The sequence below is a fragment of the Nesoenas mayeri genome (genome assembly GCF_963082525.1).
Source record: "Nesoenas mayeri genome assembly, chromosome: 3".
In the NCBI taxonomy this organism is placed as follows: domain Eukaryota; kingdom Metazoa; phylum Chordata; class Aves; order Columbiformes; family Columbidae; genus Nesoenas; species Nesoenas mayeri.
The window spans coordinates 53,253,695-53,397,873 of NC_137544.1; the positions used below are offsets into that span (position 1 = coordinate 53,253,695).

At 36.9% G+C, this 144,179-nt stretch overlaps 1 protein-coding gene across 1 annotated transcript; it reads right to left on the reverse strand.

The window, feature by feature from the left end:
- Nucleotides 1-17,363: 17,363 nt before the first annotated feature.
- On the reverse strand, nt 17,364-94,580 carry TBC1D32 (TBC1 domain family member 32; the record flags this gene model as incomplete). The annotated part of the gene is made up of 34 exons (XM_080340947.1): nt 94,557-94,580; nt 92,990-93,144; nt 89,460-89,621; nt 87,306-87,483; nt 86,595-86,666; nt 85,324-85,449; nt 84,395-84,473; nt 84,145-84,245; nt 83,991-84,052; nt 83,359-83,491; nt 82,547-82,606; nt 81,324-81,423; nt 80,724-80,861; nt 79,271-79,363; nt 78,874-79,016; nt 74,616-74,743; nt 73,301-73,502; nt 70,298-70,380; nt 68,493-68,631; nt 67,683-67,770; nt 66,030-66,148; nt 65,315-65,431; nt 61,845-61,933; nt 51,930-52,052; nt 50,977-51,085; nt 50,050-50,143; nt 40,665-40,790; nt 33,870-33,953; nt 25,614-25,683; nt 24,697-24,812; nt 23,598-23,752; nt 21,786-21,926; nt 19,745-19,933; nt 17,364-17,483 (listed from the first exon to the last, which is right to left on the reverse strand). The coding sequence occupies exons 2-34, from the start codon at nt 93,142-93,144 to the stop codon at nt 17,364-17,366; spliced, it is 3,894 nt and encodes a 1,297-aa protein (XP_080197073.1). The 5' UTR covers nt 94,557-94,580.
- Between the last annotated feature and the right edge of the window lie 49,599 nt (nt 94,581-144,179).

The window sequence follows — 144,179 nt, forward strand, 5'->3', positions numbered from 1 at the left end:
ATACTGTGCAATCACTGTGGAATATCACTTTTGCATAGACTGAGGTGACAATTGTTCACAGGCAAAAGTCCAGAAAGGTCTCAGATATTAAATTTCAGTCTTGAAATGCTGATTCATAAAGCTTTTTAAATGTCTGGAAGTCTTCTTATTTTTGCATAGAATCAGCTCTTATAAAGAGATAAACATGGAACCATCATTTAGCTTCATTGTTATTAGAAAAATACACCAGAACTTACTTAACAATAATGGGAAAAGTCATGATTTCTTATTCTTCCTAAGATGCTGAAAATGTATAGTAATTTTCACTTTTAACTTCTGTTAGAATTGAGGAGGAAGAGAAATTTTTAAATTGTTGAGATTTTTATCCATTTGTTATAAAGCTTTCTGCATGCACTGATGATGTTCAGAATCCTAGCTTTTATTTACAGAAATGTAATCTTTCTATATATTTGATAAAGATCAGTTTGAAGGGGAAGGTCATGGAGCAGATCATCCTGAGTGCCATCACATGACACATATCAGACAATCAAGTGATCAGGCCCAGTCAGCATGGGTTTATGAAAGGCAGATCCTGCTTGACCAGCCTGTTCTTCTATGACAAAGTGGCCTGCGGAGTGGATGAGGTAAAGGCTGTGGATGTTGTGTACTTAGACTTCAGTGAAGTCTTTGACACTGTATCCCCCAGCAATGCATAAAGAAGCGGCTGGAGGGCCGGGCCCGAAGAGTTGTGATGAACGGAGCCAAATCCAGTTGGTGGTCAGTCAGGAGTGGTGTTCCCCAGGGCTCAGTATTGGGGTCAGTTCTGTTTAATCTCCTTACCAATGATCTGGATGAAGGGATTGAGTGCACCCTCAGTAAGTTTGCAGATGACACCAAATTGGGTGGGATTGTTGATCTGCTGGAGGGTAGGGAGGACATACAGAGGGATCTGGACCAGCTGGATTGTTGGGCTGAGGTCAACTGAATGAGGTTTAACAAGGCCAAGTGTCGGGTCCTGCACTTGGGTCACAAGAACCCCAGGCAGCTCTACAGGCTCGAGGAAGAGTGGCTGGAAATCTGCCTGGCAAAAAGGACCTGGGGGTGTCGATTGACAGCCGGCAGAACATGAGCCAGCAGTGTGCCCAGGTGGCCAAAAAGGTCAACAGCATCCTGGCTTGTATCAGGAATAGTGTGGCCAGCAGGACTAGGACAGTGATTGTGACCCTGTACTCAGTGCTGGTGAGACCTCACCTCGAATCTTGTGTTCAGTTTTGGTCCCCTCACTACAGGAGAGACATTGAGTTGATGAAGAGAGTTCATAGAAGTATGATGAAGCTGGTGAGGGGCCTGTAGCACAAGTCTGATGAGGAGCGGCTGAGGGAACTGATGTTGTTTACCCTGGAGATAAGGAAGCTGAGGGGACACCTTATTGCTGTCTACAGCTACCTGAAGGGAAGTTGTAGCATGGAGGGTGTTGGTCTCTTCTCCTGGGTAGTAAGAGATAAGACAAGAAGAAATGGTCTCAGGTTGTACCGGGGGAGGTTTAGATTGGATATTAGGAAAAATTTCTTCACAGAAAGGATTGTCAGGCATTGGAACAGGCTGCCCAGGAAAGTCCTTTTCAGGAAAGACAGGCCAGCCAGGCATGGTGGTGGAGTTGCTCTTTATGTGAGAGAGCAACTGCAATGTATTGAGTATTGTACAGGCACGGATGAGGAACGAGTTGAGAGTCTGTCGGTGAAAGTTAAGGGGCAGGCTGGCAGGGGTGATACTATTGTGGGCGTCTATTACAGGCCACCAGATCAGAGTGAGGAAGTTGATGAAGCCTTCTACAGACAGCTGAAAGCAGCCTTGCAATCACAGGCCCTGGTTGTGGTGGATGTTTGTTGGAAGGACTACTCGGCGGGCCAGCCACCGTCTAGGAGGTTCCTCCAGTGCATTGACGATAACTTTCTGATGCAAAGGGTGGAGGAGCCGACTAGAAGAGGTGCACTGCTGGACCTCATCCTCACTAACCACGAGGGTCTGGTTGAAGCGGTAAAGGTTGAGGGCTGCCTTGGTTGCAGTGACCATGAGATGGTGGAGTTCAGGATCTCATGTGGTAGGGGCAGGACTGCAAGCAGAATTGCAACCCTGGACTTCAGCAGGGCAAACTTTGGCCTTTTCAGGCAATTGCTGGGGAAAATCCCATGGGCAAGGCTGCTTGAATGTAAAGGGGCCCAAGATAGTTGGTTAGTGTTCAGGGACTGTTTCTACCGGGCACAAGATCAGAACGTCCCAACACATAGGTAGTCAAGGAAGGGAGCCAGGAGACCTGCGTGGTTAAACATGGAACTGCTGGGTAAGCTCAAGTGGAAGAGAAGAGTTTATAGATCATGGAAGGAGGGGCTGGCCACCTGGGGAGAATATAAGGCTGTTGTCAGAGGGTGTAGGGAGGCAACTAGGAAAGCTAAGGCCTCCTTAGAATTACATCTGGTGAGAGGGGTCAAGGACAACAGAAAGAGCTTTTTCAAATACGTGGCAGATAAAACTAACACCAGAGGCAATGTAGGCCCACTGATGAACGAGGTGGGTGCCCTGGTGACAGAAGATACAGAGAAGGCAGGGTTACTGAACGTCTTCTTTGTCTCTGTCTACTCTGCCGGAGGCTGTCCTGTGGAGCCCCATACCACTGAGGCCCCAGAGGAAGGCAGAACAATGTAGGAGTTTGCCTCGGTTGATGAGGACTGGGTTAGGGAGCAGTTATGCAATCTGGACATCCATAAATCCATGGGTCCGGATGGGATGCATCCACAGGTGCTCAGGGAGCTGGCTGAGGTCATTGCTGGACCACTCTCCATCATCTTTGCCAAGTTTTGGGAAACGGGAGAGGCAGCTGGGGACTGGAGGAAAGCAAATGTTACTCCAGTCTTCAAAAAGGGCAAGGAGGACCTGGGTAACTATAGACCAGTCAGCCTCACCTCCATCCCTCAGAAACTGATGGAACGACTTATCCTTGGTGCCATGTCAAGGCATATTAGGGATAAGAGGGTCATTAGGGGCAGCCAACATGGCTTCACCAAAGGGAAGTCATGCTTGACCAACCACATTGACTTTTATTAGGACATAACAAGATGGATGGATGATGGCAGAGCAGTGGACGTGGTCTACCTTGACATGAGTAAGGCATTTGACACAGTCTCCCACAACATCCTCACAGCTAAGTTGAGGGAGTGCGGTCTGGATGAATGGGTAGCGAGGTGGAATGCTAACTGGCTGAAGGGAAGAAGCCAGAGAGTCGTGGTCAATGAGGTGGAGTCTAGTTGGAGGCCTGTATCTAGTGAAGTGCCACAAGGATCAGTACTGGGGCCTGTATTATTCAATATATTCATCAATAATTTGGATGAGGGAATAGAGTGTACTAGCAGCAAGTTTGCTGATGACATGAAGCTGGGAGGAGTGGCTGACACACCAGAAGGCTGTGCTGCCATCGAGTGGGACCTGGACAGGCTGGAGAGTTGGGCAGGGAAAAATTTAATTAAATATAACAAGGGCAAGTGTAGAGTCTTGCATCTGGGCAGGAACAACCCCAGGCTCCAGTATAAGTTGGGGAACGACCTATTAAAGGGCAATGTAGGGGAAAGGGACCTGGGGGTCCTCGTGGACAGCAGGATGACCATGAGCCAGCACTGTGCCCTTTTGGCCAGGAAGGCCAATGGCATCCTGGGGTGTATTAGAAGGGGGGTGGTTAGTAGGTCAAGAGAGGTTCTCCTTTCCCTCTACTCTGCCCTGGTGAGACCACATCTGGAATATTGTGTCCAGTTTGGGGCCCCTCAGTTCAAGAAGGACAGGGAACTGCTGGAGAGAGTCCAGTGCAGGGCAACAAAGGTGATTAAGGGAGTGGAACATCTCCCTTATGAGGAAAGACTGAGGGAGCTGGGGCTCTTTAGTTTGGAGAAGAGGAGACTGAGAGGTGACCTCATTAATGTTTACAGATATATAAAGGGTGAGTGTCATGAGGATGGTGCCGGGCTCTTCTTGGTGACAACCAATGATAGGACAAGGGGTACAAACTGGAACACAAAAGGTTCCACTTAAATTTGAGAAGAAACTTCTTCTCAGTGAGGGTGACAGAACACTGGAACAGGCTCCCCAAGGAGGTTGTGGAGTCTCCTACTCTGGAGGGATTCAAGACCTGCCTGGACACCTTCCTGTGTAACCTCATCTAGGTGTTCCTGCTCCAGCAGGGGGATTGGACTAGATGATCTTTTGAGGCCCCTTCCAATCCCTAACATTCTGTGATTCTGTGTGGTGGAGTCACCATTCCTGGAGGTGTTTAAAAGACACATAGATGAGCTTCTTAGGGACATGGTTTAGTGCCAGAGTTAGGTTATGGTTGGACTAGATAATCTTACGGATCTCTTCCAACGAAAATGATTCTATGATTCTGAGTGAGGGTAAGAAGGACTGATCTAATGAGACTCAGTTATGTTCACAGCAAATAATAGAAAACTTGTAAAGGAAAGCTCCCTCCCTCGAGAGTGTAATCTGTTCTTACATGGACCAGGAAAGCAATAGGAAGAGTTGCTTAGTTTCCTCATGTGCCCTTTTAGCCATCTGTGTTAGTTTTGCAATACCAAGTCAATTTATCAGCAGTGACACTGTGTAAGAAGGATCTCATTGCCTATCAGTCATGCACTAAAAAAATTATTGTTCAGGACCACAGTGTCAGGAAAATGGACATATTCCATTTTACTCCTATCTCAAAGCCTGAGCTTCCAATAATGACTGTTACTTTTGTAAAAAGGATTATGTTTCAGATGTTTCTCAGAGTATGGACAGTCATCCTAAGTACCTCACAGAGGTTAAGGCACCCAGTCACTCTCTAACAGTTAAGAATGATCAATTCTTGTAATCAACAGGAACTAAATGTCAGTTTTCCCTGACACACTGCACATCCAACATTGATTTATTGCTCATGAAGTCCCTTTTCTTTCTCACTGCTGCTATTAGATTACCAGGCATCCTCCCAGAAGAGCAGACCATTTTATTCCACATCAGGGCATGTAGTGAACTCAGGTAAGATGACATTAAAAAGCCTGAGATGAACTAACCATCTAAGACCTTCAACAATCCAACCCTTAGCAGAGCTGACCTTGCTCTGGGTGCTGCTTCAGACTGAATTAGAGCTAATCATTGCAGACAGTATTGCAACGCAGAGAGAACAAACAGCGACATACAAATGAAGCACAAGAAATTTGTGCTAAACAAGGACGGATTGAATGAGTGACTCTATTTTATTATTTTGTAATGCAAAAATTTTGTTTTGTTACTGACCTATTGCTAAAGCCAGTAGCATTCAAATGAAACTGGAATGTTAATAACCTAACTATTTATTTCTGATGGTTCAGGCTTAATGCACCTTTAATTAAATTTATTGGAATGAGTGCTTTGCTTTTCTTGGAAAGGTGGAAAAAATGTTGACAAAGATCCATTGCTAATTTAGGGATTGCATTTTTGTAACAATCAATGCAATTATTGAATGCTGCTTGGATATTTTGAAGTGAAATGTGGTGTCAGAGCTTTGAAATGTTTTCTGTAATCTTTTTTACATGTGTAACTCTTTGTAAGCTGCTAAAATAGGATAGTGATAACAGCCAGATGATTATTCCTTTTTGTTAACTTCCTTAGTGCTTTCCCCACAGCAAGTACTGCCAGTGGTATTAAAAAAAAAAATAAATAAAAAAGATTGACAAAGGGAAATTAAAAATTAAAATTAAAAGCATTTTTATTCTTTCCACTTTATTGTTGAGCATATGAATCATATGTCACTGAATTTTAGCTTTTAAATACAAATAAAGGTGGAAAGAACAAAAAGTGAATTATTGATGCTGTTGAAGTTGATGAGGAAACCACCCTGACTTCACCAGAGGTCAGCATGAACTCCAAATGAACTCTAAATGGCTGAAAGTTCAGATCTGGCAGTAGATACTGCAAGCATGGCTGGGTGGCTGATACACCTCAGCATCTCACTGGTGCCTGTTCACCTGCCTGTAACTTGCAGACACAGCTTAGGTAACAGTAGCCGTGGGATAATGGGCAGGGCTAGGATCTGCTCCAGAGGAGATATAGGCCCCTCATTTGCTGTTTATGTGGGGACAGGGGGGAAGGGAAAGCAGCAGGATAAAGGGAGGGATTAAAACCTTTTTCTGAATTTTCCTTTTCTAAGGGGGAAGAAGGTATATAGTTCTTAATGGGTAATGGTGGACTACTTATGAGGTCTAGCAGAAGAACCTCTTTCTATTCAAGAATATAACTGGGGAAGTTTTTCCACTGCTCTGATATCTGTGGGAAAAGAGAAAAAATTGCTAGCAATATTGCTAAGGCAAAGTAGCTTCTATTCTCATTAAAGTTCCCCCCATGCTGGCATACAGCGCAATTTGCTGCTACTCAGTGTTATTTCAGTACCTGACATGATGCATCAACAGGGAAAGAATCCTCCTGAACCATATCATTGGGCTACGGCAATGGATGGTGTTAATGACTCCTCTGCGGCTGTGTTTGTAGACAGCACTTGCTGTCTACAGTATCTTGTACTGCTGTCTGCAGTATTGCTTTGCTTAAGATAGAAGACTTTGTACCAGTAAGATACCTTGGAAACAGAAGAATTGGTATCCAAATAGATACCATTCTGGGTTTTTTTCCAGACTAGATATTAGTGCCAACCAACCTCAGTGACATAGTGTACCCATCTCTTGAATATCTGTTTGGTTAAGATTAAATTTTGTTGCTGGTTTTTTTGTGTGTGTGTGAAACAGAATTACCAATGGCACATCTGCTTGTCAGGTACTCTTCGGTCAGAGAAATCAAATGGTGCTGAATGTCATTAACTGCTCATGGGCTGGGAAAGTTTTTAGCTTTGAGAATCTACATTCTCCCATGACAATATAAATAATAATAAACACATGTTTGGTACTAATAGATGTTATAGTGGACTACTAATCTGCTTTGAAAAAATGCATAAAGGAAAGCAACCTCAAGAATGTGTGAAGAAACACTGTACATTCCTGTTTGCAGTCATGAATGATGAGAAGCAGAGAGCTTGGGCTGGAGGCAGAAGTACACTTAAGAGTATTGTGATGATGTAGCAACAAATGTTGCTAGCCAAAAAGTCCTAAACCTAGTTTTACCTGTCCAAACCATATAGTATACACATACGGACAGGCATTTCAGGAAGAGAAAGTTAGTTGGGTCCTGGTTCTTTTGGTATTGTAGAAAATTATTTGTATTATGATATCGTCACAATCATAAACAACTTTCTCCCATTGGTATTAGACTGAGGTGCAGAACAGAAACTTCAAGGCATATCAGAAGAAAATAAAAAATAAGTAACTATCCCCATTTTTAATTATTCTTGGTGGTTTGAGGTTTTGTTTGTTTGTTTTCTTTCACTTCTTTCTCCAATTAACTTCTGGTGTTTGCTGGGAAATTTGAGAAACCAAGATAATTTGTAATTAATTCTTCTTGTAATTCCTCCTTTGCAAACTTCTCCTCACGTTCTAACACTGGTGTTTTCCTTTCAGTCTAAAGTACAGCAAGGTAAATGTTCCCTATCAAAGTGGGTATGGGCTTAATCTCTACTTTTCTTGTGGGTCAGCTGGATTATTTTTTTTTCCAGACTGAAATCCTTCTCTTTGAATGGCACATGATGCTTAAGATCTGTTGTACCTTTCAACCCTAGACCAGGTGGAGTGCTGCATTGCTTCATTTCAGAACAGATTTTCTCTAACAGTGTTCCCTACTCACAAAGAAACAAATGGCTCTTGCAGCATCACAGCAAAGCAGAGTGGGGAGATGGGTTTAGTCACAGTTTGAAAATAGTGAGAAAGAAAGCAGCCTCCTGAATGAATGCTTTCCTATTGTATGAGGCTAATTAAAATCCATTACTGCTTTCTGCTTTGCAAACAGTGGTTGAGATAGATTTATTGGTGGCTTGTGGATAAACTTGAAGATCATACTGAAAAGCAGTGAACTATTTGCAGCTACATATTGGAGATTTATGTATCAGTGATGTTTATCTGAGACTAACAGGGAATGATCAAAATATCTGAAAGAGACTGAGCAAATTCTTAGGACACACACCCATAGTTGGCAATGGAACATCCAAATACTGGTTTTAAAGCTTTAGCTACTTCTAAAGATGTGAAAAGCTTCTTTAGAAGGATCTAAATGCATATGGCAATTTGAATGTCTATACAAAGAATTCAATGCCAAGTATTAAGTGCCCCAAACTTTGAAACAATTACATTTCTTTAAGCTAGTTTCCAGGATTTGTTATCTGATGTCACATTGTCAGAATACCTTTGCCCAGACATATGTGTAAACCTGGCACTTTCAGTTGATATTTTGGGAGTTTGATTCAAAAACCTTGAACTATTTAAGCACTTCTATACAATTAAGAAGGTATTTAGAGCTTGCATTTCTCAGCAAGACTGGAATTGGCTAGGCTTACATGGAGACATGTAATTGTGTGCTGACTCAAACCTGATCACTCCTGCCTGGAAATTGTGTGGAGAAGGCATGGACATGAGTTCATCTGTGTCTCTAAAAGGCTTCCCAGCACGATCTGGGCTCTGCCTTGTTACCTCACAGCCTGGGCAGCTTGGCTGGTGACACAAGACGGGTCCTTTCTTCTTTGCTCCTGATGATGTTACCAGCACTTCTAGAGCAGCCAGGTTGGGAAGTTGGGAAGAGCTTGAGCTCTGGTAGGACAAGCAGGGTTTTTAAAATACCTGCCTTGCACTTATGGCAAACTCTTCACTGTAAGAAGTTTCAAAAGAGCTGCCTGAGGCCAATACACCAGCAGTTTTAACAAAACTGTTCTGTCAAGGAAATTGTCAGCTGTGTAAACACAGGACAGCATTGCACAGAAGACACCATTCTACTGCAAGGGGAGAGCTCTGTTGATTTCATTTACCTCCTTGGGGCTGATTTTTGTTGCAAGCGGATGATACTTTCGTATTTGTTGGAACTGCAAGTTTGAATTCAGATGGTCTCTGTTGTGCTCTGATTATTTTATGAAGGGCCTTGCTTTCCAGCTTCATGCTGGCATACTAATTTGATAGTTATTTCTTTTCTAATTTCTTAGTCTCAGACCTAATGTTTACACTCCCTCTAATTGTTTTTTATTATTACATTTACTGTTTTAAATTTTCGTTTCTCTCTGTACCTTAAGTAGCTTGCTGCCAGTGCAGCATCTTTGCTACACCACTGTGCACACAGTGTGCACTGCCGGCATTAGCATAATGAGCTAATCTTTGTTGGCTGATTACTTTGTGGAAAGAATTGAACATTTAACTGATAATAATTGCAATCTATCAAACCGCACAGTCACCTCACAAATGATCACAGTATGTTTGCTAAAACTCCTGCTGAATTTTATGAGCTCTCACTCTCCATATTGACACCTGACTAGAAACTTTACCTGACATTCAGATTTGTCAGAAGAAATCATGGGATCTTATCAGGTCAGTTGCTGTGGAATTAAAAATAAAAAAAAAAAAAAAAAAAAAAATTAAAGAAAAGGAAAAGAAAAAGAAAAGGAAAAGAAAAAGAAAAGAAAAGAAAAGAAAAGAAGAAAAGAAAAGAAAAGAAAAGAAAAGAAAAGAAAAGAAAAGAAAAGAAAAGAAAAGAAAAGAAAAGAAAAGAAGGAAAGAAAATGAAAGAGATTTCTCAAAAGAACCCCTATTCTTTGTTAAAGGTCAAGATGTATCTTAATATAATGTTAGTGTGAGGACAACAGAGAAAGAGATATACTTTTCCAAGCTACTGTTTTAAATTGGCTGCCCAGCCTTATTTTCCACTGATGTCAAAATTCTAAGATTTTCTTTGCGAGCAGAACATGTAAAGTTTTCATTTCTTAGACCAGACTACATATTAACTTAATGATCACATCTAGCCTAAATTTCTCAATCTACCTTTTTGCAGAAAAGATTGAGCAAGTCTTAGCATGGCTTTCCTTATTCCTTATTCACAGATGAAACTTTTGAAGTTGAATTTACAAATAGCCTAATCTAATCTCAGTGAAATTATCACTGGAATTAAATAAAAGAAAGCTATGTCAACATTGGCCTCTACTACATGGCAGAGTGGCATGTTTTTCTAAAGCAATAAAGCAATAAAGTGCAGCTAGGTCCCTCAGCCTTTGTGAGCAGCACATTCTTTTTGTGACTTTGACTTTTTCAGAAACACAAACCATAAGACTGTTACTTTAATTTAAGGAATTGTTCATACCTTCCTGTCCTACATCATGAAATGTTTTGAAATTTCAATAGAAACTAAACTGCTAGTACAAATACTAAGGAGGAGGCTTTTTCCTGAAGGTCTTGCAGGAGCTAAGGCAGAAAGGAACCAAATATTATTCTCCATGTCATACAGTTGTGGATCTGCAATACGGAGAACTTGTGATTTGCACACCATTGCCCATGCATGAGGAGGGATGAGGAGCCATGAGCTAAATGCAAATATTTGTCTTGAGCATCTGCTGACAAAAGATCTGTGAATACATATATGTGGAGTTTCCCATATTATACTTTCAAGCAACTCTCATACTTTTAAGTAACTGACACTCAGATACTATATTGTGCATGACACAAGTGGGGGAGATATTTTGCCATGTGTGCACTATTACTGATATTACAGGTTCAGCTTGCAACCCCGATGGGGCTCCCACTCCCTAAGCAAGCATACACAGGGTGTTTCAAAAAGATGGACCCATTTCAAAGCAGTTTATTTGATGATGGCAGCATGTTACAATTACATAAAAGTTTACATACTGTTTAATGCATTATCAGCTATCGCTTTTTATAAGTGCTCTATGTTTCCTCTGCCTGCTGTACGAAAAACATCAAGACAATATTTGAATTTGTTGAATACATCCCAAACACCTCTCAAAGTATCTTCTTCCACTGAGGTCACTGATGCCGTGATTCTGTTTTCGAAGCCATCCAGATTAGTTGTTACTGGTGGCACAAAAACATGGTCTTTGATGACATATCCTGACAAGAAGAAGTTGCAGGATGATTTCAAATTTGGTCAATCTTTTTGAAACACTGTGTAGAAAACAATGCACACAAACGTCCTTCTGCCGTTTGAATGATATAAAGCAGCTAGTGGAAGAATCTGGCAAGAATCAGAGTGGTGCAAGTGGTTGGGAATATCTAGCATATGAAGAGAGATTACAGAAGGTAGCAGGTTGCTAGGTTGCTTTAGCTGCCTGTAAGAGCACGTCCTGGGAGTTCTTTATTACTCTCTCCAAGGAGTATTCAATTTTAAATGACTCCTTGTTATTTTGGGGGGCAATGCTGATGGGGAGGGGGACTGTTTTTATGGGAGACATTTAAGAGTGTTTCCTCCTCTGAAAAAGAATCACTGTGCTTTTGGAAAATATTATATGAAAAGCTATGTCAAAATTTTGTTGAGGCAAAAAACTACATTATTCACAATAGTGAAAGAGCGAGCAGCTTGCAGGTGGAAGATGATACTGTTTTCCTCAGCGTAGCATGTTAATATTGCATGAAGTTGACAATAGCTGTTTGAAAATCTGTCCTCACAGATGAAAAGCAGCTGACACTAAGAATAGCCATAGTGCTAGTGTGCAATAGCACTGAAGAATAAATCCAGAATAGTGGCTGTTAAATGCTACACTGATATTCTCCCACTCCTGCAGCGCAGGATGTTTTGGAAGCTTCAAGTCTGGTGCATGTTGAAGGTGAAGGCAATTATTTAGGATATAAAATTAATTTCTCTAAGGGAGAAAGCTGTTTGGCTCCAAGTGATTTGGCTGAAAATTCATTAAATTTAATTTTCATGGGATTTTGAAAAGGTTAGGGTATCCAGAGGCCATGGTTTCCCCTGAACTCCAGGATCTGTACAAAATGAATTTCCTACGAGTATCTGAATGACTCCAAAGTGATTTAGACAGATGGTCTAACCGACTTCATGGGTCTATAATTTCCCTCAGAAGGAATTTCTTGCCAAAATGGTATTTGTTCCAAACGCTGGTTTCCTATTTTCTAGCAGGAGGCTTTTCTGTTTTGATTTAGAGCTGGAGAAAAATAACATTACAACTCAACATCAGCCTGGATCAAAATGGGGGATAAGTTCTCTCAGACATGAAAGTTGTACCTAGAAGGTACATGACACAGGTTATGACAGTATATGGCATTATTCACAACACTGGGTTTTACAAACCGAGAAAAGGTTGATCTGGAAAAAAAATACTTGTAATTTGCATTCTAAGTGAAAATTGTGCTGCAGGAGGTAGTCTTGATAACTCCAGAAAAATGTACCTTACCTAGACCTCTGGACGAGAGACAATTTCAAATAGATGAATGCAAATATGACAAAATGGTCACAATTAGTTAAATACTTACATTCTCAGTGGATTTTTTCATCACTTTTACTGCTTCACTTGAAATTTCATCTTCTACTCCAGAGAACAGCTGAACAAATGGATTTTATTATTAGAGTCCTTCCACTTTCAATTAATGCTCATTTTGTCAACAAGGTGAGACCCTCAGCCTCCCAGTTTTATTTAGGAATATTGCCTGCTTTCAGCCCTGACCTTACCTGCAGCCATGGTGCAGTGGGAATGCTGCAGTGCAAATGGATTGTTGTGTTGGCTTATGAATATTTGTATTATTTTAAAGCAACATTTCAGAATTTGAGTCCATTTTAAAAGCATCTAATTCCCACACCATGGATGAATCTGATACCATGATAGGCTTTGAGTTAGAACACAGGAAATATGGGGAACAGAAGAAATCTTTTGAGTGAATAGACATTGATTTATTTCAAATGGTTAATCTCCCTCAGTGTTTCTGGTTTTGCTGTGCTTGTTTCTTTAAAAATCTACCAAAAAATGCTTGCTTTCCGCATTCATCATTCTAAGTGAATTTCATGTATTCTCCTTGTCTCATTCTATTTCTGAGCAGGAAACCAACCTGATGAAATATTAGTCAAGTGTCAGTTCCCAATTTAACCTCATCTAAACTAATTTTTCAAACCGTGTTGATACCTCCCTATGCACCACTGCATTTGTATGTTAAGCTTTAAGACCATTTTTCTGTGATGAAACAGAATCAAACAGTATTATGGTCTGGAGCTGTGGGGTTTTTTCCTGATACTCTGTTGAGTATACAGAACTTTTTGAACCAGTTCTTGTTAGGTGAGGTAATACAAGTGGTACCTCATTCATTTCCTGAAATTGAAAGATTTGTTCTGCATTAACTTAGATTTTGAACAAAAGTGAAATCTGAAAGCACACAGTCTGTGTATCTAGAATTAGCATTTTAAATGATTGGAAGCTAGGATACTTATCCTAGCTTCGAAGTGAGAGACATATCTCTTGTCTATTTGTGTGTGGTCAGTTAATAAAATGCCAGAACAAGTGTCATGAATATATTCAACTGATTTGCAGAAATAGTACAAACATCACAGCTCTTCAAATTGAAATGCTTGTTACTGCTGATACAAACACAATGTGATGTTTCAAACAGGTTTTGATTTTCTATCTGCTCGAGCTAGTTAAAATTATATTTACAGTTCTAGTCCAATGCAGTATATAGTCATATATTGTCCTTTGAATGGGAAAATCTGTTGTTTCGTTACCATCTAATGTTGAAGTCTTTATCTAAATTTTCTGTTCTCCTACCTCAAATTTGTCTACCTCTAACTCCTTGTGTTGTTTGTTGTTTTGATTGTTTGTTTGGGCTTAGTTTGTTTTAATTTTGGTTTGTTTTGGTGTGGTTGAGATATATGACCTGGCAGTTGGCTGTATTAAAATGCATGATTTCTAATTAGCCTGCTGCACTAACTGACCCAGATCCATCTCCATTGCTTCCTTATCTCAGTCTTTATTTACCTCCTCATTGGTTTTGTGGTCATCTGGAAAAGTTCTGAGAGAGGGTGTTGCAGTTTCTCCAGCATCACTGGCTTTGGTGCAGTTCCAGCTGATGCGAGTCCTGCTATCTGACCTCACCTTGGTGTGTAGATGAGCCTGGTGAACCTGCCCATTTCCTTAGGAAATGCAGCCTAAAGTAAGTGCTTTCAGGGGTTGGTTTTTAATGATGTCCAATAACGTATCCTTTTTCTCAAATGTTGACAGAGTCCTGGTTTCCTTACCTGGGAAGCTGCTGCTCTAATTCACTTGTGAGGGACCTGCTGTAAGCCGAGCGTTGCTCTTGATAGGGACAGAGAACACATGTATCCTGAAACTCTGCTGATGCCAGCTCTGTCTTGCCAATTTTCTTGCCATCCCTGAAACATCATCCCTGTATCAAAAATACAAATGATTGAACCAAGTACATGAACAAACAATAAAGGATGATGCTCACACTGAGGTGAAGCAATGCAAAGGAATTGGCAGCGAAGCATCATCTCACTGCTGTGTATTGTGGGACACCTGGGCTTGGCCTGTAGCCTGGCCCTTTCTAACTCCCTTCTGAACATCAGCAAATCTTCTGCTTTTAACCTGTATTGTGATCTCTTGTCATGAATGATAACATGTCATACTGGAATTCAGCCTGTTTACTGGGATCTTTTAATGTTAGTCAAACTTAGCTCCTTTTGAAACCAATGGAATAATCCTATGTATTAGCTAGAAGTTATTTTACGGCAACACCAAATGGTTTAGAGAATCTGTTTATCTGTTGACCTAGCGCATGTTTGAGTTGGACTTCTTAAAACAGATGAAGATAGACCTTGGAGTGTAGCTATTTAACTTTGATCTATCATTTCCTACCAGATCTAAAGGATTTTCAAGAATTTTTTACCTTCTAGTTGCTTCCACTGTCAGTATTTCTCTTGTTGCATGAACACAATATATGATAATTAGGAAACTGTTACCATTCTCATCTGCAGAACAGTCATTTTTAGAAAAACAAGTAAACGTTACTTGGATTTTTTTTTTTAGATAGATAGATACTCAAAGTTTTCAGAAGTTAAATAACTAACTTGGCTAAAGGCAACACGGCAGACATGAACAGGTGAAAAATACTTTTTGTAGGTTACTGATTTTATCCCAAAAGATTTAGTCACGCTGCAGCGGCTGCTGAAGGAGGTGATCTGGAAGCAGGGTGTTTTTGGGAGCTAACACAGATGATTTTGTTCAGCATTGTATCTCAGCTGACAGTTCAGGGAATGTGACGGGCAGAGGCAGCAGCGCTCAGCTCCCTGCAGTGGGACACAGGGTCCGGACTGCTCACCTCTTCTTTGAGGGGGTTGTCTTCCTACAACTGGCTTCCCAGTTTTTCCACGTAGGGGTTTTATTTTGCAATTCCTCTTTTTGTTTTGTTTTGGGTTTTTTTGTTTTATTTTGTTTTTTGTTTGTTTTGTTTTGTTTTGTTTTGTTTTTGTCCTATTATGTTTAAGTCATGTTTAGTTACACATTTTAGGTATCAGCAAGGAAACATTTCTTATCCTTTAGTGCTTAGACTGCCACAGGGTTTGGAAACAATGAGGCAGGTGAAAATAGAGAGAAAAAGCCTGAGACGGGTAAATACAGTCAAGAAGGAAAGCAGGGAGAAAGCAGCTGGGAGAAGCAAGATCAAAAATACAAATAGATTTAGAGATAGAATATGTCTACATCTCGGTAGACCTTAGTTCCCTAAAAGAAAACGGGGAGCTGAGTGAAGGGAGAAACTCATATTCAAGCCAGTAAGGCTGGGTGGGGGAGTCATGAGCACGTGAGTGTGGCTTCAGATACCTGTTCCTAAAATGGTCATTTGCTTTTAGATTTCTGTTGATCCAAATGAGATGCCATTGGTTTCCCTGACTATCATCATTTCAGGCTCTGTTTCAGTCTACTTGCAATGTGTCAACATCCTGTTTCTGTCACAGGATACAATAGAATTTTATATTATTATCAGGTATTAAGACTTAGTATTTACATAGAATTTTCATGCACTAAATGTTTTAGAAATATTCGCTCATTAATCATCTCAGTACCTTCATGGAGTATGAAATTGTAGCTGTTTTGCAGACGGGGAAGCTGCAGCTGATGGAATTGATGGAGGGAATGCAAGAAGTGCTTTTTTCAGGAGCAGCACTTGTTGCCCAGGCTGTTTGCTTTATATTTGTATTCGACTCATCCTCCTGATTATTGTGTCCCGTACCTCTTTGCACTGATTTGATGCCCTATTGATGAACGTCATTGATATTTAGGGTTCACTTGACAGTACCTCTCTCTTCTTTGTTGGGGGATGAGGAGTACAAAGTGGCAGCTATTTAGATGGCAGGAGTCTCTGGGTTACTCAAATGCCCAACACAAGGTCTAATTTTCCTGACAAATGTCTGCTGCTGATAAAGAAACTGATTACTTCATAACTGGTAGCTTAATCAACTATGGTCTCTTTAAAACTGTATAGAATTTCTGGAAACACATAATATGTTCGTGTGCTAGTGTTATTTACCATCAGGATGTTTGTAATTTGGTTATTTTGAGAAATATGGAAAGAAAAAAGAGTTGTTTTTAAAAAAGAGGCTGCTATTAAGGTTAAAAGAACAGATTTTATGGGAGTCTTGATATTCTTCAACCCTGGTGTCAGGCAAGTAAGTACGTGGTTCTATCAGTTGTTGTCATAATTTCTTCTTCATAGTTGCCAGTCTCTTTTATTAATGTAGGTAAGTCAACACAGTTCACAAAAGTCCAAAAATATTTAAAACATTTATTTTATAGACAGGAAAAAAAACTAAACACATGAACTTATGAAATGCACAGTCAGGAAAACAGAAATTAGTGGCAAAACCTTTGTCAGTGCTGCGCACTCTGAGGTTGTATATAATTACAGAAATTTCAACTGCAGGTTCTAATGTATTTTATAATTTCAGTTTGTGTATGTGCTCACACATTCATTTTAGCTAGTGAAATTGCTCTTCAAGAACTTTGCAGTAATGTTTAGTTTGTCTCACAGGGAAGTGTGGTAATGATATTGGATAAATCTAAATTAAACATTTGTGGTTTCTGTTAGACTTCTAAAACATTAATTATATCACAAATTCTCATCAAAATATTTTGAGATTCCAGACATTCTGTAAAGAAAACGTTACTGCAGGTTCTAAGGAAGACACTTCAGCATCCTACATGTGGGTTCTGAAGCTGCCTTCTGCCAGCTGAAAATGGGGCTGTGCATACCGCCCATCTGCAAAAATGTGTTATTTTTGGTCATCAAACTTAGATTAAGTCCTTTTGCAAAAACTATTTTCCTGAAAAATACCCTCTTTATTTATTTTACAGTAGGTATATTTACACCGACTGACTTATTTTAGGTGAGACTGATATATCAATCAGCATCCTCTTCAAGGATGTAAAAAATCCTGGAAAATAAAGTGCTTGCTTGCTTCATTCATGTATTCTGTACTCTTATGTTCTTCATGTCTTTCAGCAGTGCATGTCTGTAGCTTGTCTCCAGGCTTTCCATGTATTCTAAATAATCACTCACTCGAAATCCATGGAGTGCTTCTTCCTGCACAAATACATACAGAAAACATTTGTTAGCTAGGAAAAAGAGATGTACAGCTCAAATTTAGTGAATTCCAAGGTGCTAAAGATAATTTTGTTCTGCTTGTCACCGCCTGGGCATTTTTTTAAAAGCAGTCCAATCTTATATTGATTAACTGTGGGCACAGATTGATCAGCAATGTAGTTATCAATAATACGGTTCATACTCACAGAAAATAAAGTGAAGAATAGCTAAATTACTCCTAGAAGAGACTGACGTACTGGCCTATGTGTGCTATTACAAGTCACAAATCCTGTAGCCCCAAGTTTCTCTATTTTATCCAAATGAAATGAAGCCAATAAAACCAAGACAGTCAAGGTGGGTTTACTGAGGTGGCAGGTTACACTATTCTTGTTTCACATGTGGAAATTACAAAGCTATGCACCTTCATCCTTCCATGAAAGCATTAAAAGAAGACAAAGCAATAAAGTGAAAATTCAGTTTGTGCTGAATCTTCAAGATCTCTTAAAGGGATCATCACAGTTAGTAACCCCTCTCAGCCAACAGGAAGAACAAGGGAAAAAATATTCATAGACAATTCATTACTTCAACACTCCTCTTAGCAAAGAGGAAAGGCAAATTAGAGAGTAATAGAAAATTATCTCACAGGTCGTTGTCTGTGTTTTGTCACTAGAAGGACCCATTGAAAGGGTGAATGTTTTACATATTTTAAGTGCTAGGCATAATGTCATCTGAATTGACAGCAAAGTTGCTTCTTTTTTCATGTGCAAATGAAAGTGTATTTGTATTTTAAGAAGAAAATATTTGTTTTTCATTTTAATAGCTAGCTGGAAATACTTATTAGATATTACCAACAAAGGTGTATTCCTGTCAAATTATCATCTTTCCATGACAAATATAATGCATGTTCCAAGCTTAAAAACAGAAAGTACTATTGGTTCTTGAAAGGAAAGTAGGTAGGGGGACTTTTTTGTAGAGCAAATGATCATTGCTAGTATGAAGTCTGAGAAGTCACATTACATTAAAAAATAAAATTAATATTCTAAGTTTGTTGGTGTGGTGGTGGTGTTTTTTTTTTCTTAGATTATGTTCTCAGAAGAGTTTATACTTCCACTTTGAAGAGAATTGCTCCACTACAGTAATCCAAATTTGTGAATATTATGCTGAGAGAGAGGCTAAAACTTGAAATGGAATTTTGCTATTTCAATAAACAGGCAGCTGACTAATGCCTTTGCAAGTATTAAGTAACCTCACATGAAGCCCATAATATAGCTGAAATTGAATGAATATAATGACATGAATTAAGAGCTATCAAAAGCAAGAGTACGCTTTAAGTATGCTGTTAATGCCTTTTTTTCTGTGTACTCATTGAATTATAAGTACTTCAGTAGTACCTTAATATACAGTATTACTCATTAATTTAACAGTACCACGTCAAGTCTTTTGGCTTGTTTATACTATAGTTGACAATATACAAAATCTCTCTTCTATAATTTACATAAACTACCCCAACAATGCCATCAAGATGATGTAGTTTTTAAGCCACATTGACCAAAACCAGGTCAAACAAAACAGTTTATTCATTAGACTTCATATCATACTTTTTCAAGGAAAATTATTGTGTTGACATATTATTCATATTTAAGAATACTTAAGGTGGATACAAACTAGTCAGAAAACTATTGTTGTTAGGACAGACTAAGATGAGGATATAGAGCTCACAGAAGAACTCTGACTAGAGAAAAAAAAAGACCAGAGAAAAAGGAAAAAATATCTCTGGAAAGAGTCATCAAACATTTGTATCTATTCATGATCTGTTCATGAGTGCATCCACAGCTGAGCAGTACCCTGCAAAAAAAGAATCCAATAACCGAATGTAATGTATAATGTGGCAAAGAAAATGAAATTGTGAGGCTGGCTGTGTAGTAGTTGGCACCTGTTCTAAATACCAGCTCACTGAGTTCTGTGCCACATCTCTTCAAGCTTCGGTAGGAGACCCCTGTGTAAACCCACCTTCCTGGAGAATTCGTTTAAAGAGATTGGGGCCACACAGAGAGAACCAAATGAAATGCCCTCAGGACTTAACGTGGCTATTTACTTTGCTTACAAAGGGAACTGATTAGGATTTCCTGCCAAGAAGTAAATAAAATTGAAGTATTATTTCACTCACTTAAGTGAAATTCAGATTAAGTAACATACGTATTTTCAGTATTGAGAGCTTTGCTTCCCTTCAGCAATTCAAAAATTAAAAAAGAAACCCTTACTTTAAGGAAAACCTGGAGATCTTGGGCTTCAGTGTGCTTCAGAATTTCTTGCTGCAGGTGTCTGAACACAGAAATACACATATATATTTGATAATCAGGACCCAGGAAAATACATATAGCAACGTAGTGACAGATCTCACTCCAGTCCATGTAATTCCAGAAGCACTGAGTTATCCATTGAAGACAAATCTAGATGAGATGAAATTATATATAATTAAATTGCTGTAGACATTCAGTCAATTGATCAGCTTTATCTCTTAACTTTCCTATACTACAGGCCCTTTTTCCTATAACATTACACTACTTATGAAAATAAAAGAGCTAACGTACAAGAAGCCAAGAATCACCATTTTTTAAATCGCAGCTTCTGAACAGGCTTCCAGTGAGTTCCGCTGAACAGAACACCCTGCATCTGTACCTCTCAGTTTTCTGAGAATATTCTGGTAACTTCTGAGGCTGAGACATAAAAACTCAAAGCTGAGTGAAAGCAAAGGTGATGTTTTCAAGATTTTTTTTTTTTAAACATGGCCTAGATGGTAATGAGGGCAATGAAGGTATGCTTAATGTGGATTTTCATTTAAATTAAAATCACTCTTTGCCTTATAAATGAATGTTATGCCCTTCCCTAAGACACATTTTTATTTAATTAAATGGGCATGGAACACATTTAGCAACTCCTTTTTCCAGTTTTAAATCACAATGTACTAAGACGCATACAGCACATTTCATTTAGTTCTAGACTACAAACATTCTGCTAATCATTCATTAAAGTGTTTAAAAGTACGCAGCAGCCAAAGTACCAAGATTCTAATTGGATTACAGCAGCCATACTCTGGCATTAAATCAGTTTTCAGGTATTTATTGACACACACAATCACTTAAATACATTAGAGTTATTTTCACAGTTCAGAGTTTGTTTGTTTTTAATACTTCAGTAAAACCGAAAAAACACACAGAAGAGACACAGTGGCACCCACCAGTGGCATTTCAGTAACACATTAAATAAATAAATAAATAAATCCCCAATAGAAAACCTTATCAGCAGTTTAGGACAATAACTATTCTATTACTAATTGTGTGCAAACAATAAAAAATGCATTCAGTATAACGAACACAAGAATAGTTGAGGAAGGAGTGACTGTCCTCATGTGCTTTCCCACCCCAAACCAGGAACCTTATTACAAGCACCTCATTCCTACTCTGAGATGAAGTCACTCATCTATCAGTCTTCCCAAAGACCAAATCCCAAGCTATTTTAAGCAATATCTATACCACACTGGCATCTGCCCCGTTATGAAGTTTCTTGAGTTGCAAATCTTGTTGTACAAACAAATTACAAAGCCATAAGATTAAAAATATTTTTCTTGCCTTGGCACAGTAATAAGCTTTCTTACTGTGGCGAGATCTTCTTTGCATTGGCAATCTGTTATTATTACATGAAGCCGTTTATGCTTCATCATGATGGTAGTCTTTACGATGATCCATACATAGCATTCCATGTTACCAAAGAACTGCAGTAAGTAGGTAAACTGAACACTAACATTATGGATAAATGTGCTTCTTTAGTAATGTCTCTTTAATATAGAAGAATAGCATGTTACCTTATTGCAACAGTTATGGCAGCTCACGTAAAATGAATTTTGCTCTAATACCCGAACTGCTTCCTCTTATACACCTATCCCAAATTACTCATTCTGGTCCCATGGAAAATTCAGAGAATGATTCTAAGGAACAAGATATGCTATTTATTTTTAATGATAAATCTGAGGTTTTAGTGTATATTATTGTTATCAAGTTTTCTGCATGAACATGTAATGGAAGGTCATCAGCTGCAGTACACTGTCATTGCTCTACCAAGTCAGTTGCTTTCTATTTTCAGATGCTCTAAGTCACTATGCATTCAATACTCCCTCTTACCCCCCAGTTTCATAACCACCACACAAGTGCTGTACAGAAAAAACACAGCAGTTCCTGAATGCCCTTGATTTTGTGGATTTAAGTCAAAAAGTTGATGATACTCTGATACCCTTTCATCAGTTACCTGAGATGGAGTGAAACCAGACATGTGGAAGGCTGAAGAGACAAGTGGCAACTCAGCTTTCAGCAGCATTTCGATGTAGTGACCACTGCAAAAGTAGACTGGATGGATGCCAGATTCCACTGTGGTAATAGGCAGATGAACCTGATTAACAACAACATCATCATCATCATCAACAACAACAAAGTTGAGGAAAAGGATTAGAAACTACAAAATGTGTTATTTTGAAATACCTTACTGCGAATGATATACAAAACCATTCATGTTTACTTGTAGGATAAGTCATCCCAGTGATTTTACAGACAGAAAATAAAATATTCAAAAAAGTTGATACTACTGTCAGGAAAAACATGCAGTTAAACTAAAGAAAAAAAGTTAGAAACTGTTTAAAATATATCCTGACTATTCCTATGCATTACCAATCTAGTTCTTTACTGCAGGTAAACTTTAATTGTCAAATCAGGGATGGAGAAACCATTGTTATATCCTAAAGAAAAGAACAGAAGAAAAGAAAGACTAATTTCTGTCAGGTTTTTTTTTTCCCATTTACTGGTGGATAGAGTGGAACTGCTATGGTATTTGAAGTTGTTTTCTGTGTGCACATTTCTCTGCAGTATGTGTGGCTTAGTATGAGTGAAATTATATTTGTGCAGCAAAAGGAACAGAAGTTTTATCAGTATGGAAAGCTCTGGATGTCAGTGCTTGGATCTAGGTAACGAATCCTTGGCTTCATGCTAGAAGGTCAAGGTACATCCTTTAGAATTTTCCTCCCTCCTGAGGTAGGCAGCATCACAATCCAATCAATGACTGGATAATTTCTCCTTTATGTTTTGACACTTTAACTTACTTGAATAACATCCACAATGTAAACTAAACTAATTATTGAATCTTCTCTTTGTGTTTTCAAGATATATTATGAAAGAAAAATCATTTTGGTATTGAGTATTACTGCATGAACCTGCCTGCAATGCTGACAAGATCTTGTATGGAAGACAACACTGACAGTTGTTCAGCACAATCATATTCACACAATGGAGCAACATGTCATTGTGCTGGAACAACCTTAGGGATGGACTCAGGGCTGTGAGTAGACCAAGACGGTCACTTCTGGTGGCAAGACAGACCAATTCATATTAATACAGAGACAGCATGCAGAACAGGTACGGAATCTAATCCATGCTTCTTATACCCCAGAGTTCTCTGGTAAAAACTAAAGTTGTTTATGTTCAAAACATTCAAGATGATGTGAATGTATAAAGTCAAACTGAAAGGGTTTTATGATAAATGAATGGAATCACATCTAGGAAAGGTGAAAATTATGTTGCTTATACTAAAAACTTAATCCAAAACACTAATAATTTAAAACTATCAATAATTCAGTATTTGTGCAATATTTAAAAAAAAAATTACTAAATTGAAATATTTAGTAAATTTTAAACCAGATAATTTTACTAAAGAAACCAAAAGGATGGACTTGCACACTGTAATAATGAAAAAAGGCCATTCAACAGTATTGCTGCCTCCACACAGAATTTAATGCCACTAACAAACTTTATTTTACTGCCAGCTTTAAAATTCAATAATATTACCTTTACTGTCAGTCCACCTGTTATTTCACTACTTTTAAACAACCATTTGAACAAATGTCAAATCTATATTTTTCTTAGAGAATTTTTCAGGGTTCAGTTAAAGGGCTTCAGTAAAAATATCCTGCACTAGGAAAAAAAAAAAAGGTGCAAAACTAAGGAAATTGATAGTCTCCTTTAGAAACTTTCAAAGTTGCCTTTTAGAAAGAAATAGCTTTTAAATTCTTACAGATTTATGCAGTCTTGGTAGCCAAAGAAACGCTGAAACAAGAAGATGTGAAAAATCCTGAAGGAACGTCAGTGTCTTCTCCCCGTCCCCTGACATGATGAGGAAGATGGAAGAGGCGAACCAGTCATAGCCAGAAGAGCGCTCTTGCAAGCAGCCTGGGGAGAAGGTCAAGGAGCTGGGGCAGAGATCTCCTCATCCCCACCCTCCTCCTCCTCCCCCGGCCCATGCACCCAGAGGGAAGAGCTGCTTGGTTAGAGAGATGGGAATACAGCTGGGAAGAGGCAGCTTCTTCAGGCACGGCTGCCTCTCAAACTGAATTAAGACAAACAATTTAAGCTGTTTTCCCTATACACTACTTTTCTTCCAGTCCATAAGCAGTCTTGCCAAATCGACAAAAGTAAACAAAACCCAAGTAAATGTAAAACACCCCACACCAAAACAAGCGTGTGTGTAGTACAAAAAAGGAGAATGGTGGAGGAGGAAAACAGGAGTTGCAAAGAGTATGGAAGAAAACAAAACAAAAAGGTAAAACCAAGGCTTTGAAAAAAGTATATTCTGACTAATATACCTAAAGTGTATTTTAATAGTGATTTGTAAGTCTAATACCTGAAGAATATAGCAAAGCTTGCTGGAAAGGGGTATCTGTTTTATTTTTAAAAAAAAGTTTCACAGTAAATCTAAAAGAGTCAGAATTCAAAACATTCCTGTTGACCAGATTACAGCCACGCAACATTATATGAGCAATACCATTACACCGTTGGTATTATGGGAGTACCACAAATATTAATGCTGCAGACTCTTTACCACATGCAGAAATATGTGGATCCTACTCCAAAACCATTTATGAAAAATGAATGAGAACTACAATTTTAGCCAAGCATAGGAACAAAAGGGTGAGGATTTTTTTGACTGGATTGAGCATGCATTTTAACTTAAAATAGAGCAGCACTTTTGCTTCGAGATTTTGTTGTTTGCTTGTTTGTTTCTTAATCTTTCAGTACATATTACGCACCTACACCACCATCAAAAGGCCAAACTAAGAGTTCAAATTCCACTGGCATTTTCAGGCAATAGAATTTATACCACCAAGAAAGGATACGAAGTGAGGATACCACAGTTCTCTGCTGTTGTTTCAGAAACTTCTCACAATTCATTAACACAAAGCACAGATCATTTTCAGCATGTTCTTCCAGCAAGTTTAGGTATTTTCCATATCTAGCACAAAAAGTTAAAAACCAAAACTGTTTAACGGTTAAATATTGTATTAATTCTTAAAAAGCAAGAACTCAAATTGAATAGGCCTGTGAAAGTTAAGCTGTCACAGCGCTGTTCATCACAAACACCATGTTGTATATACACATATAAATGGTTTAATAAACCCTGTCATGCTTTATCTACACACCAAACATTTGCTACTCAGTGTTGAAATTCCATACCTAAATTCCTTTCACTTCAGATTGAGAAACTGTGGTGCACAAGAACAAGTACTCTAACACATATGACTCATTTTCTTCACATACATTATTTGGAATTCCATCTAAGTATACTGTATGTGTAATTATTAGCATCTGAATTCAAATATTAATGCTAAAGATAATCTGTGGAAGTACAGACACATTAGCTTTTCCTTCATCAAAGCTCTGCAAATTACCAGTCAAATAAAATGTTTAAATGGCATATAACTAAGCTTAGCTAAACAGATCCATTTAGAGAAGTAATGTGAGGAAAAAAAAGACACATAACTCAGGATAATGTAACTTTATGGTAAATCTTACTATCAAGTTACAATTAGCCTTACAACAATAAAGGATAATAACCTATATAATTTGTAAAGATAATTTAATTATGTATAATATCTTTTTCATTTTCAAAGTCAGAATTAATTTTCTTAAAGATGATCTTTAGATTTAAATTGTGTAAAGCACTGAGTTGATGGATTAGGTATCATTAAAGTCACCCCATGAAAATCAAAATAATTCTAGAAATATACTAGGGAAATATTTTAATACTATGTACCTGACTGTCATTTCAATACCAAGCTGCTGAACAGATGAAAGGCTTTCATTCTTCACATCTACATCTGTGGCTAAAACAAAAGAAAACATATAAAAATAATTAGGATAAATATGATTTTAACTGAATACTAATGCAAAGCTTATGTGTGAATACCAGTTTTGGAGAGCTGTTTGCTATTTGAAATGAGTTTAGTAGTATTTGCAAAGGATGCATGAAGAACATGCATTCCTCATATACTTTTACTTTTTTATTTAAAATCATTTTCTTTTAAAGAAAATCTTCGCTTTTAGTATAGTTATCATTAGCTTTACAGCACGATGTAAACAACACCACCTCTTTTCAGACCCATTTCTTAGCAGAGCTTTATCCCTTCTGGTCAAGGCATGGGACAAAGTATCATTTTGTGATCTATTTTCTTCCCTTCCAGTGGCCTTAAAGTCTCCTATCTGTGAAAACAACCTTATTAACAACAAAATCTATTTTGATACACATGTCAGAAAACTTTATAACTGACGGATTTAGAAAAATACTGCATTTCTATGCATTGTTCATTCACAAAGTAATATATATCCCGTTTTCTGCATTTGACCTAAAAATCCAAGTTAGACAAATTAATAAATCATGAACTAAAGCAACTTCTGTTGTAAAGTTTTCTCAAAATTTTAAATTCTAAATACAATTTAAAATGGTCATTGGTTCTCTCATGTACACATATCACCTAAGATAATTCTACACCTGAAAAACTACAGTCCTATGAGTTACAAAGCTGAGGGCTTAAATCTTTAACATACTTCTTTCAGACAAAGTGTTTTAATTAAAAAATCAACCAAACTAAAAACCCCTAACCAACCAACAATACCGCCCCACTCCTCCCCCCGGTTAAATAAATGTAAATAACCCCATAAAAAACAACACAATTTGTTACAAATGGAAATAACAGATATGGCAGCAGAAGTTAACATATATCCATGTACCCATGTGAGTGATAAATGTAAAAATCTGATTACATGGTAACTTGATATGTACTTTTTCTAGATCCTTCTCTGGCAGATGGAGAAATCAAGCTGAAGGATTCCCTCGCTACCCATTCTAGTAAACACTTGATATTCCTGGTAAGCAATATTTACAGGTTAAGGGAGGAAATGCCTCTGTTTAAGAAGAAAAGTTAAAGAAAACAACTTAAGCATTCTGCTCAGATGAGATGAAGTAGGTTGGAATTTTCTTGAAGAAAACAATACAGTAAAATTATACACGACAATGAAGGGATAAAAATCAGCAGAGGCAGTATGGTAAGAGAAAAAACCCACTCTGTATTATAACTTCAAGAGAGGACCATGATATGTGTTAGGGTCATGAGAAATTAACCTTATACTTTTGACAAATACATTTATACGTAAGAAAAATCAACTACTCTTTGAGTAAAACAAATTTATTCAATAATCTGATGAGACTGAAATAGCAATCCCACTTCAGAGAGGATTTTTTTTATCTGGAGAAAAGAAGTTCAAACATCTTTTGCATACTATACCACCAACTAAATATTTAGAAGAATACATATAAAATCACAGGGCATTTCAGTTAAAACCCCACAGAGATGAGTGAAACAGTTCATATATTTTTACCGCTCCTGCTCCAAGTTTCCCATTTACTCAAGCTGCAATTACCACACCAACAGCCAATTCATTTTCAGGTTCCTGTTCACAATCAGGAAGGCAAGAAGCATACTTATATCCTACAGATCATGATGGAAGACAAACCAGGGGAAATTTCAATGTGTTGGCTGTGATTGATAGCAGAACCACATTCAATGGCAGGGGAGGGGAAATTGGCATAACAACTTCTAAACCGCAAGGCAGTCCTGTCTCCATTTTGACGCGGATCTTCCTGTGGGTGGCAATGCAGGACCTTGTACCCCAGTTCAGCAAGGGTGCCATGAGGAACAGCTGCATCATTACCCACAACCTGAGCCCAGTTTTCATCCTGTAGCAGTTTACAGCAAGTACTGAATGCTCATTTCCCATTAACATTTAAAGAACACAACTGATTTAATTGATTCTCATTGCCTTTTCTTCTTTGTCTTAATAATTTCTTAGTTGCTGAAAAGGGTTTTCTCCTTATCAGTTTTCCTTTGATATTTTCCCCTGTATTATGAAAGAAGAGTTTGGATTGAATAATAATTCTATATTACATAGTACCTCATCAGAACAGGAAAAGATAAGCTGATGGTCTTCTGTGTTTGGTAGTTTGTTTTTTTAAAGCTTCCAGGTTTTTCTGCAAAACTTTGAGGAATCATAAATGTCAAAAGGGATTAGGGGGAATGGGAAGAACTGGATGAAAGGAAGATGGGGGGCAATTCTTTAAGCAATTTCAGCGCTCCCTTGCTTCAAGGTCATGACTGATCATTCGTACCATTCTGATCATGCCCGTTGCAAACACTTTGATGGGCAATACTTCCCAAAACATTTTGAAGCATTCAGGAGCACAAAACCAGACTTCCCATAAGGCATGGTTTGCAAAGGCAATTCCATAGTATTATTAAGCTATAACTGCAAACACTTCAGAGTAAGTTAACTGGCACACATAGTCCAGCAGTATTTTTCTCATCAGACCAAACATCAATCAACTTTACAACTCACCTGAAAGATTGCTTTCTCATTCATTTTCCCTCCTACCATGAAGAAGCTTTTATGTGTTTAAGTCAGAAAACGGGCTACATCGCAGTCTTACTGAAGTGACAGGATGCCAAACTGAAACAGCTTTACAGCATATTTCATACAAATTGTATGGTCTTTAGGTAATAATCAATTTATTTCCCTGTTTAACTGCTGTTACCTCAAAGAAACTACTGGCTTCCCTTTTGTGTTAAGTGGAGGAAATGACTAAAGCTGTTGCTCACATTATTGATTTTGTTTTTTCACTCCATGGTGCCTGGGCCAAATGTTTTTATCACAAACATAAAAATGTTTGCCATAAAAATGTTTATCTTTTTACTGCAAAGAATTGTTGAAAACACCATGATGGCCAGAGCCATCTGCATTATTCCTGCAGATGCTTCAAAAATCTTTACAGCCTGTAGTCAAGTTCACTATCGGGTCTCTAGTCCTTAGCTTTGTACATATAAGTTGAAATTGTGGAACTCCCTTTTAAAAAACAAACAAACAAACCTAGCAAGATTTTTACATACTCTTCAGCAGATATCTAAACATTAACACTGTCAGTGGGCAGGTGCTCAAGGAGTCAGGATTATGTTTTGTCAGCACCTACCCTCTCTCCTGATGTCCTTATGAAAGTTTTCTGTTTTAAAATATTATTTAGAGTTGGGGCATGGCAGATGTCATACATTTCTCACTATATTCTCTTCCGCCATTTTCCTACCATTTTTGATGGTGTCATCTCCTCCACCAGACTACTCATCTAGAGAGCTTCTGACAGTTTCATTGTCATTGCTAGAATGGTCTACAAAAAATCCTACTTCAAAGAAAAGTATTATTGTTGGATTTGGATTGCAAATGGAGACAGTGTAAAAAAGATGCAAGAATAGTTGCTAGAGAATATTGTTGTTTTTTCATCAGAGCTAGGTAATCTCATGTGCAGTTCCACCTTGACTATTAAGAGCATCTGATATGTCATCAGTACACTTGTCATAACAACACAAGATCAAAACTTCTTTATGTATTGGTCATCACAAATACTCAAGCTGTTCTTGGCAGCAACATCAGTAAGAATAAACCACATTTTCAGTCCAGTTACATATAAACTGGCAAAGGGCAAAAAGCTTTTTGCTAACAGCATCTTTGAAGTGGGCACCCATCTTTAAAGAAGTGCATTCACCAAATGATGCAGGAAGAAAGGAAGAATGTCCCCCCTTCTCCTTCCCTCTCAGTCCAATCTGGGGTGTAGTCCTGTATTTCTCATAGTCTTTATTCTGATCTATACTGGCAGTCTCCCATTGGTGTTTTTAAAATTTCTCAGTTCGTTACTCAATCCATCTGACCCTTAGAAGATTAGGAGCTCATTAAATGGCAGAAAGTTCCTACGAGATTTTGCTCAGCCAGAGAACTAAGCCTCATCTAGAGAAGAAACACACCATGACATTCGAATTTTACAGCCAGGACCTGAAATCCCTCAGGCTCTGTCCCTCTGGCAGTACATGACAGAGCTGTTTCAGAGACAAAGTCCAGTGGAAACAGAGAACTGAACTGCAAGGTCATCTGCACAGCCAGAGCTACCAAACAGAACAGATGATCCTGAAAGGTCGTAGCATTCCCAAGTCTGGGCAGCCTGAAACACATGGCGGAGATAAGTAAATAAGTCCAGACACCAATATATCAGTGGAAGTGGAATTCTTTCAGAAATTGGTTTGTTAGAACCTTGAGAAAATGAATACATTTCCACAAAACTTTTATGTTGCAATGAACTGGAATTTGCTAACAGGAAGAGCAAATGGCTATTTTATGAACTTCATATCCCTAGCACGTAATGCCTATTTTACTACCACAAAAAAATTCAGTTTCTTGCCATCCTATTGCCTATTACAGCTAAACAGCAAGGATTTGGTTTTAAATGGTTATGTTTTTTGTTTTATTTGTTTGGGTTTTGTTGTTGTTGTTGTTGTTTGGTTTTTGGTTGTTTTTTTTTTTTTAAGAAGAAAGAAAAATAGAAGCAGAATATAAAGTATTAATTCTGGGAAAGGGGATAGACAGAGTTCACTAACATTTAACATACATATTGTATGTTATTTTACTCATATGAATCCACATCACAGCAGTATCATAGCTGCTAGGAGAAAGTAAACTTCAAGTAAGATTTGTGTTATAGTTTATAATTAAACACAGGAACTGCATAGTGTTTTATTATATATTTTTCCTTCTCTCTTATCTTGAAAATGATAACAACCCAAACTAATTTGATTTTTCTGTATTTGCAAATTTTACAATAAACTAAAATCCTGAGGGATTCCACAGCAGATGGATGACTCTGTTATTCTAATTACAACTACCTACGGGTTTAGAAAGCTGTCATTTTTTAAGATAATCAATTTCTCATTTATAGAAACATGATAAACACTGAGTATCTATGCATCATACTGAATCCACTTTCATGAAAATTGTGGCTTCTCCTCATTAACATTTAACAACTATTAGAAACTGCTTTTCAGTTCCTCAGACCCACATTTATTCAAGTGAATGGTGGACACAGGCAATTGCCAAGTGCATGTTTGGCTTACTTAGATGTGCAGCTAGAAAGACACATCTGGAATATAGTTTACCTTCTAACAACTCATTAGATTTACCTAATTCAGAAAAGAGTCCCTACTGCAAGAGCAGTTGTAGGATTTAGCTTAGATAGCTGTTACACATTGGCATATGGAAAAGATACTGTGAAATAACATGGCATTCAATAATGAGTTGTTCTGCTTGGAGAAATTCCGATCCTTCATACACAGTAGCAAAAAATCCTGGGAAACATACATTGTATACAAGTGTATACAATACTTAAAGTGTATACAATACAAAATATAAAGTGTATACAATACTTGTATACAATGTAGATAATCATTATTCAATCAGTGAGAAACCTAATTTTAAGTAAATAAGGTCTGATAAAGATTTGAGTGTGTTTTGTTTGTTTCTTCTGTACACACATAGGAAGGATAATCCAGACTTGGGTTCTCAAAGTGCATTTCCTGCCTTCACAGGAATGCCACAGTGTGTGTTTCATGACATAAAAAATAACCTGAAATTAGTGTAAATTTAGCTGTACAACTGATTCTAACAATCAAGCACTTTGACTGTTCCAGAGTGGCGCACAATCACAGATACAATTTTAGAGCCAGATTTTTGTTTCACTTTCACGTCAATCAGCATGACTTCGTTGGTCTAAACTAGTTTCCCTGGACATCACTCATTGCTAGACCTGCCTGAAAAAGGTGGTACAAAATTTTAGTAGCTATTTTCCTATAAAACTTAAAATAAACCCTTGATGAAACATATTCTGTTTGCCTGAGCAACACTTTCCTGGTCTGAAGAACTCTTCACAGAATGGTGTTGTGGACAGGGGAAGAAAGGATCAAGGCAACACTAGCCCTTTGCCTACATTTTGCATCGGTTCCTTGCCACCAGACTACTGACTATCCTTGAGAAGGGTTCTCACTCTCCCATTTCCAAGCTTGCCTTTATTAAAGCACATTTGCAAATGAAAATTGTTCACCAGCCAACTCGTTAAATTTTGTAACTTATATTTGAGAACTGAAGAGGTAAACTTGATGTCCAATAGTGCCTGTGTAAGACTGAATGAAAAAAATATTCAGAAAATACAAAAAGGAATGTCTTACAGACAGGGTTGGTTTACCATACAAATAAAATCTTTCAAGCTCAAGAAAATCAAGAATTGAGGCTTTTACTATGTTGTATGTTTTGTTTCTGTACCTATCCATTGGGATTTTCAGTTCTAAAAATTTAATTTAATGTATGCAATTGTCACAGGATTTTCAAATCTGGTGTTTCTTCAAAGTTGACATAAAATGTTAGATAAATATTGTTGCGTTGTTGCCACCTCCACCTAATCAATGGTTCATGGTGAAATCACACGTCATTGAAGTAGGAGATCCAGGTTCAACATTCCTGAACATGTTTTAAATCCTAGCTTTGAACAAAAGGTTGACAAGAGCGGATTGAAATGAAAGTACTCAACATCGAAATGAACTGAGTATGGACTGCTGCTTCCCTTCATTAGAGTTCTTCCACACTGGATGGAAGCACTTTGCTGTTATGATTAAGCAACAGCACGACGCTGTCTCTGCTGGGCATGGCATCCTCTTGGAGGTCACGGAGTTAGATGTCTGTTCCTCCTCCAGTTAGTTTTAGCCTTCCTTGAACCAAGTGGGTTTTCCTGTTTTTCTAACAGATAACACTAAAACAACCATGCAAATTTGGATCTGCGGGCTATAGTGTCTCCAAAGAAATTCCCCAAGGCAGAAAACCACTCTTGGGACTTCCTTATCATTGGAGAATGTGTGATATTTTGAACTATGGCCTAAAAAGATATACAGAGAGGAGCAAGAGAGGTAAAACATTTATGTCATGAAGACATTATGTGGGCTTCTAAAGGAACCACTAAAGTGATCATTTGAATTGGTGTCAGAAATATGTAACTAGCAAGTCTCATGAGTCCCTGAAAATATTTTTTGCTCATTATGCCACCTGAGAAGTTGAAAAGTTAAAGACGAACTAATTCAGGACAACAAAGGCCCTTTAAGGATCTTTTAAGGAAAAATAAAATAGTAACAGAAAGAACTATCACTTCAGCAACGCTTTTCATTAAGCGAAGAAAGAGACTGTCAAATAAAATTAAGAGTACTCCATTATCAAGCTTCTAGAAGGAAAAGGCCATTACATAAAAGAAAGAGATTCTCTAAAATACTAAAGTGGTTTTATGCTTTGGAACTTCAATGGCAAGCCTGAAGTCTCCAACGACACTATGTTTGCATCCTATGGATGCGAGAATAAAACAGCAGTATAAATAACAGACACTCCCCAAAGCAGGCTTGGTTCTCCAGAGTTAGTGGCAGAATAAGTACTCTAAATGACTCAACTACAACCTAAGAGAAAAGTCCTTGACACACAGTAAAGAATGAAAGTGCATTTTCCAACAGATATTAACAATGCTTCTAAATCTTCTAATTTTGCAAGTACTTCAAAATACTAAAATGTATTACTTTACACTCAGAATTAACTAACTTTATCATTCATCCTTTACTCTTGGCTGTAAGCACGACACCTGTACAAAACTAACACTCAGATTACCCTGCCAACAATAGCAGTTCTTCAATAAATATCCTTTAATGCAATACAAATCGCATACCTTTGGGTTGATTATATTAATATATTAGTGTGCTTTCAAAACATGAGCCAGATTGCTTACAGTATCATAAACTGTTTATGCCACCAGCTTTGCATGTCATTCTATAATAGGTGTCAACAAATACTTTGAATCATACATTCACCTGTTCTGCATCCCCATCTTTCCATTACACATACAGAAATGTGAAAGCCCATCACTAACAATTACCTGTACTGCTTACTCCAGCATGTCATCTTTTGCTCCAAAGTGAGGTATTTCCCATCAGTTAAGTAATAAAATTCTGAGTTGTTAAAGAATATTTTAAACAACCTCCAAAATGCTACAGATACATTTAAAAGGAAAGTAATTTAAATACGAAGCAGCCGCATAGCAATAAATTATTAGGAAACTGACCTTTATAGGTTTCCGTGCCGAAATAACAATTTGATTGGCTTTCAGAAAGTTGCGACACAAACTTTTCAATTAATTCTGCCAGAACTGCAAGAAGTAAAAATCCATTAAATCATTAGAGACAACGAACAAAATGTGGAACTACATTACTTAACAAAATGTCAATATGTGAGAAACCAAAGCTATTTTAATTCCTGCATGTTTATTCATGTTTTTATAGGGGTACCATTCAAAGTGTGTATTGCGCTTTTGCATTCCTAACACCATTCCTAACTTAAATTAAATTTTAATAGCTTTACTGAGAATATATTCAGTGTAAACGGAAAGAGAATCCCATATTATCTTTATATCCTCCAAGGATTACTTCATAATTTGTTATAGAGTTTCAATTTGAAATTAAAATTAACTATAATTAAACTATAATACAATATCATACCATTTTTTTCTGTGTATGTAGACAGGAGAGGGGAAAAAAAAAAAAAAAAAAGAAAAAGAAAAAAAAAGGAAAAGCCCAACAACCTCCACACAACCAAAAACTCACACCACCCCTAAATGGCACTAACAAAAATTTTAAGGGCTGTTTCAAAAGAAACCCACACAATATAAAAGCATCTATGCGATCATAAGATAGAAATTTTTGACTTAAAATGAAGCAACAGGAGCACTTCCTTTGGGAAATTCTGTATTTTACAATGACCATAGTGTTCTTCTTCAGCTCTTGCCATGGAACTTTGAGTCTGTAGTTACCACTTACATAAGTCAGCTGCTGACATCTGGCCGCTATGTAGAAAATCACATCTCCCACCTTAACATGATGTTAGTAAGGAAGTTAGCAAGAACTCTCAAGGACAAATCATTAGAAAAAGCTGTTCCTAATTCTGCAAGTTTGAGACCACTGCAATGGCACATGCTACCAGTTTACACATTTAAACACAGGATCCAAGGAAGCCTTAATAAACAATGCATATAGGGAGCCCATATTGAGATGAGCCATGTTAAGAATTTAAGATAGCAACAATCAACATTTTTATAAGTAAATGCTATCCCAAAACAGCTGCTGTTCTCATGATGAACAGGATTTACATAATAGTGATATAACCTTCTTTGCACAATAATGCCAAGCAAGGAGAGTAAGGAGTGCTGCTATCCATGGGATTCCATTTGAAGCTGGCATGTTACTGTTTCCTTGGCAGAACCTCAATTTCACAGCACTGAAGCTTCAGCCCCTTCTCATGCCCTCCTACATATAACTCCATGTAATCACAGGTGCTTTTGCCATTTTTAGACCAAATCATTCCACTAAACCCTGCAGTGGCCTTACGAACAGTTGTAGCAGCATAAGTAAGGCAAAACGATCTGTGGTGGAGGAGGAAGCTAGAAAATTCTGGAACCAGCCCTCTTGACAGGAAACTAACACAGAAGGAAACGGCGTGCAAGCTGTTTAGTGCATGTGGAGGAGGAAGACTGAACGTCCACCCAGTCCGACACTTGTTATGACAGAAAAATAGTGAAGAAAAAGATACCATAAAGAGAATTACCTCTTCTTCCAACCATTTTAATCTAATACACTGACATTAAATCTTTTTTTTTTTCTAGATCAGTTGTCTAAACATCTACAGAAATTCATTTACACTGAATGAGTCTAGAAAGTTTTTAAAAAATTGAGTTGTGGTCATACTGTGTTGATGGGTAGGCCTAAGGGGAAAAAAGGTTTCACTACAACAGCTAAACACAGATTTACAGTTTGAGTAGCCATTTCTAACAGAAACAAAATTAATTTTGCTTTGCAAAGTACTACTAAATCAAAACAAAAAAAAATTTACATGTATCATTTATATTCTTATACATTTTTATGGAGAGAAGAAACTGCTAATTAAACATAATATAGCTATTTTTAATCATGGTTAATAAACCACATGGGGCTAGCAAAAAGCAATTTATTTTATAGAAGAGCAACAGTCTATTCATTTTGTGAGAATAAACAGAATTAACAATCTCACTAATCTTCACTAAGACAACTAGTGGAATTTGGTTCACAAACAATATAACAAATATTTCTGTAAAATGAGAAAAGGTGTCTATACCTGGAGCTTTAGATAGCAAAAAGCAGAAATTAAAAATTCCTAGCTAGCTAAATGTTTACTGTGTGATTATTAGTATCGTGCTTGCTGAATATGCCATATTATTATAACGAACAGGAACTATGTTAAAAAGACTAAAATATCACTTAATTCAGAAAGTTTAAAACCAAGTCAGAACATTGTACATCATTTCTCTTTTTGTTGGAAGGCATCCACACACTTGACCTAGCAGTCGAATATTTTGGTTCAGTGCTTGAGTTAATGGGAGAAGTGACAACTCAACTGCTAAACAAATTTCTGAATCTCAAGCACTAAATTGGCTTCCACCATTTGAAAGTATTTACCTAAGTGCCTATCAGGATCTCTAAAAAGCTTTTAATCAAGTTTTAGAGAGGAAGACACACATAAGAGTTTATCAAAACAAATTTGGTTAATACATAAATAGAGGGTTTCCACAGGACATTGTATCTTCCAAAAGAGCATCTATGTGAAATGAGAAGCAGATACTTTAATTTTTGTCTTTTAACGCTACACTACGTAGCTGCTATGTGGATACTCCCTGAAAATCTTTATTGAAGGTAGAAACTACTCAGTGATTTTCAATTTAACTAGAAAAGTAAACAAAATAAATTCAGGAAAGTTAATTGTATTGTACAGTCAGCCCGCATTCCCACGCAGAGCTTATGTTCAGAGGTAGAGATTAGTGTTGTGGCCTACCAACTCAGTGAAAAAGTTGATTTTCTTACATTACAGTAGCTTGACTGTATTAACATGGAAGTTTTTAAGAGACTGGAAATTACCTCATGCAAATTTAATCTACACATCCGAAATAAAGAGAATTTTAGTTTAGGAGTGTATAATCATATACAAAGTAAATGAAAGGTTTTTATAAATTTCCTAAATGATTGCAGTATGTTCATAAAGCAGCTGAATTCCTGCAGGATGTTTGGTTTGTTTTTTTTTTTCTTCTTGAAGAACTAATGTATAAAAGCAAGGTTATCAAAATGGCTTCTAAACTGCATAAGAACACTGATTAAACAAATTCACGTGATTAATACTGTTTTAATAGGTAACCACCATGAGAGATTCCCTAGTTCCTATTCTGGAACGTTCATGCTAAACAGGTCAAAAACCGCAAAACACAACAGATTTTTCTAGATCCTTTAATGTAACTAGTGTTACTGGATTATATTCTATACTAACTTGCAGATGCTTCAGATGAGTTTAAAAGGAAAACAACTTTCTTAAGAGAATTAACAGTAGTTCTGCTTGACTTGTGTTCGATTAAAAATTCAAGACTGAAAACCTTGAACAGCTGACTTCTTTGTAAGAGGAGTGTCAAAAATTTTAAACTCCATCAACCATCCTTCAGTTTAATTAATCTATGAAAAACACAGTTGGCAATTCCTGAGACAATGGGTTAAATTTTCCATTATTGTACATCGAAAAGGCAAAGAAACAATCTGTATTTTCTTTGAAAAGAATAAAATTAGATAATAAAAATTCTGACAGCGTTTCCATTAGAGATGAAGGCTGCACATTGTATTAGGTCTGGTTGAGATGGACTTGCTCCAAACTGGTTTAGTGGGCAGAAGAAAGAAGGTTTGATCTGCAATTAATCTTCCTACCTAACATGAAAGACCCTCTGTTCCACTCTAGTTCTGAAACAAGCCTCCTTGAAAAATCAAGTAAGGACATAAAAATTTGAACATCTTTTTTTGCATTATTCTAAAAACCTCTTTTGTGAATGCAGTGTTTTTAAATTGGTCATACTAAAAAATGAAACCAGGCTGCAGGCAGAATCTAGATCTAATTGAGTGATCTTCGAGGTAGAAGATGTGGTCCACATTTAAAAAGATTAAATGGAGCTTAGAGAATTTATGTTGTTCTTACAGAGACGAATAGGCTCCTCTGTGCATCAATTTAGAAAGGGATTCTAAGCAGTTACTCTGATTTCTCTTGTTGAAACCACAGCCTAGAGAATTCTCTCTCACACACGTAACAAGAGCCCCTGTGGAAGACGACTATGCAGGACTAAAGTTGGTCAAATCTTCTACAGATGGACTTAATGAAGACTGAAATTTAAATAATTTTCTCCTTCAAAAAAAGGAACAACTTGCTAGTAATGGCTCTTTAGCAGAGAAAAGGCTAATCTAGGGGTGAAGATGGACATTCTCAAAACTAATGCGATACCATAGAATATAGCACAAAATTGCTGACCAAGTCACTGTGATGGTAAATCAACAGCAGAAGAGTGAATGAAAGATATTGATACTATACAGTTTGCTCAAGAATTTTCTAATTGCGTTCAAGCACCTTCTATACATTCAGCACCTGATAATCCTGACACCAGATCACAAAATACTTTAAGAATCAATACACACTACACTATATAGTCATTGAATACAATGTCATCTTTGCTGACTATATTCTGGTTCAACTGCTGTTAATCTCAGTGTCCTTTAAAAAGAGCCCAGTACAAGAAGCGTACATGTGCATCTTTGTTCTGTAATCCTTGAAGTTTGCTTCATCTGCAACTAAAGAGAAAGTTTTGGTTTCTTCATTCCAGACTGAAGCCTCTGAGTCCTATGAAATTTTTGAGAGCTTCACATGCTGCAAAAGACACATAGCAGGACAGCTGTCTCTCATAAAATAATTTCAATGAATATAATGTTATTTCAAACCACACAGCTAGCAGGTATTTTGCTGCTTCCAAAATATCTCCAAGCAGATATGCATCATTTGAACAGCTTTGCATCGAGCTTGAATTACCAGAAATTACACTCAGTTTATAATACTACTATTCTTTTGTAGGGTGTTGTTATTTATTTATTTACTGTTTCATTATGCTATTCTGTTTCTATTTTCATACTTTATTTTTTGTGCAGTTTGTGAAAGCCTTTGCAGAAGTCCCTGTGAGGCTTAACACAATTCCACAGATAATTTCTTGCTTACTTTTACTCCTAGTTCCATCTCAGCTGGAAACCGTTATTCAGAAGCAAGAACAATTTTTTTGCTCTGGGTTAACAAATCTTAACAACTCTCCATAAATCTACATTGTAGCTTCTGGTACCTCTAACAAAGTTACAGAAAACAACCTACAATAGAATAACTACAAAGCACAAAATGAAAGATTTTTCTTTGTAAGCCACCTACTTTAAACATATGCTCTGTTTTTTGTAAAACTATGTTGTTTCAACAAATAATGCCTTTTAGATGCAAGAAGACAGACTAACAATTTTCAACAAAAAAAATAATACAATTCAAGAAGAGATCAGTCTAGAAAATATGCTGCATTCAAATAAAGCCAGTTTTATAAAGACTAAATTATTTGTGCTTCACAATATATAACATCACAAAAAACCCTCACTGAACTACTAGATCAGAGTCTTGCGGGAAAAGTAGGCACACCATTCTGCTAGAAAAATCTAGGGGTTTTAATTTTTACTTCTGAATTTCCTTTACTTATACTACCAGAAGCTCATATAAAATACATTTAGTTGTTTCTGAATGGTTATAACTCTCTGTTTGTTCACCTGTTTCAAAAGGCTGTCTGAATAAATGCATTTGTGGATGTGTGCAATATTATGTACATTATAAGTGCATATATGCATTATATACAAATACATACGTATTCTGTCTACACACACATTCTTCCCAACAGAAGGTGAGAGCTCTGACTAATTTACACTCACATAAAACTACAGACTCAAACCTGTTTCAAACAAGCAATAGGAACAGAAAGCTCTAAGAATTTAGAAACATCCAATAATTATTGACTTTAACAACATTATACAAATGGCAAACTTCTTATTAACTGTTTTAATATTAAATCGGTTCCCATATAAATTACTTACTTAAAGCTTCTGAAACTGCCCTATAACTTCTATATTGCTATATAATTTATCATAAAATTTAGGTCTCTTCTGTAAAACACACATGCTGGGTTATTTTGATCCCATATAGAAGACATTTCATCTGTCTTCACTGTCAGTTTTATTAACTGCTTACCTAAGGAATGTGAAGGGAAACCTTTGGGATCTGTAAACAAAAAGTTAGACTATGTACCAAATCAGAATTCTTACAGAAATGAAAGCCAGAAGTTTCTGAAAACACCAAGCTTCTTTATTGCTACAGAAGTTTATCTGATATTACAAGAGAATTATTACATCTGATTTCTGATGATTTATGTCATATAGATGATCACTGGTTTTGTTAGGGCTGGTTTATTGTTTTAACTAATCTATACCAATGCTTCTGCATGAGCACACTCTTCACTAGAAAATACATATGAAAATGAAGAAAAATCTGAAGAAGTATGGCATAATTCTGAAAGGTTTTACTGAAATCTCCCACTAATACAATTTCCTGCCAAAGTCATTACTTGATCTCTGGGAAATGTCTGTTTTCTCTCAGGCTTTCTTTTCCATTTTCTCAGAACCTCAATAACGGACCCTTTAGAGATCTGAAACGAAGACTTACACTTGAGCCCTCTTTCTGTGTCAAATTTCACTGAAAACAGCCAACACAGAGGGATGATGGCCATAAAGGGAGAAATACAGGACATGAGGCATAAGGTCATTGAAATAGCTTTCATAATCAACACAAAATTCTTGACTACTTGCATGGATAATGTAATCTTTAATGAAACTTTAAAGAATGGCTGCTTAGTAGTGGTCTTCTGTTCATTTGCTTTAACTCAGTAGGTCATACTCACTTGTTCCACTAATGATTTCTGGTCTGGCTTTCATGACTTTGCGGAAGAGTTTTCTACAAATTTCTGTCCAACCAGTTTGCTTCTCTGGACTTTTTAAGAGTGATAAGAGCTTATCAAGATCTTTATCTAGAAAAAAAGGAAAAATGAGTGTTATTCTATAATATTGGCTCATTCTTTTTTCCTTTCCTTTCCTTTTCCTTCTCTCCTATTTTTTCTTTTTTTTTCTTTCTTTTAAACTTACTATATAAGTAGTAAGAAGCTATTAGTTACAAAGTACCACAGAGACAAGTAGATGAATTCAAAACCCAGAAAACATTTCAACAAAGAACAAGAAAAGTCAGATGCATCTGAGAGATCTGTCACTGCCTGGCATTTTTGGCAGACCTCTTACCTGAGGAAGAAAATACAAAATAAATATCCCTTATCCTCTGACAATTAAACTGGAGAAGCAGTCCTAAAGGTAACACTTAACACATTACTGAGGCACATTTTATAATTCGCCTAAAGGTATTACTTCCCCATCCTGAAATGCTAAGAATTGGAAAGACATTTCTAAGAAAGTAGTTGAGTATTTCCATGTAATTTCACCACTCTGTGAATCTAAAATAGAAAAGATAGGAAAATATCCTTCTCCAGATATCACTAGTTTAATAATAAAACCATAAGGTGGCAGCACTATTTTGCAGAATAGGACATGAAGCATGGTAAGATGGTAACACAATGATGTTCCACAGAAAATTTCTGCTTGTTTATGTAAGCAGGTTTCCTTCAGATGCTTCCACTATAGACAGACATATAATAGTTTTGCAGATAATCCCCAGCATTTCCCAACTTTAGCACAAGGACTTAAAACTGGGACGAAAGGTTACACTAAAAGTACACTTTTGCGATTAAATGTCACCTTGCAAGTTTTGTGTTACTATTTTGAGAAACTTAGAATTTTAAATCAAATTTTCTGAAAAATCTAGGTGCAGTCAACATGCTTCTGCTCATGGCGCCAGGCTCTTTGTTGGTTGTGTCAGAGACTGCAAGAATATAATTCAAGTATTTTGTAACTTCTGAATGTTTGACTTCTCACCTGAGCACTACTAAAACACAGTCTTTTGGTACAATTTTTATATATGAGGCACAAATATATCACATAACGTTTTTCATTATATGTTCAGCTTGCTTATAAAACAAATTTGTGGAACAATTTACTAAAAGCTTTTTATAAAATATTCCTTTTAAATGCAAAGAATTTCAAAGATTGATCCCTATTGTTACTTTTACCTTGTTATTAAAGACACGTTCTCTCTTTACAATAGGGAGACACGCTTTCAAAATTAAAATTTTCATTGATGCAATGACAAAAGCACAGTATGTATATTCTCTCTTGGCTAAAGCTTTTTTTTTTCCCTGCATTTTCTACTAAGTTAGAGGAAATTACACACATATTACCAGTTTTCTAGAATTAAATATCACGGGCTGAGGTAGTAAGTTTCACAACTAGCTGATTCTCACAGAGGACTGAAAACAGAAGAACCATAGCAACAAATGTAGAGCCAGCATGTGTAATCCAGGTTTTCAACAATATGATGTCTGTACATAAAGACTTAACAATATTTTGATTTATTTAAAACTAACATCTTCTGTAACCAAAATGTCTATCTTGGAATTCACACTGAACAAGGACTATTTGCAAGTTACCACCATGCATGATGACACAGCACACTGAAGGCAGCAGTTAAAAGAATGCATAGATATGCTCTGGCAAATCAAAAAGGAAATAATTTCTTCCCATATGCAAGATTTGTTAAAAAATGCTGACATATTGGGAAGGGCTGACTGTTCAAATTCTATTTTTCTGAAAGCAGAACAAATTTCAAGTTCAAATGCCAAGTCATTTTATAAAGTAATTTCATGTAAGATAAAACTGGCCAAACTCAGTTTTCTAACAGAAAATCCTGACCCGACAAAATAGAAACAATCAATTAGACTGCCTCTCCTCAGAAAATCTCATTCCCAGGATACTTGATTCTGCTGTGAAACATTTCTGGTCGACTTCAGGGGAAAAATAAAGGTGGTACCTGTAATAAGGTAAATCCACTCAGGCTGTGCAAAATACCTTTGGTATGGGACCATGCAGTTCCCGTCATTATGAAAGGATTGTAGCCTACACCACTGCTACTAACTATGCACTAAGGTGATGAAGGTTCTTTATACCTTGCAAACACTCCTTTGTTGTGTTTCTATATTTGGGGGGAAACACAAACAAACAAACAAACAAAAACACACACACACAAAAACCCAACAAAAACAAACAAACAAAAAAACACAACAAAAAACCCTTCATAGAAATTAATTCTATTATGAAAAAAGACTTCTGATTAAAGATTCAACAACAGTTTGAGTCAGTTTACAGCTATTTAGAATATCTGCTGTTACTTTTACTTCCTTAGAATACTTCAGTATTCACTTTCCAATAAAACTTAATTGTTTCCACAAACAAAACACTATTTTTTAATTATCTTATTCTTTTAAGATTATTAGAGTATTTTCAACATAATTACAATCTTGTATAAAATTTATTTTAAGCTGGTCTGAAGACCTTAATGATTTATAAACAGTACATTGTATAACTGTCACTGGGATTTATGATATGATACACAGTACTTCAAAAAAAGCTTATTACAGTAACTTCATTATTATAACTAATAAGTATTCCAAATTAATTAACATCTAATTCCTTTGTCATCCTCAAATAACTGAATTCTCAGTTAGCATCTTTCCACATAACATGAACTGATGCTTAGAACCGCTTACGTGAGTATGAAAATTTTATGTGGATTTACTCTTACAGTATTATCAGTATTATCAGTAGGATTTCTAGTTTTCTCTGCCCTTTTCTGCTGTTTCTATAACAGATGAATGTTGAAGAAAATCTTAGAACTGCAAAGCAACACTCCTCTACACGTTAAATAGTTATTTTACTTCCCAAAGGATTGTAATAATTCAGTTTGGCAGATGAGGATTAGAGACTACAAGCTGAGATTTGATCAGACAGTTTACTAGACACCGGGGTGAAATTTTGATTCCTCTGAAGAAAATAAAACTACAAAAAATATCCCCCAATAATTTCAAGAAAGTAAGACTTCAAGACCATGGTACATTCCTCTGCTGCTTCCTCCTGACTTCTTCATTTGTGATTGCTGAAATGCACACATGCTAATATCTAGCAGTGTCAATACATCCAAAATTGTACTGTTTAAACATGTAATCTTTTATAATGCTAATTCATGCTCCAATAACAGGACATAAAGATGACACTATTACAGTATTTTCTGAAATTTAGCTAAAGACCATCAACCACTGTATTCACATTAAGGTTTCTCTGGAAAGCTAGTCTTTAACAAAAAGAACTTAAGTAGCCTCAAATATGTAGCAAATATAACTAATGCATGCATATGTATGCAAGTCTGCAAAAAGTTTAGACAAGAGACAACATCTAAGAGTAAATACTCTCCGTAAAACATGAACTACCTACTTATCACAACTGCCAAGTCAACACTAAATTTCCATTTCTGACATCAGAATAGAGACAGGCAACCTACTGAAAACAAGAACTCATTTTTATATAACTAATGGATATTTTTTTCCCTCAGTCAACAAGGACATAAGATTTCAGACCCTCAGAGAGCTCACAGGAACTTTCAAACCCAAATTACAGATAAACAAGCTTGAGATCCATGCAACCAAGGTACTATAGCATAATCATGTATTCAATATATCCATTACACACTGTAACTGGTATCATATTGTGGCAACTCAAAGTTTCTTATTTTCTTCCAGCTAAACCATTCACTTATCTTAACAGCTTGTCATTAGAGGTGGACTATCCCTTTCTCCAGCAGGTTATCATAGTACAAAAAAACAAAGAGAACCTTCTGGGGCGGGGAGGTTGAATGAAAATTGCTTCCAAAAAACCTCATGATACTAAATAAAAGCCAGTTCACTTTCACAAGTTAGTAGGCAAATATAACTTGTCCAACAAGATGAGCACATAAGCTGAACTCCAAGTACTATACAGTCCTGGGCTATGCCTACTACTTGTTACTGAGGATGGGCTTTCACACTATTGCCAGAGGTTTTCTAAGCACATATCAATGCAGAGAAATGTCCTCCTATTCTTTCTTCTCTTTTCACTGGTACATCACTAAATGGGTTTGCTAGTTGTCCTAGATTAATTTTTATCCTAGTTTTTTTTTGTTTGTTTTTTTTTTCTGGAAGCAATGCCAGAACTGCTAAAGGAGGTGAAGGAAAGAAAAGGAGGGAGGGAGGGAAAAAAACAAAACTCACAGCAATAGAAAGAAAAGTGAGGAAGGAAATGAGTAAAACCTTCTTCCGATGATAGTGAGCTTTTAAATATGCTTAACCATAACACAAAATCATACCTAACAGTGTGACTGAAGACACCTTTACACTAATTCAATTAACCTGCTGCAATCCTGCCTTCTTTGACATTTGTGGTTAAATTTTGCTACCCCATTCCCTTCTTTGTGCTAGCACTGGTTGCTTTGTGTAGCCTTGTCAAAAAGAAAAAAAAAACAAAACCACAACAAACCAACAAACAACAAACCAACCTACCAAACTAAAACCCCACAACCTTTACTACTTTATGAAAATATGGAACTGCACTACAAACAACCTACAGTTACCTGAATGTATGAAATCTGAACCACCACACCATAACTTCCTCCAAGTGTAAACTGATCCCATTCCCTAAAAATGCTGGTATACAGTTTTTCAAATAATTTTTCAGCTAGTTTTTGTGTCTAAAGTGGGTGAGACCTAGGAAAATTCCTAAATGTTCTAGAAAATGTTAGAAATGCCACAAGACCTTTCTCATCTAATTGTTTTGTGATAAGTGTTTTTCTATGACTAGGAAACTAAGACCTGTAAATCAATGTTTATCTTATAAAAAAATCTAAATTTAGAGTTAATAAATAATCTGACTATATTACATTTGACTACTACACAAAAATCCATATAAGGACTGCTAGTTTCAGACAGATACTAAAAAACAAACAAAACACAAAAAAGAAACATGGAACCATGTCCACGTTCAAGTTAGAGTATAAAGTAAAGAACTCAGAGAACAGTGGCTGAGATAAAACACCAAAAGACTTTAAGAACATTTTCACAGAAGATTTTTGGTAGCAATTCTGGACTGTACGAGTCAGGAAGAGAGTAAGATTAATGAATGGTGGGCTGCCTATGGGTATGGAAATGTTAAGCAGTGCATGTGTCATTGCAGGACTATTACGGACACTATTCTTCAGTCACATTCATCACCAACTGTCACCAACCCCACCATTTTTAATAGTTATATCATGAATAACGAAGGACTATATCACTTTTTGAAAACCACTTAATAGTTCTTCCTCTTATCTTACTGAAATAATAATTGAACAATTAAGACAAAAGAAAAGCAACAGGGTATCTTGCTGCAGTGTAAACATGTGCAAATGGCATAATTAATTTCCACATGTGAATAATGATCCACGTAAATCACTTGAAGCTTCACTATAAATTATGTTTGACAGAAGTGAACCATTAATATACTGCTATACTATAGTTTTCCAACTCTAAATACCAGCTAAAATAATTAATGCATATTAATACACAATCCAGCAAGTTTATTTTTCCATATATCCTTTCCTACAGACACATATACCATACTGGCAAATGCCTAACATCTGCAAAAACAGGGCAGATATTTGAAAAGAATGATGCAATACAGATTTTCCTCAAATACAAATATACTTTTTGGGTGAGTCTATCCATTCAAAGTGTCATGAAATGGAGGAATTATTCCACTAATCCAATGCAGCTACTAATTTTACCAGCATAAATTACAACAGCTTCATTTTTGATCTAGTGAAGCAAAATATCCAGTGTTTGTGAGCACTACATCAGCACAAAATAATAGCAAGACTGTTAAAAAAAAAAGTTTGCTAAGATGAAGCCTTTGGGCCTTGGTGCTGAGAAACACATATTCCAGACACTCTGCAGAGTTAGCACTCCTCTGCATTTTCTTACAGCTAATTAGTCCTTCCCCCGCCAAAAAATTAACAACCAAGAAGGTGCCAGTTCTGCATATTTACCTCTGTTTTTAAAAAGAATGTAGAGAGAGAAGGAAATATATATATATTTCCTGAGTTTTCTTCATAAAAAATCTCAGTGTGAATAAGTCCTTTTCAGTGACCCCGCTTCATGGACTACTTTAAGGTTTATCTATCATTTCCATTATACTCGATACACAGGCTGTGTGAGATCTAGGGATGTGGAAATGAAGCTTTCTGTTCCCTGACCTCAGCAGAATCATAGAATCATTTTGGTTGGAAGAGACCTTTAAGATCATCGAGTTCAACCACAACCTAATTCTAGCATAAAACCATGTCCCTAAGAGCCTCATCTATATGTCTTTTAAACACCACCATGGTGGTGTATATTAAAAACAACAAAAAAAATCAACTCCAGTTATGTTTTTACAGCTGACATCATAATCATGGACACAGGACCAGTTTTCAAAAAAGAAAGAAAGGTAAGCTTCTCTTCCAGTGTCCGTGTTGCCTGCATAATAAGAAAGGAGGTAAAAAAGAGGTCAAGACAGACAGAATAAAACCTACAGTTACAGCCTTTTCAGACAAAGAAACTGCACATTCTTTAACAGTGCTAAGAATCTAGCAGTCTTAACTATTCATGTAATAGAAACAGCCCAAAAAGAGGGGAATATACAGCACAAGTTACACAATGAAGCACTGCAGTATGAAATTTGAAGGCAGAGAACTCTGGGGAACTGCAGAAGTACCATGCTGGCCTTCAGTCCCCGAGAGCAGGTGTGACAAAGTCGTCCTGCATTCCCACTCATAACATGTACAAGTGTTTGCGTGGCTGCAGAACTGTTGCCAATCAGAATTCTGTGTGAAGCCTGTCTGTCTCTTTGCACTGAAGCAGAATTAAAATTTAAAAAGTACTTGCCTAAACTGTTTTAAAAACCTCTGAGCAAGTTGTGTAACTAACACACAACATGAATTCTGAATATTCACAATAACACAGATGTTCTTAAAACCTCCAGTGATGATTTCATGACTTCCAGATGCACCCTACTAGTTTTCTTTTTTTTATTTGATGTGTAAAAAATCTTTATTGCCAAGTAAGCCAACTATTCCTTTTTCTGCACAGGGACACAGAAAACAATCTACTCTCCTTACAACTCCTTTTAACATATTAAGAGACTTGCAAGACCTCTCTCCTTTAGGCAGCCAGTTCTAATTATTTCAATCTATACTTGCATCTCACATTTCAAAGTCACGACCTGTAGCTGTGCTCTAGAACTCTTAAACATACCTGTTTTCCTCAGACTGCAGAGCCTATGCCAGAGGTACTCCACTCAAGGACTCACCACTTCCAACTGACAAAGATCATCTTCTGTCTTGCATAAAGCTAATTCACAGATCTTTCTCATAACTACATTTTTAAACTCTCTTGTAAAAGAGCAATCCTATCACTGCCACACTGTAGTGCTGAATTCAATTCAGATATTCCCCATCATCTACTCATGCTCTTGATTTCTTTTTTTTTCCTTAAACACTGGAAATAGCAATTTATGAATTTAATTATTTTCATTTTTTATCTATTTATTCTGATATTTTCTTTCAAAATAACTTCAGTCTGGCACATCAGATACTTGCAGTTGCACAGAAGAATCTTTTTTTTTTTAATACTTACTGAAAATGAACACTTTCAGTGTTTTGCTTTTCTATTTTTTCAAACCACGAACACAAAATATTGTGTTTGACTATGAAACTAAATGTTCTGATCACTTTTCAGTTATATAGTTTTTCATTTCAGTTACTGTAGTGACAGGGTTCATCCTGGGGGGATGGCGTTGTCGCCAGCCTGGCTAGAAGGTGAAGTCAGAGACAAAAGAGACAAAAGGAATCCTATAAGGAAGTACCAGCCAATGAGCAATAGCTGACACGCGTGTGCAGAACGCGTGGACAGTGCATGCAGCCAATTACGTTGCTGCATAGCGCGTGCTGTAACCAATCATATTGTTGCAAGGCCTGTGGACAGGGCAGCTTTTGGTATAAAGCTATCTCGGTCGGACAATAAAGTTGAACTCTGTGAACATCATATTGGTGTGTCAGGTTCCCTCTCTCTCCTTCAAACACATCTGCAAACTTTTGAAACTTCAGCAAATTTACTATTATTCTAAAAGGTTTACCCTAGGTTTCCTAGCTGGTTGTCATCCACAAAAGTCACAATTTCAATCTCCCTTCCATTATCCCACTTGTAATGATAAGCAACAGAATTGCTCTGAAGAAGAAAACAGAGAGGTTCTCTGGGATACAATAAAATATGCTTTTCCAGTCCAAGAGCAAGACTACCTGCCTCCTTGAAGACAAATTCAAAGTAAGCGGGCACCCAATTTATAGTGATTGGATTATTGACTCAAGAAAATTGTCTTGGGAAGCCTGGAACAATGTTAGCAAAGTTAAGATCCAGAAAATTCCCTTCTTATATGACTACATGGCCTTTCTTCTTGTCAGAGAAGGGAATCAGCCTTTCTTTTAGTTTCTGCTAGATATTTATAAACAGACTACTTGTATTCTACAGTTAATGTAGAATTGCTATTACTTCTGAAAACCTATATCTGTTAAGGAAGTTCACAAATACTTTCTAATAAATACATCTCAAGGATACGGTAAACATGAACAAATACAAAGAATGATTTATTTACTTTGAATTGTTAATCAGAATCTTTTACATTGTCTATGGAAACTAAAACCTCAGAAAGGTTTCTCTGTATGAATGAAAACTGCTTTGCCTAGATAGCTCTTCAAAGGATTCTTCAGTCTGCCCACATTCCAAATTGATGTTCAGTGTGGAAACCAACTATCCTAAACGCTCTCTATTTCACACACCACCAAGCTTTGTAAACACAGGGATCTGATTCACCAAAGTAGTGTACAAAAAATTTGTAGCTTAGCCACACTGTCTTGCTTCAGTTACCAGAGAGATGATACAAATATATCTCATGAGTCACCCACCTGAGACGAGCCAAAAGGTTAATCTTGAAGTCTGCATAAGAATTAGATTACTAAATGGAGCTTTGCGGATTGACAGTTGCACAGAGCCAGACAAGTAAAACCAAACCAACTTATTTAGCTACAAATGCAGCCAACAATTTAAAAAATCCTTCATTTTTATGAGATTATAATCTGGTGGATGGGGCGTGGGGAGCAGGAAGAAAGGAAAAAAAATGTTTAAAAAAAAAAATAAAAATCAACAAAGATGCTTGTTTGACATCTACACTGCTTGCATGCTTTGTATGTACCTTGTCTGAATTCGGCTTTCCTAGGGATTTCTGCAAGATAGCACCTTGGCAAAGGGAATGATGAAAACATTGGCCAAATGTATGGATCATTGCCCTAGAAATAGGACCAGAGAGAAATTAATTTAGGAGAAGAATTAATAGCATTTGCTCAATTAACACACAGGTAAAGTTCCCAGAATTACTGCCTATGCACCAAAATTATGCTTGATACTACAATTTGCAATCGGATATTCCACAACTCAGAAAAAAAAAAAAAAAGTTAAAAGATACAAAATCCAAAAAGCATTGAGCCAGATTTTTTCCTGGTACATACCACTGACAAATTTTTTTTTCAAACGGGAAAATGCTTTTTTTCTTAAAAAGTTTAAAACCCTGCAGTTCCAATTTTGTGCATTGATCTAGCTGTCTTTGCTGTGATGACAGTAATTTGCATTTCATCTTTATGAGAGTGACAGTCAGCGAGAAGTAGAACATTTATAGGAGCTGCTGAACAAACACAGTATTGTTACAACATCAATGAAAGCTCCAGGTACTAGATACTGCAGATGAAAACCCAAGCATAGAAAGAAAATATCTAATAAAAGGAAGATATAACAAATGGAAAGCTAATAAAGAAAAGATAAAATATATAAGTAAAAAAAATACAAATTTCACTTTTATAGTAGAAAAAGTAACATTAAAATGGAGCAATATAAACATTTCATTTGAAAGTGATATGACCTAGGCATATCCCAACCCCCAGATAGTGGGAACAATAGATTTCTTCAGTGTATCTCTCCTAAAAATTTTAGCTCTTTATAAAGTTAAAGGTGAACTGCTACTTCTTAGTGTTAATTAATTTTCCACATGCTGAAATTTCAGCAAAAATATTGAATTAATGGAGGTGGAAGTTACAGAAAGAGAAACTGTTAAACTTTAGATTCTAACCTCATCTAGTACTCTCGAAGGCAAAATTCTTTCCTGTGGTCCACCAATTAGATTTATCCTTACAAGAACATGGTTCCTCTCCACTGATAGAGCATCAATTATAAAATCTCTGTAAAAACAAACAAATACCAAACCAAAAAACAAGTAGAAAACTCTGGAAGTTATTCATAACACACAGACAACATGCTGTCTGAGGTCACTGTGTAGTCCAAGGTACAAAACTTTTTAAAGGCATAAAAAACAGTTTTTATACACCAACTTTCTTACAACTTTTTCCCTCAAAAGGAAATAGTAGGTTTCATCCTCAAATGGTATGTAACGATCATCTATATCTATTGAGATTTCAACCACACTGTTTGATTTAAACCCTGTACTGGTCACATATGCTAAGAGAAAGGACAGAATGTCTGTGACTAAATGACTGTCCACTTCTGTCCCAAAACCACACTTTTCACTTTGAAAGGATGCATTGTGAAATTTTATTTAGAAGCCAGAAAAGGAAAGTCAGAGAAGTTGGAGAATCCACTAAGTTATAAACAAATTGAAAACAAAACAAAACCCCAACAAAGTACTGATAATGCGTTTAATTCCTAAGCATCAAAAAAATAACTTAATTTTATATTGTATATATAACATAAAAATAATATAAACGGCATATTTGCATTCACAAATTTTGCACTCTTTTTTTTAAGAGGTAATTTAAGATTAATACAAGTTAAAATGCTTTTCTATTTCTTACACTTTTGAGGTGGACATGAGAGAAAGAAGAAGACTGTTGTAACTTTTCAGAATTTAAGATTGATGACAAACCTGCAGCAAAGTAAACTTATGCACATTAGAAGCCAACACGAGTGAGAGTATTTGAATGTTTAAAGCCAATAACGTATTCATGTATTTGTTCGCAGAAGAAAAGTTTGATAGTTAAAATAACATTTATATCAGTCACTTCTTACCCTGGTCCTTCTGAAGTTTCTGTGACATTTTCCTCCTGAGCAGTCAATAAAACTTGTGACACCTTGTACTGAGTCTCCAAGAGTAAAAGGGTATTGAGCTCACAGCACAGCACATTTAACAACCTGCAGAAGGAGACATCGAAATGATGGCACATCAGTCAGGAACCCAGTAATGTAGAATAAGACAAAGGCAAACATGTTTATGAGATCTCATAATGGAAAGAAAAAAAACAAAACACAACAAACAAGAAACTTGAAGTGTCTGAAAAACAGCTGGACAGAACTGGGTCAGGGACACTCTTTTACATCCTTTTCAGCCACTCAAGTGGCACAGCCTTGAGCACACAGGGAATGGTTTCCAACAGATTTTTCATGTGCACTCTAAAATCAGAGAAAATATTCACTGGTGAGCTCAGTCTGCTTTTGAGTTTATATCACGGAATAACAAAGGTGACACAGACTTAAAAAGACATTCCACGTCAAATGTGAAGAAATTATACAATAACAGGTTCGTAAGGCAACTCCAAACCAGGTGGTGCAAAAATAAATTTTTACTTCAGAAAACAGGTTTTTAAGCACTTATATATAATCAAATTTAACACGGTTCAAAAGCAATAAAAGATTTAACATGTAACAAAAACAGCAAATGTCCTTTATTTTTTTTTTCATTTCAGAGAAACACAAAACAATGGTAAATGAAGTTAATAAACAAAACAGTACATGACGGCACATTACCATTTTCTTTTATAACTTCAGGGCAAATTAAGAGTGAAAGTAATCCAGTGTATTTCATTTAAATCTAATGTAGGGCAATCCAAGTCACATTACTTTTTTTTTCTCTCTTTTTTTAAATTTTTTTAGCACAGCAACAGAATATCACTGTAGGTTTCCTGATCATGAAAAATAATATGACTAAATGTTCTTGTTGCTATTTTTATTCTCTGTTTTATCATAGTCATAACCCACAATATAAATTAAGTCTGATCAGCATTTTATTTTGTATTCTCATAAGATTTGATGCAAATGAGAGAATATATATTGTTTGAAATTTGTAGTCTGTTAGTCACTGCTGATTTTCTTCCATGTAATTCTCAATATGTTTCTACTGACAACAGCAAAAATTTGCAAGCCATTCTCTTGATAATTTAACACCTCCAAATTCACACAACTGTGGCCAAGGATTAAACAGTCTAAATGATAACATTTTTTCCTTTTTTGTTTGTTGCTTTTTTAATATAACTTGATCTGCTCAGTTTCAGACCTCTTCAACTTTTATTTATTTTACATTAACTATTTCCTGACATTGATTTATTCTCAGTACTTTCCTAAATCACAGAAGAAGACATGATAGTTCAACTATGATTTTTTATTATTATTATATAGAAAAAAAAATCCACAAAAAGAGCACTGAAACCATTATGAAGATGAACCAAAATGGCAAAACTAAATGGCAAAAGAACCTTTTTCCAGCAGTCAAAAACCACTTGGGAGAAGACTGATGGCTAAGAATGCACATAATATCTCATCTGGTACACAAGGCAGAGCAAAAAAAGACAAACCACAAGCAAATAAAATTAGGTAGAAATGATAGTGGTAGGATAAATGACAAAACATACAAGATCTAACATGTGTAGCCTCTGCTGAGGCAATCAAATGAAATTTTCATCTACATTAAAAAAATCCATTTAAAAATGCTATCACTGAAGTACGGATATTTGATTAAAAGTAATATTCCATTGCTTTACTTTCCAAAGTCATAAATTTACAGACTAGAGTGTGAAAATAAAAAAAGCCACATTTTATAGTGTGTATATATGTGAGTGTGCTTGAATATGGCTGCAGAGTTTTTCTTCTTTGTTTGTATTTAACTGTGTTTGGAACAGAAGAACTGGATCAGATCACTCAGCTCAATACCCTCTCTATAAAGAGTGCATGCTTCTGAAAAGGTATGAAACCTTGACAGATATAATACAATGAAATCAAAGAATATCTTTTTGAGATACTTTTAAAAATTCTGTTTTTAAAGCAGAAGATAGAATTTCTAACCTAAATGTTGCTGAAAATTGGAAGATATGCTTTGATATGAGATCTGGTACCCAAAAAGCAATAATCCCAGGCAACAGCAGAAGCTGGGAACTGAGCAGTTAGAAAGCAGTTTTGCTGACAAGGACCTGGTGGTCCTTGGTGGACAACAGGTTGAAAAGGTGACAGCAACATGCCCTTGAAAGCCAACAGCATCCTGGGCTGTGTGAGGAAGAGTGGTGCCAGAATGTCATGCAAGGGAGGTGAACCCCTCTAGCACTACTGGTGAGGTCATACTTGGAGTGTTGAGTTCAGTTCTGGGCTCTTCAGTAATGACATAGATGCACTGAGGCAGGTTCAGCAAAAGGCCACAAAGATGATTAAGGGCCTTGGGCTGGGAGAGCTGGGACTGCTCTGCCTAGAGAAAGCTCAAAGAAGATCCTATCAACGTGTAGAAATACTGACAAGAGTGTTTGAAGATTGAACCAGACTCTTCTCAGTGGTACCCAGTGAAAGTACAAGAGGCAATGGGCATGAATTGAAACAGGATATTCTAGTTCAAGATACTGGTGGTAAAACAGTGGAACAGGTTGCCCGGAGATGTTGCAGAATCACCAGGCTTGAGGACATTATAAACTAGATTGGACACAGAGTAATGGTCTCTAGTTGAGTGCACTTTGAGCAGAGCAGTTGCACTACACAATCTTGAATCTCCCTTTCAATTCCAACTCTATAATTCTGTGAAAACTTGTAATAAGATATACCATGTTCCCAGGAACAAACTGCAATATAGATAAAATAAGTCATCTGAAGGCAATCTTTTACAGAACAGTAATTTTAAAGAAATTCAGAAAAATCAAAATACATATCATAGTTGTGAAAATATGGTAGCAATAAGTAATTTTGTTTCTGAATTCTGCATTTCCTGTACTATGTCATCCCTGTCTTTCTTGGAGGGTGTTCCCTGGATTCTCCCCATTCAACTATAATTTCACAACTAACACTTCACTGTAAAAAATTCTAGTCTGAAAGAAGGCATGCTAACTAGTATTTGAGTATCTGTGTAAACTGACCGACTCACTGGTTTGGTAAGTGGAATCATAATGACTTCTTTAATTACAGCAAAATACAGGGTCCTTCATGGGATATAAAACAGCTGCAAAATAATTCTAGCTGCTAGAAAAGCCCTGTTAATTTTACGTTGCCTCTCTAAATTTTTTCACTTGAAAATAATATAATTAAACCACCTATGAATTTCTCCGAGTTGCTAAAAACACCCATTATGAGGACAGCTTATTATCATATTTCTCAGTATTTTTTCTATGAGTTCCTTTTAAAAACACAAAATAATATGATGCTCCCTGTTGCTAAGCAGTGCTTGCATTGACAGCCAAAACACAGGTACATTATCAACACTATTCTAGTCATAAATCCAAATCATAACACCATGTGAGCTGCTATGAAAAAAATTAACTCAATCCCAGGCAGTACATCATCCTAGCAAAAGAAGATGCAATGTCACACAATAAGCAAAAGTCCAGCCACCCTAGGGAAAAAAAAGAAACTGGCACATCCAAAATAAAATAACCTGCAATCTCGGAAACAAATGGGTTCAGGCAGCATGCAACAGCTAACCAAACCTGAAATGCTTGCATCTATGCTGTCCATAAGGTGTTCCAGTGATGTGACCTCGAAACAGTGGACTAAACTGGTCTTTAGTACCAGGTTTTCTTCTGGCTTGCAGTTACTTCCCTCTATAGATACAGGCATGGATGATTCAGACCAGTGCACAATATGGAACATGACACTTGTAGAGAGCTCAGGTATGGGACAAAGTAAGGTCTTTCCTTCTCTTCCAGGATTCAATATTAAAAACATAAGTGGGGAAAAACAAAAACAAACACCAAAAAAAACCCACACAAAAAAAACCAAAACAAAACCAAAACAGCAACAACAACAACAACAACAACAACAAAACACACACACACACACAAAATATCATCAACCAAAAAACAAGGACTGGAACCTTTTTGCAGCAGTAGGCCCTCCTTCTTGCTAAATGAATATGTATACTAACAGCAAAACCCAAAGCAAAATTTTCATTAAATAATTCCAGTGTTGTCAGGATGAGGTACAGCCTCAAAATAGTTAACATTGGAGCCTTATATTACCAATTTGATTTATTCTTTATTATGCTTTGAGTAACAGCCTGAGCTCTAATGAAATCACCGATCCAAACAGCAAGTGGCAATTACTATCAAGCATGCCACACAAAGCAGATGAAGGCGAATGGCTAGCAGAAAAAAAACCCACAAGAAACCAAAAGCTACCTAGTCAGCGTTAGAACAGGGGGCACTTGGAAGCTTCAGCCACACAAAGCCTTGCATGCTGCCCTTGCAGACTGAACAAAGGGCATTAGTAATGAGCAGAGAGAACACACCTCTGCATGGGGTCTTTCTAAAGAACCAAAGCTTTTGATTGTCCCACTGAAGGCAATGCTCATAGCGGTTTTGAAAAACATGAGATCTTCTGGATATAGACTATTTATTGATACCCTGCGTTACACCTCTGGTGCCTGGGGAACTCAAAGCTACTACCTCAGGGTACTCATGTTTCTTCCAGTAAGAAAACTTGGAGACCAATTTATTCCTTACGTTCTTTTCCACATGAAAAGATTTTTTAAAAAAGCACCTAGTGCACTTCACCCAATGTACTTACAAATCACACGTAACATGATTGCTAATGGTAAAAGTTTCTTGAGCTAAACAAAAATGCTTGTCATGAGCATCACTTGCCAGCCTAGAGGACTCAGAAGCGAAGCTGATTTTAAATTGCAGGAAACTAAGCATTTTAATTCCCCTCAGTGCAGAAAAAAAAAGAAAAAATGACACAATTGTATCACAGAATCTGCTGTAACTACTTCATTAGTTATAAATTGTTTTAAATTAATAAACCTAACAAAATTCTATTAACATATAAACTAACAAAAAACTGAATTAATTAATGTATAACTACATTACATGGAAGCCTGACAACATAATGCCGTTGCATATCCCCATCACTACAAATGTAGACTCCGTCCTCTTTTACCTTTGGATTATTAAACAAGGGTCAAAGTTTTACAGCACACGGACACTTTCCAGTGATCGGTATTGCAGAAGTCTTTTCCCTCACACACATCCAGGAGGGAAAACATTCCTTTCTGAAGAACCGTATATCACTTACCAACCATAAAACACATTTAAAATAATAGAAAATGGGTCTTTAATTAATTATTAACTCAGTCAATTCTCCTTATTTAGTTGAAAAGTGTTTGGTAGAAAATAACTGAAAGACTACATAGTCTTTCATGCTTTCATCATAAGAAGTCAAATCTGGTAGATTTGGAGGAAGAAATAAATACTATCAGGATCAATTCCTCCCCTCTCTCACCATCCTCCTCCCTCCTCTCGAGAGGAGGAACTCTGCGAATACCGCTTTCTTCCATTCACAAAGACATAAGGATGTGATGAGAAGGGCTTCTTCAGTACATCCAGCCAATAGGACCATAAATGTTGTTGTACAATGTACCAGGCAGTCATTCAAATGCTAGTGATCAAAAAGATTCATCAGTGGCATTATACAATGGTGTTTATGGGCCATAACAGTGTGTTTAAATCAAAGATAGGAAAAGCAAGAAATACAGCCTTGTTGCCAGCTCTACACAGTAGATGGAAAAGAGAACATGCAACTCCATAGAAGAGACACTTTTTTTAGAGAGGAAACTGACTTAAAAAAAAATTTTAAAAAAGTTTAAAATTAAAAAAAAAAATCTTGCTTCAATTTAGAATGAAGGAGATTTTAAAGAATTATATATTAACATTTTCAAAAAGTTTCTGCTACTCATAATGCTTTTTAATAAAGGGAAAAAGAAGATAAATCTAAATATCATGTTGACCTAGGAAAAAGGATGATCATGATTCTTAATTTCTACCTTTAGAAAACAAGAGAATTAAAGCACCTTCCATTGTGTTGCAATCATTAAAATCAAACATTCTCTTAATTAACAATACATGTAATGTAAGTACAATTAAGGGAACAAACTATTTCATATGCTGAAGCTACCTCATTATTAAAATGCAATTATATATAAGAGGGTGTGTTTACAATGCAGATAAAAACATAATGGAAAAGAATGCATAGGTGTTTATTATCTGTATTTCCTAAACCCACAAAGCTGTTTCTTGCCTTCAGTTTCTTCATCTCACAACTCCTGCAGGATTCAATTTATTCACTTGGATTTCACCGGAGTGCACTAGACGAAATTTTGACTAATACTGCTTTGAGGTAAATTTCAAGCCACTGATTGATTTTGATGTCAATATTGTATAAGCCATTTAAATTCTTTCCTAAATCTTTCTCTTACTAGTTTGTAGGCCAATAGAAATACGTACAGGGCATTTTTATCATCTTCTGCACCCTTCAGTAAGTAAGAAAATGAGTATTATAAGAAAAACCATACTCACTGTGATATTTTATATGACAAAATAATGTGACTTAACAATGTCAAAATATTTACTATTCCAATCTGAAAATAGCGAGCCAACATTCTTTTTTTAGCTGTCGCAGGCTCTGCAATCCTGAGGCTGATACTGATGAACATATGACTTAGACTAGTATTTACATTTTTCTATAATTCCACAGAAGCATAAATGCATTTAGAAGATTTACACAGAGCACTACCATAAATACTCCTTCAACCTTACCTTACACAGGCCTAAAATACAGTTCAAATTATGATTCTACAAAATAGGTTATCTTCAGATATCTCTAATGTTAAGCAAGTACATCATGTCTTTAAAGCTAAACAGTCTTAATTTCCATATTTGAAGGAATAGTATTTTACTCATAGAGTTTACAGGTATTTTCCTGAAGAAAACCAAACTTTGGAACAGAGCGCTGCCCTTGTTGCTGGACACCCACTAGGCATGAGGTGTTTCAGTGAACAAGTGTGGGGCTGACAAAGGTTCTTCTGATTCGGAAGGTACATACAAAAGACCTTTTGATTTCACTATATTTAAGAGTTTTGTTGACTTATGGCCAGAATAAGCCAACAGAGGGAAAAATGGAAGAAAAAAAAATTTGATAGTGGCTCATGTATAGGCAGGGAAGGAGGAAGGGAGGGAGGTTTTTTCCTGCTTTAAAGTATTCAGATACCTATTACTGCCATGTTGTTATATATGCACAAAAACCAAACAAACAAAACCCCCACATTTTTCCAGGAACAGTATATGTTATAAAATGTTATAAAAGTCTTTATTTGGTTAAACGAGGGGAATTTTTGCAAAGCTGCCTATAGACCAGCTCTGATCCCCTCCTACTAGCCACAGTCTATGCCCACTCCCAGTACCCCTGTTTCTCCTGTTTTTCACATAAGCCACCTCTGAGTTTCTTTGAATTTATTTTGGAGTTTTGATACTGTTTAGCTATGAGGAGTCGGTTATTAAGGTAAAAATTTGGTATTTTGCCACACTTTAATCCAGCTGACAAAACATTGTCACAGACATTCAAAGAAAACTCAGCTTCTGAATAGACAGAATAGCAATATGTAAATGCCTGAATAATGCTTTAGGCAGAGGCTTTGAAAATATATAGAATATGCATATATTTTCTTGGCAGGCTGTAAAAACTCACAACTCATGGATGTATTCACTGTACTGAAATATTAGACAAGTTGCCTTGATGCCATATAATTCATCAGTCTGAAAGAAGATGTATGTAACTGCTGTTTACTTAGTTCCTTTGCTATTAATAATATAAGTTACAGAGAGACAAAGAGCTTGGCCTTGAAAGGGAGAAGGTTAGCATCTCCAACGTCACACCTTTATGAAAAGTGATCTTTTCACATTCAAAAACTTATAAGATCAATAAGTACACCTATATGAGAGAAATAAAGCTAACAATTATATTAAGAGAATTCGCTGTATTTAATATGTTAAAAATTTATAACTGATTACTGCTGTGAATTCTTCTTTTATAGGATTTGTGCTCTAGCAGCAATTTAAATTCAGAATTTTCTAAAACAGAAAGACTACTGAGAATTTTTGCCTCAGTTCCTGTGCATCCAGATTTTCAGGCTGTACAGAAGAGCAGCTGATGAAGACTTCAGTGTTCTTTTATCAACCAATATTGGGTGATTGAGAGACTTTTTGCTTCTGAGTAAGTATAAATCTGCTTTGAAGTTGAAAGTTGAACTGACAGCTTGAAAATCTTTCTATACACAAGTTAGAAACTGTTTATTTACTTTCACTTTCCTATTCTTATCTCCAATTTCTTGCCTGAAATTTATTAGTAATAATAACAATAATTTTTTTTTTTTTTTTTTTAATGAGTTGCAAAGGACCTTCAAGTGAATAAATCTCATCCTAGAAGTACACAATAGCTGCAATTAAAGGCATACCAGATCAGCGTCTGTGAAACTACTGAAGAAGAACCCTAGGCCAAGATAGTGAATTAAAAAAAAAAAAAAAACCAACAGATACAGATTCACACTAGGCTATAGCTCACTGTGGAACTGAGTATTTTACCTTGATCACACAGGCCCTAGTCAGTACGAATGCACTCTAGGGAGCATTCTTTATAGACTGAGAGATATTGGCTATGCAAAACCATAACTAGCTTCCCTATGTTTTCCCTTTGATTCCTACTGCATGCACACTGCTTTGCAGAGCAGGCAAGCTTGAAGAGGAAAGCTGACAGCTGAGCCTCCACAGGACTGTCCTTGAAAACAGTAGTTCAGAATTCATACTTATTCAAAATGAAAACAATAATTCACCAGAAAATGCAATGTTAACCTTAAAAACAAATAGATAAACCTGTGCTTTTTGAATTAAACAGACTGTAGAAATACCTATATATTTTAAGTTTCCAATATAGTTACACAGCTAGTAACCAAAATAATTTTAAGTCACTGAAGCACAGTATGCATATGAAGAAAAATGTAGTTCTAAATTGCAGAAGTTGCTTAACATTCAAGTAAGCAAATTTGTAACTCCTTTGAATTATAAAGGTGCGTTACAGGACCTCAGAGTATAACCTATAAGTTGAACAGATCTGAAGTTCAACTCTGGGTGAGCCACTCATACAATAATACCTGACCAAATAACAAAATATATTGCTGTGTAAATCCGTGAATGATTAAAGAACATCAGTTTGGCTGTACTACTGGTATTATGTTTAGCAGAAAGAAATGTTTCTAGACAAATGTTTCACTAAAATCATCCAGTCACACAACTGTTCATTTTTTCAGTGTTGCAGTTATCATAAATATCTAAATATTTAATTTCTACATAGTAGCAAAGAGAAAAGTAGAACTTTTGCTCTTTCTAATTAATTTTATACATTTTCAGATCTGTTAAGCATCTGACAGTTTTTGACCTAACTACTGCTGAATTTTGTATTCTGGATGGAATTTCATTAAGGTGATAATTAGACAAAGACATCTGAAAAAAAATATAAGTACAGGGAGACTATATACATATATAATTGATATAAACATGTTAAAAAAATAAAACTTTGTTTCTTTTGGTATTTTGGTACAATTTTTCTTTTATGCACTACAATGGATCTACAACATGCTCTTTTCAATCAACAAGGCAAAATAACAACATGGAATTTCTATCACTGCTCATTGCATTACAATATATCCATTTACAGGTAATAAGATTAGATTCATTGCTATTCTCATTTTGTAGGCCATTTTTCATTTAATCTTCTTATGTTAAAAAAAAAGAGGAATTTCACCTTCACGCATAATAAAAACCAAATAACGTTATCTTATCAGAAGCAACACATCCAAGCATGTTATATCCTATTTAGTTAATGTGACCAGAGAATATAAAATGAGCATCTTACCTCAGACCAAAGATATGTGATTGTTCATAATTGAATAAGGAATGAATTTTAGCTTCTGAATTCAAAATTATAAGCCTGTCAATGATATCCTGCCAAAGGAAGACAAGTGTAAAAATCTCATATATGGTTTTATATTTTTTGCACATAATAGTTTCATAAGGATGTTTACTATAAAATGAAACCTTAATTACTAAAACACACATTGAAATTTCTGTAAGAAGGGGTGCTTTCCACCATAAAAGCTCGTAGCAAGAACAAACCATACAGAAGGTTAGGGAAGAAAAATAGTTAAAAAAAAATAAACCACTAAACATACAAAAAATTCTAGCATATCAAGTACCCTAGTTCTTGTTTAGTTTGAAACCACAACAAAAGTGTTCAACAGTTTTTTGTGTGTTTGAAAGGTGTATACATCTATTTTGATTAAAAGAACAGCAAATCCTTCAGTATAATACCCTTTCTAACACTGGTTACTACCACATGCTTCAAAACACACTATTTATTCTCAGCGTAACCAGGCTTGGCTTGGGTGTCGAGGCTTACGTCTTTCATCCTACCGCATCTCATGTTATAGACTATGACCTGTGGCTGCTTTCTACTTCTACCACAAATCCAACCTAATTATCTTCCCCTCTAGTTCACTGCACATCCAAATCACTTCTGAAGAAACAGTTTCATTAAAAGACTAAGAAATGTGTAAAAACATTCACTGACGTTATTGTCTCAGAGACAGATTGCTGTGCTATGGTCAGAAGAAACAAACTACAAAGTCCTTACAGGCTTTATTTAATCTGGATTAAACTTTTACTTTCTCTGTGTTTAAGAAGTATAGTCTCAGAAACAGCAGAATGAGTTATTATTGAACTGGTTAGATCAATGGGTCGTTTCAATATGATATTAGAGAATAGTTAGGATCCATACTTTCATGAAATCAACCAAAGCACTGGTTTTTAACAGAGAAAAGACCACAGGTAAAACTCCCAGCAGGAGGAAAAAACAAACAAACAAACTAGAACTTGTCAAAGTAAACAGCCTTCATAAAATTCATTCTTATCTAAAACACAGTGAAACCATACTTTCTCTATTAGAGCTTTTTGGGCAGTAGGGGAGAGGGCTATGAAGAATGCACTTTTTCCACATAGTATGTGTACAATAAAACTCACAATAAAACAATTCACCTCTTGGCTGTTCATAAAATTGGTAATGCAAGCAACTGATTTGTTTGGGGTTTAAGGCTTTTTAGATATTTGCACATACAAAGAGTTAAATGCCAAGGGACATTCCTCTAGCAACAACCTCCTCCTCTCATCCTTACATCAAAGCTTGGAGCCTGCAAAAGAGGAGAAAGCACAAGCACAGAGAGAGGACTACCGAGAAAGCAGACCAAGCTCTGACTTGGAATATTAGGATGAAAGATAATGAAAAAGGTCCAATGCAAGGTCCAATCAGATAAACATGCAGGTAAATCTGCACTGCTTAACGACAGAGCATAGCTTAAATACTGCAGGTAGGATGTCATCCACTTTTAATTTCACCTGCTTAAACATGTCTTTCAAAGTTACAGATCTTTAGCTTTCTGCAATCACTGCCCAAAGACATGTTTATAACAAATCTACATGTCTGTGTAAACCCAGAAGGTTTTCTGAGTACTTAGACTCAGCTATTACATGTTAAATTAACATTAGATGAACTGTTTCCCTTCTGCTAACTATCTTGGATGTCTAGCTTAGGCTTATAAAACCTACTGTTGCACAGTAAAGTGAGAAAAACCCCATCCAAAGTATCTGCAACTGTCTTGTGAACTTTGAACACTTATCAGTCTTTTGATTCCATCAAAACGTTGAAATGCCTCAAAAGCCAAAACAACATAGTCACAAAAATCATTCCTTAACATCTACCCCAATCTGAAAGCTCTCAAATATGTATTCCCTTCAACATCCATCTATCTTCTCTGCTCCCAGTGCCTCAGAAAACTTGATGACAGAAAAGAACTATCCATTGGTGGACACACCAACACCGCATGGATTGGAAAAATGAAATTTATCATCCTGTTTCCTCCTGAAATCATCAAAAGAGTGCTACAATAAAGAACTACACAAGTCCCTTTCAAACATAACACACACTACTATGATATCCTCTGTCTAAACAAATTAAACTACCACCAATGGAGAGCTTGTGCTAAACAAACACCTTAACACAACAGCAGTTTAAAGTGCTAGCTCATTAGAAAAAAAATCTGATTTTAACTGCCACTCAAGGGCACAGGTTAAATTTGCCTGTGCTTTGAGGATGACAAATAAATAAACTTAATGAACTGCCGTTCAAAGAACTATATACAAAATAATGCTAAATACTAAATCTCTGCTCTGGTGAGACCACACTTGGAGTATTATGTCCAGTTCTGGGCCCCTCAGTTCAAGAAGGACAGGGAACTGCTGGAGAGAGTCCAGCGCAGGGCAACAAAGATGATTAAGGGAGTGGAGCATCTCCCTTATGAGGAAAGGCTGAGGGAGCTGAGTCTCTTAAGCTTGGAGAAGACTGAGGGGTGACCTCATTAATGTTTATAAATATATAAACGTGAGTGAGTGAGTGAGTGTCACGAGGATGGAGCCAGGCTCTTCTCAGTGACAACCAATGGTAGGACAAGAGGTAATGGGTTCAAACAGGAACACAAGAGGTTCCACTTAAATTTGAGAAGAAACTTCTTCTCAGTGAGGGTAACAGAGCACTGGAACAGGCTGCCCAGGGGGGTTGTGGAGTCTCCTACTCCGGAGACATTCAAAACCCACCTGGACACCTTCCTGTGTAGCCTCATCTAGGTGTTCCTGCTCCAGCAAGGGGATTGGACTAGATCTTTTGAAGGTCCCTTCCAATCCCTAACACTCTGTGATTCTGTGATGCTGTGAAATGGTAATACTATTTTTCTTAGGACTGAAATAGGCCTTAATCAGTAGCTTTCCAATTAGTAATTTTTTCTGCATGTACATCATCTGTGCTATTAAGAAAGCCTGAAGTTTTGATGTGTTTGGTTGTTGTTTTATTTGTTGTTGTTTGGTTGGTTTTTTTTTAATTTTTGTTAAATCCACAGGTAATGTGATAGAGTAATATTATATAAAATATGAGTATAGACATTTTCGAGCATTTCCCAGCATGTAACTGTATGCACATACAGAAGCATTTCTGTATGTCACTTTTTTTTCCATGGAAAAACAGAATCTTAAGTCAGAAAAGCTGATCATTAAAGTAGGCATCAAATTTTATATTATCTTTAGGATTTCAAAATTAATATTTAAGTTAACATGAAGTGATATGTGTATATACTGCCCTCATGCTGTATATAATACAAAATGCAGAAAATTTCAAAATCTTTCAGTAAGAAGAAAAAGCTTATTATTACAGTAACATTTTCTCAGAAAAAAAATGTCTTCACAGAAGTATTAATTTTCATTCAAAATAAAAACTATACTTACAATAACATCTGTAGGTACTTCTCGGAGTGAATACATTTGTTTATTTGGTATATCTTGTTTACTCAGGAGCTCAAAAACTGCAGGGTAAGTCAGCAAGTTTATCAGAGACAGAAAAGACTAGAAAAAGAAAAAAAAAAAGGGGGAGGTGCACAAAAGATATGTTAATCAGTTCAGTATAACCAAACAAATGTTAACCATTATTTATCATTTACTTTAGGTTTGTTCTTATCCTTCTTTGTAAGCTGAACTCAACAAAACTAGAGCTGCCCAAAACAAGACTGTAAACCCTGGCAGGTGTCCACATAACCTAAAAGTCCAGTAGCATCTGTGAAATTATATATTATCTATCAAACTGTACAAGTAATTTTGAAAATTATAATATTTTCATTATCACATATTTCTAAAATCTAAAGACACAACATACTGTAAAACATGTCACTCTGCCTGATCTTACTACAGTAATCAGAGATATGAACTGATGGCCAGTATTTTAAGATCTTCACTTTTGTCATTATTGTTATTTATTATTTCATATTGACTTTAACAGATGCTTGGCACTATGATCTGACATGCAACACAAGAATCCTTTAAATCAGTCATCATTTGACTAGTGCATTACACTAATTTTGCTTCACGTGCCAAGAAGCGATATAGCCTCAATAAAAATACAGCAATGTTTTTTCCACACCAATAAAGAAGATAAATAACTTCTCACCTTCTGACAACTTCGGTCAATAGGGTCAACTGGAGTAGATTTAGGTTGGGTTATCCTCACATCATCTTTTCCACACTCCAAAAGAGCCCATAGTTCAGTTATAAGTGCCTTTATAAAGCCTAAACCAAATTTTTATTCTAATCATGAGAATGGCAAGAATACCAGAAAAACAATTTTCATATTAAACAAACATTAAATACCACAATTCTAACTCAGATTTTCAAAACTCTTTACATTGTGGACGAAAATGTCACAGGATAGACTGCCTGAGGTTGCTCTCCCTGCTATTCTCAGTCCTTTAGTCAAAACACCTTTCCTCAGCAGTCTGCTTCTACTCAATTTAAGATCTACAGCAACAGTTTGCAGACTATTATACTAAAGTAGGATGACATTTCTATATCTTCCACATAAATGAGCTGATGACCTTCTTTAAGAAGTTAGCTGCTACAGATCGAGGCTAGCTAGTACTGGCTGTGTGGTTTTAAAAATACATATCTACTACAATTCATTAATAAGTTAAAACATACCACAATGAAAGGTTAAGGACTGAAAAAATCTTTTTAAGAGAAGCACTACTAGCTGAATTTAAAATGCTAAATATTAAAATTGAAGAAGGATAACCATCTAATTCTGAAATCTCCAAATGTAAGTTATAGGCCTAATGCAAACTTTGCATACATTACACAACCTCCTCTCAGGGTTGAAAAACAATACTGATTATTTTTGGTCTAGCATTTGTTTTAAACACCAAAGGCCATGAGAAGCAACTTGGCTGAGAACCCTGAACAGGACATATGGGTTACCCCTCAAGTACATCTGCTCCCTCCTTTCTGAAAGATCCCAGAGGCATAAAAAACAAGCAAATAACAATCAGTTTCCTTGACTGGCAGAATTTGCCTGCCTTTCTGACAGTCTTTCAGTTGAGTCATTTTAACTCCACACCAGTCACTTCTAGATTCTCAGAGAGGATACTTTCAACTTTTGTACCTCATGGACTTCCTTATTAACTTAAGACCATAGCTTTAGTTAATTGATAAGATTCTAGTTTTAACATTACTACTACCTAGACAGCTGCATGGTACGGCAACAACTGAGTTAGTTATCTGAGAATGAATCTGAAGGGGCTTTGTTGGTATGGGTTGACATATGAGAAGAACTATCAGTTCAGACAATCTCAGTTCCATCTCACTATTGTATAAAAGTGCCAATGACATTTAGGCATTTGCAGTTTCTCACTATGAGTAGCCAGTAACTGTGAAAAAGTACATATAAACTGCAGAAATCAACAGTCATTAATTCCGATCTGTAGATCAATAAGAAGCACTAGCAAATTGCTAGCAACTAATTTTTTAACAGATATAAATGTCTTCCTGCACATAAAAGAAAATTGTGAAATTCCAAAGCAATGAAGTAAAGATTTTGCATAACTTAAGGAAAACAAACAAACAAACAAATAGACCTGCATCAAAGATAAGTGGATGACTTAAAAATTGGAATTTCCACCAAGAAGAAATCAATAGACATTTAAGCAGTCCTTGTTAATACTGTGTTATTATTCCACTCAGTTGATATTTCTTAGCCTCTTTCTGCCTTTTTCTAATATGCAAGACTACAACATGTAACTATTCATAATAACATAATTCTTCAATTTACCTGAACTCCGTAGAGCTACTGCACCTGTTGGTGTTGTTGCCATTTGTGTAACAATCACCCTATTACCAAACTCTTCATATTCATCTGCCTGTTAGTAACAAATACAAAACCACAGTGTTAGTTATTCAGAGGGCATGAAATTCTCTAATGATCTCTTAAATATTGATCTTTCCTACACTTGTTTACAGTATGTAGACTTGAACAGTTCATAGATATTATCCTCTACAGACTCACCAGGGTCAAATTCCAAACCAAACATCTTTATCAAGTACCTTATGAAAATGTAAGTGCAAAATATTATGGTTGAGACATGTAACATCAGCAAAAAAATAAAAATGATAGTATTTATTATTATTATTATTATTATTATTATTATTATTATTACTTTTGCACACACTCAGTAGGATGTCTGTAACATTATGGGGTTTTTTCCTAAAATGCATATTATCTGATTTTTGGTTACATTTCAAGTATTGTCTAGGATCTGGATTTCAACATCACCTACCAATGTGGTCTAGAAAAATATGCACTTAGAATTTTTTTTAAATTATTTTTCCTAGTGTTTCAAACTTTACAGTTAAAGGTCAGAAAAACTAAATATATGCCTGACACTCTGAAGATGAGCAACATCTGACAAACTTAAATCAGTGTGGCACCAACAACAAACACGGTGAGCTATATCTTGAATTATTTTTTTGCAAAAGTTTAGTGACAGAATGGTTTTTGAACTTATTTTCTTATTATTTTATTTCTATATTTTATTATAATCTTTGCAAGAAATAAAAGCTTCACAGAGTCTGTAATGCTTACCTGGAGTTTTTTTGATAAACTGCTGAACATAAAGTTCACACAGTCATTCAAGGCACCCGTACTATGAAGCAGAAATAGTCCTTTGGGTGTGGCAGAAAAATTTAGCAAGGCATCTAACAAAGTCTCTTCCCATAACAAACTGCAAGAGTAGTAAAATAATAATTAAAAAATATATGAAAAAAAGCACGGGGAAAAAAAGAGAAAAACAACACTTCATTCATTGAACTCTGTGTTTACTCTCTGTGTTTATGTGAGTTTAAGAAAGCTTTGGGAAAGTTCTAATATGTATTAGACTGTATTTTGTACAAACAATCAAACTCATCCTGACAAAACTAAGGTTAGGTAGGAACATGGGACAGGAAGATAATGTTATGGGGAATCCAAAAGATCTGCACCATTCTGAAATGTACTTATGACATGCTACCTGACTCTAGACAAGTCTTACAGTATTAATGTGGCAGCTACAAATTGGCAAAGCAGACAGTGAATTTCTCACTAATGTGAAAATACTATGAGAAACTAACAAAAACTCACATTTGAAGAGATAAGAGGCTCCTACTAGAATTTAGTACAGATTTATTAAAATTAGGTGCTGTATATATACAATAGAGCTTCATGTACTAACAGGAGTATACAGAAAATATTTTCTACAGACATGGCAGAAAGAACAGCAATTGCAAGAATCAAGTATGATGATACCCTCTGCCCCACAAAATATTCTACGCCCTAAAAAGTGAAGCAACTGCATCACCTTTCACTAGATACAAACCCTGCAGGTATCACTAGACTCTTGTGATTCTGCTTCTCTAAAAGTATTTGCTTACTGGATTCTCATCTCTAGTTCTCATTTTCCATTTTTGACTCCTATCATCAGCAAGCAGCATGCAGGTTTTCTGTAGCAGTCAACCATTACTCCAAACTTAATCACTTATCCTGCAGAATCCCTGCCATGTCACGTTCAGAAGCAAAAATTTCACCCAGAAATATACCAGCATGTCTTGTTCCATAGTTAAATTAAAAAATCTAGATGACAAAATCACAGCTTATGTCAATGGTAGTGATTAGTAACAGCTGCCTCAGTCAGAGCTCAGCATCCCTACATTTCTTTTTACCACTAGATTTGAACTGCTATAACCAGTTCACATGCCAGCAACACAGACTAGAGTAATAACTGTTGAGGTATCTTTGCAAATGATACACTAAATCTATGGTAAAGTATAAACAAGAATCTACTTAACTAACTAGATTCTGTGCTACCACCATCATCACCCTGAATTTTCAGGCTCTCAAATATTTGTATATTTCTCATCTGAATGCACACAAACTTCTATAAAGGGACATGAAGTTTTAGTATAAAAGGAAGGATGCCTTTCACTTAGTATGTATCAGGCTTTCAGCCAGAATGCTGGCAATCTCATTACATAATATTTTGAAGGTGCAGATACCATTCAGCAGAACCACTTTTTAATTTAATACCATATCAAAGCCATAAGATAAACTCTGACAGCTACTTTGTTTTATGCTTTCTAATTCACATTTTCTTCAAACCAATTTCTGTAGTCAGAAAGAATCAACTATAAGTCAATTTTACACAGATTAGACATGACTCTGTAAGGCAAGAAAGTCCTGAAAGGTCAAGAACAATTTGTAACTCTACCGAGACCTATGCTGGGATGATTCCACTCCCTCTACCTACCATTATGCTTCTGACAAAAAGACACAGGATTATAAAATGCCTCAACTGTGGTTAAAGTAGCAGCGTGTGCTAATACTTGCGCAGGTGCATAAATTAACCATCAACTTACGTGTTTTTTGACTCCAGGCTTATTGATGAAGCCGACTCCACGCCAGTTACAGGAGTGGGTACTCTTTCTGAAAGCAAACTTGTCTGTGAAATAATAAATAAATAAATACATAAATAAATCCTTAGTGTTTATTTACACAATTTTTAAACTCCTGATCTTGCTCATTCTCTTGTTATCGATTAAAAAACAAACAAACCAACCAATGAGCAGGTTGCATTCTATCGTTTGGCACAGAATCCTCTTTTATTCCAGAAAAGTTTATCTTTTATTTCTTCTTTGGGTATAAACCATTTTAAAGCTAGTACATTTAATAATATATTTATTAGAATGCTTATAATAAAAACCTATTTCTTTTTACTTTTTGACTAGAGACTCCTAAAGCAAAAATCAATATTAAAAACAAACAAAAAATCAGAAGGGAACTCCTTACTCCACTTCTGTCACAGGTAATGGACATAACAGCCTCTGGACTCAACAACTCAACACCAAATTTATTAAGTACTTCTGCCAATTTTTATTTTACTTATTTATAAATTATTTATATTATCTGTATTGGCATGAATATAATTAGAGCTACAAACACAGACAAATACATTTGCATATTTTTATATTTGATGGAGTTCCTAGTTTAAATGATATTTGAAAATAATTAATGTGAAAAACACTGCATATTAAAGATGAAAGATTTAAGTTGTTTTATGTTTCTTGGGATAAAAAGTAAATTGCACTATTCAAACTAAAGTGAACGGTCTTTAATTTACTCTCTTATAAATGTGATTTAATAAATTCATGAAAGATTCCTCTATTAAACTAGTTAGTTGTCTTGGCTCTGTTAAGTTTGCCTTTTATTATTATCTGTCCCATATATTCTGTCCCATAATTCCAGCAGAATCTGCCAATTAAAAAATGGTTTCTCCATCAGTCTTAAAAATCCAAGAGACATGTAAAATAGGAGGAAATAAATTACCAGTCTCACTACTGCTTGAATGGAGTCCAAAGTCCATCATTTTTGCTACATTATAAATGGTAAAATACTTTATAAACTGCAGATGTTTTAAAATTTAACAACGACAACAAATAATTTAAAAAGTAATCAACACGGCAGCATTGAAAATGTGAATTTCCTGTATTAACTTCTCAATTCCTAAAGTCCTGAATATGTAGATTGCTCTTCAGTCTCAATTGACCTCCAAAGTGATGTAAGGAAATGGCATTTTGTCAGTTAAATGTTTCATGATTTTTTTTAAGTTCAACATATTGCACCTACTTATCTTGTATGTGTCAAAACAATTTGTCTAAATGTTCTGTACCATAATAAAGGATTTTAACATGCAAAGAAGTCTATTTTTACAAGTGGAAATGCTGTGGTGCTTTAGAGCAAACAGCTGGAAATGCCCATGAAAAGCATGTAATACCCTGCCTGTGATAAACATTAAACAGAAAAAAAGGTTAATTCTAGGAGGACTGACAAGTTACACAATAAGAAAGCACAAAAAGACAGATTGTTGAGTTACATAAATTATATCAAGTTTCAAGCGAATTAAACTCCTTAACTCAATAAAATCCTCAAGTTCTCAAAGCAAGGAAGAACGCAAGTTTCAAAACCAACATTATTTGGATAAGAAACAGAGTTTACTGTGATATTATTATGATTGTAAGTAATAATATATTTTATTTTCAATCAAAATGTACACTTTCACAATAATATTCATATATGAATGCTGCGAGAAATACCCACAAGCTGGTGATTTAAGTCTCTCTTCTATTCATGTTCTATCTTTCTGATATTTTCTGCCTTAGTTTACATTGTGACTATTTTTTAAATTTCTAATCATCATATAAGAATATAGCATTTGACAGGAAGAATAGCTGTTCCATTCTCTTTCCCTTGCATTCATTTTCTCTTCCCATTCCTCATTTCCAAAAAAACTCTATTTTTTTCAGCCAATTTTTTCTTCCAGCTTGGTTGATCCTCCTCTAAGAAAATATTTTACAATCACTGGAGAAAGAAAAAGAGATGGTTCCATTTTTCAGTATAAAGTGAAATAACACAGCTAAATTTTAGTGTTCCACTAAGAGTTCTAATACCTATAGTTTATATATGCTTTCAATTTAGTTGGAAGCCAAAGCTGAAGCTTTATATGCTACCCTTACATAAATGCTACCCATGTTATTTTATTGATTCAAATATTTGTTTGTATTTTACTTTACTGTGAACTTTCTGAAAACTGCTCTTGCAGGACCTGCTGTCATTTTTCCATCTTAACTAAATTTTTGTAATGGATAAGAATTTTCACACTGCATATGGCTACTAGAACAATGAAAAGTTTAGCGAATACACCTTGTTCAGTAAATTTATAACAGAAGGCAGAATACACAAAACTGTTACACCCAAGCTCTTCCATGCAGAAAAAGCATTAGACTAGAGATCAAACTGAAGTTGAAGTACGGACTCTACACTTCATAAGATATCCAAGTACACAGCTAAGACAGCAACTCCTTCCTGGCACTTTTCGTTATGGTCTCTTGAGAATATTACAATGGCATCTAACTATTTAGATCAAATATTTGAAACCTTCTTTTTTCCCTCCATATTTCCCACTGAAACAAACTAGTTTAACCTAAAAATTACTAAGACCATATCTCAGGAGTTTTTATTTTCAAAATATCCCAAACCAAGTGTGAAGACAAGATCTGTGGTGGACACTAGCTGTCATGACATCAGGTGACCTCTAGCATCAAGGACAACAAACAATAGGTCTACTGATGCAACTTTAGAGCTCCTGGTTTAATCTTAAGGTATGAAAGACTCAAACTAAGCTGCTGCTAGGTTTGCATACAGAAGGAAAATTTGCAAAATAGAATTTCCGTTTTAGAACAGTTCCAAGCATTATCTCACTACTTAAATATAAGTAACATGAAGCAAATAACAACTATTACATAAGATGAACTTCTTCCAGTAAGATTTTTTTCACAGTCTTCCTAATCCAAAACAAGACTTACCTTTTTCCAGGCCTCTGCAATAGATTCATGCAAGCCATAAGGAATTAACATCTGCAGGCCTTCACAAGTGCTGTACATCTGACGACATACAAAAATGAAAGCTCCTTTAACAACTGGCAAAAGCTCGGATCCAGATAAACGAGAAATGTCGTCATGAAGAAGTTTCTTTGTAAACTGAACGATTATATGAACAGCTGTAGGGCTAGAAATAAAATAACACTTTTAAAATTCTGGTTTGTAGTCATCAATAAGCCTTGAAACAAATCCTCTGACTAAACTTACTTAATTTTTTCTAGGGGAAAAGAAAACTATGGAAAGAAACTATGACCCACTATAGAGGGCCCAACTAAATTATAACTTGTAACACCAGTCAGAAGAAAAAAAATGTACAGCAAGTGATGTTACTTTGGCTACAGTCTACATAAAGCAAAAATGCATCAGTGTCTTACATCCAGTCCACATGGCCGTGAACTGCAGAGACTATGTGTTTTAGGGGAGTCCACTTAGGAAGAGTAACAAGACAAACATTTTAGCTTCTTTTTAATCAGCGTTAAGGATATCACTACAAGGCAAAATTTGTCTTTGTTCTTCCTTTTTCCTATCTGAGATCTCCTTCTGAAGACTTGTAGGTTTGTGACAAAAAAAGAACAACTCTTTCTCCAACCCCCCTTAAAACACATGCAATTTCTGAGATTACTCCACTTAGAAGACACGCTTTCCAAACATTTTCATGACCTACAGCTTAGATATTTCTAAAGGCCACTCTCAATTTTACTGCCATGTTTCAGGTTTTAGCATCAGCCAACAATAAACTACCCACAGGATCACAGAGATCCTAAGTTAGGTACAGAGTTACAAATGACAGTTTCTGATACAAGATCTGTCTCTACTAGATGTATTCAAAAGTGAATGCCATATTAAATCTATTATTTCAATAAATTATGTTGATTTTGAATATTCTAAAAACAAACAAAAAACAGAGAAGAGAGGCCTTTGGCCTGAACAGAAGTACTATGAATATAATGAAGCTACATTCAGAGAAAGGAAAGCTCTGACATGAATAAGAAAAAGAAGTAAACTATGGAAATAAAAGTATTTCTTTAAATTGCCATTTCACCTAGTTATACACATAAATGTCTCTCTAACACATTCTCTGAAACACTTACTACTTTACTTGGTAATCAGATATTTTACACCAAACGTAAACAAAACATACCACATTACAGATTAATGAAAAAAAAAAGAAAATGAGTCTTGTAACACTAACGCAGTTCATTAAAGTACTCACTAATGACATTCATTAATGCACTCTTACCGATTTTCTTTAGCAGTTTTTTCATTTTCTCCATAAAGAAGAAGAGAAAGACCATCGTCTACAGCAGCAATCCTTGCCAAAATATCAGCTACATCAATTAAAGTGGTTTCAAGGCAATTTATATATGCCTATTTGGAAAGAAAAAAAAAAATAAATTCAATGCTTTTGTGAAAGCTGTTTATTCAAGCCTGGCTTACGTATGCAGAATGTGAAGGTCACCTTCCTGATGGTTGCTTAATGGCTTAAACAAAATACGTAAACAGCCTATATTCAAACACCATTACATAGAATTTTTCATTCACAAATGGCAATAATTCACTTCTAATGATTATGGCAGAAGTCCAATGACTGCACAGATATAGAAAACACACATTTTTCTCTTTCGCCACCATGAATGTGGAAAGGTTCTTGATACACTTTCTAGGGGTATAAGAAGAATACCTGAATCAAGGTGAGAAACGTGCTAATTCTCTCATTGCTGCACATGTGCTGGCAACTCTCTGACTAGAAATGAAATTCTGGTTCCCAAGATCTTCTGTATCCACCTCACGTCCAAGCTGCCTTTAGGACCAAACAGGCATTTGCTTTGGAATTGTGAGGCAAGTCTTCCCCACCGGAGCAAAACAGAAATCCTCTACCAATTTCTTACTCACTTCAGAGCACTGTACAGCCAAAAATGGGCTGTAATCAAGTGGAACTTGAACATTTAACACTGGGATTCAGGCTGTTCGGTATGGTACCATGACTAATGAATGTACTAATCAAATTAATGTTAAATTGGCTATTACTTATTAATATGTGAAGTCAATATTCCAATGGCAGACAAGGAGAATATGGGTGCTCCATGAAGAGCCTGTCAGGGTGGAGCAGTGGCATAATGCTCGGCAAGAGACAAGAAGCCAGGAGCTAATCATGATAACAAAGTAGGCAGACGAAATTGCTCACCATCAGATGGACAGGCAGTCCCACCACACCCAAGCAAGGTGAGCAGACAAGGTACAGTGGTAGTAACCAGGTCCACCCAACAGTCCAGCTCCCCTCCACAGTGATGAGGGAGGTCCAAAGTTAAGCCAGGAACTCAAGTGAGTTGAGGTCAGCTCCAGTCACAGTAACCAGGGTCAGATACAGCCCAATGATCACCATGCAGCTGGATTTATAGCGACAAAACAGGTCTGAGGTGAAGCAAACCAAGAAATCATGCCTGTGGGTCACAACTCAGATCAATGGGACAGTAGGCTTCAATGCTTCTACAATACAGTACAGGCAAGGAATGAGGACAAGAATCTCCTTTTAAAAATCACTCCTGAGTGGAAGATGGAGTGAGTACACACTGAGGCATATTAGCAGAGCCATCACTGGGTGATGTCTGCTGAGGCTTCCTAGCAGAGCTTTCTCAAAGAGCTCTCTTCAAGGCTGGACATCCACACCACTACTTGTGCTGTCCCAAGCCCAGGCTGCCAAGCCCAGGGGAGGGGATAAGGAGATGTGCCAAGGGTGTGACAGTCAACAGTAGCTATAATTCTGTAGGATTTATGTAGTGTCCTAAAGGTGCTCACCAAAAGTCTGTTACTGTTTATATGCCACAATAATATACAGTCATGAGATAGCCAGAGCATACCTTCTCATCCAGGGACTGAGAAACATTCCAGATTTCTAAGATTTCTGCATAATTATAATCACAAAGAAGGACAGTTTAAGTTTAAGTCCACTGCCTTAAGTCCTTAAGTTTAAGTCCACTGCCTAAATCTTTTCCACTCTTCTGTTATTCATCAAGGACAGCTGGACTCACAAGAGAAATTATTTTTAAAATGCTATGCAATCCAGCTTCTGCTTCTTCTCTTACATGTAACTCTACATTTTAAATAATGCACAGAGGAAAACTAAACTGCCTACTTTAAAACATAAGGAATTTACTATTAATGCTGGTGGTCAAAGTAACCCAAGAGAAAAATACAATTTTGGCTTGTTTTTGGTTTTTTTTTTTCAGTTAAAATGTTCAGTGACAGAGAGTTTAAAAAATCTCTTTGATCTTTTATTTTTACGTTACTGGGTATTATTGTTCAGAATTTTAAGAAAGGAACATACTGTGCTGTCACTGTGTTTTCAAGACTGTGTTTTCAAGAGTGTTATTTTGTTTTTCCTGTGCAAGACCAAAACAAAACTCAAAAACATGGTACGTTGTTTATTTAAAAAGTGAATACATTGTTCTTCACCAGCTATGCTTAAGCAGCAACTCAGAGGCAACAGAGCCCAAAAGGTCAATACTGCTGTCCACAAGCTGATCTGCCTGACAACTAGTGCTCATGGCCACTGAGTTTCCCCTTGCCTCTCTACTACAGATACACAATACTACTCTGCCTAAAAGGCAAGTAAGGCTTGCACTTATCTTATTTGTGTCTGCTCATTAAGCCCACTGTACAACCATATGCAGTTCCAGTGATACCCACCCCCATAACCTGAGCTGAAAAAAGATGCATACATGGCCAGAACCTTCCTTTTGAGACAGGCAGTGTCCAGTATTAGAGTCCAGTATTAGGGTTCCTGGGTGACTAAGAAGTGCCAGTGGTTTGATTGGGAAGAAAAAATAGTTCAAATTCTTGTAAAAGAGGAAAAGGGTCACTCTGACATGGTTTACCTTTTCTAGCTACTGTTTTGCCAGATGCAATGCAAAAGATTTGCACTTTTGTTAGAACAAATATGACATATTCCAGATTCACAACACATAACCAACCTACTACAGCTACCTTGGATTAAATATTCCTTAACATGACTGTTTTATTAAACAGACCAGTTACCAAATCACAGGAGGGCTTACAATTTGTGAAGAGTTTGGCTACCTAAGAGAGACAGCTGAGCAAGACAAAAACATAAACAAAACAAAACAAAAAAAAAAAGGGAAGAACTATCAAACATTGAGATAATTTACTTTTTAACTATTAATGTATAAGAAGGAAGAGAGACAGTTGTATATGCTTTAGAGCACCCTGTGACCAGAGAGATTGCCTGGGGGATTACACGGGCCTCCATCAGAGCAAATCAATGAAGCATTCCCTTAGTACTGTTTTTCAATTTGACTATTAGTGTTCAAAGCATATTCAGGCTCAAGTCATTTTTTTGTACTTGAAAAAAAATTGCACTAAATTTTTGCAATGTACAGTAAAAACAAGACAACCTAAAGTGTTAATCTTACAAAAGCATTCATAGATAGCCTTTAAATCAGTTACATTACTGTACTCAGTACAGACACCCACAGAAGAGCTAAATTATTGACATGATCAAGTTTTTGCAGGACTATGATGTTAAGCTTTACAGAAATACACACTTTAAAATATTTACTTGGGAAATGATTGTTTACACTTTTGAAATTGCATTGGAATATTTTCAGGAATTAATACAAAGAGTCTTTTCTGAAAAATAAACAAACTGCACTGAAAAAATAATCAGAAGGATATTGACAAAATTCAACTTTAAGAACCTAAATGAGGTATTTAAGTTAGGGACCCAGACTGCCTTTGTAAGTGCGAGTCTCGGGAAGTAAATTTAAAATTTCTCAGCCATTAATTTCTCTCAAGCTTTCTTTATGGAAGAAAGCTCGGTCTCCTCCATGGGTATTTCAGACTCATAGCCTCTCTGTCTTGAGACTTACAGTCACCTCGGTCAATTAAATCATCTCAGTCAAAACAAAGAGAATAGGACAGGCTTAAACCATAACTAGACTTTCAAGATACATAATGTTTCCCAAGATTTTGACAATTGTTATAGAAATGTTCAAACAAACAAACAAACAAAAACACCTCTTCCTTTTACCAGTTCAGAAAATAATACTTTTCCAGGAAGAATTAGATATTTTACTTATGCTAATTACTGGGAATACTTGAAATTGCCAGCTCAATTTAAAAAAAAATAAAATAAAAAGAAGTGAGTTGCCTTTTAAAAAGCAGGTAGAGCAAATAAGCATCCAAGAAGTATCCAAAAGACACACAAAAACATCAGAAGAAAAAAAAAAAATTAAGCTATATGATTTTCCCAAGGAAGCAGTCTCACTACAGCACAATTTTTACTACTATTCAAAAGATTTCAGGAAAACCAAGTTTGTCAGACCAATCATAATGACAGCCTACACTATTTAAGACATAACAGCTAATGTAGAAAATACTACAGAAGTTACCATGTGACTAAATAAATCTTCTCTATGGAAAATGCAGAAAAATGATAATATTCTATAGATTTTAAAACTATTTGGAAGATTATTACAAACCTCTGTGCCACTCAGTAAACTTTGAACAGGATGAAGTAGGGCATCTATCACTGCATCCGTATATAAACATTCAGCAGTACATCCTGTTTGATCACAAAAAACTTGCAGAATCTCCATTACAAGACTTGCTGGAGAATAATTGTCTGGTGAACACAAGAAGTATTTATTTACATTTTAACTTACATAAACATATCCATATGATTTATGTAGATACGTCTGAATTATAATGCTGTTAATTATTGATTTAACACAGTTAGAGGGAAGAAGGAAAATTAAGGGAGCAATGAAAGAGAAAAATCTGCACAAATAACAGACCCAAATTAAAAATTGCAAAAGAAGTTACCACATGCCTCATTATAATTATATATATTAGTATATATTAAAACCAAACATTTACCTGCATGTGCTGCCACAGGTGCCTTTGGGTAACTTGGAGAGCAATAAATAAGCTGAGTAAATAATACCAACAGATCGGTTATGGATATACTATCTATTAAAAAAAGAAAAAAAAAGTACTCTGCAAATGAAAGTGTAACTTTAATTTTAACAATAAATAAAAAGGATTTTGCAAATACATGTAAACAATGTTTTGCTTTATTGAGGAAATCAACATATGTACAACTAATAAAGCAAATGACATGCACGTCCCTCGGATGCTATCAAGGTCTTTTGTGATCAACTTATAAGGCTTGATCTTGCTCCCAATTTAGCCAATTTCAATTTTACCCTGTCTGCCACTGAAATAGATGGCAGCCAAAGTTTAAAAATGCTGAATATACACAACTGTAGGAAAAAACATTACCTTGCCATTAGATTTAATGAAACAACTAGAAAAGAGACAAGCTGTCAGACAACTCTTCCTCAGGTTGCAAACAAAAGCAATAAATGTAGCTAAATGCAGGTCAGGAACTATTGCTCCAAGCTTAATAATATTATTATGTTAATAAATCAGACAATTTCTGAGGAAAGGGTTGCTATCTATGAAGCTGAAAAGGATAGCATTAAGGAGATAGATGGTGAGATTGTTGCTTTTGTAGGGGAGAGAAAAAAGCAATCATCACCAATGGATCACTGTTTGAATCATGTTATATGGATAATCCATAAATGACAAAGTACTTGATTAGTAGATGTTTCTTCTTCACAATTGTTCTACATTGGCTCTATTAAATCCCGATTCTCAAACCAGAAGTATAAAACACCTTCAAATGACAAGTCTCAGAATTTGTATCCAGTGATGTTTTGAATTCCATATTGAATTCATAGAGATACTGATGTAATGGAACACTACAGTTGTTGTCACACACTGGCATTTGCCAACCCTGCACAATGTACAACCAGATGCAGATTTCTCTAGATGTTTAAGGGCTTTTCTATCTCCTACCTTCTGTCTTTATTAGCACCTCTGTTCCACAGGTACTGACCTTTTCCTCTACCATTGTTTCACCTTTATTATATTAAAAGGTTAAGCTCAAAGTCATTGTTCTCAACTTGCAATTAGCTTGAAATACAGATTTTGTTTCACACCTGAAAAATAGTTTATCTTCCAACCAATTCTACCAATTGGTTTGACATGAGATATTACTCATACCCAGAAAGACTGAACCACTTATGCACTGATTCAACTCTCCTTCAACATGAAATTAACATATTAAATGTGAAGACAAAACTAATCTATTCAACCATATCCATCAAAGACTAAAAAACTGTGTTGATGCTCAAAATTACCTATACCATCCTTTAAGAAAGGTTTCCAGGCACAGAATTGCTAAGCAGTTAAGGCTATTGAAGTGGAAACGTATCAAGTATGGATAAAGTTTTGCCCAACAGTTTCCATTTTCCTCAGCCCTTACCTTTTTTATTTTTCAGCTGCACTGGGAAGAGATTTCGGCCTTGCTTATAGATCAACAATCTTCCCAAGAAGCACAGTGAATGAACAAAATAGATATACTGCAACCCTGATCCAGTGTAAGAAAAGTTCTGTTTATCACCTTTAACAAAAAAAAAAAAAAAAGTTTTGAATTTGACTCAGTTTACTTCATAGTATGTAGCTACTAGCTGGAACGTTATGGCTCATTTTGTATATAAAGACAGACAGCTTATGTAACTAGACATTGCTATTATTGTTCTCTCAAACAGTACACATTCAATATTTGGGGAAAAAAAAGAACAGATAGAATGTCTTCCTCTTGAGCCAGCATGCTCAAAGACCTCGAGCAGGGGTGTCAAGCTCATTTCCACTGGTGCCACATTAGCCTTGCGGTTGCCTTCAAAAGTCCAAATGTAATATTAGGAGTGTATGAATGTAACTACATACAGTTCTAAAATTACATTCAGCCCTTTGAAGGAAAGCGAGAGGCTGATGTGGCCCTGGTGAAAATGAGTTTGACACTGCTGACCTAGAGAATGTGGATGTACATGCATATAATGCAAGACACTGCAAAGATACTCACTACAGTGCTGCTGGAAGAAGTCATTGACTCTGGATTTTTTATTTACTACTGCCTTGCAAAATTCAAAATAATCAAGACATTGCTGGACAGCTGCATTAATCTGTGGAAAAAAAGCACAAAATAATAAAATACCTGGTATTTTGCAATAAATTCATTCTCTCTTGTGTACAAGTACTTTCCTTTAACATAAGCTCTCTTGTGTACAAATACTTTCCTTTAACATAAGAACTTAAAGATCCACTTCACGGCAGTTACCTCATGTTTCAGTGCTTTGGATGTGTTAACCAACAGGAAGCAAAATTTTATAGGGCTATTAAAATACATTACTATTATTAAATTACTACACTATCAGCTCCATAAGCATTAAGACAATCTACAAAGAAGAGTACAGAAAACATGCAAGTATTTTGAGAAGTTAATAGCAATCTGTGATTACCATATTGTCATTACTATGGCAGATCTTCATTTTCCACACAGGGAAAACTTTGTTTTGAATACACCACTTACTAAACTGTAAGTTTGGCTGTTGGGTGCTGTCAATGCTTTTACAGTGCTATGTACCATTATCATAGCTGTACCCTTGCCTCCCATCTTAAGGTTTTATCAGTGACATATAGTTTACATCGTATTTCATTTGTATTACAAGATTTTACAAAACATAGCCGAAGTCACATCTATATGAATGGATTCCACACTTATATTGGTCTTAGTGAAAGCAATGAAACTTCCATCCTAGTGAAGAGATCTGCCCATACAGAATATGTGATATTAACACCTACATAGAGATGTTTTCCCAATTTATCTTGCTGACACTTTGAATCCTTAATGCCTCACATCACAACTTAAAGAACACATCAAAAATTCAAATTCAGCATGGAGTCCTTATGATATTTTTTCAAGCACCATTTGTTATTTTTATACATTGTCAGAAATAATTCTAAATATGAATGTAACGCAAGGGTTTAATAAATAATAATCTTTATTGAACACCTGCAATAAAACATACAAATTTCCCTTAACACAGAGCTGGTCACATACCCTGTTTTTCATTTAACAATGAAAAGAGAAATTCAAATTTCAGCAAAGTAAAAAAAAAAAAAAATCCAAAAGGTTAATCTAGCTAAATAACATGGAACACCTCTGACAAAATGGCAAATAAAAGGGAAAAAAAAAGTTTAAACCACTGTGTGCAAAGCAGTAAATCTGTCTTGGGAAATACTTACCAAAGACTTATACTTCTTTTCCAAAAGCCTAAGTACCACTGCTCTGCTGTAATACGCATGCTAAAATGACAAAGAAGACCTAATGTCAACTTTAAACATATGTTTTATTTTTTAATTAAAAAGTAGAAATTATCTCCAATTCTGTTCTGTTAGGGATCCTGCGCACAGTACATATTCCATGTACTGAACTCCAGCTTGTGTAAGCCAGTATTATACTCAACTGAGCCTTTTGTTTTCAGTACATTTAAGATGACAAAAAAAATGGTAATTACAAAAACGTAGCAGAACATGCAGTAAAACAGAAAAACAATAACTACACTGAATTGTTAGACTGTGTGTTTTGACATTGCTATGTAAATCCTAAATTATAAGTTTATACATTGTAGGCTGCAAAAAGCACTATGTCCACTAGAGGTTAGCAAGTTGTATGCAGTGTATCATATATATAACTGTGCTTTCATGCTCATCACTTCTTCCAGAAAAATATTTGCATCTTTTTATGGCTATCAGCTGATTACGGCAAAGGAACTGAAGCAACGAAGCACAGTAACTTCTCAGTAATTTTATGAAAACTTGTAACTGAATAGACATAGAGGGAGAAAGTAGTGTTAAAGGGCAAAGGACATAAATGCCAAAAAACAAAAGCAACCAAACAAACAAACAAAACGGACTTCCCTAATTACAGTGCTCATTATAGGTTGTTACGAGAACACAATAGGTCTGTGATAATAACAGTCATAAATCAGACTTTTCAAAATACATGTCAGACATGAACAAGTTAGGGCTTGTTGGGTTGGAGTTTTTTTGCTTACCGTCCACTTTTTAAACCATACTGCTTTGATATCTAGCAAAGCCAAGAAGTAGACTGGACTCAAAAAATCTGGATTAGCCTCGTGTTTTACTGACAAAAGTGACAAGGTACTCTCCACTACTTCTTCCATGTACCTTATGACACAAATAGGAAAAAAAGAACAGAAAAAAAAAAAATCACTTAAATCTTTCCAATAGTAATATTAAGGAACAAATTTCTTGTAAAACCTTGTTCAGATAGGTCATAAATAACAACATTATGTTGAACTTGACCTCGTAAGGATATTAATCCTTAGTATTATCATGAAGTAAAATAATGCTAACATTCATGCATATTCTCCTAAATTATTACATATTTTCTAAGTGCTAAATATTACACTTGTTACTTCGTAAATCTTTCATTTTTTTCTATTAAAAAGCACTTAGAACACTTCAAAAGCTAAGCAAGAAGCTTAATATGACCCATGACTACTGCTATTCCACTTTTCCCACCCTTTATTTTTATTTCCCTGTTATCACTGACCAGTCATCCGTGTATCCTGTAAGCAACTCTTTGCTAAAATTACACACATCTAATTATATGTCAAAAATTATTACATTAATAAACAGTGACAGCTTTTCAAAGGTGGCATACTTTTCTGGATGACGAATCCAGGAAGACGGAGCTTCCTTTTGGTACTCATTCAAAAGGCGGACCTGAAAATATAATTATTAAAATTAAAAAAAAAAAAAAAACAAACCTTGATGTTTCGGTAATCATAAAAAAGGTACAGTAAGTTCACCTATACCTTTTTAAGTAAACGATTTACATCTGTGTTAGATACATCCAGACCAGCTGAAACACGAAGAGAATATTCTCCAGAAAGAAAGTACAACTCCAAGTGTCTTGCTAAAAAAGGAGAAAAAAAAAAAACAACACCTCATCTCCATGACAATAGTGACTAAACAGAGTGTATTATACAGATTAATTATACAAGTTAACTGATTTTCAGGAAATATATGACTTATGAAGTCTTAAATGTAATTAAATGCACATACCTAAACTTGTATAGACATCTCTTGTCATATTAAATGGAGAAGAAGAAAAGGTTTTTGCATAGAACCTAAGAACTTTCTCCTACAGGAGAAAAAGGAAGCAATGTATTAAATAGTTATGTAACTGTGTATTATTATTGCACAATAATCAACATGTAGTGGCATTATTCTTAACATTATATACTGCTCGGATATCTCTACAGATGCTATGCATATTTTATAAAAATATACAGTTTGGGACCACAGAACCTACAGTCCAAAGGAAATTTTACTTTAATACTTTAACTGACAGCTCCAATGCAAACCCTCACTGAGATACAATGAAGTAGATCAGGAAATATTACTGTACTTTTCCACTAACATTAATGTTTTCATTTTATTAAACATACCAGTGACTTGTGACTACCATTGTTTTAAAAGAAACTGTGGACCTTCTAAGCTGAAAGACAAATATGTGACAGCAGCTGAGGCAACTTTCATATATATTTGGTAATCATTTTAAAACTCAAAGAAAAAAGATTCATCAGTGCTTGTGTAATATTACTATGTATCATTTTCTCATCATTGTGGAGCACATACCTGACTAAAATAGGAAATATTAATAGGACATGTTTTACAGAAAAGTTTTATCAATTTTTTTTACATGTTTGCTAGAAGACGTTCAAACCTCCTTGCTCCCATTAAAAGATACGTCAATGAGTACTCCAGTCTCTAAAAACCCTATTGCAATCCTGTTGTAATCCTTTCAATCAAGACCTAATGGAATCATGTAGTTCTTTTACTTCAAAAAGAGTTTATGTGATACATACACCAATAAGAAAATATCTTGGGATGCTGCTAGACTACTCATAATACATGTAACTTTTTACTCCTCTTCAGTACTCTTTATTATGGCTACACAGCTGATAACTAAATACAGAACATGAACTTACACCGAGTGTTGCATCAGGATCTGCCAGAGACGTTGTTAGATGCTTACGCAGAGTTGGCCAACCCTCAGAGTTCAGTATATCAGAGGGAGGAACAAAGCACAGTGTCTGCAATGCTTCCTGGCGAACCTGAAGTGGTCAAAAGGATAAACACCACAAGTCCTTTCACAGTAACCTCTCAAATACATAATTTACAATATAATTTGGAGGAAGAAAGAAAGAGGATCTGGCTGTAGAACAGATCATTCCAAAATACTTATCTCTTGTGATGTTTTTATGGTAATTTATACAAAACACTACATCACTGAGGAAAAAAAAAGTACGTATTTGAAGGAGCAACAAAACCATCTTATATGGGTTTTCAACACTGGATGCAAGGATTATGTTCTAGTTTCTGATTGTAATAAAATATTTTGTTATCAAGAAATACAGGAAAGTATCACCAAACAACATAAATGTGCCTGGCAGCTCTCTAAAATGTCACTAAACTGAAAACAGATTTAGTAGACATTATGCTTTAGTGCTGAAGTTTCATAATGTCAAATAAGCTTTTTTTTTTGTTCTATTCATAAACAACTATAATCTCTAGTAATTTATTTCCTACTACTGAAACCAACCGTAGGAAATTTTAACAATATTTAACAGCATCAGACTTTTCAACTTGTTTTCTAATAAAACTCAATCAATGTTTATACCAGTTCCCACCTATGATGCTTTTTTCAACTGCCAGACAGTTCAAAACAAATCTTACTAGAACAGCACTATCAAAATTATGTTTCTCCAAGCTTCAAAAACATCAGCAGCTGGTGCTGATTGATGGTTAGAGACCCAGATTAGTACTGCCACTGGCAGGAAGGCAAACCTAACTGGGACTTTATAGATTCCATCTGGCAGCAGCCTGTTGGCAAATCAGAAGGCATCTCTCTCTTCTCTTAGGGGTGACACAAAAGACAACACAGAAGTTACCAGTAAGGGAAAAGGGGCACATATACAGGAAAATAAGCTTCAATAACTTTATTTCTCACAGAACAACTTTTGCCAAGCTAAAAGTACCCATCTATAGACATGAACACCTAACAAAAACAAAAAACAAAAAAAAACACACACCAAAAAACCAACCAACCAAATAAAACCAAAACCAAACAAAAAAAACACAAAAACAAGATACATGAACCAACAAAGATTTCACTTAGGTACATAAGAACTCTTATGCACATACAGTCTGTTTTCCAATATGCTAATTTGTATTAACATTTTACTTCTTTGAAACTTACTTCCTTAGGCTGAATAGGGTCAAGCCTTTCCACAAGCAGCTGCAACTGTTCTTGACTCATGAATGTATAACTCTGTAATACGCATTACAAAATGATCATTAGTACATTTTATTAAACTGCACAGCAAAAGATAAAATCATCAGTCTTTCTGATATCTAATTTACTTTTAATAATTAGGAAATCAACATTTATACTAATTTAACATTAAAGTCAATATTCTAAATGTTTTCTGCTATTTATCCAAAGTTAAATTTACAGCAACAAAATTACTGTTACATATTTTGCTTTGCTTTACTTAAAAGTTTCCTGTATCTTCATAAAATCCCTTATAATCATTCATTCAGTAATACAGCATAGTGCAGTAGTCTGGTAATGAACTGCACATTACTTGGCTCCTAAAGTAAAATCACAAAAAGTTAGATGATGTATTGCTTTTACCATTATTTTATCTTTAACAATGCAGTACTTGCACAGGTACTTTAGAGCACATGGGCATATCAATCTCATCTAGCATACGCTGTCCAAAGGTTAGATATCTAATACACTTACTACTTCAGAGTGAAAGGAAGGTGATTAAGTCATTTTGGGATCTACAGAAGAAGAAAGGAAGTATTAATCTTTTTCTAGGGCTGTTCTCAATCTCCACTGACAGAAACTTAACAATTTTGCAGTACGATGCTTATTTTGCAACAGAAAGAAAACACATCATACTTGGTTAAGTGAGGAATCACTGTCAGAACAGTTGTCTGTGTAACAGCCACTCTGACGTCCATTCCTTGTTTTACTATCCAGCTCCTTAGTACGCATTCGATCTTCTTCAAACTTGTTAATCAAAGATTCTACTACAACCATCATGACATTCTTCAAGGCATGCATCATTTCTCTGTATCTTCAAAGTAAAGATAATTTTAATATTTAAGAGCACAAAAAGAAAAATATTCACTAAAACGTGGATAATGGTACTTAGACTTGAACTCACTAAATTTACAGAACTGAGTAAAAAACAAATGCAAATCCAAAATGAACATTAAAACATGTATATGCCTTAAATGTTTCAGAGAACTATATTTTAAAATCATAATAAAATTCCTTTTTGCCCTTCTAAAACCAATGAATGAAATACCACTAACATAATCCTGTTCTGAGAGGTTCTTAATAAAGAACAATGTGAATCCACAAACAGGGAGAACCTATGCCTGAGAAAACAGGCCAGTTCTCATCCTTGTTACTGTTTACATTTCTTTAAGTTCAACATCCAATTTTTCTTCTGCCCTAAGCCTTGAGCAGAACCAATAGAAGAGAACACAACATCCTGATTCAAGATCTTGAGTACAGGTCATGTACACTAAATCATTCTCTTTCAGCAAAACCAGAGTTTTTCTAATTTACATAAACTGAATAATAATATCTACAAGGAAGCAATTCAAAACAAAGGCTGATTCAGAAACACATCCTATTGTAAAATGTTCATATCAGGTGCTCAATTTAATTACATTGTTTTTACATTGTAGTGGTTCAGCCTCAGTAAAGCCCTCATTATGACTCCCTATGACAATTAAAAATAGAGAGGCAAGGATCTGATTCATTATAATGACAGAAGTATACTGTCTGTTTCAATTAAAAAAACCAACATTTCTAGAACTGCTTTAAGCACTATGATATAGTTAGAATTTGAACAGGAATTCCAACAATGTGATGTATAAACTAAACTTTTGAAGTTTTATGTATTTTATGGAAATAACAGCTGTATATACTTAAATCCATTTTATAAGTACTACTTAAATCCATTTTATAAGTACTACTTAAATCCATTTTATAAGTACTACTGAACACTGCTATAAAGAATCACAGCAATTATGTGTCTGTGTAAATTTGAAATCCAAAGCATGAAAATTTACTGAGAGCTATCACCCCCTGTATTCCAAGTAAAAGTCATTTTAATGTTCATTGCAAGGTGAATAAAGTCAGAAAAGAAGAGAAGACCAAAACCAAAGGATTTAACTGGTAAACACAGAGGTTTTTTTACTTAAGGCTTCTTAACTAAATACGGTCTTCAAAAGCCAATTAATCTGGACCACAGATTCAACAATATGCTCACACGTGGTTTTAAACACCTACTGATTTCTAGCTGACAGTCTGAGTCAAAAAATCTTGGATAATTATACAGTTGGTCCACATACTTACTCTACACTATATGAGCAACACTGTAGAAGTATCTTTGCATGTACACTAAGATACGAAGTAACATAGCTCAAGCTTTAGTTTTTAAACTCCTCAGTAAAAGTAGATCTGATTTAACATACTGCTCTTCCTACTCTCACAGGACACCTGGCTAGATCCCAAAGAAGAAAGCTTAAAAAACATACACATGTATTCTAATTTATTTATTTATACACACACACACACACACATATATATATTTATTTATTATTAGAAAAAAACACTGTCATATAGACTCTCCATTTATATCTAAGGAAATTATAAAACTTTAATACGTAATGAAACCAATTTTTCCTTTAGGCAAACTTATGTATCACAAATTTAATTTGCAGCTAGCGAAATAGTATGAAGTAGTGATTCTTCTCTCAAATTTTGCCCCTGCCCAACTCCAGTCCTAGATGAATCAAAAACTTCATACATTTGCTATCGATCTTTTTATGCAATAGTTCATAGGCTTAATTCCAGAGTGAGACAAAGCATGACGAACTGCAATGTAGGGTGGGAATATCTCAATTGCTTAGCATCCATTTTTGAAAGCAAATAATCATTTTTGTCACCCATTGTTTCAGAATGTATTTTTTCAGAATAAGTTCTGGAAAGGAGAAAGGGAGACAAAGACCAAGAAGAAAACATGTATATACTCACTCTTTTGACTCACGGGTCTTCTTAGTAACATGTTGGACAAGTGTGTCATAGCCAGATACTTCCCCCTGATTTTGAGCAGAAGTACATTTTTCTGTTTCTTCTTCAATCACAGATCCCACAGTATTATTTATATATTGTCTAAGGTATTTCACGAACTCATAGCTGCAACAAATATACAAAATTAAAATGTAACAGATTTCCTTGAGCTCATGGTCAAATGTCTTCAACATTGTATCAACATCAGCTACCTTCTCTCCCAGAAGACCTATTACTTTAAGGTAAGGTTTTATGACTTCTAGAGAAATATTTTACTGGTGTAAATAAACAAAGTAAAGTTCTGGTTTCTTCAATATTAATCTCAAATTAAAAATTAAAAAAAAAAATTACTTGGAGCATCCTGAACATAGCTTTGTGTTACAGTATATCCATCTGGTGTTATTATTTATGCAGTATAGACACAAAATGAGAAGAAACACAGGAAAAACAATTTAAAAATTCTAGCATAGAAGCATGTCTAAGGTTTATGAAAGTCTGTGTGTCATGAAAGTATGCTGAAGATCTCACTCAATGTGACTGTCTATAATTACAGGGACATAACATAAGGAAATGGGCACTTCGTGCTCTTGTTATTAGATACAGAAACTTGTTTAAACACGAAAATAATCAGAGGGGCATTTCAAAGGAAAGACTCACTGCATCCCCAGGTTCTGTATCGCTACAGAAATTACTGAAAAAAAGTAGTGCTCAGAATACATAAACGTTTTTTTGTTAGTCTTCCAATTTGTATAAAAGGTGAGGCAAACAGTAACACACAAAAAAGCAATCATACATAAACAAAAGATGCATCGTTATACTTTCATTATATCAAGTGCAGATGTGCAACTACTTTGTGTTAATTCAGATAAACAAAGAGTGAGAAAAAATAAAATTAAAAAGTCTGTCACCATAGGTACAGAGTCTAAAGCTATAAAATGCAAATATAAATAAAAGCAACTGTTAAGACAGCAGCTTTTGCCTTTCTTGGATATTAAAAAAAAAATAAAATAAAAATCAGACTACGTTCAAGATATATAAAAATAAATCAGAATAGAAAATTGTGTCTTGTATCATGCTACATACTTCCTCACTGGATTGCCTACCTCAAGTTCCATCGGGTATAACAGTCTCTTTTTATTTTTTTTATTTCCCACTTATTTCCATTCCTATATCACATTTGTTCTCAATGAAAATAACAGAAATACATCTCAAGAAAGATGGAAACGTGTATTTGCATTTTCATTTGTCTTCAAGGCTGGCTTTTTACTTCTGCCATAAAGAAATTTCACACGACTCTCCACTGAATGAAAGCTTTCATAAAACCTTCTCCCATTTGTCCTGTAACAGTAACATTCCAGTGTATACATTTTTGCAGTGACTGCTTCTCTCTGACAGACACAGCAATCACATCACTATCCATGTCACTAAGGTAATGTCTGCTTGATGTCCTAGCCTTGATCTTCTGCATCATTCTTCCATCTTAGAAATGTTTTGTAACAAATAAGTGTTTCAGCAATGACAGAATTACTTCTTGCCATGCAGAATCAAGTCAGACTGATCTGGTTGAGCTTACAAAGGAAGCGATAGAAAAAAATAAACAAACAAACAAACAAACAGATAAAGTGTTAAAAAACTCTAGGATTTTAAGGAAAAAACACAGCAGAAAACATGCTACTTATACAGTTAAAAAATCTGATTTCTACAACTGCAAATAAATTTTGAACTTGATTCAATTTTCCTTTATATTAGCTTTCCAAGGATGCTGTGTTTCTGTCTTTTCTACATCAAAGTTGAAACAAAAGATAATGTAAGGCCTCAAAGTCTGATAAAATTACTGAGGCAAAATAACCATGAGGCAGGAAAAATGCTGATCAGAACTAGCATATTGTGCAATCCAAAAGGACACACTACCAATAAAGGAGCTTGCAGTCTGGATGGATGGGGTAAGGGTCAAGGAGAAAGTTTCTTAATGGTCTCACTAATAAACCAGCAAATGACCTCTCTGATCCGCCATGAAAACCAACCTATACTGCCATGGGTCATGAACAAGACTAGAATACCACTAGAAAAATTCCAGCGCAAGAGAGCAAAGCTCACATTCTGCATTTAAAGCATCACTTAATTTTCCATTAAATGTAAAGTTTAAATTATTCTCATGAAAATAAAGTATCTTTAGGATCACTATTTTTTTAATATAGCAGAAAGACTAATGGATGCCACATTTCACTCTTCTAAAAGGCAAAATCATGTATGCATTGTGTCCACTAGTTGTAGCCATTACTCCTCACCCTGGGTATTCTCCTAATAAGTACCCAGAAGAAATATTGCCAAAAGTAATTTCATAGGTTTTTGGTTGTTTGGATTCTTTTACTGTCCACATCTTCCTTTAAATAAAAACGATTTTGATATGTTTATAACCAACTGTTTTGCTCTCATGCTTGTCACCTGCTGTTCAAAATTCTCAAGACTGCCAATAAAAGTGTTATCTGATACAATCTGTAGTACAAATTTAAATTGAGCTAAAAATTAAAGCATTTAGTATCTTCAAAAGATACAAAAGAATGATAGTTTTAAGATTACAGAACTAGTGTTTGTCTAAAATGTCACTATTTCACTTACTTATTTTTACCTAACTTCTACCTCTGACAAAGCAATGCCAAAAGCTAGACAAATTTAAGAGAACATAGATAGTGTCACTTCTGAAAAAAAATGGCAGGAAAACAGCTTTTTCAAAAGAAGTCAGGACACAGAACTCTGGTCTTTACTAAAATGTCTTCAAGATAATTTTCATCTTGATATTCTCTTGATTTATCATAAATGCATACTAAAAATCTCCCATGTAACAAAAAAATAAACAAGTTGGAATACCACGGAAAGGAAAAAGAGTGTGGGCTCCAGAAATCTAGATCACATGCAAGTGAGGTCACACTGTCAAGTCTGATTTAAGTAAAGTGAGATGGGGACACATTTCTGCTTTATTTAAAACATAAATTCAAAGAACTACTATCTCATAACACATACAAGGGTTCAGTAACATAAGCCAGACAGAACAACAAAATATGGAAGCCAAGTAGCCTCCTGAAAATTTACCTTTTTATTGAAAAACAAAACCATATTGTCTGGCAGATGTGAAAAATACTGCCTGACAGCTTTCAGTGAGGATGTCTTCCAGCTTCTGTTCACATATTCATTTAATACATTACGTGTAAAGATGCATCAGAGTTCGCTAAGTCAGGTAGTTTTATAAGTTCCTCTCTCATGAACAGCTTGTCAATTACTGTTACAGTAAAAACATATTACTAACAGTGGGAGGAAAAAAAAATTCTTATTCTCCAGATAAGCAAATTTGAGTGCTGATTAGTGACAGGAATATCTGTATATACAAATACTTACATATTCATAAAGCAATATAAATTGTAAACATTTCCCCACACTAATATACAATTCACACTTCACCTCCTTCAAAATCTTGAAAATAGCAAAAATATTTTTACTTGTGAAAGTTCTCATCTGTTTCCTCCAAATGCAAGAGAATCTCTTCTGCACATTCTACTGATGGGGCTCCAGTGATTTTTTCCTTCACACTCTGCAGCAACTGTCTAAGCATAGACTGTAACAGAGCTTCATCTTCGCTTGTAAAGTGAGACATCTGTATAAAGCAAATATAAGAATAACATTTTCTCTTAGTTTTGGGTTTTTTCCTCCTCTCAAGATGCTAAGAAAAGCATAAACCCCTTGAACTACCACTTTTTTCCTGTTATCAACAACATGAGATTATGCTATCAAAAGACATGACCGCAGAAAGGAAATATTTGATAGGGTTTATCTTCAGACAAAATGAAAACAAAACAATCAAATCAGTTTCAATAAATGTCCTGTTATCTTAGTACAATATTCTTAAACAAGATATTGCATTAAAAAAAATCCTGAATACTCCTTTGCTGCTTGAGGACTTGTCCATCAAATAGGCACAAGACTACATTAATTTTAAAAAGGGTTTTTTTACAGAGGTAGTGATTGTACCTTGATGAGAAACCTCTACAAGTCTCTCAGCTTCTCCTCATAAACTATTACCACCCAGTTCTGATTTTTGGATCCTTCTACTCAGAGCTGTCACCATGTCTATGATGGAAGGTGCTGGCAATTTTTGCAGGCAACAAGGGCCAGGTGCAGTTGTCAGAACTATTTAATTTCCCTGGGGTTATCTAACTGCAGTGACCTAATAAGAGTCCCAAGTTAACACCACAGCTACTTGGCAAAACCAGAACAAGAAGTCAGGAAGACAGTGTATTCTAAGGTTAATTTTCAACGGTTGCAAACAAACAAAAAACAAAAAACAACAACACCAAAAAAAATCCAAAAGCTTCATTTCTATCTTGATTAATTAATTAACCTAAATTCATGGGTTAAACTTCTTTATATGTCAATGAAGACTTGCAACCTCTAGTGGCAGTTCTAGCTTATGTACTTCAAGTCTATTTGAGAAATAATGATTTACAGACCTTTGACTTGTTTTAAAAAAGGTCAATCAAAGACACTCTAAGCAGCTGTGAATAAACAATATGCACATTTGGAAGACACAACATAATAAATCACTTCTTCATACTTAAATACTATTAACCAACAAAAGCCATATAACACCAGCTAGAGGAGTTACCCTTTACAAAAAGGTAACAGTCCTGTGAGTTAGCAGTTCTCTGTGGTAAGTGGCACAGTTGCTAAACATTTTATTTTGATCAAACATAAGTCAACATTACCTCAACCATCTTACCAGAAACAGCATTAAAATATATATATAAAAAATCTTCTACTAATCTTAACTCCCTGATTTGAAGCCTTCTTTCTTATAAATTATAGTCTCAAGATATTTAATCAAGGTCAATGCATTTTTACGTCTATATAAACTACTCTCATAAGTCTTGTCTGCTGACCTTAACACTGTGTGAACCTAACGCTCTGCAAAAAACTTCACTTATTATTTTGGTATAACTAGGCATTTTTATCTGGATACTGGTTGGTGATCAGTGTAAATCCCTGCTCATGAGAATATTGTAGTTTCACCTCCAGTTTGCTTTGAAAAGTTTTATTTGACTTACATAATGACTAATAGAGATATATTTCTCTCAAAACTAATTTGTAAAGGTTTGTGGTTTGTTGTGTTTGGTTCTTCAGTGTTTTGTTGTTGTTGGCCTTTTTTTTTTTCTCCCCAGCAGGCATATTCCTCATTCCATTTCCGTGCAAAACTTAAATGATTGTTTTGTCCCTAAGAAACGTTCCCCCAAGCCCAGTTTGTGAAGTCCTTTCAAGTTGAAATTCATTTTCCCAGCACTGTTCCACAACTGCAAGGCCTGACACAAAACCCACGGGATAAGCCAGAGGCAGCCTGTTGTAGCCAGAGCTCATCCTTACACCAGCCTTGGCTTCAGTAAGGTTTTGAACAGGGGAAAACAGAAACAAACAAAATAACAAAGTGATAATTTTAGCAACAAATCAACGACAGCTGTTAACAGAAATACGAGTAACACAATAATTCCTACCCTCTCTCGGTTTTCACCCTCAGTCGTGCCAACCATGTATCAATTTTTTGGAGCAACCAGATCTCTAGTGACAACTTCTCTTGCTAAAAGCATCAGGAGAAGAGGCTACACCTGGCCGGGTCCGTCTCTCACGCTATCGCTACCAGCACACAGGGTATTTTCCGGGCCACCTCGGATGCGTTCGCCCCAGGCACCGATTTCGCACGGCGGTGCCGCCCCGCTCTGCCCCCGCGAAGGTCTCCGAAGCGCCCCCTCCGCCGGCCCGGCCCCGCTCTCCCAGTTCCGCCCAGCCCCAGGCTCCAGGGGCCCGGCCGTGTCCCGCGGGCTGTGGATACGGGCGTCACCGTGCGCGGCTCCCGCTGCCCCCACCCCGAGCCCCCCGGCCCGGCGGGAATCACCTTGAGGCAGCAGCGGCCCTGCCCTCCCCTCCTCGTCCCGGCGGCCGCGCGTCTCCGCGGGCGACGGCCCTTAGCAACTGGCAGCGCCCGCTGCCGAGTCTCGCAGGGCCCGTAGCGACATCGCGAGAGGCCGGCGGGACGCGGGAGGGCTGGGCTGCCCTAGCCCGCCGCCTGCTCCCTCCTGCTCGGGCGGGGAAGCTGCTGCCGCTCCCGCCGCCGGCACCGGGGGGCTGTGTTCTCGCTGCCTCCGGGCCAGGCTTCCGCGCCACCGGGGCGGCCAGCGCGGGGGCGGGAAGGGCGGCAGGCCGGCAATCCCAGCAGTGCCGGGGAAACGGTATCAAGCATGAAATGGCCTCCTTTGCTGCGCGGGGGCTCTTAGGCTCCGGCAGTCCTACATTACAGTGCGTCTTGGTGGTCTCTGTCTTGTCGGTCAAATACGTGCATGAGGAACAGCACTGGCCTTGCCAAAAATTGAGCTGTGCTTTCCCCCCGTTTTTCAGCGCTGTGGTGAAGCACCCAGGCGATGTCACGGGAAAAGCCACGGCTGGGGTAACTGGGCCGTGTTTATCAGAAAGGGTCCCCCCAGCACAGCCCGTGAAAGACGCAGCCGCAGGCAGCTCGGCTCTGCCCGTCTCCAAGCCGGGGTGTCGGGGCTCCCTCTGTCCAGCCCACGGTGGCCCCAGGGTTCCCTGGTGCACGGGTTTTCCGCTGAAATCGGAGAACGCTCATGCTGTTACTCCCAATTTACATCAGCAAGAGAGCAGGTCTTGTCAATAAAATCCGAATGCCAAGGTATTTTCTAGTGCTTTTTAACCTTATGTCACCTCCTGGGATGGAGGAAGAATTGCTAAATGAACCAATAGGATTTTTTTTTTCTATTTGACAAATAAATAACAGAAAACAGTGAAAGCATTCTGATTTGAAATATTTTTCCATTAGCATCGCTATAACAAGCCAGAAATTAGTTATAATAAACACTCGTAATGATGTTTGACAGTGCTTGCATGTACAGTGACACATTGTACATTTTTATCCTTCACTCCTACTTTTTCTAATGATTTTGATAATGGCAGTAATGCTAATCTTCTGTAACGAAATGTTCCTGTAAGTGGATCTGTAGCCCCTTCAGTTAACAGGGCGCTACCTAAATGTGGAGATCCACTCTCACACATTACAACTACTAGTAGGTTGGTGCCAAGCATGTCAAATGCAGTATTTTTGTTGAAAAGTGATGATTCAGGAATTGAAACATAAACCTGTCTTACTGCTTGTTCCTGAGAAACGAGATTTTGATCAGTTGCAATGGAGTCTCTGTGGCACCTTTAACACTGTTCTACTGTTCTATTCAGTGCTTTGAAGTGGGCAGTGCTCTCAGGTACCCACAAAACAAAAACTGGAACGATTGTCTGCTGACTGCTGCTTGCAAAGGGTCTTGAGTAAACTCACCGGAGTCCTGTTACCTCAGCTGTGCACTCTCCAAGTCTTCTAAGTGCAGTGTTTGAAATGGGCCACAGGTGACAGCAGCTTTTTCTACATCCATGCCAGGCTCTTTCACAGGCAGCAGAGAGGTTTGCTTCTTTTCTGTCCCCATACTAACCGAGAAGTGCTGTGCTGTGGTATGACACTTCTTATTCCTTTATCACTTCACAGGTGCTGATTCAAGTAACAGCACCTCAATTTCATGGCTGGTATGGAGTAAAGAAACTCAATATACATAACATTCAGCATTCCCAGTCCTTACTGAAAGAACCTCCATTTTATCATGACTTTTCTGCCTTATAAAACACCTTATAAGACAGATTGCAGATGCAGTGCCATCACAGAAGGATGATCTCATGGTACCTATGGTGCTTCTGAAATTCTCCTATTCCTTTCTACTCACTTCCACCTTCTATATTTCACCGAGATTCTTTTGTCACATGTTTTGCTGTAATTGGAACCTGGAGCCCTTTCTCCTGAGCCAAGCTGGCAGATCTCAAGTGCCATCTGTTGAGATCATTAGGGTGCATCCAGGCAGATACTTTCCAAGGGTGATACTCCAGATCGAGCAACATTATTCTGAAGTGCATTATGTTTACATGAATGGATGTCAGTCACATGAGAGAGGTTGCAATCACTGTGAAATTGCTCATCCAGTCATTTAAGTATTACAGAGAAGTTTAATTTCCATATCTGGTGACTAGTAGGAAGATTCTCAACCCATACATTGAACATGTCCCAAAATTTGAATTACCGGTTTATCCCAAATTTATGTAAATTTAAAATACTCCTGAAGTGTCTCTAACGTGGCAGTTCCAAAAGGAGAAAACTGGACAATGAAGAAATCTTTACAGCTAATGGTAGTAGTGGGAACATCTGGTCTTAGTGCTAATGTCATTACAGCAGGGACATAACTTCTTTCCTCCATTTCTGCTCTGTTCTACTCTGCTCCTTCTTCTCTTTTCCTTCAGTGTAACTGTCCACAAGAACATCCTTTTGCAAATGGCACACAAAGGTCTGGAGAGATTTCAATTTTATGTAGTAGATAGACAGCTGTTAGTATCTACAAGAATGTTTAACTGTGACTTCCTAACTCAGTAGGTAGGACCTTTCCTTCAGCAAACTAAATGAATTGGTTTTTAGTATCTGACAGAATAACTTACCATAACTGGTATGTATTTAAATCTCACTTCATGCTTTTCCTTGGCTGATACGGTTTTCAAAGGAGTATATTTTAAAGAACCACTGGCTCTGGAGACAACACAAGAAGCCTAGCCCACCTTTCTGAATATTCCCTTAATAGTTCTTGAGCCCCCAAATAAAAGATGAAGACACTTCATCAACCTGTTTATGACCACCGTGGCATTTGTTGCCTTCTCACATCAGTAATCATGAGAGTTTCCCAGATTTGGAGGAACAATAAGCATGTTTTGAGAGTTCATTAGGTCATAATCTAATCATAAATATCAAAAAGGAAACTGCTTAAAATATTACTGCTGATGGGAAAGTCTTTTTAAATAATCTCCAAAGGAAATTTTCTATTTTGGAGACCATCTGTCTTTCCCTCCCTATGCACTCTGGGGAAATACCCATTACTAGATGTTTCCATTAAAACAAACAATAAGGAATTGGTGGGTAAATGGAAATGAGGGTTGCAGGCTGGATAACTTCATACTACCAGCTCCAGTTGGAAAGCCTGTGTTAAAACATATCTACACAGAATTTACATTGGTTCCATTACAAAAAAGAAGTAAACTATCATGACTTTAGTCTAAAGTTACATTAGATGACTTTGTACCTTACTAGTGAGAGCTAAGCCAATGTAGACCTCATGTAAGCTCTTACAAGAATCAAAAAATAGAATTGAGTCTATTTGCTTATTTGGTAATTAAACTTCAGTTATGCTGATATTTCATAAAGACAAACTCTTACACTGCTATTCCTGATTTCCTTCATCTGAGAAACAGAAGGGGAAAACTGTCAGGAAATCAATAGGACTTTGGCATAAAATCATAAAGCATAAACTCCAAGTCATCCTGACCAATAACAGTCAGAAATGTTACTGATTAAAAATTTAACTTAGTGAATACATAGACTCTGATTTTTCCATCTGTATTTTATGACACAGTTTTCAATAGATAGTCTGTGTGTGGTTGTAAAAGTAACTACTGGAACTGAGGTTCAGTACAAGCAATTAAATCTACACTGCAGTGTGCCTGAATGAATTAAAGACAAAATAAGCTTCAATGACAACATAAATACCCAAATACCAGTCTCTCTTGATGAAACTTCAAGGAGCTAAGGACATATGTGTCACTGGCTCTGATTGTCCTTAGGCAAATCTCTTAACATTGGGCTTACTTCTTTATTGGAAATCGAGGATAATAAAATTATCCATGTGCCATTATGAAAATTAATGCCACAAATTTACAATATCATAACCAAGTGATATCATAAATCCCTGCTTTATTTGCCATTTCTTGTCTAATTGATGTTTTTGTCTTTTTTTATGAAGTGTTTCCTGAAGGTGGCAGCAATATTCTAGAGTTGTGTGGTTGTCTGACTTTTGAACCTGTTGACCTGGAATACTGCATTTCTTTCAATGTAAATGTATTTGTATTTATGGCTATTTAGAATATGCTAAAATCAAACTTTGATGGCATAGATATTGTAGTTGTGGGCATATGATGTACAATATCACCACAGAATACAAAGAAAATATGTTGACCTGGGATGATGGGATGCCTTATTCTTTTGTGTGGAAAAAATTCAGAGGCTAAAGGAATATTCCTGAAGTATTAAATATTTTTTATTAACATTTTACAGTTGCTTGCAGTTAAAGTTATCAATTTAATTGACTTCAGTGGATCATGTACATTTTTTGAAGCGAACTCAACTAATTTGCAGGCACTACATTAGCACTTCAAAACACTACAAGTATTATCTATGATCAGAGAGGCAAGATTATAGCCTATCTGCAGGGTTCCTTTCAGTTCCGTTCCTCCATTTGATCTTAGTCGTTTATAATCACTGCTAGAGTCACTCAGGCCAACTGGATCTCATGCCCGCATCACAGGTTTTTAATTCAAAAAGAATCTTTAACACTGCTTCCCCACTTCTCCTTTAGTCTTAGGCTCAAGATACTTTGCATTAATTTTGAAATGGTTTTGCTACCAAGATGAGGCAACTACATCATCATTAGGAACAGGGAACAATTTAGAGGATTCTCTTCTCTTTTCATTTTGCAAATCTCTGCTGCAGTCTGAGTGGAGAATCATGGAATCCAGCAAAGACATCTCTGCAGCAGGGCTCTCCTCTTCTTCATCTTCCACCCCAGGACTGCATAATGTGAGGTGACATGCCTGCACATCTTCTGTTGGGTCCAGGTCTGCTCTCACAGTGCATCCAGGACATGTGCCCAGATTCTGGTTCTGCTGTCCCAGAAAGGCCACCTTTGAGGAAGGGAATTGCAAAGCTGCCACAGGAGGTGCAAAACAGAGGCAAACACTCCCCTATGAGTGAGTCTTCACTGCTTCAAATGGTCTTCCCAAATCCTCTTCTACTTTCAGAGCTGAATGGCTCATCCTGAGAGAAAAGCAAGGAAGAAACTGCATTTGGTTTAGATGTAATCTCCCCACCTAAATGTGCATGGAACAGAAAAGCTACAACTCCATTTTAAATTATGCTGAGAGAGTTTATTACACTGTGCTTCCTAAGGAGTCTGCTCAGCAAACCTGGTGGCCTTTTTTTGTAGTTGAGCATGAGCATCACTGTGTCTTAGAATTGTTTCTCTATCTTCTTGTCTTCCTCAATTACTGTCAGTGCTGCCTTGCAAACTGGTACTTTGATATCCTGAAGTTGAATATTTTTATAATTACTTGACTTTATGCTCACCTTTTGTGCAGTATCACTGAAGTAACTTCCTTCAGATTTCCTTCCAAGACTAGCATTAATTTCTGCACTCCTCATGCTGACATTTCAGAATTCATTCATCAGCTCTTCTGAGTTGCTGATACAGGATTCTGTTGCAGCCACTGACTGCTATTCCTTTTTGTCTTAGTTTTCCCTAAAATGTGTCATTGCTATTACTTCCTTTATTATACCATCTGTACTATAAAGTCTGTGTAAGTGGCGTCCTGTTGAGCCACCACACGTTCTCTATCCTTTGTTTTCCATCTGTCTTCTGAAATTATATCCATCCACATGAACTACAGCTCTCCTTACCCAAGGGCTTATCCTGCTGTAATTCTGAATACCACTGTCAAACGCAGTACAATTTCCTCCCTGCAACGTCAGACCAAGTGCTTTCTATTATCTTAATATTTGCATGGAGTCAAATATTTGAGACATTTGCTACGTAAGCTGTTGTTTTATATTCTTTTGTTAATATAAATTATAGCCTTGTTTTTAAGGCTTCTTCTAGAAGTACAGATTAATCTGGCCAGATATGACGCACAGAAAACTTTGTTCTCTTCATTTTTGGAATGCTGTAAAATGCTTGAAAAGTAAGCAACTTGTGTTCTTTGCTGCTCCTCTGAAGATATACTCTTTTGTAAGACTTGCCTAGGAGGGCAGAATTTGGCCCATATTTTGCTGTGCCTTATTCCTCTGTACTTTCAACAACATGAGATGTGTGCTTTGTTTTTCAAATATTTTGTGTCCTGGCAAAGTGTGACCTCCTCAAACATCAAACTGATGTTTTAAAGAAACAGTAAAAGCATTGCTTGGTAACAACACTGTTTATTTTCATTGAAAAAAGCACTTTTTAAACTTTTTTCTTTTATTTTGGTTAGATGTCTGGGATCCTAACATCATTTTACATCTGAGAAAAGTTTTTGGACCTGTTCTGAACAAATGCTGTGTCTGGAGTAAAGGAAGACTGATGAACACCAGTTCTGAATGTCTTCACACACAAAAATGGTCTTTTAATTAAAACTGACATTAAGATTGTTGTGTAACAGAATCTGTTGTGCAATGAAATCTCTAATGGTAACACCCAGACATCCCTTAAGATAATGAATCTCATTTCTTAGGAGAAGTAAAAAAATATGTGTTAGAGTTTTGCATTATTGAAGTCAATATACTATATTCTTCTCTGGTATAATTCCAGTGAATTTAAGTGTTAAGGATTAATTTGATTCAGTAAGTCTGAAAATGCATTTCTCTGACATGAATAATAATCTCTAAGTAACAAGCAGAATACTTAATAATTTCATTGACATTTATTTTAGTGCTCTCACAGCATAGAAGTCAAACTCATTTCAGCAAGGAATGAGACAAATGCTTCTATATCTTGATCCACCTCTGAGTAGCTGTTATAAATTTTGTAAAGCATATTTTATCCCACACTAAATAATTGTCCCCAAAAGACTGGCAAGTAAATAAAATATTAGCCATATATTACTTTATTTTAGTATTCTGAGGGAAAAAAAAAAAAAAGTAATTTTCATGAAAGCCATATGGCTTGCAGCAAAATTAAGAAATCTATCCACTGACCAGGCATAACAGAAATTATTAGGGCTCTCTGCAGTGCTTTAGGATGCAAAAGTGCAAAGCTACATTCTGTTGGTCAGGTCTTGCCTCCCACTGATCAGGACATTGAATGTTACAGCCTGTTTGATGTGAAATGTGCTGACTTTTTAATCTCTGTCTGTAAATTCAGAAGAAAATTGGACAGCCTGAAAAAACAAATAAAAAAAAAAAGAAAAGAAAAGAAAAAAAAAATCTCTTTCTCTTCTTCCATTCAGAAAACTTATCTCTTCAATCATTTTTCAGGGGACCACCTTGTCCATCTAGTCAATTTTACTTGTGCACCCCTGTTTGGGTGACTTCCAGAAAAAACAAACACTGACTCCCTCTTCTCTTGAGTCAGAAGTTTATTTAAACCTACAGTGTGGGTCTTGGGTCCTTTGATTCAGGAGGTATCTTTTTTCTAGACTTGTGAATGGTCTTGCTGACTGCACCAGATCTGCAGTGTATGAGTCAGTGCTGCTGTGATGCTGGGGTGGGATCAGCCAGGTCATGGCGGGGGTCGTGGCTTCATAACCCGGCTTCGCAAGCAAAGGCAATGCGGACACCTCCTGATTTGATAAGGCTGCGTGTAATCTTCAGCCCTTTCACACAGTGAACATATCATCTGTAAAATGGGTTTTGTGAACTTGTAATGACTTGATTGAAGACTGATTATTCTGCTTGGAATCCTTGGAGCACCCTCATAGCAATGCAAAGTATGCTAATAATGTGTTAATTACTGTTTTAAAGTCTGTTTCCCTTTGACCCTCTCTTTCTACTTAACTCAGGTTCCTGGGCTTGAACTGGAGAATAATACAATAATTTGAAGGGAAGAATCCGTATTGATGTAGACTCTGAGCTGGTGTATGTTGATTAATTTTATTTATATTGATAGATCTATGTTAAATTACACTAGCAGAGGATTCAACCCTGGTTTCAAGGAGGATATACTCAGAGCTGAGTAGTTCTTGGCAAAGTTTGCAAAAAATTTTGAAAATACATCCCTGCTTGGTTTTCAGCATAATTTTGCTAGCTACGCTGATGCTTCATAGTGTTCATAGCACTAAATAATTGTAATGGCATTGTGTTTCATACTCTTTATTTTACTGTTTATGCACTATATGGTACTGATGTGTATTATATTGCATATAACTCAATACAATAAACATAGCATTACAAAACAGAGTTGCTGCATCTATTTTTTTTTACAGGTAGGTTACCTAGTGTGATGAAAGTAATATAAAAATATAGGGAAATTACTATTCCCTTTCTTCCTACTTTTTATTCAAGAAATAACCTATGGTAAATTAGGTGCAGTTTTCATGAAATTTTATACAAACGTAGATCTCGGTATATAGAGGTAAATAAGCTCTGCTAGAATTTTATGTTTTTTACACCTGATTTTTAAAATTGGCTTACGTTTGCAATGCTTTTCCTCAGAGGTTACTTGAAGATAAGTCCTGAGGGTCATTGTTTATTCTCAGTTTTTTCTAAAGGCAATGAATGCCAAGAATGTCACTTTGCAGAACTGAAACATTTATTCTTTCTCTTATTTACCATATGTATAATTTTTTTTGCATTTTCACCAGGACCCTCCAGTTCCTATCCATCAGAGACTGACATACTTAGCTAAGCTGACTTCGATGAGCAGATGACTGTAATTACTTACAGAAATATAGTACATGGCTCTTATTTTGTGGACCTGATTCAAAAATGGGACCTGATATCCAAAAGGGACCATTGAATTAGCATTTTTTAGGCAGTGCATGGGAAGGTTAAGTGGCTCAAGGCCCTCAGCTCATTCTTACTTCTTTTTTTTTTTCCTTCCCCCAACATACTGAACGAGGAAGATTTCTCTGAGAGACTGCAAATAATAAGATGTAGACATTAACACCTCGTGAATACATTTAACTTTCCATTTAGCTATAGCTTTATTCAGCATGACTGTAGATAAGGGTAGCAGCAAGCAATCATTGGAGCTTAAAGAACATTTTTAAAATAAGTACCAAAGCCTCATATTTGTTCTGAAACTGTTTGTTTTATTTTCAGGGAATACTGTTTAATTTAATTGTCTTGATTTTTAAAAAATATTAATAATTAATATATTAATAAAATGAGGGGTTGTCCCTCAAATCCTGCTCTGTAGCTTAGGTGCCTTACTCAGAGCTGCAGGCACGTGCCTCTCTCTACTTTTGGTATCCAGAGACCATATTGTCTCCTGAGGGTAAGTGCCCATCAAGACTGCTTGAATTGGCTAGGCAAAGCTCCTGGTGTCTTCTCAGTGTGACCTAGCTCTGTTTAAGGAGAGCTTAGCAGTGGTAGATGTGTATATCGGGCATCCTTCAGCCCGTGGGACCCCAAACCTTCCCCTGTCAGCAAAGTCCCTATCAGCAGTCTGTAGGATGTTTCCCAAAACAATGCTGAATTCCTGTAGCTGAAAAGCATATACTGGGATTGAGCTTCACTGTGGCTTCATGGTTGAATACTGATGTGAGAGAGTCATTACTTTTCCGTTTACGACTCTTACATCCAATAACTGTTTAGTATAAAATGCACGATCATCTTGACAGTAGAGACAGTCCCACCACCTCACTCCCACCCAAGCGTCCCAGTGGCTCTGCAGAGCCAAGCTCCTCCTTGTTGGCTTTCCATCCCTCTTTGACAAATCCTGATCTCCTTCACGAATCCTCAGAAGAATAGGAAAGTCCTGCTCAGCCTGACCTACTCCTCATCAACTATTAATATAAAACTCTCCCAGGCGTGCGTTTGTGCTGAATCACCAGTTTCTAGGGCTGAGCTAGATAGCATCAGTGAGCCCTGCGGGACTGAAGAGGAAGGAGATGTGCAGGCATTTGGGGATCTTCAGAGCCAAACAGGAGGTTGCATTCTAATTTTCATTTCAGGGTATAAAGTTTACCATATCCTGTTTATACCAGAGTTCCTTCTGAATGTGGTGATAAATGCTTTGCATTTTTTGTATGTGCCTCTTTCTCTACTCAACTCTCTCTGGGTCAATGATAGTTCTTATGACAATTTCTGATACCTAGGATAACATAATAAGAATAGGATGTAGAAGATGTGTCATATCTTTATATAAGCGTAACTCTCTTTTTAAAATTGTCACTTATTTTGTATAAATGAAAGGGTTTTTATCAGATAGATGTTATAGCAAATTACATCCTACATGGGGTAAAGAAGGGATTGAAGGGCAATCTGGATCAAGTATACAAGAAACTGCTTATATATGCTGTATTTTAGAAGTTTTATCTGAAAGAGAGGCAGCATGTAGGAAAATTTCAGCCAGCTTTTAATATCATCATGTCAAAGATGATTTGTGTGTCATTTTATAAGTTAGTAGAACCTGCCATCTCCAAACACTACATATTGCTTGGATCAGAGAACCAAAGCCATGATTCATAATACATATGCAGATTAATTTGTCCTGGATAATTTTGCCAGTGTCAATAACTCTGGCTTTGTCTTAACACTCTTACAACTTCACAGCCACACAAGATCAGTGGAGTTACTTCAGCTGAATTACCTGGTGCGAGTCCCATGGAAGGAGGACCAGAGCCAGGCTCAGGCTCCCTGCAATCATTACTATTCCATTTGCTGCAACTGTGACCCTCCTGGTATTTTAAACAAGACACACTGCAGCAGCTCATTAGGAACAAGTGAAGCTGTTCAAGACCTGATTATTCCAGCAGAGCCTGAGAAAATTAATTAATAATTAGGTGTGAAATTAATGTACACCTTCTGTTTTCCCTAGTACTTTTCCCATTTTGCTAATTTGTTCCTGTACCACCAAGGGACAAAGTAAATTTAAAGAACATATGTGGGAATGAGCCAAAAGTCTCCCCAGGTAAACCTTGTTACATTTGCTGTCTTTTTTAGTATTGCATAGAGCTTTGTTTTAACTGTTTAAAATGTCTGACTCCTTAAATCCTAAATATTTTTAGTGCCTTTTTAAACAAGACTTAATTTGCTGATGAGAGAGAGTTGTGTTTTGTCTTTACATTATACTATATAGATATATAGTATATTATTTCACTATGTCTTATCCTGTACGTTTGCAGTTCAAATGCACTGTCTGAGGGTGTTTATATAGGATGTACTAACTGAAAATGGTGTGAGTTGATGTTAGGGCTGCAGTATTGTGTATAATGTACCAACGTGTTGTTGGAGAGATTTTATATGTTTCTGTATGTTAAGATGAAGGTTTTACTCAGAGGGAGTGTTTTGTGAATCTTTACAATGAGAAATACATAAATGAAGTTGAGTGGACCTGACAGCCTCCATATGAGCACTTAATTGTAGACTGCACCAAAATGCAGCATGAATATCACAGACATTTCAGTGAAATAATAGCTTTGACTGTCACCTGAAATATAGGGTGTTGGGAGAACTCCTGCAAATCTGAGATGACACAAGATGAAGTGTGAATCTCTATTCCTCCTAAAAGGTGAGATTAAGGACTTTTTGCTCTAACTGGACATCTCTTGGCCCTTTACTATGTGTAAGGCTATAGCTATGCCTGTGTTTTCCACCTTACTGAATTTTTTTACTGTTGCAGGCTGCTGAACAGGGATGAAGATATCTATAGCACAAGGGAAATTGCATAAGTGTAGAAACTTCCATGGGAGTAGGTAGAAACAAGTCTCTTATTAACTTTAAAAAGCATCTTTTACTGTAGGAGCAACACATAGCACATAAGGTGCAAGGTTCTCTTTCTTCATAGAACAGAAGAGAAAAGGAAATCCTCCTTTCTCTTAAGCAGAAGGATGTCCACAGGCCCCTTCCCAGTCTTACCTCTTCTTGAATGTACTTGACCTGGTAGGGAAGTACAGCAGGTCTTTGTCGCTTGTTTTCAGTTTCAGGTACCTCACTTCTGTTCCAGTCAAGAGTAGCATTTCTGGTCAACTAGGAACATCAAAAGGTGAAAAGACTTTTGACACACTCTAGCAGTCTTTGAAGTAGTTCATTTATAATGCAGATAATTTCCCAAACTGTTTGTATTGCATATGCTGAGCAAATAATCTGAACAAAATTGAGCTAACGCATCTTGTTCAGATTAGCCTTCTTGCCAGCATGTTAGCAAAGGGACTTTTGTGGTCCCTAAGGCTGTTTATTTTAGTGATGTACTAAAAGGTAGCACTTTCCTTTCTGTGGATGCTATTTACCATCAAATGATCTAGGAATTATCTGAAAGGTAAATAGTTAGCTTGCTTGTAAACTGTGGTAGGAATATATGCCAACATTTAGGTTTATAAAGGGTAGTATTTGCCTCTAAATCCAAAGAACAGTTTACGTAAAGATTTTTAAAAGGCTGATTCATCAAAAATCAGCCACAAACATACATTAGGATTAAATAGAATCTAAATGTTATGGCTGGACTTAAGTGTCTTGATTATACTTTTAAATGTCTGGTACTGTGTTTCTACACTCCTAATAAATATTTCTTCCAAAAAAATGTTTCTGCTGTTTATCCCTTTTGAATAAATATTTGTGCTTGGACAGGCTGGCAGGGGGAGGGAGGCAAAACCCTTTCACCAAAGTGACTGCTGGTGAAAGCCCTGAGCAGGATCTGCCACCTGGAACATGGCACACGGCCGGGTGAGGGACTGTCCCCTCACCAGTAGTTACAGAGTTGGTCTGTGACTGCCAGGCCTTGCCACCTTCCACAAAGACAAATTTTAAGGCTCTCTCTGTGCAGTCTTAGGTTAAAACATTGTTAGTGAAAGCTTATTATTATGATCGATGTCACCAGTTTTCTGATGTGGATGTTCTGTTTCTTCCCATCTGTTCTCACAATCCCTTTCTAAGGCCACCCATTCTGCTTTATCCATGCAGGTAGAATCCCCTGAGTAAAATAGGACCATTTATTCCATGCCCATATTTAATCATCTTTTCTGCTTACGGATCCTGCACTTTAACTAGAATGTTTTTTCTAAGCAAAATCCTTCTCTTCAATATTATCAGTACATACAGGTATACATAAGGCTGTGTAGAATAGCTATTCAAAAGTATAACAATAGTTTCTGGTGTCATCAAACTAACAAAATTGGCCTTTGTTAATAACTTAGGTCACTTTTTGCTTATCATTTTCCATTTGATTTATTTGCTTGGTTTACGAATGGAAACTGTCCCTCTGTTTAGCTTTGTCTCTCATCTAATATAATAGGTAGGTAGATCCATCTGGGAAAAAGTATTTAACTTAAACCTCTGTATCCTACTGAAGAGAAGGAATAAATTTTACTGAACTAACTGGAAGTGCTTGGAGTGTGTGGCTGCTCTGTGCCTTCAAAGTACAGTATGTCGGAAGGCCTGTGGCATGACATATGTGATGTTTCAATGGCAGAATCAGTTGCAGGCTTGTATGTCCAATTCTGTGAGACACAAGCCCCATGAGAGGGAACAGCATTAGAAGTCTTAAAACTGAATAGGAGGACAGAATGTGTGATGGGCTCCAAATTTTCAGTTCTACCACTTGAAGTCAGTGGCATGTGTTGGGGGCAAACAAAGTGGCTGGTCTGAGGTGGGACCCTCCTGGGTGGTTGGTTCTGCACCACTAAGTGTGTGTGACCTGAGATAGTGACAGAGGCAGGCGACTGTCCTCTTTTTGACTGCACACTGGGTGTACACCACTTGCCACTACACCACTTCTCATTCTCCATATTCCAATTCAGTATTACATCTGATTACATCAGATACAGGAATTCGCTGGTTTTTTTAACACCTAGAGGTTACTGCTTTCAGTGCTTGGATGAGAAAAAGGACCAAATGTCATTATCTACTGATAGAGATCAAATATCAGAAGATATCTTTCTTGCCCTCATTTATTATGTTATAAACATTTCCCAGTATTTCCTGTCTCTATGTAGTTCAGAGAAGTTTCGGGTTCCTGACAGCCTTGCAGTTCATAGTATTGTAGTATATGCTACCGCAGTAGCAGAATACAAGACATTGCATTTTATACATCTGTGATTTGCATTATTTTTTTCCTCATAATTGGCCTACTTTCTTCTTGCTGCCAAAGCAAAGCCTTCCCTCTTTGTCTCCTTTTTTGCTTTCAGCTTTACTTGAATTTGTAATGGAAACAGGAAAGTGGGAGAGATTTGTAAGGTACTTGGAGGATTATAAATCCCTGCAGCTCTTATCAGAGCTCTGTGGAAGGGCTGCCAGCTGAATTCTTCATTCCCCTCTGCTGTGCTCTTCTTCCTCTCTCTTCCTTCCTATGATCCCTCTTCCTTTGCCTATCTGCTTGGAGAAGAGCCCCAGCATGTATCCTTACCTCAGGCATGCCTCAGGAGGAAACCCTAGAGTCACTATTTTTACAAGGCCTCCTGACCTCCTCTCTTGCTACTTTTTTTTTCCCCCTTCTTAGGCATAGAAATGTCAGGACATTGTCGTCTTTGCTTTCTTGAGCTTTGGGTGCTAGCCATAAGTTCATTTCACTACAGGAGAACATCAAAGTCTATTTAAGTCAGTGGAAAGACTCCTCATGATTTTGGAGAGGTTTGGACAATGGCCATGGGATGGGCTGTGTTGGTCAGAATTTCTTTCAGGAGCAACCCTGTCCAGCAAGCCAGAAGAACACTGTGGCTCACCCTGATTCCCCAGAACCCTTGCTGTTATAGGTAGCCAGGACTACAGCAACAGTGAGGAGCTCTTTCTTGACTCATATCTTGAGCTATTTGAAATTTAATTACCTTTTCAATTACAGTAATAAGAACCTTTAGTCCCTTTTTACACACAGAAAAAAAAAAAAGAAAAACTTTTTTTTTTTTTCATAATGGTAGTGGCCAACTGATTCATACAATTCATCTGCTGTTTTACAATGATGCCTCATGTGCCAAATATTCCCAGTCTATGCAACTCCCTTTATTTTTCATCAAGAAAAACAGAAAACCCTCTCACTTTTTACTGATATTAATATTTAGCTGAATTTTTGCAGCATTACTTTCTCCGTACCATATTGAGGTTACTATTTTTAAAATCATATCTGTTACTGTGGCTACATTACCTCTCAGTCAATCCTTTGCTGATTTTGATGTATTTAGCGCTTTTAGTTGTAGCTTATAATTAGTCTCAGCCTTCTGACCATTTCCGTTACTCTTCACTGAACCTCTTCTTCATTTAATAATGTTTTCCTACATATTGAAATTAATTTTAGAACTCTCAACCGATTAGCTGAATTGTCCTATTCAAATTTCAACATTTGACTGGTAAATTGGTGCAACGAAGTGAGCATCTTAAATTAATTTTTTAATGAACTATTGAAGAAATTAATTTGCAAAGCTTGGAGCTCCTAATTTTCTTCTTGGCATGTATCTCCTAACTATGCACACTTGGGTGTTCATGAGTTCTTGATTTAACTTTCACAACAAGATCATTCCTCTGTAAGTATTTTTTGCCAGTTACTTCTGACCTAGAGATGCAATTTTGCAACTTTTCCAGCCTTTGAGACTAAATCAGAATATCCTCTGGGGTCTTTTATTTCTTACTAATAACTAGAATCTCCTACGGTTTTAAATCCTTGTGTGCCATATGCTGGATCTGTGCTTTAAAGTTATGTCAAATTAAGATAGTACAAAATCTAAGCAAGTTGACCCATGAGTTATGTTTTGTTAGTTGATATTTATAATCCTTTCCTCTCATTTTATTATGATTTTTTAACTGTGGAATTTTTCTTCAGTACATGTGCTAACCTACATGTTCAAAGTAATTTAGTTTAGGAAAAAAAATCAGCATCATCCTTCATCAAGGAGAAAAGGGGTGGCTTCAACAATGGTGGTTTTGCTATTTTAGACAGCTAGAAGTCACACAGTTAAAGGATGGTAATGTGCTGCAGATGAGCCATTTGTTCAGCACTGACTACGAATTGGAGCCAGGATAGGAGACACAATCATTCATGTCAAAAACAAATCCTCAAATAATTCATCAAATCTGATTTAAAGTCCAAGAGATCTGTAAAGAGAATGAGACAAAGGAGATAATCAAACATTTTGGAAATATCTCTGACGTTATCTTACTCAGGCAAGCAAATGGTGAATTGTCCCACCTGCTTCTCAATTCCAGGCTTGGATGAGATTCCTGCAGGCCTTATATTCTAAAAAGACAAAACCAATAAACTCCCTGTCTTTCTTTAAGACATGCTCAGACCTATGCCATTGGAAGCTGAGAAATTACACCAAACAACCTCTGCCATTGTTGTCTTACATTGAGTAAGAAAGTGACACTTTGGAGCCTAATAGAAAGGAGAACACTTGGCCTACCATTTCCATCTAGATTTGTCTGGGGATGAATTTGGCCTCTTTTCTTACTCTCATGAGAAGCTGTTGCTGATGTGATGCTCTCTGGAGGATGCTTTGTGTTAGTAACAAGATCGTGTGGTCATTTTCTTAATCAAAAATGAATGTCCAAATGTTGGCAAAAATCTTATAGCTTGGACCATAGAATAATAGAGCAGCCCAAATTGGAAGAGACCTCAAAAGATCATCTGCTCTGCTATTTCATGGGAAAGAGTGCCTAGATGAGATTCTTTAGCCTTCTGTCCCTTTGTGTATTGAAAACCTTTAGTTCCCTGGGAAGGTTGTTCCAGTGAATGATTGTTCTTACTGTAAAAAAATAATTTCTTATACCAAGATGAAACATCTCTCGTTGCAGCTTGTACCCTTTGCCCCTTGTCATCTCCATGTGGCTCCTAGTGAAGAGAGCCTTCATCCTCTTTGTAGCTTCTCTTTAAGTACTGGAAAATTGTGATAAGCCTTCTCTGGAGACAGAAGACCTAACTCCTTCAGTCTTTTCCCACAGAGCACATTCTCCAGCCCTTGGATCATCTTTATGCCCCTCCTTTGGACATTCTCTGATCTGTGCATGTCTCTCTTGAATTGTGGGGACCAGAACTGGACACAGTACTTCAGGTGCAGTCTGACAAGTGCTGAGTAGTGCAAGATGATAATGTCTGTATCTCTGCTAATAATGTCTCTGTGGATGCAGCCCAGGATCCAATTTGCCTTTGTTGCAGCAACACAGTTCTGACTCGTGTCCAGCTTCTTGTCCATCAGGTCCCTTTCAGCAAGGCTGGTCCCCAGCCACACAGATCCCAGCCTGTACTGGTCTCTGTGGTTATATTGTTTCAGGTGCAGGACTTTGCACTTGTTTTTGTTAATCTCCCTACAGTTCTTGCTTGGTCACTCTTCCAGTCAGTCTAGGTCACTCTGTAACATGGCTCACCTCTGTGACGTGTCCACCTCACCACCCAGTTTAGTGTCAGCAGACTTTGCAATGATGCTTTCAATCGCACTGTCCAGTATTGATCCCTGAGGAACCCTACCTATGACAGGCTGTCAACCTGAATAGAAATGATTGATCAGGAGATAATCCATTGATCATCAGATTATCAGGGTATGAACAGATTCCCTAAAATTCTCTGACACCCTGCCTTATTACTGGTTTAATTTTTTTTTAGCAATGTACATCTTGATTTTTCTTTGATATAATTTTTGTGATGTCCCCAAGCTTTCTGTGATATCTCCATAAGTGTAGTGGGTAGAACATGAAGTGCTAGATCTTACCTTGTGAAGGTGGAGAAAGGTTAGTTCTTTTTTTTTCTTATCAGTAATTTGCCTCCCTTAATTGAGGGCAAATACACTTCTGAAGTAGGTTTCAGAGGAAGGAGCCTACTCAGCAGTCTCTCATTATATTAGTGAGGGCTTTTATTTGCTTGTTTGTTCAATCTGCTCATCAAGATCCCTGCTGGATGTCTTTTCAGTAGTAGCCTTGGGTTTGGATATGGCTCTGGGAAACAACTTTTAGAGAAAATGTCCCTACTAAAGATGAGGCTTTAAAACTGGGAAGCTAAATTAACATCTTCCTTGGGGGCCAAATGTTCTGATAATATGTGTGTAGTGGCCTGCAGCAGTTTTTATAAGGGAAAAAAGGAGACACCACTGAAACACTCGGGAGAGAGGATAAAAATTGTTCCAAGCCTATGAAAGCAAGGAGATATTCAAAAGATAAACAATCTGAAGGATCTGACCAGGTGGTTTACCCATAGGCAGAAGGTAAAGGGATATGCAGGATTTTTTGTCAATGTCTTGTTTAAAACCATCTTCTTAGAAAAAGATGAACAGTTTACAAGGAAAAAAAATGGAGTGATAGAGATGTAAACTGAATGCAAAGCAAAAAGTTAGTATTGGTGTTAAAAATAAATCTTTTCTGTGGAGATGTTTTCTGATTTTACTTCTAACTTCGTGCTCCAGAGATCATTGGTGCTCATAGAAGTCACAATTGATTTTAGATAGAATGCTATAAAACAGCATCTTCTGCAGTTTTTTTCATTTTGTTTCAAAAGTTGTTGAGCAAATGCACCTTTGGAGACCACATCATTGAATTTGATTCAATAAGATTTTTCCAGGCATTGAATTTTACCTGCTGTCTAGTAAGTTATTTTTTATCAAATTCCTGTTGTAATTTAGCCAGATAAAGGCTGTTCTTTAATGAATGCAATGGTGAACATGTCTTGCTAAAGCACATCCTCATTTATGTTGGCTAATCGTGTAGTTGTAGACAACCTTCAGAAATATATTTGAGATACTCTCCTTTTCCTACATTGAAACTCAACTAAAGCTTCCCAGCTATGAAGTATTAGGATGCTGCCTACCCGTAACACTAGAAGGAGACCCAGGGAAACAGGGATGATATGTCTTAGCTTTTTAATACTTCCCATTATTAACATTCTTGCAAATTTTTCTATAAGTGATTTTTCTTTTCATATTATTTGCAAGAGGATTTTGCAGAGTAGCAGTACTTACAGTTAATTAAATATTTCTTCTTTGTCCTGCTAAATTCTGACAAGCTTTTGCTGAGATGTAAAGGCTTGATATTGCCATTTCCCTTCTTTCACCCATGCACCACAAGAAATAAACTATGACATCAGGCTGAAATATTCACAAACCATGATGCTCTGTGGCTGGGTTGATTCAGAAGTCAAAACACAAACCAGTTTATCTTTCTAATATAGTCCATGTGTGATGCCAACATACACTGTTAAAACAAGTGAGTGACATCTACCTCCATCTATTTGCTGCAGGACTCCCCACAAATCCATGTATTTCCCTACAGTATGATACTGGGAATGGAGGGTAGAGAAGAAAATCCAAGTTCTTCTTAACTATCTCCTAGGCCCATATGTGGGCAAACCAAATAATTGCAATCCCCATTTCATACTATGAAACTATGTGGGTATAGAGAAAAGGAAGGAAGAAAAGGAAATAACGGCAAAATGAGTCTGGGCAGTGGCACATTATCTAGAAGTGTCTCAAAATTTAGCAACCATGCATAGCTGTTACATATCCTTCCCTTTCACTATTGATAGGAGCCTCAGCCACTCACCAGGACAGCATTGCCCTAGGTGCTGTCTAAACACCGAACAGAAAGATAGTCATTGTCACAGCTTACAATCACAGCATAAAAATAACAAGAGCAAGCAAGAAGCCATATGCTAAAATAACTATGTGTTTCTGAGTTGAAATTTGGAAATGTCAAGTGAACTTTTCCAGCAAAACCAGCTTTCAGGCACTTCAGTAGGCACTCATGTATATTAGGACTGGGTATATACCCGAAACACAGGTTTAATACATAAAGCAATGTTAAAAGTAGTATTTCCTAACTTTTTTGTGTTTAACGTTTCAAACCATTAACTCAAGTTTCTTTAACACAGACAGTTAAAAGTATGCAAATACATGCATATGTACAATTCTAATAATAAATGAAACTAAAGGCATTGTTTCGATCATGAATTCAAATGAATTAATTATGGTCGACAGTGATCTTTTGGGGAAAAACCTTCCCTCAGCTATATTTACAGATTTTTGCAGCTTTGGTGGGATTTTATAGCCCAGGCCTTAAAGTGCGCTATCAAGCAACGGACGAAAGGTCTCATGAAAAAAGTGAAATTCAATGAACATGATTTCTGAAGGCACCAACTTAAAATGAAGTTGAGTGATTAACCAAATGTTGTATCCACTCTGAAGATTTCAAATCCATCTAATATCACTTAAGGAAATGCAATACAATTTATTTTACATGGAAGTTGGAGCGATTTCTATGAACAGAGTAGTCTCTAGAACACTTTCATCCTTGGGAGAACCATGGAACAAGTCCTCTTGAAAGACATTTCTGGGCATGTGAAAGAGAAGGAAGTGATTTGCAACAGCCAGCATGGATTTTCTGAGGGATATTCGTGTCTGACTAACCTGTTAAAATCACTAGTTTTGCGGACCAGAGAAGAGCAGTGGATGTCGCTGACCTTGATTTTAGCAAGGCTTCCAACAGTGTCTCCTACAATATTCTTGTAGCTAAGTTGGGACATTGCAATGTGGAAGGGTGGACAGCGTGTTGTTTATAAAACAGTTGGAAGGTTGGGCTCAAAGGACAATGGTTAATGGGTTGTAGTTACATGAAGGATGGTGCCAGTGGAGTACCACAGGCATCTGCCTTGGAATCCATCATGTTTAACATCACCTGACAAGCCCAATCTGACCTCAGCACCGAGCCTGCTGTGGTGAGGCTGGACCAGGGACCTCCCAAGCATTTTTATGGTATATCCTTTGTACAACTGCCAATGTTTGCATTCTGGAAATGATATGTTTAGAAATGTTGTACGGTTTTTGCTTTTGAGAGCCTGTTCTTATCATGCAAGTAACTTTTAAAATACTTACAGGAGGCATCAGACATCACTGAGATCTATTAATGCAAAACAAATTACACCTGAAAAAATTAAATTCGTGTGGACTCTGATGAGTTCTTAGAAATTAAGTTTTGGGGTTTTTTTTAGTTTAAGGAAAAAAAAAAAAAAAAAGAAGCAAATTTACAAATAAAAATCCTTCTAACTGGCAACTCTACTTGCTAAAAATTGAATTTATTTGCCAGAATGTGTGCTGAGTCAGAGAAAGTCATTGTGAAGCCAGCTGAACACAAAAAGCCAAATTCAGTACTTAAATGTATTCACACAACTATCATTGACTGGGAACAGGATTGGCTCAGAGCATGGAAATGAATAAGCCTTTGCCAAGTGAAGAAAAAGTGAGCCAAATTTCAGAAACCACATCACAGAAACATTTCCCCACTGTGCCTGTGGTTGTGGTCTGGTGGTCTGCTGAAGTGAGGGAGAAAGGAGAAGCATGAAATCAGCCAGACAGATGTGTCTGCAGGCACCGAACAGCAAGAGAGTTGCAGCGTAGTGGCAAAGTGCCTCACTGACTGTAACTCTTTCCTAAAAAGCTGAAACTGCACTGAAAAAAAGGAGTTTATTAATTCTTTACAGTAATTTAAAGAATGATGGATGGGTGTGCTTTGTAAAAGTGATTCCCTGCTTGTTGAGTTGTACATGTACTCCTCCTGAACAGGCATTTCGCTTTACTGCATTGTTTTTTCATCTCCACATATGTGACAATGGATACCTTGTGTTATGGGAGCAGTCATTCTATAGACCTGTTTTCACTGTGTTACTGAAGGATGCCTTAAATGGCCTTATTAACAATAAGGAAAATTAAACTAATTTTACATTGAAATATAACTCTCTCTGTGGTGAATTAACAGTTATTTAATATGTATTGAATTGTTATTTAATACATATTGGGGTAGGTGGTAGTATTATCCTCAGGCTGTACAAAGTAGTAGGGGAAAAAAAAAACCCTGAAAACGAACAAAGCCTGAATTGACCTAGACCATCAGGGCAAAATGATAAATCTAAAGTAGTTATTGCATATTTACGAATATTTGATTAATATTTGGGGGGGAAGAGTGGAGGGCAATCCAGAGAGAAATTCTCAAAAACTACCTAATTACTACTAAACAAACCAGAGTTAATTCCATTAATATTCTCACAATTTTTTTTAGGCTGCAAAATCTTTTTCAGTTATTTTCAGTGGGACCAGATAGCAATAAAAGCATCCACCCTCAGTCCTCCTGAGCAGACCTGCAAATAGCTCTTACCAAGTTCAAGGGGCGTGAGGAGATGGTGCTGCAGCAATAGCTGAGCTGCATTTCACTAGTCGACAGCTCTGAGCACAGTAGCTTCCTTTCCTTGCTGTTTTTTTTCCTGTGGGGAAAAACCCCAAAAGTCAGCAATGTGAGTCTATCTTAAGCTGCTAAACTTTATTATTTACCTAAAGAAGAAAGAAAGTTATTGTGCTGGTTTTGGCCAGGACAGGGTTAATTTTCTTCCTAGTAGCTGGTATAGAGCTCTGTATTGTATTTAGCATGAGAATACTGTTGATAAAACACTAATGTTTTAGTTATTGCTAAGTAGCTTTTGTAGTAAGGACTTTTCAGCTGGGAGGGGCCACAGCCAGGACAGCTGGCCCAAACTGGTTAAATGTATATTCAATACCGTATGATGTCATACTCAGTATATGTTTTGAGGGAACAAAAAGGAAGAAGGGGACATTTGGAGTGATGGTGTTTGCCTTCCCAAGTAACCATTACATGTGACAGAGCCTGGCTTTCCTGGAGATGGCTGAACACCTGCCTGCCCATGGGAAGTAGTGAATGAATCCCTTGTTTTGCTTTGCTTGCATGCACAGCTTTTGCTTTACTTATTAGGCTGTCTTTATCTCAACCCGTGAGCTCTCTCACCTTTCTGATTCTCTCCCTCATCCCACTGGGGGGAAGTGAGTGAGCAGCTGCATGGGACTTAGTTGCTGGCTGGAGTTAAACCGCAACAGTTACTCACAGAAATTAAACCATTCACAATCTAAATCTTTTCCGTGTTCTCTAGACACAAGGTGCCTGCAATAGAAGCCTGGTCCCAGGAACCCAGAGCAGGATCCCTGCCTACCTGGCAGGGCTGGAGGGTTTCTCCCTAACAATGTGCACAGTACAGCAAACATCACGCAAGCATCTATACTGATAGCAATGCCTGTGGCTGCTGATCTGGGCACAAACAGTAGTCATTAGACCTGCACTGACTATGACTATCCTACTGAGTAGGATTACTAGTGAGAGCAACAGCAGCTGCTCTATCTAGTGATATAATGATGTGATGGTGGCAGAAACCCTTAGGAAGAAATAGGTGTTTCCATTGCTTCAGGCTTTTCTTTCATCACAGCACCATACTGCCCCATATTCTTAGTCACATACTATACAAGTGTACTGCAAACACTTTAATTTTCCATTATGTGTGGCAGGGAATAACATCTATCAGAAATAATGCTTATATCATTAACGTATAATAGTATAACCTTCCCTGCCATAAAATATTTGGCTTGTGTCTGACTGGTGTGGCGAACAGAAAACCATGGTCCCTTGGAGAAAAGAAGGAGGTAGCAGTACAGGATGCAGTGAGCTGTATGAACCTCTGCCAGGTCAGAGAGACTGAGCATGAAAACTGGCCATAGAGCTCCCACTTCTCCCACAGTTAAGTGTGGGAGCTCTGTGTGTGCTGTGTGTGCTGTATCTGTGCAGTGGATTTAGTAAAAAGTCATAGTATCCTCTCCTCTGTCTGCTAAGGCTGCTTTTCTGTCCCATGATACAATTTCCATTGTAATGATATAAACAAATGGGAAGCATGAAAAATGGATGAGGTTATGTGTTCGCTTTTAAAAACCACTTGCATATTACAGATATGTAGAGTAAAATGAAATGTGAGCAAATACTTTTTCTTTGTGAATTTAGAAAAAGCTATAGAGACACTGCAGTTACAAGTCGGCCCTTTCCAACACAGCTTCTTTGTGGTCTTTTCTACAGTTACCCATTTTTGCATGTTGCTTCTAGCTAAGATTTACTCTTAATTCTGAGTTTTTGGCATTGTTTGATGCAATTGTAACCCTCAGGGAACTGTCTGTCCTCACTGTGACCTGAGAATGTCTTGGAGGGCAGGGAGAACAAAAAATGAATTATAGCTACACGTTGATGTCTCAATACATTTTAATGCCAAGACTGGATACAAGGAAAGCAAAACCTATGACCTGAGTGACAGGACAGCTATGGTTGCATCTAGGACAGAGGAAAGGCAGGGAGGGTGGGCTTCTGCTCGAGAGGTGAGGTCATTTCTGTCACATATTTTTTGCAGTGGTTGCTGGAGGAAACAGAGGGCTTGAGATAAAACACCACCTGATATCGGATAGTTAACACAATAGTGGTGGCTTTAATGCAATAAGCCACACTGTGATTCTCCTGTTCATGTTAATCACCTCATAAGTGACCTTCACTAATTTCAGCAGGGCTGTGTATGGGCAAAGGTTCCACTAACAGAAGGGGAACAGTCCTTCAGAGCTCCTTCAGAGTGTCACAGTATGAGGACAATAAAATGCGAAGATCAAGGTTTTCCAAAAAGATAGTTGATTTTTGGGGTGCTTAAGCATTTTTCAGGAAACTTCAGTGGGGCTTGCTTTTTAAGAAGCGCTGTGTATCCATGCCCTGCAGCTCCCTGCGTGTCTCCTTTGCACACATCGCTGCCAACCGCTGCTGGAAATTTCAGACTACCTATTTGCAGTGCTGTTTCTCAATAATACTGGCATCAACTCTGGATGATGAGAGAAGCCTCCCAAAACTAATTAAAAAAGCCATTGCAGCATCACAAGAAAAAACATGCTTTGTCAATAAAACACTCCAACTTCTGTTTGTACATCCTTCCTTTCCAACTAACGGCATCTGTTCTGTGAGTGTGCCAGTATATCCTGTGGTGCTTGCACATAACAGCAGGAAATTGAAAGTTGAAAATTCTATTTAAGGAAGCTGAATAAAGAGTTTGCATTCTTCCAGTTTAACTATTTTTGAAAGTAAAGCCATGCTTTAGGGATGCCAGAAAGCACAGTAAAACCTGCAGCCTCTTGCAGACTTAGAACACATGCTTTTGGCTGGAGCAGAAGGGCAGAAAGAGAAAGACCAGCATGAAAGACCAGGACAAAGAGAGGAAAAGGTTTGGGGGAGCTGCACAGAAAAAGGTAAGCTGAAAACAGGGCCACAATTAAATTAAAGTTAGCATTATAAATAAATAATTTTCCTGCTAGTGCAAAGCTGTGAGCCTGCTGATGGAGTAAACTCATTGCTTTGTGCCATCTGCACTTGCTGATGGAAATGGTGTCTTGCTGGATATAGAGCGTCGAACATTCCTGAATGCATTCATGCTATACACTGTTTATAGATTAGCATATGCTTTCACAGAAACACTTGAATTAGAGCAGGAAATGACCTGTCATACCAACTTTACCAGAGTCCTTAATGGCCTCTTGCAGCTCTACTGCATGCAAGTAAGTGAGTGACCCGGCAGCGATCTGAGAACATTGCAAACCCTTATCTGCAAGCATAGATCCTGTTGGTGCCTGCAGGCAGCATTCTCTATTAACAGCCAAAGCTGAAAGCCCTTTGAAAGTTGGCCCTTAAGGTCATATCCTCTGTCCTCACGTCTGTCAAAGATTTTCCCCCTGCAAGATATTCCAGGAGGTTTTTCTAGTGCATACTTGCCTTGTTTTGTTTTCTTTTTGATGCGGCAGAAAAAACAACCTTTGGGAGAGTCCAGATAATCAGATTTACATTTTGTTTAGCTACTCTCACTGCTCCTATCTGGGAAAAAACTCCCAATATAGTTCTATATTCCAATTCATTAGCATAGTATCTGATCATCTTTCATGCTAAACAATAAAACAAAGAAGTTCCTAAAGGAATTAGAAGAAAGAGTCTGTGGCTTTCTTTCTTTTTTTTTTTTTTTTCTTTCTTTCTCAATGTAGGTCTTTGCTTGGCCTGTGTGATTTTTCAATTTTTGAGATTCTAAAACTTTGGTTCACTGAGTTTTTTTTTTTTTCTCAGCTCCTGCAATTCAGGTTGGAGGAAGGATTAATGTTCCTCAGTACAAAGCAAAGTGGTTCTTAGATGGAACAAAAATCTCTTCTGTTGAAGTTTTTACTGTGCTTCCTAAAGAAAGTCAGATTATAATATCTTCTGATTTTATTTTATTATTTTTTTTTACCATAGCTGGGTCCCATGTACAAGGAATGCTTTGTCCCCATACTGTCACAGGCTTTGTCCTGTGGTTTTCAGCTTGGCACTGCTACAAAACAGCTTTCTCCATAGTGGATAGTTTAACCTTTAAATGTTTGCATACACTTATCACCTCCCTTCGAAAGGGCCACACAACCTGCATTGAGCTTTTTCAATTTAATATTTTGTCATGATTTTTGCAACCTTCAAGGTTCTTTATTTTACCTGTTTAAACTCTGTAAACTCACTGATTTACATCCTTCTTGTATTACTATTAAGTATCCTGCAGGGTAAATCTGAAGGCATTTAGAACTGTAAATCTCAAACCAGATAAAGGCAGGATCCTGAATTTGTTTAAAATATCTATATTAAAGAAAACTGCTCAGTGGAAGTGGATTATAAACCAGCTAGTTTATCAAATACTAAAGTCAGTCTAGATGATTCTAGGGGTCTAAGAATAACAAACAAGGTGAAATGACATTCTTTAACTGAGAAGCTGCTAACTACAAGAACAAACAAAAGAGATTCAGAAGGGATTAGTGGCACACTGGTAAGTGGATAGAAGGCAAATACGCAATCTAAAATTTATTTATTTTCTTGGTTTTTTGCTTATTTTATGCTGTTAAATTAGTCCATTAGAAGTCATCCTTCATTTGTAATATTTTAACTGATGGGGGAATCTGGTGGAAAGGAACTTTCAAAATCTCCATAAGAAGGAGTCATATAGCCAGGAGCCAAAAGAAAAGGCAACCTGAATTACCTAGGGTGTGGTCTATGTTAAGACATGGATTCATAGACTTCATGTTAATTAGCTTTTCTGCTAGACTTCTTTTGGTATGTAACTGCTTAGCCCTCTCCTCTGACAGACTGTCAGTGACAGAAGTGCACTAGTGCTCAGAGGCTTTTGCAGCAGTCACTAGCTTTTGTTTCAGTTCTCTCTACACCCGGGTCATTACTTTCCATATCATCATTGCTGAGAATGAAAGTACAACTAACAATTAAAGAAAACATTCTGTTTGGTGAACTGAAAGGAATCTTATAAAATTGTTTCTAGTTCTGCCTGGGTTCTTAGTGATGGAGTATGGTCACGTGTTAATCTGTTGGCTATGTGAAACACACTGCTGTGCAGAATTGGGCAATGCAAAACCATCTTGTTTGGAATTTGTAAATTGCCGTTGACAATGAGGTATGTAAAGTGCCCTGCAGATGTACTGAACGTGCTTTGGAACAACATTAAGATAACAATGGGAAATAAACCATCTGTTAACAAAATCCAGTTTTTATTCTGGAGCAATTAATGTTAAAATTCCTTGGTTGTGTGGCCTTCTTTTGCTAAATTACAATAGGTTATTGTGGCTAATGGTTTTGAAAGTTTTTTTGAGGTCAGTAAGTGACAAATTCTGTTGCCTAAAAATGGTATTTAGCGTTGTTTGAGATGTCCTCAGGCACACTGTGTGGTATCCTGCTGCTCCAGAATGGTGTAGGCATCCTGTTTGTCCTGCTGTCACATCTGCCAAACACATGTGTCTCAAATGCCCTAAGGCATCTCAAATGGCACTAGCTGTCTGTTGTAGTCCACTGGATCAAGGATTCTGTGTTTCTTTCAGGTGAGCTTAAATTGCAGGTGGGTTTAAGATGACCCAACTTAAGGTTAACTTGAAAGCAAGTCTTGCCAGACACCTGAGCATCTCCTGTATGTCTAATTTTTCCCCAGTCCCATTTATATGTCTTGGATACCCTAAGTGCACCAAATGGCACTAGCCACCTGTCCACATGGGCAGCTTCATGCAAATAAATTTCATCCTTAACATCTACTTAATTCCTGTTTAGACTCCCACATCCTGTATGTAAAACAGTACCTATCATTTAAGTCTAACATGTTAGTTCAGTCTATTTGCTTTTCACTAATATACTTGTCCCCCTTAACTTTGAGGCACTTCATATGGAAATTAATTACAGTGTGAGATCAGAGCTGTGAACACAGATGTTAGCAAATGAAAATTAAAGACAATCAACTCTTTTTATTTATGTTTTAAATAAATACCAGAGCTTATGATTTCTTAAGAAAGGATCAATGTAGCCTTAGCAGTGTCTTATGTACTTTCTACCACAGGAAAAAGTTGCTGTCATAGAAGTTTTTCCTCCAAGTTACATCTCTATTGGAGCCTGTTATTCTTAGCAGTTCTGAATTTTCCCAGGTAAAGTGACAATTCATCATTTTGAAGTGATGTTATCACTCAGATTAGAATCCATAGTTTTTTGTTTTTCAGGGAAGCCAAAAAAAATAGACAGATAGTTTTCTATATCAAGGAAATACTCCTTCATAGATGACAGGAAAAAGAGGCATAGGTGTTTGGCATATTAGAAACTGACTGTAGTTATATTTCAAAGAATGAATGCACAAGGTAGAAATGTGATAGATGTCAGGTTCCTAATACAAAACCATATTTCAAAGCTGCACAGTTCAACTCACCTTGAAGAACTCTTTACCCAGCTCTAGGAAGAGCTGTGGTTCAATTCACATCAAAATGGTGGGAGTTTCATGGTGGAAACACTGAACTTAGTTGAATCCTCTCAAGGACAACCCTGGACAAGAGCTTTAGGATGTGTCAGTGGAAACAACTAGATAATATTCTAGCAACAAATTAAGAACTACTTTTGTTCCGTGTTGTACTTACATACATTTGTCTGTTACTATGAACTAGTGAGTGACCGATGCTTGAAAACTGGGCCCCATACTGCATCCGCTGAGGTCCCTGAGCTCTGTCATGGGTGGGCCACGAGAGGCATTCTATATGAATAAATCCTTGCCCTGAAGGTGCCACCCCAGAAGAGGTCAGCAGGGAGAGTTAGTGGTGGCTAAAAGGATCAGACAAGGAGACAAGTGTCTCCAACATGAGACTGTAGTGGCCAGGTGGCAAACTGCTTCAATGCAGCTCTCTCTTGCTAAAATTCCTAGTGTCCAGATGGAGATTCTTAGTGGCAAGGTATCAAAAAGACAAACTACTCTTTGTAAAGTAAGATTACCTAATGCCTCAGTTTTTCTCACTTTTTTGCTCCCGATTCATTCCACTTCACAAAGTCTGTGAACCTTTCTCAGCAGAGCAGTCTCTTCTCCTGGAAGTCACCCCACTGAAACTCAGTAGGAGTGCCTGGGCAGAAAGATGCTATCTATTTCACTAAAACCATTTAGAAGATGAAGAGTACTTGTGGACTAGGCTGTGTCTCCCCACCTATCACTGACACAGCAGCATATGCAGCAATTTGCCTGCAACATTAAAAGCCTGCACCTTGCGTGCTCAGGCGAGTGACAGTATTAGACCGATATTGCCCAATTTCTGACAATTTTCCAGCTTGTGCAGCTGTTGAGAACATATGGGCTTAGTTAGCGATTATTCCTCTTGCTTTTTCTTACATATATACACACATCCCACAGCCTGGCTCTACTAAACGCACTGAATATTCAAATAACAGATTTGCTCTCCAAACAAGGTAGTAATAGATTCAGCTCAATTATTGAATAGCCTCATTTGCCTGAAAAAAATCTAAATGGATTGCCAGGCCTGAAATCTACTTCTTTGATACTAGTAAAGATTTTCTTTGTGAATGCATTCAGCTAGGTATCTAGGAGAATCTGAAAACTCAGAGCTAAGGCACAACGTGCCTCTTCCTGATTATCTTGAACATTTTACAGGTATGGAAATATGTTGCATTTTAGCTGGCTACAGTAATTTAAGTGGAAATAAGACAGGTGCTGCAAATTTCAGTGCTAATTAAACAGAATTTTGGCAGCAGGAGAAAGTGATATGCCCTGTTCTTCCAAATATAGGCTCAGCCCATCTGTCTTTTTAATTGGACTGTAACAGATTATTAAATGATTCAAATAAATAATGGAAGTAAACTTCAACTAAAATCCTGCTGAAGGAGAAACTGCCTTTTATTAAAATGCTTTAGTATTATTTTGTTATGTCCTTTGACAAATGCATAGCCATCAATATTGTTGCCTCAGTGTGACAGAAATTGTTCGGATTAATAGCTGGCAACTTGAGTCTCAATATGAATTTCTATAAAAAATGTTGATGAAATTGCCATCACATTTTTAAATGGGCAGGCCATGAACAATTGCATTACCCTGCAGTACTGTTTAATAATTCAGCAAATTGAAATATATAGCAAACTTGAGAATTTCAGTAATTAAGATCCAAAATGAAGCACACATGTAACCTGGCTGTTTTCTCGTGGCCAGTTCAAGGCAGAAAGAAAATTCAACAGTCGTACCTTTTGGAAAAATTATGCTTTGGAGGGGAGAAGCAACCAAATGAGCAAGATCTTCCCAAACAATTAATGACATGGCACTGCACATGCACACTCCATTGCTTTGCATAAAATTCATAATGGAGCTGCACTACTTACTGATTATATCCAACCACTAAATCTTACATTAATTAGATAATTTTAGGAATTCTCTTTCAGAGTAAATCCTTAGACCTGAAATAATTCGCATTTCCTACATTTACCTGTTGCTCCATCCTGAGTCATGATTCAAAGTCCAAGTTGTTTGGATACTCCATCTGACTTTGGGAACTACATTGATCCAGCAAAGATTTTAATACTGAGCAGTATCTAAGTCAGTGTGATAATCACAATGAAACAAACCCCTTAATCTAGTTGTTTCAAGAATAAAATCAGATTACATTTACAGAAGTATAATCCATATTGAAGCACTAATCATATCACTGTCTGTTTTATTTCATTAATATTTCATGCAGACCTCACAGTCCTGTAGGATATACCACTACTAAGCGCAATTCTGTGTTTAAGGGGCTTTCCAGATAATGGAAATTCTAAAATATCACAGCATATTTTCTGAAGAGGTAAAAGTTTGCTAGAAATCACCATGTCAAGGTGTGCTTTGAATAAGTTTGTGGACATCCATCATGCAGTGCATGGTTTTCAGTAAGAGGATTTCATCTTTACATGATACATTTCTTTTTCAGATTGTTTCATCTTATTTGATTTGATGTTTAAAAATCACCCATGACTTTGGCAATGTCTCCTTATACTGTTCACTTCATGGAGATTAATCTCTACAGCCTTCAAAGAGGACACAAGTAGCAGACATCTCTGATTTTCTTATGTCTGTATTTCAGTTCTCCCTACAACCATGAAGGAGTAGACCTCAGTTGTTGAAACACAAAATCAGAAGGTTTAGAACTGAAAACAGCTTTCATTAGGTCTTTTCATCTATGGTTTTGCTATTTCAGAATTGCTGTCTTTCAAGGGCTTTTGTCCAAGTTAGTTATAAAGAACTCAGATCACACAAAAACTGAGAACAAAAGCAACTAACTTTTAGTTTCAGTTCCCTGATAGCTGGAAAAGATTTTCCTTCGAATGAGAGTATCTTTAGTAGTCTGCCTTCTATTTTCAATTATTGTATTTTTTCACCTTCATTGCAAAAAAAAAAAATAATCAGACAAACAGGAAAATGCCAAACTTTGCCATTATCTTTCATTTCAATTTGTATTACTGGCTTGGATTGTAAATTATACTGTGATGCCTACTGTCTTGATTTATCTGTGTATAATTCAGATGCAGCCAACATCACAAGATTTGTCATAGACACAAAAACTTTTTGCAGGACAAATTCTGTGAAAGTATGTTTTTTAATTAAAATCCATATCTGTGTCATTATCATCAATGGAGTCATAAAGTTGATGGCCAAGAGAAAAGATTATCTTCACCTGCCAAGTACCCTTTTTTTTTTTTTTTAATCCTTATAGCTTTGTACTGAGCCAAATAACTCAAGATTTTGCTACAACGCATCCACTGAGTTCTATTTTTCTTTAGGGCAGTTCTACAGTATAAGCCCTGTTATCAAGGATTTTTGCTGAAAATAAAATAGTAGAATCAATTAATGTGTTTTTACACATCTTTTTATTAGGGGTGATCTAGAGGAGTACACATGATCTTCTGGAAAGTCTCTTGTGGGTTTAAGATTAAATCAATCAAGCAGTAGAAAAAAAATAGCAGCACAAACTGTGGCCTGATATAACTGATGTTGAAAACTAGGGTTGGAATGATGATTATCAGGAGCATTCCTGAGGCATTCCTGAAATACATTAATGTAAACATTTAAAGTGGATAATTTTGAACAATGGGTAAGTTTGTAGTTATCAAACTGTGCCTGGAAATACTATGTGAAAATGGGAAATGTCTAAATTAATTAGATATACTATTTACTGTGGCTATTGCAGTCAACATTGCATGACTGCTGCAACTCAAGACTGATGGCAGTGTTAATATTCCTGACTTTTTGCTAATTTTTTTCCCTTAACATTAACTTGTATCTACAGTACAAGTGAAAGGGCGCCTGTGATTTGATTATTTTAAAAACAGTAATAAGAAAGGCTTTACATTCCTGCTACTTGCATCTGCCAGTGTATCCAACTTTCCTATGTTTATTTACCCTACACAGTGTTTTTTTTATGTCCCAAACACATACAGTGCCTTTTCTGGAAGAGACATCAAGTGGCAGTATGTCCTTAGGTATCATTATTAATTGATACTTTTTCTATTAACTTATTGCAAAGGAATTGTAATGCTTCTAGAGATAATTAGATCTCAAGTGATCTAAGTATTCAGTTTTAATGCAGGTGAACAGTCTCCAGATGAAAACATTAAGGCTTTATATACACTCTCTGAAATTGAAATTGTTGTTAAAACAATTGCTCTATCATATTGCCCAGAAGGAGTTGACCAAATCAATTACAAGTAATCACTGGCTTCATACGCAGCTGACTGACACGTTTAATGAAAAATGTCTTTGTTGCAGGTTTATTGACAAAAGGATACAACAAATTGCTCCCAGAAGAACCAGAACATTTTAATAGAGTAATATGAATGACAGTAAAGAACCTGGAAGACAATTAATGGCAATTAATTAGTTGTGCTAATAGACCTTGAAAACTCAAGGGTCCTAACCAAATCATTACACTGTGTTAATTTTGTGTTTCATATCTACAAAGCTAAATTGTTGATCAGTTTGTCAAAGTCTGAAAATGTTATGGCAACTATATATTAGAGACTATGATATAAAACACTTCAAAATAGTTTTCAAGAATCATTACTGTTTCAGGTGGAAACCTTTCAATGCTCAGTAGTTTTAAATTCGCAGATATCAATTCCTGAAATACGAGGAGAATGGCCATAATGAACCAAAACTCTTGATGTCTGAGTTACACTTTTTAAATATTTATAGTTAGTTCTTGTGTTCATTAACTTTTTATTTTTTTTGGAGGGGGCGGCTAGATCTGTAAAAATGTGTATTGTTTTTAATAGATATTATTAAAAGTTTTTATTTGTGTGTGGATACATGAGTGCACGGATGGGCTGATGGAGGTAAAAGGAGTCAATGACACAGGCGCCCCGGCCCGACGGGCTCCCTTGTCTCACGTCGCCCCCTAGCGGGAGCGGGTTGCAAAGCGGTCCCCCTGCCTGCTCCCGCGACCCCACCCGCCAAAATGTCCGGCTTCCATCGACGCTTTTCCGGTTAAACCTTAAGTCTCGAATAAAATCAAAATTATCTTCCGTAATCTTTGAATTATTTAGAATAATAATATAGCAACCAATAAAACTTTTTTTAAAAAATGAAAATGATCTATTTTTTTAACATTTTATTGTACTTTCATATTTTTTTTTTTCCTTCTGAATATAGAGCTTCTTTTATATTTCGATGTGGTGCAGATCTGAATAAGGACAGCATGGAACTTCATATGTCCTGTCTTCTTGTGTCTTCCAGGTTAATTTGCTGTGTTTGCAGATGACACTTTTTCTGAGCCACCAAAGCTTCAAAACCTGTTTAGGATTGGGATGTTAAACAACCCATCAGGCATTTGGCCCAGTAGCAGTTATTCTTCTTGGCACAATCTGAAAATTGTGTCTAATATCTATCTGCAACCTTGGTTTGCTGAGCCGCATAGAAATGTGAGCTTGTAGTAAAACCGGTAATTAACAGTGACATAAAGAATTATTACATTTCAGCATAACATTTAGAATTAAGATAAAGATTTTGGCTTAAAGATACACAATGTTGCCGGTGCTCAATTATGTTTTAGGCCTTTCTGTACTGCTGTAATAGCCTGGAAGCTCCAAGTCAGCAATTGCCATGTCTGGAGGCACCTAATTTTCTGAGAAGTCCCTTAATTGCTTCCTGTTGTGACTGTGTAGGAACATGCTGGTCTTGACAGCATGAAGCTTCTTGGTGCCTCAGTCTGCTGAGTCTGTGTATGGAAAGCATCTTTCTAAGCTACAACAGGAATTTCCATGGGTTGTTTTTGTGGTGATCATCACGGTGGCCATGTTATTAGCACTGCAGTGTTAGAATCCTTTTATGGATTTGATCTGCAAAGCTTATTGTTATCTTGCTTTCCTGGATACTTTTTAGTGTCTTCAAAAAATAAGTCAGGGAAAGGTGTTATTTTTTTTGCTTGTTCTTTCATTGCTTTTGTTTTAACCCCCAAGCTGAAAACTCTGGCAACCAACCATAGGTGTATGAGAATAAACTTTCCTTGGGACAATTTATAGAATAAAAGAAGCAATGTAATTTTGCCTGCCAGTCCTGCACTGGGGATTTTGCAAGGGAGCCAAAAGAAGTTTCACACACTTTTAAGTGTGTATTCCCCTAAATGTGGCTCCCTAAATTTCATGAATATACAGAATACTTAGATGCAATATACACTCAATTCCCAGTTGCCTGGAGGATGTTAAATCTACACATATCCATGATCAGAGCAAAAAACTTTTCAAAAAAGTCATGGTGAGTTGTTACAGCAGAGACCAAGAAATAGTGGTAGAAATGAGCAGGTTTATGATGGTACATAACACCAGGGCTTCCAACACACAGGCCAGTACTTTTCAGACGTAGTCGTCAGGTCAAGCAGATTGCATATCAAGACTTACAATTTCACACTGAGACTTCCACATTTCCATTTCAAAGGTTGGCAGAGCCCTATTTGTTCTTGGTGTAGAACTCCTACTTGAAATCAAATGGTACTGAGGGCAGGGAACAAAAGTTGAATAAGTAATGAAGATCCCTTTATGTGCCATGGAAAGAGAAAAAATTGTGCAGGTGCATCAGTATCACTTGATTTTACATTTTACTTGCAATTTATAGTCTGTGTTTCCCTTTCCTGTACCTAAGATTAGCCCTCATTTTCTGGCTCATTTGGCTAATCAGCATGATTTTCCTTTATCAGTAAATATTTTCAGCAGTTGCTTTTACACTTATCAACTTAACTGGCTTTGTACTTGTGACTACTTTCCAGGTTTCAGAAAAGGAGTTTACCCAGAGGTGTATAAACAGTGACTGAAGAAGTTCACCTGAAATGTAGTAATCACTCACGATTTCCATAAACTAGTGTGCAATGGCTGGCAAAAGGAGTTCTCAGGTTCATGTAGATTGTATCAGCTTGTGCTGTGCCCATCTGAAATTGTCAGAAATAAATATACTTTCTTCAGTGCCATTTCATGAATACTTAGCCTGCCTTATAAGAGTATTTCTGAAAAAGCTGCTAAGAAAAGCAACTTATCCGTGTTCTGGATTCTAAGTTCCGTAAAATGTAAAAGCAGCTTTCTCAGATAGTATGTTGTGAAAGTCTTTGGATTTCTACCTTGTATCTTGCAGTTAGTGAAACATTTTTATATTTATACATATATATATATATATACACACACATACACTACAGTGATGATCCAAATTTCCTCGAATTTCATTTTTGAAGTATTGTTAGTTTAATATTTTTATTTTCCATTGGGTAGAGACAATGAACTTCTGATAATGCAGTACACGAAGAAAGACAGTTCTTGCTTACTGCTTGGAAAAAGTTCATGTTCTTCTGTTTGAATAGAGCGTTTAGCAGTCAGCTTTTGTCTTACAAACATACTGTTTAACAACTTTTAAATTTTTTTAATATGTTCCAAAAATAAAAAATTGATAAAGATCAATATTTTCACAGGATCATCAAACTACACTGGGAAACTGTTGGTATGTGAATATTGTGTTGACGACAGAATTAATTTCTGACATAGAACATCCATATGTGTATAGATATGCATATCTCAAAGATATATAATTATGTATCAAAGTTTTTATGTATGGATCATCTTTACTTCCTGAAAGTGTGAGCTTCTACACTGAAACTGAGACTTAATGAAAAGAGTGGGAAAAAAGAACACTTGCATGGTGAAAACCTCACTTTCTGAAATAGTGGTTTGAGCACTTGGTGGGGTGAAGAGAAGTTAGAATCTTGTTTCTTCCAGGGGAATGTTTCTCTGTGTGGCATTAAACTGCTAGGAGTAGTAACAGAATACCATCTCTCTGTTGTTAGACAGAGTTTCTTTGTCGTCTTGTTCACTGCATGAAGGATGCAGCTCAAGTTTCCTCAGGGGAGATGTCATTCTGCTCCTGGATTTTCAAAGGAAAAGAAAGAAAACCAGACTAAAACTGGGAGGTTTAACTACATAGTATAGGGTTCAAGCTCTGCTTCAAACAGAAGCCTGCTAGTATTCTGTAAATATTCTCACATTTCTTTTTGACTGAATTATTTCTTTGGTTAATGAGCTTTTAAATTATTTTTTTGCAAAATAATACAGCTTTCTCTACAGGAATAAAAGATGCATCCGTTTTCCTTCAGTTGTCCTCTGTCCTGCTAATTAAAGCAGTGGCTTGGAAAGATAAAGATACCATTTTGAAGCTTACATTCTCAGCAGGGCTTGCAAGCAAGTTTACCGCTTTGTGGGCAAGTGTTCAGATCACTAAATAATTAGCAAAAACCCCAGCAGTGGCAGAAGCAAAATCGCAAGTGGCCTTGGCTCGGGAAAAGTGTCTGGTGTGGGAAACCCCATGTGCAGCTTGTCCGGGGCTGCTTTGGCAAATACGCGGCAAAATGGGGCCTCTGTAAGGAACGAGATGGAGGTGCCTCTGGTTTCTTGGGGTTTCTGGATAGAGCAAGGATGGGAGGTGGGCCCTGGGCAGCCCAGCGTGGGTGGTTCTGGCCATGCTGAGCACAGCAGGTGCTGCTGGAGCTTTGCGGGACATCACACTTTTCCAGAGCTTGGTAATCACCACGGGAAGGCTGCTGGGGAGATAACATCTTACTGGCTTTGCCTACCAATTTTTGCTTCTATTTTAGACAGAATAATTTGTAAGACATAACCTGGATTGCCTGAGAGAACACTGAATTAATTCTTACATTCCTCTCATCCAAAAATATTCTGTAAATACAGAATAGTCTGAGATTATCGCTACCCATTTTGGATTTTATTGTGATCCAGTTTATAAGAACTATGCTTTTAGATAATACACCAGTGTTAGTTTTGAGGGCAAGTGATTAAAAGTTGTTTCTTTTCAATGCAGCCTCAGAAAGTTGTTGTAAAGTTGTTAGGTTTTATTATTAAAAGTTGACATGTAAAAGTTATCCCTTAGTTTCATGCTTAGTATATTCCAACTAATTTTTCTCACTTTATTGAACTAATTTTGTTCTGCCTACTTCTGATACAATGTAGTTTGCATTAAAGTTTAATAGCTGAAACACATTGTTATCTCTTATGTTCTGGTTCCCCTAATGCACCATTCACATTTCCTGAGCAGTGCTAGCAATAGCTAACAAGCAGTCCTCAGCCTGAATTGTGAACCAGAGATTTTTATCTTCTTTATGCTGCATTTGTACATGTCATTAAATTACTGATACACTGTGTTAACTTGATTACTTTTTCTTTTTTTTTTTAGTTCAATTAATTTTTAAGTTTCTGAGAAATAAAAAAAAATGAATGTACATGCATTTAAATTCAAAGCAGACTGCTGGAGTTGATGTTCTTTACTGCCTGGGAAAAGGACTTGTATTATACTGGAAGGTCCCTTTCTGGGAAAATCTTATAACAGAAACTGCTAATTCCAGTAGATTAATTTTCCAGTTGTTTTCCCAAAGCTGTTCTTATGAGAACCCCTTAATTAGTAGTATATTTTTTAATCAATTCGTGTTTTTACTGGTAGTCAACCCTATTAATAATTTTTATTTGCTTTTACATAAAATTTGTTGATGTTCAGTTCTTTGCAGACCCTTTCATGTATACAATAGAGTTAATCCTGCAGACTGCTAAAAGAAAGGAACAATTAGGCTCCTCAGATGATTCTGGCCAACATATATGCAGCTGTACAGCAAATGGTAACAGAGTGGTGTAGGCAAAATGAGAGGGAAGCCTTGAAATGTTCATGTCCTCAAACGCCCCTTTTGATGCCTTCAAGAAACCTAGTGAGGTGCCTCTGCTTTTCAGCCAGGAACATCTCACACATTCTGCCTCTGCCTTTCAGAAACCTGCTGAAATAGTGTATTTGAGGCCCATTCTCTTAGGTGACATTAAACTTCTCTTGTCTGCAGCTGAAAAAAACTTAAAGTGAGAGAAAAGCCAATCCTCTTGGTTTCCATGGCAGTTGTGTGGGGAGAAGACTTTAAAACAACCAGCGTCAGCTGTCTGCAGGTGAGTGAACACAGTCACTCATCTAAATGTGAATGAACCCACATGTCAATCTGAAAATGATGGTATCTACCGGAAAGGGCTGCCCATGAGCATTCTCTAATCTTGTGATGAATAAAAAAGATTAAAGGAATAATGTGATTAACAAATGTTATTCAAATGTATGAAATAGTAAATGAGAGTCTACAAATAGTCTATTCTAGTTCTATTTCCATATAGGAAGTGGGAGTAAAAAGGGATTTACTTCCAAATATTAAACAATTTGCAGATCAACATAAATAAAATGTTCATTTTTATTTCTGGATAAAAAGTATTTTCTGTTAGATTTCAGTGCTTATTTAAGCATTGAGGCAGCTCAATTTAATTCATTGTAACCAATGATATCACCTAACTAAACATAAATATATTGCCCTTTGATTAAAACACAGTGTCTCCCATTACCAAATTCATTCACATTCCACAGGAAACTCTGAAATGAGAAGATCAAAAATAAAAATTAAATAAACTGAGGAAATTCAGAGGACAGGATGGAAAAGGTGAAATTTCTTTGCTCTTCTGGCATGGCCAAAGTAGCCAAACTTTCTGTCCCTCGCTTCAGCCACATGTGGAAAACTCATCAATCTCTACAAGCTTTCAAAGACTACCACAGTAAGACAATTGCTGTTTGTAAAGCCTGAATAAAAAGTATTAGAATTTATGTCAAAACCACTCACTTTTTCTAAACATCCAAAGCACAACAATTATTGCACAGATGGTTTTCTGTTTGGCAATAAAGAAAATGCTTTTCATTGATAGAAGTGCAAAAGTATCTTGAACTGGGTAGGAATTTGGGGGAGTTACCTACTCTGTTTTTCTTTTATTTGTGTGGGTTTCTATTTTGGAGTTTGGCTGTATAGCCTTTATTTACATTGTTATGCTGTACTTAATATGTGCAGATTTGTCGGATTCAGTGAGATTACCTGTCAGGGTAAGTAGATAATGGTGTCAGTACATATTCTGAAATTTTATTTCATTGCTAAAGTATTCGGTCATTGCAAGACCCGCTGAAGAAATTTAAAGACTGTTTTGTGAAAGATAATGTTACTTTCACACTATGTTACTTTACAGTTTGAAAACCCGAAATGGCCGTATTTGTTTTAAAAAGCTCTCATCCTTTGGAACCAAATGCCTGGAAAACGTCACCACCAATGTAGAGAAATAAAAGTTCACAAAATACCACAAGACCATCTCAGTGTAGGATTTTTGAAAGTGAAGTGAAAAATAAAATAAACAAAAAGCTTAACTGACATTCAAGATCCAATATAATTCATGTTTATTTTCACTGTGTACAGAAGGTGGAGCCAAATTCATAAGGATCTGTGAACTCATACTTCATTCTTTGTTTGAATGGTTTTCTACTGTCTTTTTAGAGGGGCAGCTAGCTCACATGAGATATCGATTGGAATAATTTACAATGTTGGGATAAATCTTTTTAGGACCAAATATTCTGGCGTATAGGCTCTCTGTAATGAGGTTTAGAAGTTCGTTGGCACAGCTGAAGAGCATCTGAGCCTCCAGATATTACCCTTCTCTCTTTCTGTTCATGAGTGAGCCAGGAACAAAATCTTATTTCTACATGTAGTATGGGTAAGTGAGCAAGCTGATATCACCATGAAGAAGTTGTGGTGAGACCTTAGTGATACAAAGTGGCAGGCACCAGCACAAGGAACAGAAAGGAGACAATCACACCAAACTCTGAACACTGTATTTTCATTCTCTGCAATCCTCACAAACTTTAAAAAGAAAAGCTCATTTAGCTGTTTTCACTGGTAGCTGATATTTTGAAAAGCAACTAGAAAATAGGACAGAATAATTTGGGGTTTAAAAGATGAAGCCAGGCATTAAGAAATTTTGCTCTTAGTCCCGGTTGTGCCATGAGCTGTCTATGACTCAGAAAAGCTGCTGATATTCTCCATGACAAACTTCCCATCTCCGTAAAAGATGTTAATATAACGTAACTTGTTCTATGTTAATATTTATAAAACACTCTGAGATTCTAGACAGATGACTGTGCAACAGTGCTAAATATTTCCAGAGAATAGTGACCATTTGCTAGGTCGGGCTCTGATCTGATGGCATCTGTCACTGAGGAGTTCACACTTTCATCTGAGGTGCTTCAGTCTTGATGTGTTTCCAGCAGAGTCTCTTTTAAATTACCGACTTTTTTTTCTTTTGCAGACAGATCAGTAAGAGTAGAATCTATTTTACACTGACTAAGCCTCCTTTTCCCCTGGGAATATCTAGCTTTAATAGCCTTGTAGCAAATAAATCTGAGAGACCAGTTTCAACAAGGAACAGCAAGTGTGCTCACTAGAAGACAGTCTTGTGGTTATCCTACTTTTTATTATTACTATCCTTATGATTATGAGAAAATATTCTCTTACATGCTATGTGCTGTGCCACCCAAGCAGGAACAGCTACTGCCTTGAGGGATGACAATTGCCTTTGCTTGAACAAGCGTTGACCCTTTGAAAATTGGGGGAGAGGCTGTGTTTTGCAGACCTGATGGTGCTGGGCACAGCAGCGTCCAGTGGGCTCCAGCCCAGTCCCCTGGCTGACAGAACATGCAAGGGCTGTGGCCAGAAACTTCAAAGCTGCGTTATATTTCTGTGTGACGCAAATTTCTTAAACAAGAGAAAACCACTTCTGCTTTAAAAAAAGAAAAAAAAAAATCATTACTCTGCACATTTATGTGCTTAGGTAATCAAGAAATACCACATTATTGTCCTTTGGACATTCTGAGAAGCCTTACCTCAACAGGGCATGAAACAGGGCCACGCATTATTCACAAGTCTGTCTTTAAAGCCAAATGTGTGAGAAGGGATATCAATGAAAACGTGTCAAAGCTTACGTGCCATTCAGGACGTGACTGCACAGCTGCCTTGAATGACACCCAAGAAAATCTGTATTGCATGTGTACGTTCATCTCAGTTCACTGTATAGTCGGCTTACTCAGTCCATGGACGACTCTCCCAAATTGCACAGGACGAGGACAGTGCTGTGCGTGGGAGTACTGGGAAGTGAATTTTGCAAACAAACTGAAAACAAGTGAACACATGCTCTTTGTCTTAAGAGCTCCATAAGACATAGACATCCTTAATTGGAAGTAGATCATGAACCCCACTGGTACCAATGGGAAATTTTGTAATGGTCAAAGGACTGGAGGGCTTTCTAAATGAAACATTCACTAGGTGAATCTGGTTACTAAAATATTTTTGGGGAAATATTTGGAGGCGATAAGAGGAAAAAGTTTCTATATAGAGTTCTGTACTTATGTTCAGGTAATAAACAGAAAACAGTGGACTGAATTCTGTATCAACCGTGAATCTGTGTCAAAGGCTGTAAATACTAAATAATCCAATTTATGGTTCCTTTTGATAAGTCTGTGTAGAAAAGAAACATCTGTACTATGGGCTTTGAACTATTTCACTCATTCAGCAAAAGATTCAGCAGAAAGTGGACAGAAACCCTGTGGAATTCACCCCAAGGTTCAGTCTCAGAGATGCACTTGACAGAGCCTGGGCTCCAGCATTGCAACTGGGGCACAGTGTGAACGTGCCCTTACTGATTGAGCTGTAGCCTGTCACATGAAAAAGAAATAGGTTCTGCAGTCCTAGAATTGCCACGCTAAAAGATTGTTTCACAAGACAGTGCCATTTGGTCCGAAAGGCAAAATGTCAATGAATGGCAATACAGGTCCCCGAGAACTCTGGGATCCAAAATATTCAGTTCTGTGGTATAAAGAGTCTGTGTTCCACAATAAAGGTTTTGAATCTAACAATGACCTTATTACCCATCTCTTAGTCTGTAATCAAGAACAGACTTGCAAATATCTCAGTTCTGACACCCCTGTGCTTTCCTCTTGAACACAGCTTCAGGTGAAGAGTGGTTGTGTGTGAAGATATTTGTTCAATCTGAAAAGCTTATTTCCATTGCAATGCAAATGAGTGTGAGACTTTCTGGTAACCTTGTGAAATGGTATAATAGATCATTGCAACATCTGAAGCTTAATATGTTCAGGTAACAGGCTGTGAAATGTGATCATGGAGAAATATTTCCAAACTCTAAAAGACATTTCCAAGGTATTTTTATCAGAACTGATAATAATTCTTTCTAATTCTACACAGTATTGCAGTGAGGACTTGAAATATTTTCCCTTTTCATATGGATAATGCTGTGGCAAAGCCAAGTGTTATGCTTATTATAGCTGCAAAATTATTCTTCTCTTGTTACTAACATACACATTTTAGTTTTGCAAGTGGATTTTAAGAGTGTTGGGCTTCTCACAATCACTATTTGTTTATTTAAATGGAGAAATACCTCTCAGTCCTTGTTTTAAAAACATAATGCTTGAAAAACTGCAAAGCCTATACAGGAAGATACATGGAAAAATGCAAGACTGGGCAAGCTGGACCCTGTGATCCTGACAGCCTTGACATGGAATGATAGCACTGTATTCCAGCATGCTATAATTCAAGAGGTTTTTTTCCTGGCATAATTCTGCTTTCCTAAGGGGCAGCTTTTTCAGCACCACATATATGACATCCCAAATCTCCTCATTGTCTCAGCATCGGCACACACATGGCCATGTTGGTATTGTTTTGTACTTTGCTGTAGAATAACCAGTGTTTTATGGGGCAGTAGCAGAAGCATTATGTGTACTACTCTCACTGTCTGTCCCATATTCATGAAGACTGTGAAATGCTATGGTTTGAGTATCACGATTTTTTCTTTCTCGAGAAGAAGAGCCCATGGCCTGTTAAGTGCAAAGCTCCATTTCTCCCTTGCTGTGAAGAGAAAAAGTAACCTTAACACTCAGAGAACACAAAGGAAAGATTTGTTTCTGCCATACGGCTTGGACAAGTCTAATAACTAAAAAAACTGTCAAAACTAACAGCCAGTATCAAAGGAAAGGGGGCAAGCTAGGGAAACCAGCTGTCCTGTCGGTAGCCAGATGAAGGAGGACAGAAGGTGTACAGTTGTAGTGTACTAGCTCTTTTTCTCACACAGGAGGCAGTGTGGTCTGCTACAAACAGCTCCAGAGCAGGAACCAGGACGGTGTGTTTGTTTCCCAGCTTCAAAGCGCCCTGCTGAGTATCTTTCTACAAAGATCTTGTCTTAGATCTCTTCTCTGGAGAGTTCTTGGTGAAAAGCAGTAGGTAAGGGCTGTGAAAAACAAGCAGTAATTTCTAAGTTGTGTTGTAGAGTGTAACATTCATTATTTCAAGAAGAAACTGTAAAGAGGACCTTTATTTGGGAACCTCTCAATGACCATTACTGGACTTTTCCCCTCCTTTATAGCCCTTAAAGAGCAAAAAGTTCTCATCCATGATACTGAGTCCAGAAATAGCTCGTGAGAATAATTGAAACCCAAATGAGCTTGGTACAACTCAAAATGTGGAACTTCACTGAGAACTATCTAACTATGAATGCTTCAAGAGAAGCTCTTAAGCAGTCCCACAGAGGAGCTAATAACCCATGACATTAACAGGTATAAAACCAATTCCTACTGCAGTTTGGACTCCATGTGTGAGGAGCTTATCACAGGCAGAGAAAGAAATTAATCTCTGTTCTATAGAAAAGGCATTTTTCAAGGGGCGTTTAACCAGGGACTGGTCAGGAGCAAAGTCAAAGGTGTTTCATTCTAACCAAATAGACAGGTTTTAGATCTAAATGTGCTCAAACTGTGCTCAAATTTTAAAATGTGTTCAAAATTTATTGGGAACATTTCTTCTCACTATTGAAGACTGATTCTCTGTACTATGCCATATTTCCTGAAGTTTCCTGGAAAGAGTTTCCTGGAATGTGAGATCATTTCTTCGTTTCTCCCATGGGATGTACACAGGCGCACACACACACAAATAATAATAAAAAAATATGTGATGTGTATCTCCTGCAGAAACAATCGCGCTGCTCCTGGTGCGTACTTTCATGTGTGCACGTAAAGGAAATAGACCTAAGTAAGCAGAGCTGTGTTCACAACAAAAAGTAGTGAGGGCTGGAGAGGGTTTCCTCTCCAACGTGGTGGCAAAGAGGGACTGGAGGCAGCAGCTAGGGGGTCTTGCCCCAGCATCCAGGAGCTTCACTCTGGTTACCCATTAATCCCTTTCACGCGTTTTCCCCTTTCCCTATAGTGAAACTCCCGGTGCACACCAGAGAGCTTAAGTTGTTTCATCTGTCCCAGGCAAGCCCAGATCCGGATAAAGTGCCACCCAGGTGCCCTCAGTGACAGGGAGGGGTGCGGGGTGGCTGCTGACTGCCCCGATATTTGTTTTGTTACATCAGCAAGAGTGGACTTTCACGCCTTCGCTCTCCCCTTTTCCCCGGGCTGGTTTTTGCTGTGCCTTCAGTTCTTTCCCTCCTCCCCCACCTTCCTCCTCTCCATTTGCAGCGCGCCCCTCCTCCTGGGCTGCCACCCCTCCTTCTCCCCTCCTCCTCACAGTCAGAGCCTTGAAAACTTGTTAAAAGCTCTCCCAGTGTTCCAACTTAGAAAAAACTTTTACGAGGTATCAGCAGTTTTCTTTCATTAGTGGGGAAGGAAGGATGAAAAATACAAAACAGGAGTAGACTTTTAAAGTTTAAATAGACAGGTCTCAGTGCCTGAACGTGCTCTTCCATTTTACTTTTAACCCTCCAAAGAAGTATTCTGATCCAGTTTCACTGCTGATCAGCAAGGGTAAGTTGAAAGTTTTCCTTTTTCATCTTTTTCTGTATCACTTTTTCTGAAAACACTTTTCATCCGAAGAATTTTGTGTTATTGAGCTGATGGTTGAACTTGTTTAAAAACGTACATCTGTAAAAGTGTAAGTTCTCTTAAAGTGCTCAATTCAATTTTGCAGGAATTCTGTGCTTTCTTTTGTCATATTTCTATACATTGCTTCAACTACCACACGTTTACAACTTCTAACCTTGTTCTACTGAGGAAGAAACTGCGGTGAAGTGGTAACTGCAGGGCTGACTTGCAGACTTGTTGCTGGTGTTTGGGTGGAATCGCTCCTCTGTACTGGTCTCAGCCCAAATGAGCTCTTTTAAAGACAAAATCGAGGTGCGCTTCGGTCTCCTCTGTTGTACCGACATTGCATCAGAAGTTACTCACAGGGAGACCTTGTTCTGAGTTTGTCCCATTTCTGCCCCACACATGTTGCTTTCATATGGAAATCCTGATGGATGCCTAATAGTTTGTGCAGCGCAAGGTTCTTAATTAGGTGCTTTGTTAAATGCTGCAGCTACTGAAGTGGTAACTTTCACGTGGTCTTCCTGATAAGTTTTCCCCTTTTCTTTTAAAATAGATGTGATAAAATCCAGACGTGGGCTATGGATTTTTAACCTGGTTTGTGTATAGTTACTCTGTTTTAGCAACCTCGGCGAGGGATTTTAGAGAAGGAATGTGAGATATCATGATATGCCTTACCACGTTGGCAATGTCTGTGGAAGTCTTGGGTGGATATAAATGAAAGTTGTCTAGGAAGAACTGTTCAAGAATATCTACAATATGTGTCATAATCCTAGTATGACACATTCCCTTTATATTACCTTGAAGGCTTAAATACCAACATGCAGAGCAAAAAAATGGTTGAGCAGCATCTCTTGGAGAACTAAAAAGCTTTTTACATTGCAAGACTTGGAGTCATTCCTTATAGCAATTGTTGCCTGCTGCTTGCCGGTAGTTAAAGAGCAACACGAGGAGGCAGGAAAAAGCCTTCAGCTGAAAGACGAAGCACAGAGTCTATCTTATCAAGTAACACATTCTCCTCTTAAACAAGAATATTGTGTGCTTACATGTGTCCTCACATTTTGCCTTGAGATAACCAGCAACCCTTGTGAAGTGGCATGTTTTGTCTGAGAAATTAATTTAGATCTTATATGTGAGATTTATGGCGAAAAGCCCTGGTAACAGCACCAAAAAATGGGCTACAGACCTCTTGTGCCTGACTTCTGTGTGTGTGTGTGCGCGCACACAGGGAGCAAGTTGGAGAACTTGCGTGAAGCTTTCATCTTGCCATTTTTAACATCTGGACAGCACACTACACTGCAGAATTTAAGCCTCTAATCTTTGGGATGTTTACTGAAGTGTTTCCTTCAAAAACTTCAAAGCCAAACACTGGCACTGACCCATGATACCTAACAAGCATACAAATGGGAGAGGAGCGAGCAGCAGGCTGAATTCAGGAGAGGGAAGGAAGGGACATGGGATTTGATTTGTGACATAAATCTGAATGCGCACACAGCAGCACAAACAGATTCAACACTGTAAAGTTATCTCAGCTCTCATATTATGCAAGCCTGAAAGATTTATTTTATTTGTTGTCTCTGAAATGAACATCGGTTTAGGCTAAGGATTCCTGTGGGCAATAAGGAAGGTTAGATGATATTGAGCAATGTATCTGTTTCATCAGACACATTGCTCTCTTTCGCCCTGTCTCTGGTATCTCCTCCCCATGTTACCCACTGAATTTATCTCACATAGGGGCAGCTGGTATGTTGCTTATGCCACACGTACGTTTTAGAAATCCAGATTTCAAAATCTGCAAGCAGGAGCATCAGAGGGCCCGAGGCCCCCTCAGGGAATTCACTGTTTCTTCTTGTAATTCCAAAGTGAGTCAGGAGAGGATTGGATCCAGGCATTAACACAGAGGGTAGACCTGACTTGTACAACCAGAAAATGTCTAACAAAGTGCCTATGGTTGCTTTGGGTCCTTTTGCAGCTATGCTTTAGAATTAAATTAGTTGGAGAGGGTACAGTGCAGGAGGGTCAAAGGCTATGGGGTAGATCCACTAGTGGCTGACCACCAGCAATACTATCAGACAATGAAAAATGTACACAGTTGTGACACTTTTAAATTCTAGTTACTTCAACCATTTAGTGTGGAATCTTGGTCCCGTGGATGAAATGAACTGAAGCTCATCTGCAGACCTACAAAAGACCTTTCCAGGGGAATGTCTGAAAGACATTTGATTATTTTTGTAAGATTTCAGAAAGCTAGTCTTCCCTATTCCTACTCATCCAAACCCCATCAGTTGTACCTCTCAGTTGTTTTCCCTGCAATGCTGGTTGCTTTTGGGGACTACTCAAGCTGATTGATGTTCAAGGTCCAGAATCTTTTGTTGGCTATTTATATATGTGTGAGCACACAGAAAAAAGCAGGAAAGGTAGGAAACCCCAAACTTTGGCCTGTTTCCCAACTGCTTCAGATGCAAAATCCCATTTTAGATCGCGCTCTGAGCCTTACTGCTCTTCCATCCACTAGTACGTGACCCTCTAACACCATAGTCAGACCTGGGCATTTTACCACAGCACTGAGTTTGCATTATTCTTCCTGGAAAATATGAACCAGATGACATGATGAATGCCGTCCACAAAAAATAGTTATAGAATTTCTTAATTGTGGCTTACAAATCAAATTTCTTATATATGCGGTCATCTAAAACTCATGCCGATGAATGCTGTCCTATCTCCTGCTGCTCTATGGCTTTTTTTCCTGTCTTTACCCACACACAGTAGGACCTGGAAGAAATCCATCTTTTAAAGCATTTACTAGGCCAGCGTTAGTCTGCCTCAGAAGAAGGTTATAATCCTGTAAAGTAATAATCAGTACAAACTCATGAAACACACGTACTCATCATCAGCCATATCCTTAAATTCGTGAAGTACTGAAATTGTACCAATCAGTCAGGTCAACCTGTGTCAATCAGTAGACCCGTTTAAAGGTGTTTGGAAGTGTTAAAAGAAGTCCAGAATGCTGAAGAACTATTTTTAAAGGTTATCTTCCATCCATTTTGAACTATTTACAAAGCTAGATTACTTAAATAACTGTTTGATACAAAACCTCTTTTTATACCTAGTAAACAGATATTGTAATCCGTTAATAAAAATGGTATTTCAGTGTCCTGAAAGTAAACAAGTTAGATCTGACGCATGAATGTTCTCCACAACAAATCAAAGTACTGTGTTTCGTAAAGCAATAGAATCCACTTAAGCAAAGGAATTATATATTTGTGCCACCACAAGGTTATCTGATTAACAGCACAATGTTTTGGATTGATGTGGGGTTTTTTATCACTGGCAAAGGCTAGTGTGTAACTGATCTCTTTAAAAAAAGTTGCTTTTCAAAACTACGTATGAGTAATTCAAGCATGGAATGTTTCCTCCTGGAGTTTATATTGCCAGAGGACATAAATGAAACACGGCAATTTTGCATGCTGAA